General features: G+C 42.4%; 13 protein-coding genes across 35 annotated transcripts; 7 read left to right on the top strand and 6 right to left on the bottom strand.

Moving 5' to 3' along the window:
• The first annotated feature begins 6 nt into the window (after positions 1-6).
• On the top strand, positions 7-3366 carry LOC116381189 (uncharacterized). The gene is made up of 5 exons (XM_031843114.1): positions 7-2228; positions 2350-2545; positions 2644-2723; positions 2805-2890; positions 2995-3366. The coding sequence occupies exons 1-5, from the start codon at positions 237-239 to the stop codon at positions 3053-3055; spliced, it is 2415 nt and encodes an 804-aa protein (XP_031698974.1). The 5' UTR covers positions 7-236; the 3' UTR covers positions 3056-3366.
• Positions 3367-6597: 3231 nt separating this feature from the next.
• eif3c (eukaryotic translation initiation factor 3, subunit C) lies at positions 6598-15385 on the top strand. 3 transcript variants are annotated; one of them, XM_031843956.1, is made up of 23 exons: positions 6598-6736; positions 7672-7789; positions 7870-7935; positions 8016-8205; positions 8384-8509; positions 8778-8829; positions 9163-9287; positions 9378-9505; positions 9691-9853; positions 9992-10095; positions 10374-10515; positions 10670-10795; positions 10980-11073; positions 11193-11380; positions 11472-11696; positions 11781-11972; positions 12490-12661; positions 12755-12914; positions 13045-13110; positions 13343-13430; positions 13532-13697; positions 13919-13960; positions 14578-15385. In XM_031843956.1, the coding sequence occupies exons 2-23, from the start codon at positions 7692-7694 to the stop codon at positions 15018-15020; spliced, it is 3156 nt and encodes a 1051-aa protein (XP_031699816.1). In that variant the 5' UTR covers positions 6598-6736; positions 7672-7691; the 3' UTR covers positions 15021-15385. The 3 variants fall into 3 exon arrangements, with proteins under 3 accessions (XP_031699816.1, XP_031699817.1, XP_031699815.1); XM_031843957.1 differs by having other exon boundaries at positions 6598-6740; positions 9691-9847; XM_031843955.1 differs by having other exon boundaries at positions 6598-6740.
• prodh2 (proline dehydrogenase 2) lies at positions 15341-20481 on the bottom strand. Its single transcript, XM_031843959.1, has 11 exons — positions 20447-20481; positions 19842-20230; positions 18596-18786; positions 18202-18328; positions 17764-17835; positions 17557-17637; positions 17314-17457; positions 17042-17208; positions 16807-16917; positions 16570-16658; positions 15341-16436 (listed from the first exon to the last, which is right to left on the bottom strand). The coding sequence occupies exons 2-11, from the start codon at positions 20067-20069 to the stop codon at positions 16258-16260; spliced, it is 1389 nt and encodes a 462-aa protein (XP_031699819.1). The 5' UTR covers positions 20070-20230; positions 20447-20481; the 3' UTR covers positions 15341-16257.
• Positions 20482-22726: 2245 nt separating this feature from the next.
• Positions 22727-26195, bottom strand: tbx6 (T-box transcription factor 6). The gene is given in 9 exon segments (XM_031844117.1): positions 22727-22777; positions 22779-23931; positions 24032-24296; positions 24402-24460; positions 24557-24627; positions 24898-25041; positions 25149-25416; positions 25552-25765; positions 26126-26195. Coding segments are annotated over 9 exon segments (2295 nt in total).
• A 1696-nt stretch (positions 26196-27891) lies between these two features.
• Positions 27892-32501, bottom strand: nif3l1 (NIF3 NGG1 interacting factor 3-like 1 (S. cerevisiae)). 3 transcript variants are annotated; one of them, XM_031842488.1, is made up of 7 exons: positions 32448-32501; positions 31401-32014; positions 31074-31230; positions 30263-30386; positions 29848-29986; positions 29556-29639; positions 27892-29463 (listed from the first exon to the last, which is right to left on the bottom strand). In XM_031842488.1, exons 1-7 carry the CDS (start codon positions 32459-32461, stop codon positions 29279-29281), a joined length of 1317 nt encoding a protein of 438 aa, XP_031698348.1. In that variant the 5' UTR covers positions 32462-32501; the 3' UTR covers positions 27892-29278. The 3 variants fall into 3 exon arrangements, with proteins under 3 accessions (XP_031698348.1, XP_031698354.1, XP_031698360.1); XM_031842494.1 differs by having other exon boundaries at positions 32401-32473; XM_031842500.1 differs by lacking the exon at positions 32448-32501 and adding an exon at positions 32361-32430.
• Positions 32502-35532: 3031 nt separating this feature from the next.
• cabp5a (calcium binding protein 5a) lies at positions 35533-38132 on the bottom strand. The gene is made up of 7 exons (XM_031843938.1): positions 37961-38132; positions 37669-37718; positions 37345-37375; positions 37058-37201; positions 36584-36693; positions 36284-36431; positions 35533-36165 (listed from the first exon to the last, which is right to left on the bottom strand). Exons 1-7 carry the CDS (start codon positions 37998-38000, stop codon positions 36137-36139), a joined length of 552 nt encoding a protein of 183 aa, XP_031699798.1. The 5' UTR covers positions 38001-38132; the 3' UTR covers positions 35533-36136.
• Positions 38133-41146: 3014 nt separating this feature from the next.
• On the top strand, positions 41147-63320 carry taok2b (TAO kinase 2b). 4 transcript variants are annotated; one of them, XM_031843429.1, is made up of 20 exons: positions 41147-41708; positions 43679-43819; positions 44438-44509; positions 44614-44715; positions 45515-45560; positions 45698-45794; positions 46491-46604; positions 47135-47226; positions 47406-47499; positions 47819-47900; positions 48253-48420; positions 49473-49679; positions 50176-50399; positions 50539-50716; positions 50946-51074; positions 51224-51427; positions 52095-52334; positions 57386-57598; positions 59235-59417; positions 59804-63320. In XM_031843429.1, exons 2-20 carry the CDS (start codon positions 43688-43690, stop codon positions 60752-60754), a joined length of 3528 nt encoding a protein of 1175 aa, XP_031699289.1. In that variant the 5' UTR covers positions 41147-41708; positions 43679-43687; the 3' UTR covers positions 60755-63320. The 4 variants fall into 4 exon arrangements, with proteins under 4 accessions (XP_031699289.1, XP_031699288.1, XP_031699287.1 ...); XM_031843428.1 differs by having other exon boundaries at positions 50539-50731; XM_031843427.1 differs by lacking the exons at positions 57386-57598; positions 59235-59417; positions 59804-63320 and having other exon boundaries at positions 52095-56235.
• A 2136-nt stretch (positions 63321-65456) lies between these two features.
• On the top strand, positions 65457-71502 carry mazb (MYC-associated zinc finger protein b (purine-binding transcription factor)). Of its 4 annotated transcripts, none has more exons than XM_031844151.1 (7): positions 65457-66568; positions 66764-67016; positions 67701-68125; positions 68639-68886; positions 69191-69221; positions 69609-69780; positions 69978-71502. In XM_031844151.1, the coding sequence occupies exons 1-7, from the start codon at positions 66536-66538 to the stop codon at positions 70316-70318; spliced, it is 1503 nt and encodes a 500-aa protein (XP_031700011.1). In that variant the 5' UTR covers positions 65457-66535; the 3' UTR covers positions 70319-71502. The 4 variants fall into 4 exon arrangements, with proteins under 4 accessions (XP_031700011.1, XP_031700010.1, XP_031700013.1 ...); XM_031844150.1 differs by having other exon boundaries at positions 65460-66568; positions 69191-69254; XM_031844153.1 differs by having other exon boundaries at positions 65465-66568; positions 67701-67807; positions 69191-69254.
• Positions 71503-73905: 2403 nt separating this feature from the next.
• Positions 73906-80153, top strand: tlcd3bb (TLC domain containing 3Bb). The gene is made up of 7 exons (XM_031843433.1): positions 73906-74351; positions 75619-75821; positions 76068-76151; positions 76459-76684; positions 76797-76892; positions 77837-77946; positions 78100-80153. The coding sequence occupies exons 2-7, from the start codon at positions 75697-75699 to the stop codon at positions 78365-78367; spliced, it is 909 nt and encodes a 302-aa protein (XP_031699293.1). The 5' UTR covers positions 73906-74351; positions 75619-75696; the 3' UTR covers positions 78368-80153.
• A 542-nt stretch (positions 80154-80695) lies between these two features.
• Positions 80696-86230, bottom strand: pagr1 (PAXIP1 associated glutamate-rich protein 1). 6 transcript variants are annotated; one of them, XM_031843438.1, is made up of 5 exons: positions 85990-86230; positions 81962-82171; positions 81388-81709; positions 81210-81298; positions 80696-81075 (listed from the first exon to the last, which is right to left on the bottom strand). In XM_031843438.1, exons 2-5 carry the CDS (start codon positions 82128-82130, stop codon positions 80840-80842), a joined length of 816 nt encoding a protein of 271 aa, XP_031699298.1. In that variant the 5' UTR covers positions 82131-82171; positions 85990-86230; the 3' UTR covers positions 80696-80839. The 6 variants fall into 6 exon arrangements, with proteins under 6 accessions (XP_031699298.1, XP_031699297.1, XP_031699294.1 ...); XM_031843437.1 differs by lacking the exon at positions 85990-86230 and adding an exon at positions 82424-82801; XM_031843434.1 differs by lacking the exon at positions 85990-86230 and adding an exon at positions 82424-82801 and having other exon boundaries at positions 81962-82168.
• On the top strand, positions 81124-89297 carry kif22 (kinesin family member 22). 2 transcript variants are annotated; one of them, XM_031843431.1, is made up of 13 exons: positions 81124-82228; positions 83509-83703; positions 83788-83915; positions 84015-84166; positions 84259-84468; positions 85210-85606; positions 86002-86125; positions 86481-86601; positions 86829-86988; positions 87558-87661; positions 87909-88109; positions 88216-88275; positions 89087-89297. In XM_031843431.1, the coding sequence occupies exons 1-13, from the start codon at positions 82185-82187 to the stop codon at positions 89114-89116; spliced, it is 1926 nt and encodes a 641-aa protein (XP_031699291.1). In that variant the 5' UTR covers positions 81124-82184; the 3' UTR covers positions 89117-89297. The 2 variants fall into 2 exon arrangements, with proteins under 2 accessions (XP_031699291.1, XP_031699292.1); XM_031843432.1 differs by lacking the exon at positions 81124-82228 and adding an exon at positions 82908-83311 and having other exon boundaries at positions 89087-89122.
• A 158-nt stretch (positions 89298-89455) lies between these two features.
• Positions 89456-95489, top strand: LOC116381355 (trafficking regulator of GLUT4 1-like). Of its 2 annotated transcripts, none has more exons than XM_031843441.1 (5): positions 89456-89923; positions 91638-91933; positions 92117-92418; positions 92515-92644; positions 93586-95489. In XM_031843441.1, the coding sequence occupies exons 2-5, from the start codon at positions 91702-91704 to the stop codon at positions 93600-93602; spliced, it is 681 nt and encodes a 226-aa protein (XP_031699301.1). In that variant the 5' UTR covers positions 89456-89923; positions 91638-91701; the 3' UTR covers positions 93603-95489. The 2 variants fall into 2 exon arrangements, with proteins under 2 accessions (XP_031699301.1, XP_031699302.1); XM_031843442.1 differs by having other exon boundaries at positions 89469-89923; positions 92123-92418.
• A 5681-nt stretch (positions 95490-101170) lies between these two features.
• Positions 101171-120836, bottom strand: doc2a (double C2-like domains, alpha). Of its 6 annotated transcripts, XM_031843423.1 has the most exons (13): positions 120575-120655; positions 119947-120100; positions 116560-116688; positions 115677-116005; positions 114589-114668; positions 113595-113669; positions 113219-113328; positions 110442-110568; positions 109011-109070; positions 105890-106089; positions 103873-103954; positions 103511-103607; positions 101171-102561 (listed from the first exon to the last, which is right to left on the bottom strand). In XM_031843423.1, the coding sequence occupies exons 4-13, from the start codon at positions 115999-116001 to the stop codon at positions 102425-102427; spliced, it is 1293 nt and encodes a 430-aa protein (XP_031699283.1). In that variant the 5' UTR covers positions 116002-116005; positions 116560-116688; positions 119947-120100; positions 120575-120655; the 3' UTR covers positions 101171-102424. The 6 variants fall into 6 exon arrangements, with proteins under 6 accessions (XP_031699283.1, XP_031699280.1, XP_031699279.1 ...); XM_031843420.1 differs by lacking the exon at positions 119947-120100 and having other exon boundaries at positions 120575-120836; XM_031843419.1 differs by lacking the exon at positions 119947-120100 and having other exon boundaries at positions 116560-116684; positions 120575-120836.
• Positions 120837-134239: the final 13403 nt, after the last annotated feature.

The raw sequence follows: 134239 nt of genomic DNA, 5'->3' as shown, positions 1-134239 counted from the left end.
AGACAATAGATGAAGCGCCGGAGCAGGAGGACACCATCAAAACAGTTGCAGAAGAAAGTCAAGAAGAAGACATTTTAACTCAAAATGTTACATGCAGCGAAGAAGTCCTGCAGAATGCTAAAACAGAGCTGCGCACAGCTGAATTCCCAGATGCGATACAAGTGGATGTGGTTCAGGACGCTGATGTGCAAACCAAAACAAGAGAGGTAGTTGATGACGAGACAGAAATCCATAGCATGGTGATTAAGGAAACAACTGATGTGACAATGACACACATTTCAGTAGATGAGGGACTTTTTGAGAAAGATCAAGAAGAAGAGGAGAGGCTCTTCCGTGAAGTAGACAACGAAGAAAGTGTCATAGAAAAAGCAGGTACAATGACCTCAGTTGCGGTAAAAACTGAAGGCGAGACGCGACAGGAAATGAGTGCAGCGTTTAAAAATATTCACCTGGGGATATGTGAAGGCCGGCTTGTTGTCTCGCAGGAGCTAAACTTTCCAACTTATGAGGAAACACAAGAGGGAGTTCCTGAGTACAACAATGTGCCTGGGTCAGATGACAATACAACACAAAGGTTCCTGGAGGAAGGAGATTGCGAGAAAATCCAGGGCAGCCAATTACCAGAAGAGGTGGAGAGCAAAGAGCCGGAGAGACTTCAAAACAGTGGCTGTGGAACCGGTGCTGACTATTTACTGGTGACGGAGCATATGGAAGAGGAGCAAGAAAGCACACGAGATGTTAAGAACAGCTTTGATGCTGGATTGCCTCAAGAAACAGAGAAACTACTTGCCGAAGCAGTAACTCAAGAATCAGGACATTTATTTGAGGAAGAGGAAGGAGAACTACTGGCTGACTCAATGAAGACGGGCATCGAACAATTTGAGTCAGACGTTGGCTTTACAGAAGAGATCGATAAGGCGGCAAAAGAGCCGCAAGATGGGTCTGAAGAGATTTTGGTTGAATATGACATCAACGAAGGGTTATGTGATTCCAAAGTAGCTGATGCTGCTGGAGGTGGCAGTGAGACGACAGGAGCTTTAACAGCAGAGGAAACGTTCCTCAGGGCTGAAGGACAGAAGATGACAGAGACAAGCTTCCTTCAGGAATCCGTAGATGCCCTGAGCTCAGAGCAAAACAGTGACATGACTCCTAGTTTACTGGAAGACATAACTGAATCTGGATTCCTCAGACGGCACGATGAGACCGAGACTAAACTACTAGAAGATGTAGAAATGCCAGATGCAGGGATAGGTGTGGAAGAAACGGGTTGTGAAGTTGAGCAGTTTGCACCAGAAGGTGAAATGCAGAGCAAAAATGAGATGGAGATTTTACATCTGCAGGTAGTGGGACTGGCAGAATCTGGATTGTCTCCACCAGTTGGGTCACTGGAGACAAGAAATCAACAGTCAGCCGAAGCACTTGAGATGTTAACAGACTCTGAATCGGCTGATGAATCAAAGACAGTAGAGTCTGGATTTTTGGACCAGTCTCTCGGTGAATCGGGAGCTCATAACAGTGGAACTCAGCTACTGATATCAACTAGCAGCGGGTCATTTCAAGGCATATATGACACGTTGGCTATTGTGTCAGAATCAGCAGACATCTCTGAATTATCTACCCAACAACCTAACTCTGAATCTCAGGATATATTGATGGAGGAAGCAGCTGAGACCGAGCAATGGTATCTGAAAGAGAAGGAATCATTCGCTGAGTCAGGATTTCACCCTGATTCAGGAGTCCCGTCACCAGAGGCCAGACATCTGAATCAGGAATCAGATAAATCACCTGAAAAAACAGACGAAGAAGAGGTTGAATCAGCGGAGACTGAAACTGTATCAGAGAAAGAGATCGATGCTGAGGTATCCGACCGGAAAGACACTGAAGAAGCAGAAGCTAAGCCACCGACAGAAATGAGTTCTCTATTCGAGGTCGAGAAAACAAAAGCTGAAGATGAGCCTCTTGAGGTGACTGCGTCTGACTCTCCGGATGAAATCAAACACACAGAATCAGGACGATCTAGATCCGCCTCAGAGGCGTCGTCAGAGGATGAGATCGTGTTGACGGAATCTGGTTCACAAGGCGACACCTGCACTGAATCCAAGAGGAAGTTGCTCTCAGTGGACGAACCACAGCCCGGGTGGTCAGAAGATGTTGCTGAATCATTACTTGGGCTAAACAGGGCTGAAGTGGCAGGACAGCCAACCACAAAGTCTGAAGATCAGATGGCGGTATTGCTTCTAAAATAACATATTTAACCGTATAAAAACATCTTATTAAATCATGAATGAAACCAGGCAGTATTCATAACATATAAAGATGGTGGGAATTGAGTTGTGTTTGTAATTGCAGGTGGACAGCTCTGCGCTTGACTTCACTGCGCAAAGGTCGAGAATTTCTGTTAAAAACCCTCGTGTAAGGCCACCCAAAGATCCCCGCTCCCTTCTACATATGCCCTCATTGGATCCCACACCCTCTCCACATCTGTCTGCCAAAGTCCCCGCAGGTGTGCCTTTGGGAGGCTTGGGCTTTCGAGTAAAACTGCCAGGTAGGTCACTTTATGATGAATGGAAAGCCAGTACCTTGAGCTTTTTATATCCAATTATTTTTAATCTGTAAAGGATGTCACACTCTTTTTTGTTTTAGGGCTTGGCGCAGGATTTCCTGTTTTAAAAAAGACACAACGGGTGGCGAGAGATGAAAGTAGTCCAAACACCCTCTCACAGGTATTATTAATAATCTTCGAATATCACTTTTCTCTTATGTTGAGGGGTATATACATTATTAAAATGTAACAATATCAACAGGAGACAAAGCCAGAGGAGAGGAGTGACACTCACACCCAGGATGAGGCACAACACAAACCTAAATGGATGCCACCAAGACATCCAGGGTAAAAAAAACAGTCTATGAGTATTGACATCATAATATTCAACACAAAATGGGCATCTTGTGCTCAGACATTTTCTGATTCTTAGTTTTCTCCTGTGTCCCCAGATTTGGAAACCCACTTATGTCCGAGCTGAAAACCAAACTAAAGAAAACCGCAAAAGAGTGAGAAGACGAATTCTGATGCTTTGTATGAATTTAAATATATTATGCAAATTGATGATTTTTTGTGCATTTATGAAACTAAACACAGTGAAATGTCCATTAAGTCAATTATTTGCGCTATGTTTTGTAATAAAGTTTAACTGAAAAAATAAGTGGAATTTATTTATACACAGTGCATGAACATGTGCATGAAGTGGGGACTTTGCTGTGTTTTCAGCAGACATAAGTCTCAAATCTCTCTGAGGTGCAAAAGGACAAAATAAACTATTGAAGTCCACATTGATGCTGGTTGTGTTGTTGACTGAGTGCTGGTGGAAGACCTGAAACCACAGACGGTTTGAATGTGCTCAGAACCTCAAAATATTTCCATTTTGCAGCTCACAAAGCCTCCTGGACATGTTTCAAAACTATACTATTTATTATAAATTCATTTGGGAATTCACTACAATAATTATTATTTTTTTTTTTTTTAACCTTTCAGGGTAAATGAATAACATGAATGTATTTAATCTTAAAATGTAGTTTTATCCTGACAGTAGATGGCAGTACTGCTCCATCGTATGGACACCCCTCTCTCTCTTAACTTAAACTCACGAAGAAGAAGCCTTCAGCTGTGATTGGTTAGAATGATCCAATAAGTGTGAGGAAAGCTGGTGACGTTGTTTGAACCAAGAGCGGCGCAGAGGGACTTCATGAACTTTTCGATGTTGTTTTTGACACTTGGTTGTTTACTAGATAAATATTTCAGTCGACAGACTCGAATCGAAACATTTTTTTAAAGTCGTTTCACAAATATAAACCTCCACCAAGGAGTGCCTGTTGAGTTTGGTAGGTCAAAGTTGTTTCCGTTCTACCAACTGACGTTACCAAGCTAATGTTAGCTTAGCCTCGTTCCTGACTGTCTTATACGCCTCGAGCACAACCTCACTAACGTTACTGGGACCTCTCAAGATGAAACGTCAACGGTTTCTTCTACCTGCCATGTTGTGTGTGTTAGCAGCGCTGCCTGTGGTCCTTCTTAGTCGACTGACATTGCGACATTATTGACTATAGCATCGTAATATGTTTTCTGCCTCTCTAGACTGAAGGTAAATACATGTTCATCAACGTCAGTCACACAGTGTGCGTCGCCCTTCTAGTGACTTCACAAACAACATGCTCCAATGTTCAAGATTTAAAGAAATGTTGGTGCCTTTTAACAATCCCTCAGGTGACTTTTTCTGTATCAAATAGTTTACTCAATGACGTCGTATAGGTTGGCTTAGTTATGTAATGTTCTTACTTCCAAACTGAGGTTTTTTAGGTAAATTAAGTGTTGGTTAGGCTGCAACAGTTTGGCTATTAAGGCTATGTCATACCTGTAACGCTGTTACAGAGTATTAGTGTTAGTAATCCAAAAATGCCACCTTCTAGTCTTGGTGTTTTTTTAGTCTGGTCTCATAAATGTATCAAGATACCACTTTTTTATTTTTTTGTCCCACGTTTGACATGGTTAATGCAATTATCCATTTTTCTTTTTCTTCTTTTTCCAGAGCTGCTGACGTAAACAAGAATAATGCTGATTTTAATTTCATTGTATTACCTTTTTCTACTGTAAATGTGATGTATAATAAAGGACAACGCTGTAATGAAGATACTATGTGTGCATATTACTATAATCTGGCTCCAGCATCATCAAACACTGAACACCTCAACCTCACACATTTCAACTGTATTTACAACGACTACCCACTGACCAAATCCACGTTTACGCACACAGTCGAACCAGGCAGACGCCACAAAGTGTACCCTTGTATATAAATGAATAATCCTCAACTCGGTTTGGAGTCTCCCCGCTATCTAAAGACAACACAGCTAACTAGTGTCTATCTGGACAGTAAATTAAACTGGAAGAAGAACACTGATGCTGTTTTTAAAAAGGCTCAGTCAAGACTCTTCTTCTTGAGGAAGCTTAGATCATTTGACATCAGCAGGAAGCTTCTTCGTGTTTTCTATCAGGGGATCTTGGCTAGTGTTCTTTTTTATGCTGTGCTCTGCTGGGGGGGGGCGGAATCACTGGATGATAAAAACAGGATCAATAAGATGATCAAAAAGGCTGGCTCAGTGATTGGCCTTACCCCAGACTCACTAGAAATCACTGTTGAAAAGCGAACAAGGGCCAAGTTTAAAAGAATTGTCTTGTTTGAAGGCCATCCACTACACGGTGTCTTCAATGGACTCCGAAGCTCATTTAGTGAGAGACTCAGGATGCCTCAGTGTTCTACTGAACGACTAAGAAGGTATTTCGTTCCAACAGCAGTCCGATTTTTTTTAATGAGCACCTTTTAGAGGTTTTTGTCTTTCTGATGTCGATCATGTTTTATATGGCATTGTCTGGTGTTATTTATCTTTTGTAATGTGTTCCTGTCTGTTGTGGACTGTGTTGTGGACTGTGGACTGTGTCGTCTGTATGAGTTTTTGGGTGACAAATGAGTTTCCCCACTGGGAATTAATAAAGTTTTTCTAATCTAAGCGCATCCCTAGTCTTCGTGCAGCTACTTGTGGTGGGTCTTCATGCACTGAAGACCGCTGGTTTAGCAGAGCGACGAGCGAGCTAGCACTCTCCTGAAACCACAGACATGCTTCCAAGCGAGCTTCAACCACGCTCGCCACAGCACTACGCAAAATCAGCTCAACGAACCCAAAGGGGAACGTCGCTACAGTCTAAAAGGGAGAACTCCGCACCACTTTGATAGAATTACGCACAGAGCAATTTGCAAGCGTCATCTGGGCCTGCTGCAGCATAAACATAACTGACACACTTCACATAAGTATTTATTTATTTAGTTATAATAAATAATTTTAATTTACCATCATCCCTTGTGTCCTTTCCGTATTTGTCACAGCCTAGGAGCCAGGTTATGACACATTGGGGGCTCGTCCGTCTTTTTCCCGTTTGTGTTGTGACTTCTAGGTAGAATTTGGGAAGGTGTAGTTTTGGGCATTTGGTACATATACGTGCGGTTTTTAATTTGTTTGTTCGCAGCGTATGGGTCAACTAAACGGTAGAAACTGTCTGAAGATTGGTTTTCATCATAACCTACATTTGTGTGTTCAGATTGACATTTGGTGCGCGTAAAAGTTTGGAGCGCTTTCAGCGCGCTTCCTTTGTTTACTTGTGCCGCCGAGTATTGATTTAAGGGAAGGGACAACGGTTTTGGGATAGATCTACGTGGTCAGTTTCATGATTTTTGCATGGTATTTATTTTTGTAGTCTTTTCTTAGCTGGACATTGTGGAGAGAGGGGGTTCGCTACTAAAGCATTTCACACCTAAGGGCCCGCTTCCTACTCTCACATATGCATGTATCTGTGGTATTTTAAATAAATATTCTGGGAATTATCTGAAGAGTTCATTGTGCTTTGTAGTTTATTATTATCTTCTTTACAAATCTGGGCTCACATATTAGATGAATATTTTTACGTCTGGTGAATTTACCGGTTCGCCCGCTGGGTGGCAACATAACGTGGGCCTGTTGCTGTCGTAGATCTGCCGTAAACCGTCCCTCTGTATCCTACTTCCTTTCCTGAATCAAGTGCCCGGCAAGGCTCACGCACGCCTTTTATTTGTGACCACTTTACAGCAAAACTGGATTTTAAAACGATTCAAAGTAGACAGACACCCCGCAAGATAACTTTCACAAGGACGTAGGTGAGTTTGTCTCGATATTTAGATTTAATTACGGATGATTAATATGTGCTTTAGTTTATTTAGGTAACGTAACCGGCTACACATGCGAGGAGGCCCCTTCGCTCTCTCGGCTGGTGCTAGCGTTAGCTTATCAACAACCCCTGCGCCACGTTAGTGTTCACGTTGTAAATCTCGCAAATTAATATGTTGCGGTATTTGTTTTCGTTTTGTGGGGTTTGATCAAACGCACCGTGTAAAACTTGTAGCTGCAACTAAAGTTTGATGTTCACTTTAATTGGCTTATTGTGAGCCATCTGTCTACGCGAGTTAGCTTAGCGAAGGTTGTCGTTGCAGAGCACGTAACGTTACAGACCGTTGAGGTACAGACGTTGGTGGCTAACCGGCGTCTGCACGCAGCCACGTCGACTTTTGTCTGGAAAAATGCACAAACCGTTGAATTAACTTTAAAACAAATGTCATGTCAGCCCTAAAAGTCTTAAATGTGTGACCTGTTGTCCATTATTGAAGCTAACACTAGTTTCTTATTGGCTAGCTAGTTGTTGCGTAGTGACGGAGTAGAGTTAGCTAACGATGGCTAGCCAAACAACAGCTAGCTTGACGATACGACAGAATAATTTGTGGCCTGTTGTGTGTGTACAAACTGAAATGTAATAACTTGTTTTATTCTTCGTGTATTTTACCCAGCAGACGTTACTGTAATGTGAATTACTGGAAGTTCCTTTAAAAAATGAAAAAGGCACACGATTTTAATATTCCCTGAATGAACAAATCAAATTGACTACATTTTTTAGGAAATTTAGTTTTGATGCAGATCTGACAATAGGAAGCTAAGCAGTTATTCTGCAACACGTATCATGTAGCACATATTTTTAACAGATCAGGTGCAATAACTTTATTATCATTCCTCACAAATCTAATTGTGTCTTCACAGATTGACCGTTTCCTTCAGCAATGTCTCGTTTCTTCGCCACCGGGTCTGACAGTGAGTCAGAGGAGTCCTCATCTGCTGATGAGATCACCCCTAAAGCACCCGGAGGAAATTTCAAGCAGTCAGTACAACTTAATCCTATAATCAGGACTCAAGTTCTACTTTTTGTGGCGATCTCACCCTTGCATATTGTTTTCGCAGGTCGTTGCTGCTTAGTGATGATGAGGAGGACACCAAGAGAGTGGTGCGCAGCGCCAAAGACAAAAGGTTGGTGTGTTATCTTTTCAAGCAGCATATCTTAAAAACTGCACAGGTGCTCTTTATGTATTCATTCTTGTATTTCTTAGGTTCGAGGAGTTGACCAACCTCATCAAGACCATCCGAAATGCCATGAAGATTCGTGACATGTCCAAATGTCTGGAGGAGTTTGAGCAGTTATGTCGAGCGTTCCTCAAAAGCAAGACTATAGTGGACAAAGAGGGTGTCCCCCCTTTCTATATCCGTCTTCTAGCCGACTTGGAGGACTACCTGAACCAGGTCAGTAGCTCAAAGTTAAACCACAACTCACCAACGATGTAATTTTACAATGTTTTTTTTTGCTCTGCCTGCAGTAAACAAAGCCTGTTAACCTTGGTTAATGCAGTCTGACACAGTTAATATCCAAGTCCCCACTTTTCCAGTGGAGTAGAAATGATCAACATTATTTTCTTTCCAGCTTTGGGAGGACAAAGAGGGCAAGAAGAAGATGAACAAGAACAATGCAAAAGCCCTCAGTACCCTACGTCAGAAGATCCGCAAGTACAACAGAGAGTACGAAACAGAAATCGCTTCATACAAGGAGGTAAAGTAGGAAACTTTCTACAGAAAAATAGCTGTTTATGGGATGTTAACTACACGTCTAGACTGAAGTTAGAGCGGGGAGACTTTTTTAAGTATGTAACATGAATCTGTGTGTGATAAAGTAAAAGATTAGCGCTTGCCTATCATGCATTGTCGCCACATAGGTGCTGGCCGGTGGCCACCTTTCAGACTGTGGCTGTGCTGGGCAGCTTCCATGTGTGTAAAAGGTATAAGTAAAATCTCAATTGTCTTCTCTTTCTCTCTGTTAGGACCCACAGGAGTCTGCCGATGAAGAGGAGGAGAAGGAGGCAGGGGATTCTGGTAAGCTTGTTGTTTATGCAGGTGTTTATTTTTAAATCACAAGAAACTGTAAAATATATAAACAAGCCTTGTTCATCCTAACAGAGTAGATCGGGGAAATATGTTAGAAAAGTTTCATGACTTCCAAAAGTCACTGAGAGAGAGTCTTTAGATACCCGAAGAGAAAAACTTTGCTGCTTATCAGCCTTTTTTCATTTTGTGCTTAATGCTTTTGCAAGCATTACAAAAGTGTGCCTGTATCACAGGTGAGCATTTGAATGTTAAGACCTAATGATTATATTAAGTAAGTGCAAGCGTAATCTCTAAAATTCATCTTGGTCTTTGTTATTCAAGGCTCATCTTCTGATAGCGAGGGAGAGGGCGATGAAGATGGTGTGTCAGCCACGGCCTTCTTAAAGAAAAAGCCCGAGGTCATCCCAGAGGCCAGCAAGTTCCTTAAGTCTGCTAAAGGATCCGGGGTAAGAGGCCAGCAAACCATACGAGCAATGAGCAACCTGCTGCAAAATACCTGATTCTAATGTGCCGGGTTTTTTTCCCCCCCGTGACAGGATGAGTCTTCTTCCAGTGATGATGACGACGATGAAGACTGGGGCTCAGACACTGTAGACAGTGGCAGTGAGAGCTCGGATGACGGCGAGGGAAAGAATGCTTCCCTGGCTGTGGTCTTCCTCAAGAAGTGAGTCTTCCTCTCCACGTCGTCCTTTGTGGATGCTTTATAAATAACAATATTAATAACTGATAGATGAAAATTATGGTAACTTGCAGCCCTAGCAGTAAGTAAACCAAAGCAGGTCAAGCAGTTGCTATCCCTCTTACAGTATCATGTACGTATACTTACCACCACACTCTGTCTGTCCTCAGGACCCAGGATGGTGAGAAGTCCAGTGAGAAGAAGTCCGGTGGGAAGAAGAAGAAACCCAAGAAAAAAGAGCGACTCGAGGAGGATGCTGAGGAGGAGGAGGAGGCAGGAGAGGGGGTCGAGGGAGGCTGGGAGAAAGTGAAAGGGGGCGCTCCTATGGTAAAGGTGCACAATTGTTCAAAAGTTTTTATTCATTTACTGCTGATGGAACAATAGACTGTTCATATATCAAATATTATTTTGTCTCAGGGAATCAACAAATTGAGTCAATATTTATGTTGTGTGCTATCTTCAATCTGTCAGGAAAAGCCTAAGATGTTTGCCAAAGGCACAGAGATCAACGTACCGGTGGTGGTGAAGAAGCTGAATGAGATCCTGCAAGCAAGAGGCAAAAAGGGCACCGACAGGTAACGTAGCATCATTCACTAAAGCTCCACTTCAATAGAAAATATGACTTCACACATTGTTCATAATAATGATACTCTTGTTTTAGTTTTTTATACCCTTGTATATCTGTTATTTGTCCTTGCAAGTGTTATAAATCACAAGGAATGAAAAGACTTTGTTCACGTGACACTTCCAATATTATTAATCGGTGCAGAATCTATTAAAAGATGATGTCACTATTATACGGATTGCATTTCCTCTGATCTCTTACCCCACTCCCCTTTTCTCCCTCTAACAGGGCTGCACAGATTGAACTGCTCCACCTTCTGGCAAACATCGCTGCTGAGAATAACTTGGGCCAAGGCATCCTGGTCAAGATTAAGTTCAACATCATTGCCTCCCTGTATGACTACAACCCCAACTTGGCAGCCTTTATGAAGGTAGGAGACTTCTTTTTTTCTTTTTCTTTTTTTTTTTTCTTTATATGTTAAAATTTCTGTTAAATTCAGAGTTTCTACCGAGGAAAAGAAAACATTGAAATTCCTCCTAGTATTTGATTTGTAAATGAATCATTCTGACTCTGTTTGTCCTCAGCCTGATATGTGGAAGAAGTGCCTGGACTGTATAGATGAGCTGCTGGACATCCTGTTTGAACACACCAACATCTTCATCGGGGAGAACATTGCAGAGGACAGTGAGAATCTGATCATCTCAGACCAGGTATCCCGTTTTCAGTTTTTTCCCTTTCTGGTATATTTAGATGACACTTGTATGTATGAGCTACATATTATGGGGATTGTCTGCATTGTTTTAATTCATGGGGAGTTGTCATTTGTCTTAAACTTACATGGAAATGGTTAATCTTTTGCACAAACTAATATTTCTTGCTTTATTTGTTTGTCAGCCGTTTAGGGTGCGCGGGTGCATCTTAACGCTGGTAGAGAGGATGGATGAAGAGTTTACTAAGATCATGCAGAACACCGATCCCCATTCACAAGGTGAGCTATACCAGAAATAAGACACAAGTATTGTTTTTAATTGTGAGTACCGTCATTGTAGATGTTTCCAAACGGCTCTTTCAAGTAGCTCATCGCTCTCTTCTCCACTTCTGCTCCAGAGTACGTCGACAATCTGAAAGACGAGGGACACGTCTGTGGCATCATCGACCGGCTGCTCGACTACATGGAGACCAAGGGCAGCACAGAGGAGATCTGCCGCATCTACCTACGCAGAATCATGCACACCTACTACAAGTTTGACTATAAGGCTCACCGACGCAGCCTGGGCCTTCAGGGAGAGACCAAGGTAAGGAAAGCACTGGAGTGGCACACCGTCTCTCTGGTTGTGTTACTGAGGGTGTGATGTGCTGAAACTTGTCTCTCTGTCTGCTGTGAAGTCCGAGCAGGACCAGGAGGAGAGCGAGGGGGAGGACAGTGCCGTGATCATGGACCGCCTCTGCAAGTTCATCTACGCCAAGGATCGCACCGACCGTATCCGTACCTGCGCTATCCTCTGCCACATCTACCACCACGCTCTGCATTCTCGCTGGTACCAGGCTCGCGACCTGATGCTCATGAGCCATCTGCAGGACAACATCCAGCACGCTGACCCACCCGTACAGGTAGGCAGACGGTGTTCATTTAGAGTTCATAGATGTTCTCTTGTGTAGCGTTGCATCGAAGTACATATCTTCTCTCTCGTCTAGATCCTGTACAACAGAACCATGGTGCAACTTGGCATTTGCGCATTCAGGCAGGGCATGATTAAAGACGCCCACAACGCCCTGTTGGACATCCAGTCCTCTGGCCGAGCCAAGGAGCTCCTGGGTCAGGGCCTGCTCATGAGGAACATGCAGGAGAGGAACGCCGAGCAGGAGAAGATTGAAAAGAGAAGACAAGTAAGTCTTAAACGAGCAGAAAAGTTAAGCCCAACATCATCTGCTGGGTGAAATCTGGTTTTGCTGACTAAATGTGATACTGAAGTTTGATGAGACAGAAGACCTCTGAGAACCACTTTAGTATGACTCTTCGATCACAGGAGCCGTTTTGGGCAGAATCCCTGAATTTTAGCTCATTTCAAGCATGCAAACAAGTCACCTTTTGGTGATAATCGCCGTTTTGAATCCAAAAGAAGTTACCTACGTGCCGATCAGATGCGTTTTTGAAATTGTGAGGAGCAGAACGCTTCTTACCAAAAGCGTCTCTCTGCTCTGCTGAACGTGCGACTTCCATCCGGAAACAAATGCTGAGGTTAACACAACAAGCAGATTGGCGAGCTAGTCCGTCCCACGTCGTTGTATAATTTATGTTTAGGCGATATCGCCCAGGCTCAAGGGGTGGTACGGTCTGCCTGTGATTTGGTTTAGCACTTTGGTCCAAACTGAAGACATCATCATACCATTGCCTCCCTTACAGGTGCCATTCCACATGCACATCAACCTGGAGCTGCTGGAGTGTGTGTACCTGGTGTCGGCCATGCTGCTGGAAATCCCCTACATGGCCGCCCATGAGTTTGATGCCCGCCGCAGGATGATCAGCAAGCAGTTCCATCACCAGCTCAGGGTGGGAGAGAGACAGCCACTGCTGGGTACGCAACGTGTCCCCTAAATACTCGTTACACCACAATGTTTAACCCGTAGAGACACCAGAGAGGATAACTGTCGCTCTCTTTGTCCTCCAGGACCCCCAGAGAGCATGAGGGAGCATGTGGTGGCAGCCAGCAAGGCCATGAAGATGGGAGACTGGCGTACCTGCCACTCCTTCATCATCAATGAGAAGATGAACAGTAAAGTGTGGGACCTGTTTCCTGAGACGCAGCGAGTACGCGAGATGCTCGTCAGGTTAGCATACACCATTCTTTCCATAAGCTAATTTAAAGTTAAATGTTCATTATTCAATCTTATCCAGTTGCTGTTGTGACTTAAATTGAATTATCTCTTAATCATTTAAGGTTGTGTTTTCTGTTTGCAGGAAGATCCAAGAAGAGTCCCTGAGGACTTATCTGTTCACCTACAGCAGTGTATACGACTCCATCAGGTAAGCACGTGATGCCACTGCACTCACTACTAAAGTATTGGTTTGTGTGGACCAGTGTGCCTTCAGCTGAAGCCTCGGCTTGTATCCACTTGGAGCAGACATGTCTCTAATCAGCTGTTACACTGCCTACTAGTGTTGGTGCATAGTCACTAAAGATCAAGCAACGCTCAATTTGATCTCAGCATGAGAATTCGTTCTGTGGAAAGTGTTTCAATTGTTGTCTGTCCTCCAGCATGGGGACACTATCTGAAATGTTTGAGCTGGAGATACCCACCGTTCACAGCATCATTAGCAAGATGATCATCAACGAGGAGCTGATGGTAAGCCTCCGTTGCATCTTTACGTGCATAAACTTTGTGGGTTTTTTTTGTGCAATTGTTTTTTTTTTTGTCCTAAATATTTTCTGTCCTCTTGCCATCAGGCGTCGCTCGACCAGCCCACTCAGACCGTGGTGATGCACCGCACTGAGCCCACCTCCCTGCAGAACATGGCCCTGCAGCTGGCTGAGAAACTGGGCAGCTTGGTGGAGAACAATGAGCGCGTCTTTGACCTCAAGCAAGGCATCTATGGAGGATACTTCAACAGAGGTGAGTTTGGATAGCGCGCTTCACTGTATGAAAGAGATACCATGTACTGTTGTTTACTTCCACCCTGTTTGTCAATGAACAATAAGGAACATTAAAGGACATCTTGAATGCTATGAATGCTGTTCCTGGAACAGCTCTTACGCTCTCATCGCTCTTAACATTGTTTCTAACTGAGCACTTTTCAACCCCATAATAATAACTGGTTGTTCTTTGCATTACAGATCAGAAAGGTGGCTACCAACAGAACAAATCTTACAACAGAGGTATGTTAATCTGGGGGTTGTCAACCGTTTGTAACTTTATGCACACACACACATGTTGTGCCTTAATTACCAAAGTATATATTCTGCTTACTCATCACGATAATACACAATGTATTCAGTCATATTTCCTCACCAGTATTTTTTTAATTTCATCCTCTTATTTGGCACTCTGAGGCCCACTAGTGCTTGAGAATATCTGTTGCGTCACACTGAGGTTGTACTTTAGATGCAAAAGAATGTTCTGACCACATGATAACCTTCCTATGCCAACACGCCTTCATTCATTGGTGCGTTTAACGGTCACTTTCGTTATACAACTTGCAATACATTAAAATGTACGGTTACGGGTTGGGCTATGTCCGAACAGGAAAAGTTGATAGTTTTTTCTAACGGCTGCACTGGAAGGCGGAGCGAGTAGAGACAGTGGAGATGTAATGTTGTCGAAGCTATTTGACCGTCCAACAAGTAGTTCTGAAGAAGCCTTCTTGCAGCTATGGCTCATTTTAAATTTTAATATTTGGAAATGTGTGCAAACCATTAAAACAATGTAAGATTCATTAAATCCTGACATGTGGACACTTGTAGATACTTGTGTTTTCCTCTTTCCGTGTATACAGATCAGAGAGGTGGTTACCAGAATAAGGGAGGCTACAATCGAGGCGGCTACAGAAATCAAAACTATCAAGGCGGCCATCAAGACGGCCAGCGAGGCGGCTATCAAGACGGCCAGCGAGGTGGCTATCAAGACGGCCAGCGAGGCGGCTATCAAGGTGGCTATCAAGACGGCCAGCGAGGTGGCTATCAAGACGGCCAGCGAGGTGGCTATCAAGACGGCCAGCGAGGCGGCTATCAAGACGGCCAGCGAGGCGGCTATCAAGACGGCCAGCGAGGCGGCTATCGAGGCGGCCATCAAAACCATCAAGACGGCCATCAAGACGGCCATCGAGGCAGCTACCGAGGTGGCTACCGAGGCGGCCATCAAAACCACCATGGCGGCGGCTATCAAGGTGGCTATCAAAACCATCATGGCGGCTATCAAGGCCACCAAAGCAACTACTGAGCTTGAACCCTGTGGTTTTCAGTCTCTCCACCTGAACTAGTCTCCATTCCATAACAGTAACATCTATCTGGGTCTCTGTGCTCAACACTTGGCTGTGGGCTGTTCTCCTTCATTTGACTCAAAACCGCTTTCAGTTGATGCTGAAACAGCTGAAAGTTTTTGCAGTAAAAGCCCCTCCCACTGCAACTGCTTAGTGTGGTATTTCAGTACGGCCAACTTCTTTAGACAAGAGTTTTATGGTTATTATAGCGGATACAAAATTGTATAATAAAGGAGTTGCAGTGTGGCTGGCTTGTGGCTGTAAGTTCAGTGACGGATGTTTCAAGTATTGTTGACAAATCTAATAAACAATTACAACAATGAAACGACAGTTGTATTTATTTTAATATAAATTCAAAGCAGGAAAGAAAAAGATGACGTAAACCTCTTATCCCACACTAAACTCTACACTAGTTTGGTGTGAATGTGGCCTTAAGTCTGATTCTCTCAAATCTGCAGACACCCAGTCGGACACTTTAGGTTAAAATGCGTTTGGTGTAGGCCGTGTACTAAGACTTTATTATATTCAGGACCCAGAGTGCTTTGGATTTGTTCCTCTTGGTTTTTCCTTAGCTAGTAGAGTTTGTGATATTCCCTAAACCACCAAAAGGTTAAGGATGAGGTCAGTTAGACTCGGCCATAACCAGCAAACATCAGACTTTTCTATTCTCTTGCCTTCGTGTCAGTAACAGCCACGGCCAGAAGCTTTGTTTCTGAGTTGTATATACAGTACGTAGGTTTATGATTCATTCTCTTTAATGTTATAACTCAGAAATCTTCAAATTTGTAATTTTATTTTTGGACAGACATGGATGTAAACTGCAATAATTGTCTTGATTGCGAACCTTACGAGTGTGTCCGGTGGCTCAGCACCAATGCCTCTTCATTGACCCCCTTTACACTTGGCATTAATCTGAGTTTTGAGTGATGGGCTCAGGAGCTTTCTGCAGCAATCAGTACTATATTTGTTGCGTACAGGAACTCCTCTCATCGGCAATGTCGTGAGGCTGATGCAAAATGCAGTGCCGTTGGGTTCTGCTAAGCCCTTTCACACAGAACGATCAGATCTCAGTTAGATATCAATGTGGACACTGGAGCAATAATATCGGATGTAAATTCAATCAGGTTATCTAGATACAATCTGGACAAGACTCTTTTTAATTCAAGGCGTGAAGGGGTTTCCCACTGTGCAGGTGGCCTATTGGCTGCCTCCCCTTAGGCTCAGTCTTCTGTAGAGCTCTTGCCTCAGCAGGTCCCTCTCTTTGCGAATTCCCTGCAATACGGTGCGATTCTCCTGAGCCCGACGCACCAGGTAGGGGAGCGTGTCATCCACTGAGCCGTATGGCACGGACTTGTATACTGCATAACCCTCCTTTGCTGCAGGAAAGAGGAGAGTATTTTAGCATTTAATTCTTGCCCAGATTAGTTTACATGAAGAGAGGTTGGGTGGTCAGAGCCGCTGGCCTACAGCTGAAGGTTTGCAGGTTCAGTCCCAACTCTTACAGCTCACCCAGTGTGAGGGAGACGTGATCACACATGCCCAGCAGCTGGCCGAAACACATTGAGCCTCCATCATTGTCCATCCCCAACTCTTCCATTCTGAAGATGACACACACAATAGCTACATCATAACCTGCAGCAGAGTCGCACCATGAACCTTCTTTTGATGTGAAATCTGTGGAGTTCCCCTTTAAGAGAAGAGGGAAGCAGAGGAACTAATTCATGTTTTCATAGGACGTGGTCTAACCGTTTGGCGGCTCTTCTCACAGACTCCTCGTTGTGAGTGGCGACTATGATCCTGTATCGCTCAGGTTTCTGCGAAATGGCTTCCAGCATCACATCCAGTGAGCCATTGTAACTGCACAAACACAAGTAAATAGAGGAAACGTGTTGGGAGTCAAGTTCACTGTCGGAGATGATCATAGTAATTTCAAAAGAGTGCTCCAGAGATGAAGTATTTTTGACCACTTCCTCTTTTCCACCTGTCATTAGTGTCCTCCCAGCACTGGTGGACGGGGTCCAGACGACCCTCGTTCTCTGCCAGCTTCCTCTCTTTGTCCATGTAGGCTCCTCGTACCAGCTTGACCCCCAGACAGAAACCCTCATCGTTTGACAGCCGCAGAGCTTCTAATAGGAGAGACCTGGACTCCTGGAAGACATGGAGAGGGGACTAACTGATAATGTAAGAACATACTTAGTCTTATTACTGCGGTATTTAGTTCAACTTAAATACATTTGTAAAAAACATATTTGCCTTGAGGTAACACTGATATGTGTTCCAAATCCAGGCACTATCTTTGTTGAACTTCTTCATCATCGCAGTGGTGACAAGAGAGAGGGCGGGATTCATGTAGGTGTACTCTGCATCAACCAGGACTCTGACTTTGTTTACGCTTGCCTAAAAAAAAAGCACAACAGATCTCTAAAATAAAGTTCTTTAAAACAATGTCACTTTGATGCAGTTCTCCCATGTAGAATGCATTTCCTTCACATGTACCTCTGCTATTTTGTTGAGTCTCTGCAGGCCACAGAGGAAATGGGCAGCTTCGCTTTCAGTTAAACCAGGGAATTTGATTGGCTGAAAGAGGCAGTTTTAGACAAAGGTCAGAGGTCATTTAACATTTAATTTAACTGAATCACCCTCATCAACTCTGTAAATCTTCGTATATACTGTATAAACCTAGGCAAAAGGAAGATATCTGACCTCTCCATCCATCGCTCTGACAAGAAGATTCAGGTCATACGGTTGTTGGGTGATGAGGTTTGTGAGTTTCACCTTTACACAAGCAGTTCAGACTTGTCAGTGAGAAATATGACACCATGTCTACACACTACACCAAACATTCTAATGTGTGTTCTTATCTTTGTATTCTTTGTATCTGTGTATCCAGCTACTGTTTGACCTCAAACAGCTGGGAATATCCCAAGCGGTTGTCCTTGTGACCAAAATAGTCAGAAAATTCATTGGTGTACCAAAGAAAATCTAAATCAAAATGCCCCCCGCCCCCTATTGAAAGATTTTGCATTTGAAAATTGACATTTCTTGCGTAACATCTAATTTACAGTAAATATGATAGTAGCAGTTCAATGGAGAAGTAATTCCCTAACAACGATGTGAATGGTGAGGAAACCGTTGCCTTACACACAGCTCCGGGCTGAGCAGAGCTGTGATCTTCAGCTGCATCATCGGGTCTTTGCTCCAGGCATTGCTGTGTGATATCCGCACACATTCCAACATGGTCTCCATGTTGTCGTCATATCTCTTCTCGCTGGTGGTGACAAAAAGCAATGACTTTTTTAACACACAAGAGCATTTCACTTTTAAAACAGCAGTTTAAAGGAAATGTTGGTTTTACAGAGGAGCTGAGGTGCAACATGTCAAACAGAGAGACTTTATAAATCAGCACTGACTTTGCAATAATATCCTCTAATTGTCTTTGAGCAAAATCAGCTTCCAATTACAATGTGAAATGATGTTTAGTTGTTAGTCTATTTTGTCAAGCCTGAGCACACTGAGTTATTAACAGTTCGTCTACCCCGTGCTCTCTCCCAGATCCTCCTCGATTGGTACCGCCAGCATGGGCCTCAGTCCCAGCACGCTCATCTTCTCCATGGATTGAGAGATCTCACTCTCATTCTCACCGGCCACAAACTGGGCGTACACGGTGGGCCGCAGCAGCAAGGAGAACACCCTCCTCCCCAGGAGGGTGCGCCCCACTGACATCAGCTGTGAGAAGAGAAGAAGAGGAGAAAGTGATGGACAGGAGGACGGGGATTCATGGCGTGACACAGACTCAGTGGTGGAATGTGACGACAGTAAGTAGATAGACAATTGTAAAGTACTTGTAACTGACTTGAGTCTTTTTTATTTCTACTTCTCATTTAAGTCACTTTGAATGCAAAAGCTTCACAAATGTGAGGACTTACTGCTTTTCCCTTTAAATGTATCTTTTAATCATTTTTGTTTCGTTGCAGTTGGTTGGACAAAACATCAACTTTATCAAGGTGTCACTTTAGGATATGAGACCTTTTTCAGATTTTCAGAATTTAGAATATATCCAGAAATCTATGAATCAAAAAAGTAATCAGCAGATCAATCCATAATGAAAGTAGCTGCATTCCTTTACAACATAGTTAAAAAATGAGCTCCACCTCAACCAGCTGCAACATAAAAATCCTGCTTTTACATTAATCCACAAGTGATAATAATCTAATGATTTTCTGCTTTGAGTACTTTTACTTTACATACTTTCTACGTATGTTTTCCTGATTTTACTAACATGCTTTTACTTAAGTAACTTTTGCAGTGCAGAACTTTTACTTGTAGTGTTTCTACAGTGTGGTATTAGTACTTTTAAATAAGTGGGGAATCTGAATACTTTCTCCACCACTGCAGCTCTTTTGTTGTACATATTCAGAGTGTGTATTACATGCATTCAGAGTGTGCATTACACAACAGTACGACTGTAAAAACAAGGAATCATAACGAGACAACACAGTCGATGCCTTTACAACATTCCTGTTATAGAGAATATAGAGACGAAGATATATCTCTCTCCATTCCTCTTCAGCACAGTATGATGGCAGATCGTATAATAGTCACAAAATGCAATCTATTGGTTAGTGTAAAGAGACATAAATCACTAAACCAATAGATTGCATTTCGTGACTATTTCATGAACTGCTATGATGTGTTGGCCTCACCGACTCTTTTTATCCATTCACTCTTATTCATGTCACTTTCCTCCAAATAATAAAACAACTCACAAACTCAATTCTTACCTTCCCACAGTTGTTCACAAGCACCGGGAAGGAACAGAGGGTGAAGATGCCCAGAGCACGGAGCAGCTCACCCAACCTCTTCACCCTGAAGGCACCGGGCTCCTCAAAGGCCAGAGTCTCTGAGAGAAGCTCAGGCTGCTTGACCGCCGCTGTCCTGGACACCCTGGTACCCAGCAGCCTCAGCGACAACAGGTGAGGGAGTGAGGGACGCAAGCGAGCCATCATCATCCCAGGAAAGGTTTGTATGTGTGTTTGTTTGTCACTGACTCAACTTGCAGGTTGTGTCTCAAGGATTTGAAGTGAAGCATGAATCTCCTTTTGTTGTAGTTTTGAGGTGTGTATTGTACTGAGACTGTATCTGGAGTTTGTGTGTGTGGGTGTCGAATGATCTGTAGTGTCAAAGAGACATTATCACCATTACTGCATGGTTGACATTGAATGATATTTGGTGTTTGAAACAAAGCAAAAACAAAACGGCCTAAAAGAGACAGTACAATTTGAATTGCATGTCTGTTAAGCTACTCCAAAGCTACCAAACACGTTTTAAATTGACAATAAAATTTTAAAAAGTCTTGAAAATATGTCAGTATATCGCAACACCTTACCCTACTTCCCAGAAGTGACTCTCTGAAGACCTGAATGATGGAAAGCAGGTGCGATTTGAAGGTTTGCCTAACCAGTAAAATTCATCCTCTTTGGACCAACCCACTAGTTAATGGGTGACTAAATACAAACAGACATCAAGTTGACCCTGATCATGAATCCAAAAACCACGGTTGCTTCAAAATAGACTTGAAAAGCTCTCTTTGTAATGTTTAAAAAACATTTGTCAGAGAAGCTTTGGAATACATTCGGCTGTGAAAGCCAATGATGAGGCATTCAGATAGTAGTGCAATCATAGTGGGTCAAGTAGCAGAATTCAACTGGTTGCATTTATAGTTATAGCTACAATAATGTTGCCTTTTTAACAGTGAAACAGAGCTAAAGTTGTGATCCACTAGGGGTGTTGCAATAAGGATCTGTAAAAATACCTGACATTAAATTAAGGATTTTTTAACAGAACCAGGGAGAAAAGTAGATATATAACAAACGCTCTGGAGAGGTCAGATCTGGGGGGGATGTGGTGGTTAAACATGTTTTGCAAAAGAGTCTGGAGAGGAAATGATTAACTGCTGCACATGGCAGGCCGACCCACTGTTGAAGTCACTGTGGGTCAGACCTTGGTATCTTTTGACTAAAGATAACTGATGCGGCACAGATGTTGTACAACGCCAAGATTACCGATTTACTAATCTGATCACCTTAATTGCATGTGTGTGCGTGTGCGTGTGTGTGTGTGTGTGTGTGTGTGTGTGTGTGTGTGTGATGTGGGGAAGTGGATCTTCTCATTACTACAAAACCTTTACTCAGCACGTTTCCTCAGCTTGAGGAAACGGGACAGTGAGTTGAATCCATGCAATCATTGCAATCAGGTGATCCGGCCTGTCGTGAATCTAAGTTAAAGATTACTTTTATCTGAAGCAGTTTTGATAAAGAAACACACACTGTTTGTGCAGGTAAAAGAGATGAAGAGCTTTGAAATGAGTCAAAGTATTTCCTTTCATCAAACAGAAGAGAGCGAGAGGTCAGAGCGTGAGAAGAGTGATTTTGACAATTTGTCTAGATGTTACCCAACAGTTTCAAAGAAATGTTTGACATTTTGGGAAATACTGTGATTAACCTTCTTGCTAAGAAGATCAATACCACTTTCATGTATGTCCATTCTATTTAATCAAGGGCTAGCCGCAGTACCTTAGGTTAACAAAGACCAGAAACGGGGGCTAGCCTGGCTCCAGCATCTTTAAAACCCACGTAATAATGCGTCATGTCTGATTTGTTAATTCGGTGTGAAAACATCATGTTGTGGTTTGGCGGGAGTTGCCGCCGGTGTCTGTTTTTTGATTAATTCTGCAAACCAATTTCAGCTATAAGCCCCCTGCAATTACTATTATATATATTTTTAGTAGCTGCCTGTTACCAATATGTGACTCTCATGTGTCAAAAGTTTGCTAGCCGTGATCCAGTAGCAGAAACTTTTGTGTAAAGGTCCAACTGTAGAGCACTAACAACCTCATTTATCAATATCTGGTTGAACCTTTGGTCTTTTTCATCAAGTCAATCCTCCATAGAAGAAGCTGCATCACAGAATCTGACGCGTCATACATTTCACTACTCCCAAGTTAGCAAACTAATCGCTGGCAAAACTCTCGACCCTATCGCTTGTAGTATGGCATAGTAGGCTATAGTTTGCAGGTCCCAGAATTTTATGGATCCCATGAAACAACTTGTTGTTTTTGCAGACTTTTGCACAAAAAAAGCAAACAAGATATAATTTGCGACGGCCCGGCTGGCTAGTTTCCAGTCTTAATGCTAAGCTAAGCTAAGATAATCGTCTCCTGGAGCTAGCTTCATATATCACCTTCAAACATGAGAGTGGTATCAATCTTCTAAACTAACTCTTGACAAATAAACAAATTAGCATGTTTCCCAGAACAGATGCTGTGATTTGTTTGACGGCTAATCCAAAGATCTTGATGTTATTAAAAACAACAAACCTAACTGTGATACAGTCACTATTAGTTTAGTGTTTCAGTGAAAGATTTGCACAAAAAGCCTGGAGTATGGATTCTTTTATTATTTTTCACACTGGAATGGATACTTGAAAAGAAAATCTTCAACAGCTATTTACAAATTTGGATCAATCTCATTCATCTGTTTATGTGTTGAACCCTTGGGAAGACTCACTGACACACACCACAGTACATTGGGCCCCTAAAAGCGCTATCAAGCCAAAACATTTTTTACAACTTTACATTCTTGTATATTTTAAAACACAGCTCTTGAGCTCATATCCAGGTAGGACCCCTGGGGGTGAGCGTGCCCATGCTGGTGTTGTCTGTATAGATGCCTGAATGGGATGGAGAGGGATGAGTGAGGGTCCTGACAAAGCCGGAGAGGGTAGGATGGAAAGGCAGAGTAGAGGGATGAGGGAGGGGTGGAGGAGGGAAGACTGGAGGGAAGTGATGGATCCAGCTGAGGGAGAAGAGAAGGGTGGTGCAGTACCATCTCTGGGAGATAGGGGGCGGCAGGATTGAACTGTGGCATGGCACCCATCTCAACTGGAGGGTATGAGGAGGTGCAGGGATTGCGCAGGTTTTGAGGATGAGCTGTTGGGGGTATTGAGGTAGCTGAGGACATAGACTGCTGGAAGGAAGAGGAGACAGCCAAGCAAGAGGAGGGTTGGAAGGAAGGGTGAGGAAGGGAGGAGGATGGATGAGTGAAGGAGGAGGGCGGGAAGGAAGCAGCCTGGGCTTGGTGGCTCAGATTTGGGAGGTGAAGGGCATGGTGGGCAGAGCCGGGAGACACATTGGAAAAGGACAGATTCTGCATGTGTGGAGGGACAGAGGGGAAGGCAAAAGATGTGGGGGCACCATGAGTGGATAGAGAGCACGCCAGGCTGGGAGCCTGCGGGTGGATGTAGTTGAGGAGATGCTGAGCAGTAACTGGAGCAGGATCAGGATTTGCTGGAAGGGTATTTGGATAGATAAATGCTGCTGAGCTTTGATCAATGGATGAATTATTTCCGCTACTAATAGGTTCACCCTGCAGAGGATGACTCGGTTGAGAGAGCAGAGAATGAACTGATATTTGGTCCTGCAGTCCAGAATGACATGTGGAAGGTGGGGCAGGAAAAGAGGCGTCTGTAGATGTATGGGGGCTGATTGTCTCTGGGATGGTGTGATAGGTGTTGGCAGAGGGGGAGGAGGAGGAGGACAGGAGTGACTGTGGCGAGGAGGAGTTAGAGGGAGGTGGAGTTGGGAAGGTGAAGGAGGTCTGCTGCAGTGAGGGAGTAGAGGAGGAGGAGAGCGTGGGGGAAGAGGAGAGGATGGAGGGATAGTCGATAGGCTGATGATTGGATGTATCTGAAGAGTCAGGGACGGGGAGGGAGGGGAAGGAGGAGGATGACTGAGGGAGAGGAGCCAAGGGGAAAGAGGAGGTGTTGGTAGCGGAGAAGGTGGATGTATAAGCTGGTTCACCAATAGTGTCTGATCTGTGGTGGAGAAAAAGAAAAAACAGATATATATCTTAGTGTTGAAAAGATTTTTCACTTAATGCATTTAGAAACATGCACGCAAGAACCTTGCCTTTACCTTTCAATCATATGATTCGCCACCTCACTTCCCGGTGCGTCCTGCATCCCATTGGCCATGGAGATGCCGATATCAGATATCTGCGATGCCATGAATGCCTCGCCGAGATCTAGTGGATGCTCCGGGACCAGAGTATCTTGATAGGAGGCTCCATCTGGTCTGAACCCACAGGAGGGGTCAGGCAGTTGGGGCAGAGAGGCCAGAGCGAGGGCCTGCAGGTCTGTGCTGGTGGTGATGGGCTGCAGCTCAGTGGAGTCACAGTTCACTGAGAGAGAAAGACAGAAGCGGTGTTTTAGGACAAGGCAATTCAAGGCAAAGCAGGAAGTAAGAGTTATGTCAAATTAAGGGTTTAAAGTGGCATCCCACGTACCAATATCCAAGGTGTCTGTCAAGACAGAGATTTTGCGCTTCTGTCTTGCATCTCTTTGTCTGCAAAAAAAAAAAGATTCAGTTTAGATTCAGTTCCTCCACAATAAGTTTGCAACAGTGTAACGTGTTTCTACGTGGGCATATGTTGTGAATTACTTTTTGCTGTTCATGCCGTCATCTCGGAAGCCTTTAGCGAAGGGGTTGGAGTTGATCTTCAGCTCTGTGATCTAAAAGCAACAAAAAGAAACAATTTTGCAGTTGGTTTACTTTCCCTCTGCCTCTGTTCTTGGCTCTCAGTTGTTTTTTTATTTTGCATTGAATCTCTTACATACTATCTATGATTGCTCACAGAAAGATGTTCAGGGCACCGTGACTCTGCTACTCGTGATATTGGTACACAGAATTTCTTCTTAATCTTGAACTGCACTTTAATTGCAGGTCATTTAGTGCAGAATCTTTTGCCCCTTTATTCATACATAAACGTAGTATTATGGTACCTTGTTGTTCTGGTAGGCGGTGACTGTGAGAAACTGGGTCTCAGGGAAAACGAAGGAGTGTTGCCCTCCGCCCCATCTCAGCACGTCTCTGGCTTCAATTACATGAACTCTGGGCTGGTAGCGATGCAGAGAGTGCAGGATTATCTGGAATTAAAAGAAAAAATGAACTCAAAATGCACCATGAAGATCTAATCTACCAGTGGAGGTTTGGCCCTGTATTTGTGCCGGGTCAGCCAGTCTGCAGGACTTACATGTCCCTGAGAGTCCAGTGTGTTGTTGGTGAGCTTGGCATAGTGGAACGAGATGTTGCGGCTCTGCCAGTGAGCACCTGTGGCAGGCGAGTCTGGGTGGATGAAAACCCGGTCTGGTAGCTTCGCCTCTGCCCCGCCAACAGCCTGCCAGTCGCCACCTTGGAAGCGATAGCGGGAGTTGTCCAATGGGATGATGTCCAGGAGGAGGATGTAACGGAGAGATGGGTTCAGGCCCGAGAGCTTTAACCTCAGCCCAGGGAACATCCGTCTAAGAGTAGGAGCAGAAAGGATGTGAGAAACAGGCAGTTGTGAGTTACTGTAGGATTTGAGAAGTTGTGGACATGAACTGAATGGTTGTTACAGGAGGATTAAGTTAAGATAAAGAGACTGGAGGTTCTCTCACCTGCCCTTCTTAGTGATGATCATCTCTGTGCCCACAGAGCTGAACTGTTTCCATAAAGACGCATTCTCCAACTCCATCTTCACATCATTTTTTGGAATTTTGGTGGTCGGGTCGTTGGGGACGGGCGGGGGGGCCATCAGCCTTGGGGGCAGGGCTTTGGCCACCACGTCACAGGCGGGGGGGAACAACGGCATGTGGGCCGATGCCTGCCGGTCTATGGGAAGGATAAAAACCTTTACATGAATGGTTGAAATAAGGAGAGCACAGTGTAAATGATGGTTGTGTACCTGCATCTTAGTTGTGCAAAGAAAAGGACCAATCAGTGCTCAATCACTTGAAAAAACATATTTGGCTGCCAATAAACTAAATGAGCAAACATCTGAATCCAATTTCTCTCGTGAAGCAGTTGATGAAAAACAAATTGTATAGCCCCTCCAAGTATATCTAAAGTATTTCAGAAAAACATGCAAGACTTTTAAAGCAAACAGTTAAGAAGCATTAAATCACATTTCTTCATGAATGTATTTTGCATGCCTGTACACACACACACACACACACACACGCTCCCTCTCACCTCTGTAAAAGCAGTCTCCCATCCTTTGAGGTCCCAGAGTCAAACTGGGGTACATCTCCACACTCAGCATCTTCCTGGTCTGTGTTTGTTCTTATACTCGTCCTCTTCACCTGCTGCACAGTAACATTTCACACTTTAACTCTTGTTAGTTTCCTCATACAGATTTGTGATATCAATCCTCTGTTGTTTAGAAGACCTCTTCTTAAAATGTTCTGTTCTCTGTCACCTGTGTGTCCGTTCCTTTTTCTTCTGCTGTCCTTTGGTACTAATGCCCACAGCGGTGACTTGCTCTGTTAAATAGGTGTGTGGAGCTTCACACATGAGGCCAAATGGCCCACTTTTTTTTTTTTACACAGCTCTTTATTTGTCTCCACTTCTCTCCACACTACGCCCTCATCTTCCCTCCTGTCCCTGCTCGACAAACACAAACAACACCGGTCATATAGAGAGGTGATTTGCAACATTTAGGGTTTACTCTGGTGTCAGGTTGGAAAATGAGTGTGATTTGTGTTATTTCATGTCAGTAGAGGTATGTAGACGTCTACTCAAGTACGGTTTTCACTTATTTGTTGAGTATTCTTTTTCACTAGAGGCAAATATTGTGCTTTTTACTAGATACTTTACAGATAAGCATTTTAAATGCAACAACCATAAATTCAACTGAGAAGACATGATGTATTGCTAAATATTAAACTACCTAAACTATATAAAGTAGTTTAAATTTTCTCCACCTCGACCAGCAACAGCCAAATGTTGCTTGCACGTTAATGCATCAACTTGATGCATAACTTGATTATTGTGTGATGTAACTGACCACTGCATGTCAGGAAAAGCTGGCTCTAATAATTTAATTATACAAACTTATCTTCAATTGTTGTTATTTATAAAGCATTTAGTCACTACAGTATGTGTGTCAGATGTAAAACTGCAATTTGTTACCTGACACTCAAGATGTTCTGTAATAATTCTGGGTAATGCTACTACAAACTGAAAAGGCCTCTTACACATATACATCTTGTAGTTTACTGGCAGGACCCCCGTGGCTGTTTGATGACTTGACGACATGTTTCTTCCTCTCAGCAGGGAGGGACCTTGATCGAAGGTGGAAGAGGAAGACAGTTTGGCCGATGGCTGCAATTTGGCCACAAACTTGAGTGTCTAGAAGTTTCAATTCCAGTGTGAGCTGGGTATTAAAGTCAACTTTCAAAAAGCATTTTCTGGAATATTTAGCACTAGAACTGTTTAAAGAATCCATTCAAAGCAGATTCTGCCATCACTTGAGGGACGTTTGGTGAGCAGACAGGATTTCTAGTTAGAACACACAACGTGGACCACACAGACAAACCTGTGCTGGTAAGACCACACAGTCAATTAGTTAAGATGAGTTGAGGTGGATATTCACTTTAGTAAATGTAGTAATACCACAATGTGAGAATACTCTTTGCAAGTAGCAATCAAAATGCTATTTAAGGAGAAGTATAAACAAAATATACCTCAAGTGAAAGTACTCATTATGCAGCAGAGTCTCTCTTGTAGGTGTTATATTAATATTCATCATATCGGTGAATTATTATTACCGATGCATTAACATTTCAGCAGCGTTTTTGATGTTGTAGCCCGGTTGAGAGGCAGATTTTGGTTGCAAAATGTGAAGTGTCTTAAGAGAACACACTATTTCATGACTGAAAACCTGTTGCAGTAGAGTTCAAGATGTCTTCAGCTAAATAATGGTGGTGTAACAACATGTTGAAGTAACCAGGATCACAACAAGTCTTCATAAAAGACTTTAATATGCAAAAACGGTAAGCTGAGGCTTTTTGGAGGACAAGACAACGGATGATAGATGCTCTTAAGCGGAGGATTACCGTTACATCATAAGTAGAGCGTTTGCAACTAAAGTGGTCAAACAGAATAAACTGTTTGCCTGTGTGGGAGATTTCATGTGAGCAGGATCAATACTTCAGAAAAGGAAGAAGAGAACTCTTCTTCAAATGCTCTCAGATCAACCTGCTCAGAGACATTTCTGTCAAAGTGAAGAGTTGACAGCTGGAGTCACTTCACAGGAGTGAAGAATAAATGTTGTTCTAGTTGGTGTTGTCCTTCTCCATTTGTGTCTGCGTGTATGTATATGTGTGTTGGAGGAGATAAAAGCTAGTGAGGTCTGAGGGGAAGTGGAGGTGTGAATCACACCGAGAGAGAGAGAGCGGTCATTACCTTGATGGGGGCGGCGAGGTGTGTGCGATGACTCTTAATGTTTTTACGAACCGACAGGTGTGTCAGCCACCAGACTCGGTAACAGCCCATGATGGGGACTGTTACTTGTTTGTTTGCTCTTGTGGGGGCAGGTTTGAAGTGCATTAAGTATTACCATAGGCCTGCTCTCTGACATGTACATGCGAAGTTGTTTGATATGCACCTTTGTGTGCTCACTGAGGCCTAAAGGTCAGGTTACTGAAAGAAAAAGGAACATACCATAAGAGGCATTTGTATTTAAATTTCTGTTGTTGGCTCAGACGTTCCTGCTGTTTGAACACTTCCTGCATGACAGGGGGTGGTCGATGCACGATGCATGTTTACGATGGAACAACAAGCCTTTTTAATCGGATTGGGATTACTGTTTCTGTGAGCCAGATGCAAACACTCTTCCTTTTAGGGAAACATTTGTGGATGCTGAAATTCTCTTTCCACACCACCAAAGGGCACACTTGATGTCACAGATTACTAGGATTAAAAAAAAAAACACTGTGTGTCGTCCGTAAATAAATCCGCTGCATGCAGAAGACGCATGCATTCAGGTGACATGCTTTGTATTCAGCTCTCATTGTGCATTTGTGGGCTGATGTCTCACCCAACCTACAAACCGTTTTTGATCAACCAGAACCCATTTTTATTTATGATAACAAGAGTAACATGTAAAGGAAGCACTTTTCATAATTACATGAGGTACAGATATATTGAAATACTCTTTTTACGGCTGCTAGCTTTACATAAAGAGCCCGGTGCAATCATATCGTACACGTCCATTTCAGCTGCTCCATTAGAAAAAGTGTAAGGCGCTTTTGTATTTTGGATTTTATCCAATCAAAACAGTGAAGATGCATCCACCAGTTAGTAACTAACTAACTAACTGGTGCAGCTGTGGCTCCAGGGCGGTCAGACCACCTCCAGAGGGTCCCTGTCAGCCTTCGACACCGCCACCGTTACACTGTCCGGAAGACGCACAGCCAGCTTCTCCCTGAACACAGCCAGAAACCCACGCTCACTGTTGCTGTGCTCACTGAGGAGGACGTTGGTTCCCTTCGCCACGGCGTCCAGCACTTCATGGTGGGACATCTCGCCTGAACAATAGATATGAATACTACCATGTCAAGCTAATACATTGACAGTAAAACAAAATGTATCAATTGTTTTGAACACTTTAAATGTCTACCCGTGATGTAGAGGTCTGCCTTGACTCCGTCCAGTACAGAGGCTCCAGATCCAGCACATACAGCCACAGTACACACAGAGGACTCTGAAAAATATCAGAATAAAGACTTACTGACGCACACATTTAGATCTCTTGGTTGTTCCACAAGCTTCAACCTTTCATCCCTTAATCTAAAATTCCAGAGCATTCAGGACACCTGCTGCACCCAACGCTCGCCTCATGGGTAAGTGTTCATATCCTCGGCATTGTTTACATGTTTATGTAACCTCCAGTTTGTAGAAGAGTTGCTTACCGAGCGTCTGCCCAGATCCCAGAGCCAAACGGAGGTGACTCAAACCCAAGTGGGACTTCACTTTTTGGATGGCTGTTGCCAGCGTGACTGGCTGCTCCAAAACACTAAGCCGCCCTTGGCCATGGCCCGGGAGAGGGGGCTGCAGGGAGTGTAAGGTGGACAGTTAGTCAAAAAAAAGAAGTATCTACTATGCATAAAACAGGATGTCACTTTCCATGAACTGCTTTGTGAAATGTAAAGATTAGCTTTTTAAAAAGATGGAGCTCTGTTTCCATCTTAAAGAAATCAGTTTTTTCTTTGTGTTCCTGAAACAACACATTTGGTTTTCAGGAAACAAAAACTGTGTAAATATAATGTTAAAATGACTGAATCTCTTGATGTTCTTCAGTTCATCGTGTAAGCGTTTGTGCGGCACCTTTTCTAACTTGAGGATGCTGAGGGAGAGGCTGGGGGCATTGTGTCGTAACAGAGTCTGGACACTCGGTGTCAGCGCTGAGTCGCTGCAGGTTATGCTCACATGGACCTCATTGTTGTCTGGTCTGTTGAGAGGGGGACATTAACTATCATTAACTATGCAAAGGACATTAGTGGTGATCAATGGGTTTTAGCATGTTTAAACCTATCATCTGCTAGTTCTGTATACATTTTGTTACTGCTGACCATGTTTCAATTAACATAGATGATTAGTTTATGTTCTTTTCAGTATTTTTTAAAGTCCACACTTGCTTACAACAGGCAATCATTCAGAGAGGATTTTTAGCCTTTTATGAGGTGTCAACGTTATGGAACCAGCTTGTGGTCATGAAGCTGGGAACAGGGTCTGTGTGTCAGGCTTTTGCCAGAAGCTTTGATATCCGAGGTGTGAAAGTCAACTCCAGAATTGCATTCACAAGCTAATTAGCTTTAAAATCAGAACCAGAATAACAAACCAAGCCTGGATGTTGTGAATACTGTAGCAGTGGCTGTTGCTTAATTTAAACTCACACTCAAATATTACACAAACCTAGTTTTCACAACTTTGAAAAAAAAAAAAAAAAAGCAGATTTCAAGATAGCGGTGTTGTATTGTGAAAGTTTCAGTTGCTTTCGTGCTGCACTGAAATGAAGGAATTACAATAAAATGGTGCTTGAATGACAGAAAATCTAAGTAAAACCTATTCTATGTTTTGGAAATTGTCTGCAGTTCGGTAAAGTACAGAGAACTTGTAGTTAAAAGATGAACAGGACCTGCTGACTGAATGCTGTAGTGTTGATTCACTGTCACAAGCCTTCAGTTCCTCCAGAACACCGTTTAGTTCCTCTGTGCTTTTGACTGTGAACTCCAGTTTGTGACTTTGTGAGGCGCCACCGAGGGCCTGACTGAGCACAGACACCTGCCCACTACCTGAGAGTCAAAGATAGACACCAGAGATGGAAAAAAGACAAGATGGAGGACACTTGGTCAGAATAATGTGTAGTGCCATGTGTGTGTAGTGTGTTTAGCCTATACCTTAATTAAATATGCAAGTCCTGTAGGCGTGTGTGACACATGTTCCATTCAGAACGACATCTTACCGAGTCCCCCCACCAGCCAGTCGTTCACTCCCCCTTTAACACTATCCCACGAAGTGTGAGGGGAGAAGATCGCTATCCTGGCCTCCACAGCCCGGATGGCCAACTTCTGCTTCCAATCTTTCTGAACCAGACGCTTGATTGGCCGAAACAACGGAGGGTGATACGAGATAATGAGGTCGCAGCTCATGGCCTCTGCTTCGTCCATGACGGCATCCGTAAGGTCGTTGGTTAGCAGGATGGTTTTAACGGGCCGAGATTTGCTGGGCTCGACCAGAAGGCCGACATTATCCCACGACTCGGCCAGAGACAGAGGGGCGAGCTGCTCCAACACCTCCAGAACTTCTTTGAGCTCCATCGGGCCCGAACAGTGAGCAGAAAGAGAGAAGCGGCGGGTGGGAGAGAGCTGAAGAGAGGAGTGTTGGGGGACCGACGTTTGTTGGCTTGTAAAGAAGCCGTGACTGTGAGATGAGAGGAGAGATGGAGGGATGGATGGAACTGTTGAGGAGCAGAGAGCAGCCCGTGAGGTCAAGCTCCTCCTGGTACAATGTCTTCTGTAGGTGAGTGAAAACAATGTCCAAGAAAGGCTTCTACATCCGGTCAACATCAGTGGAGACCTGTGTGGACAGAAAGACAGACCACTGAGTCCTACTTTAATAACTAAGAGTTAGCTTACAACCTGAACTTTCTTTGTTAGCTTAGTATCTAGCTAATCTAACGATAGACAATTAATGTTTCTGGCCCTGAAGCCTAGTATTGTTGCTGTGCCGCTATTTAAGCCCTCAGTATGTAACATGATACACAACCATGAGTGGTGACTGTCACTAACTGCTGGGAAGCATGCAGCTAACAGCAGTGCTAGCTACTCAGCTAACATTAGCTGCTAATACAGACTAAATGAAACCGCTATATTTAAAAACACACCGCGCACTTATCAGTGTGTGCATCAGTGAACTTATTTACTTTCGCTTGCTTTTCACTATAAAGTATGAAGACTACTTGCGTTCTGTTGTCGTACACATTTCTCCAGAGCTATGAGAGTGTACTCACTGGAGAACTCGCATGTCCCTTTCCGGCTTCCGTTTCTTACATCTATTGTTTTGATTGGACAGTTGAAATGGCAGGGAGCATCGTGTGAGCTCTATGGTTAGAGCACTTTTTGCTCAAAAAGTGGCAAAGTATGTGATTTTATTGCATTGCCATCTACGGAAAAAATACTTCAATAGCTCTGTTCTAGTCAAATATCAGCAGAATTTCTATTCATGTTGGGTAAATTATGATAAACTAAAAATGAACGAAAACATGACAAAATAATCTGCATAGTCTGGCTGTAGTCTATGATCAAAATGTTGTCTATGATCAGAAGTACGAGTTTGTTTTGATGCATACGCATATGACTATTAACATATGTAATGTGGGACTGTGTAACTGTGTGGACGATAAAGAGATAGGTTACATTAACTACCACGATGCTTATCGATCATACCAATTTATTTTATTTTATTTTTCTCCATTTTCATATGAAAAATATACAGTGGGACTCCATCGAACTGCATTTAAGAAACACTGAACCTGAAATATTATCCTACACACTAGTGTGAGAAGAATAAGTACTGGCAGATCTTTAAATCGGATGGATGAATCACACCTTCTCAGTGATAGAGGACATTTATGTTTATCTGCAAATGGCATTCCAACTTGTTTTGATGTAGCTGAGAGCATAGCATATGTAATAGCATAGAGGAAGGCTATAAGCCTTTGACCCCTGACTCTGAAGGATCTTATTTTTGATCTGTTAAGACACTGAATTCAGATTCTAGTCAGTAGCCTCTAAATGCAGAAAGCTGCACTTTGATTATGTTTTGCATAAACACATTAACCTAGTTTAATTCTCTATACTTTAGTTCTCAGACTGGAAAAAGAATGAATTCCAAAATGATTGGAACATAACCTTTATTATATTTGAAAGCATGCATCACAGTGTATTACTACAACTTGCAGTAAACGTTGACATTTTGCAAAAAGAACCAGAGAGGCTGAATTTAATCAGATGGGGCTAAAGCAACAATCGAATTGAGTTATTAATACACAACACACGTGTCCGTCAAAGTCAGTTCTATCTTTGATGCTTCTGTTGTGGGTTTTTTCCGTTGTTGATGCTCAGCTTCTTTGACTTTATGACTTATGTTAAAACTCAACACTTAACGGCTGGCTCAGTAACTGTTATCTATCTGACTCGTGGTGAGACAGGATCTCACTATTAGGAACTCAGTAACGAACACCCCCAGAACACGAACAAGAAGAGAGATTGGTTTTCTTCAGTTCACGCTGATTTATTTGCGTCACAAAGTATACAAGTAAACCGAGCTGTCCGGAGTCAACTGACTTCACAATAGCATTGTCCATTACTTTATACCTCCATGCTACCCTAAGTCATTCTGTCATTCTGTGATCAATGTGAGCAGGAAAAGACCAGAGGACTTTGATAAACTGTATTAACTCTCACTGGGCAGGTGGTCACGCAGCAGATACCCTGCGTGTAACCCTAACCACTTCTCAGAAAGATTAAGTATTTTAGAATAAACAAATCTGCACACACAAACAAACAAAGACTGAGTGGAGGGTTATCAATGTTGGGAGATGATTGCAAATGGTTCAACCGTAGTAAGCTGCTGGGCAAAGTGGTTACCTCTGAACTGAGTCAGAGAGCAGCCGAGGGAGAGATTATTGTGGATTAATGCAAATAAAGGTCGGGCCCTGATCAGGGAAGGATCAGGGCAAAGGCCTGGCAGCGAGCATTACATCATCGGATTCTTCCTTTGACCGTATTAACCTCTCTTCACACTACACCGCTCAGTTTAAATGGGACTTCCCTTTCAAACACGTACATTAGATCATAAAGGATGAAAAAATATGAATCCTTCCTATATAATTCTTTTTTCACTTCCTGCTTTCACATAAGAGCATTTATGTTCAGCACTGACAATGTGTTACTTATAGATTAAGTATATTGCCACAGCTATGCCCCGTAGTATTCAATCTGTGGAGTGCCACTGACAGATGTGTGTTCAAGAACAGCTTCACTTTTGGTAATTGGTACTATAAGCCCTTGTGCCCCATCTGTTCGTCTATTTGAAGTCTGCCCCGTATGTCATGCAATAACATCTGTCTGGCTGATGTGTCCCCGACTGCAAGGGGGCACTGTGTCCCCGTCCACATCCCTAAATTCCCAGGTGTTTAGTCTGAGCTGTGCCGGCTTTGGGTCAGATTGACACAGTACTGGAGAATAACCACATATTCTGTTCACAGGTCTTTGTATCAGGAAGTGAAATCTGCAAAAAGTCTGGTGCAAATTTGAGACAACTTTGGTGTTTTTGTGAAATGTGCACTAGCTGCTATTCCAGATAAAATGCTAACTGTGTATCAGTGGAGAAAAAAATAAACAACTATGCCAACTAGCACTGATTTGCTGTGCTTCTGTCTGGTCACATATGTTTTCTCTTTTCCTTTAAACAAAATAAACAGCTAATACTCTGAAACGTTTCCTCACACTTTTCCTCAGTGTCTGAATTTCCCCAAATGTTAAAAACTTACTGGGCATTGCCAAATTGAAAAAAAAAAGACTCTTCATCAGGCTAAATTTAGGGACAAGTACATCTTTTTTTTGGTCTTTTTTATGGCACAAAATACAAATCTGTTATGCGTCATGATGTCAGAATTATGAGATCTCTTTATCCCGATGTCCTTCCAAAGCCAGTTCTGGGAAGTTGCTCAACCCTCAACTACCCGCCGACAGAACAGCAGCAGCAGCACTGATGTTTTTGGTTTCCAAATCCCTTCTTTGGTACATGAAATCCAAAGATAATTCTGCTGGTTTATTATACAAGCAGTGAGTTTTGTATTATTATGCAAGTAGATTTACTACTGATGTCATGCTGAATATGTGTTCCACATTTGAATAGAGAAAGACATTTGCTTTGCATGTCGGCACTGAAACCATAAACTGGACTGATAAAATAAAGATTCTTGCAGACTAATGGATGAATACACCGTGTCCTTGGCTTCCTTCAGGTGTCACAGGAAACATGTCGCATTCATTCAAACCAAAACTCTTGTGCAAAGTTTACATACTTTAAGGTTTTATTTAGATATCTGGAAAATACTTGTTACCAGGATTCAACTTGTTGGAATCAATCCATAGATTCATTATGTAGACCAACACATTGCAACTAGCCCAGGCCGAATACTGTACATGTACATTTGCTATACACTTAATAAATGCTTGATAACTTTAAATCTAATTTTTGCATGATAACATTGTTTCAGTAATAATAATACTGTTGGAATAATTCTATAAAGAATAAATATTTTCTATTACCAATACATACAGTACATTTCATAAATGCTATCCGATTCAACAAAACAATCCAAAATGACTTTCTGTATTTAAAAGAAATGCCATTAAACAAATCAATATAGTTTACACAGTCGTTTCAATGATCTTAAAAAATATCAATCAATCTTTGCATAGATGTAAAATACTCTCTGAAAACAACTTCACACTGCTTAGCTTTTCTTCGCAGCACTTTATTCAAATTTAAGAAATGATTACTTGTTTGTTCCTAACATATAGCCTACAAATTCATCTGTAATCCAGCTTCATAGAAAGACAGCATCAATATTAACGCATGTCCGTAGAGGTGCAATGGTATTTCCTTGATTGACAGCCTCCTCAACTGTCATTTGTTGGACATCATTCTGACGAACTCTGCAGCAGAGAGGAAGAGTGTGATTAGTTTAGTGAGAGATTCATTTATAAAACTGCTGTGGATGCATTTATTCTATTATTGATTTCCATGTCACTGCAGCTGACAGACGGGTCACACCTTCAAAGTCTACTGTGCCATCTCCGTTGTCGTCTGCTTCTTTTACTATGGCATCTATCTCCCTGCGGTTCATGTGCTCTCCCATCAGCTTGGTCATGGCAGACCGCAGCTCCTCTGTGGTGATCTCTCCGTCTCCGTCCGTGTCGAACTGACCAGAGAAACCGCACAGAAGCACAAGAGAGTGAGGTCAGTGGTTATCTTTATGGCATCACAGTGAGTGAGTTGGGCGCATATTTCGGTCAAATCTGGCTTTGAAGCTGCTGCATTTTGGAAAGTTTCAGGGAAATGTTTCACCCTCACCTCTTTAAAGGCGTCTTTGAGCTCCTTCACGCCAATCATCCCAGCCGTTTCTGCCAGAAGCTTTGGGGCCATCAGATCTACAAAGTCATCAAAGTCCACTTTGCCACCAACTGCAGGGGAAATCACAAGAAATGATTCAGGACATCCGTGGGCTCTTCCGTTTCTTCATTTCTGTGTTATTTTTGCATCAAATGAGCTTATAGCTGTACAATTTCTCATCAATTTCTGCTGTTGAAAAAGTAGGACTGTCCTCAAGAGTCACACAAAAGCACCACTTTAAATCTTGTGTTTACCAGAGATGTGCTTCTAAGTTTTGTACAAATATGTCATTGAAATAAATGACTACATAACAAGAACAAAAATCTTATAGACCAAGACCAAAAAGACTGATTAGTCATTTAATTGACTAAAGGTGTGCAGCCCTACACAGCTAATCTTTTTTTTTTTTGTATATTTAGCCCTGCAGGGACTCACGGTTCATGTTGATATTTTGGCTCAGCTCGATCAGCTCCATCTCCGTGGGCATGTAGCCCATTGTCCTCATCAGATTCCCCAGGTCCTTGCAGCTGATCAGCCCATCCTTGTCTTTATCAAACTCATTGAATGCATCACGTAGCTCTGCAGAGGCGTACAGAAAATAGTCAGTTAAGGTTATGTGGCAATTGACAAGTAAATGAATAGAATGTGCAAGAGTTTAATCTGCATTTACTGATGAAATCATTAGACTGAGCAGCAATGTAGATTATGAGAGTTTAATTTACCATCAATCTCTTCATCAGCCAGTCCTCTTGCCTGCTCAAAAAGAAAAACAATTGGTTAGGTGAACCAACACAAAATCAACAAAATGGATGTTTTATTTATTTTTATAGCTCAATATATTATTCCTACAGAATTAAACGTCACTGTAACAGACATTAAACTGTGGATTGAAGTGTAGATTATGCCCGTATTGGCAGGTGTATCATCAGTGGCATGCAATAATTTCATACCGTTTGGCATATATAAACCAATTGAACTTTCATCAAACATCAGCACAATCCCATCAAAATTAAAAATAGCAAAAAGGTTGTTATTGTTGTACTTACAATATTTTTCCCTCCTCGCAGGAAGATGCACGCTGCCCCCAAACTCATTTCTGCAAGAGGACAAAACAGAGTGATGTTTGCCAGAGCAGGAAAGTTAGGATTAAGACAGATTGAGTTGTCTTTGTTCCAGCAGAAGGGTTGAACACTATGTCCTATGTCTGAACTCTGTGTGTTTGTGTGTGTCTTCATTTTCTGACATTATGAAAATACTTCTCAAAAACAAGTCAATTTAGATAAAAGAACCATTTTGACAATAAGAATTAAGTGTCATCATGTGGGTATTTGTGCTCACCTTTTTCTGGTGATTTCTTTTCATCAGCCAAGTGCATCATACGCGACCTCTGAAGTCGAGACTTGGCAGCTGACCTTCAGTGCAAAGAGGCCTCTGTCTTCCTTGTGTTTCTTAATCTTCTTCTCAGTATCGGTCCAGTTCCTCCTCAGCCAGGACAGCCTGCTTCTCAGTGTGTCCGCCCGGTTTGCCAAGGCTGAAGGGATGCTGAGAGGTTGTATGAGGGAGGTGTGGCCGCATCCAGGGTTGTATGCCGGCGGGGAGGAGCCAGCGGTTTGACGGGGCCCACCGGGTTCATGTATGAGCTGAAGGGATGCAGCTCTGCTTCCAGCTGAGTGTTTACATGTAGATTATACTGCCAGCTGGGCCCACGGCTGACAGAAGAATTAGGATACTGTCAGTTCACAGGTTATTAGGGGTAACCAGTAATCATAACGTTAACTCTGTTTTACAGGCTTTTATTGGACTTGAACTGGATAAAAGTCAGTTTTGTGTTTTTCAGATGCATTTTGTCTCATTTACTATTTTGTGTTTGATTGTATTTGTTAAAGTGATTTTTCAGGATATTTATTTATTGCTGAAATTTCTTCGCCTCTCCTTGTCTTCTCTCATCTTCTGCATCATCTAATAACCATCCAACTTAGATCAAATGCTCCACAATCATCAAATAAAAAGTCCAAGTAAAAATGTTTTGCTTTTATTCCCCCTTCAGACATACAATGTCCTAATAACAATAATCATTTCCGGTGTTCATTTCCTCTGGATCAGGACACTCTTATCAATTCTTGTGAGGTTAACTGCATTACTCCTAATGGGAAAGCATTATTTTAAAAGAGTGAACTTATAATAATATGTATAGGCTACCTACATACTTATGTATTGTGATTATATGTTACATTTTGACTAATCGTAGGCTTTACTCCTTTGAGTTTGAACCCTCTAAATCATCGGCTTCATTGTTTCTGTTAAAAATAATTCGACAGTGACACTATAAAAGAAGAGAGGCTAATTCGGATCCTCCGTCTGTTGTTCAAGCCCACATTGTTTTCAAAAACATGACAGTCAAATTGATTTTGGATGTATGTAAGAGCCACAATCCAGTTACGGCTAATATCCGAGTGTGTGATAATCTGCATTAGTATTGGTTACATTTGCGAGGAGAAAAACAAAAAGATTATTTCTTCCATGAAATACTCTGATGACAATGTCAGGGATTAATGCCCCGAGGTCGGTCTTCACTTACACTGGCTGATTTGAAACACTTCTGCACATCTGACCTTAACTGCTTCTCTGTTATGTAAATTCATCCAAAATCTGTTTGCATAAGAAGCATAATCCTCAGCGGAAGCCAGAAACGATTTTGATATCTTTCCCCCCTCCCTCGTTGCAGTGGGCCAGCTGTGGTGTTATGCAAAGCCCCGGCTGTGAAAGGATGTCTGTGGAGTGGAGGGCAGGAGAGATATGGGTGAGGAAAGTATGAATGAAACTAAGGAGAGGAAAGGGGAGGCCTGAGTGGCAGAAGGTTACGTATGTATAGGTTTAATTTTAGTTTTAATACATTTTAAAGGATATCAGCAGCTGATTGCAAGGGAGAATGATCATATAGAAAGATACAGAGGGAAATGTTTGGTTTTAATGTGTGTCTGTGCGTGCGTGCGTGCGTGTGTGTGTGCGTGTGTGTGTGTGTGTGTGTGTGTGTGTGTGTGTGTGTGTGTGTGTGTGTGTGTGTGTGTGTGTGTGTGTGTGTGTGTGTGTGTGTGTGTGTGTGTGTGTGTGTGTGTGTGTGTGTGTGTGTGTGTGTGTGTCAGTCAGCTACAAGTGCACATCAGAGATTATACTGAGCGGATCATGAGAGGCTCAGCCAAACAAACCATATGTGTGATTGTGATGACGAGTGTCCGTGTGTGCGGAGATAATTAAGTTAACTGATGTCAAACTTCAAAATGTATTCACATTAAAAGGAATAATTGATGTGAGGGTCCCGGGACAGAGGAGGTCGCATGTGTACAGATTGTAAAGCGCTATACAAAATATATTGAATTAAATTGAAATTGAATAGAAGAAGGATTGCATAGATTGACTTTACAGCTAAACTCAAATGATACACTGTCATCTGACAAGTCATCGGTTAATAAACATAAGCCATCTGTCTGTTTGTGATGCAATATGCAATACTTAACAGAAAGCAAGGCTTGCACCCAAACATATATCACTGTTAAAGTAGATGGGTGCCGAAAAAGCTTGATACCAATTGGTATTTGTTGAACTTTCAACTCCGTTGTCAGTATGTGAATATATAAACTAAGTTGTATTGTGTTCAGTGGACAGTTGTAGAAATCACTTCCTATGATGACTTTTATTTTAAAGTGCTTACTTTCTTATTATTTGGGTCAAATATTATAATTTTTCTGAAATAGCTTTTGATTTGGGTCAGGATTAAAAAAGAAATTGTGAAGATGCATTTCCCCTTGTTTCATGATTTTTATAATGATGTATAAATTAGACTTTGCTTTACTTAACAATTACATTTTTAAGATAGTTTGTGTTTGTGCTCCACATTTCAGAGGGAGATATTGTACTTTTTACTTCACCACATTCCAGTAAGCCTAGTTGTTACTTTTCAAATGCAGGTTTTACATGTGACTATCATACCTGTATCATATTCATTGTGTAGGAAATAGGCTACAACTGCATTTCGTTGTGCATCCCTGTGTTGCATAATGGCGAGAAATGCTCGAAATCCTTGAAACGTGATGCTTAATTATAGATTAAACTACCCAACAAATGTAAATCATTTAAAATGACCTCTACCTTGCACAGCAACAACATTAAAATACTTATTACACATGAATGTGTCTGTAATAATAAAACAATATTATAATACTATAGCACTCACATGAGTCATTTTACTGTCTAATGAGAGTTTTTGATTACTTAAGTGCATTTTGTTGATAATACTTAGAGTGGTATTACTACTTTTACTCAAGTACATATTCAAAATATTTCCTCCACAACTGTTAAATGTTTTTACTTTGATTTCCCCACTGAACACATCCTAACTGAAGACTACTGACAGCTGTAATACAGATAACTGTTGATTTTAATCATGTTGATGTTTTGCTGGACCTGCTTTGGCCACACGTGGGCGTCGTTGATCACTTCGGAAGCGTCGAAGAAGAGCACTTCCGTTTTCCTTTCGGCTCCCACCCCGCTCCGCCATCATGAAGTCCTGAACAAAAACGGATGAGACTCGAGCAAAATGGGGATAACACGAACCGGGGACGAAATCCGCAGACCACACCAACGTAATGACAGCACGGAGCGGAGCACGTTGCGGACCCGTGGAGATTAATGAATCGGTGTCCCATTGAAAACGTTCCGGGCAGCTCCTGGCGTCACGTTATTTAGTTAGCGGCGCTGCTAACAGCAGCCACAGCTAGCCTCTGATTTTCTCTCTGAAGGCAGCTCTTGATACCTAGCCTGGCTAGTTTAGCTGGCAGGCGTCAGTCAGCTTAGCTGTCACTTTAATTGACTGGCACGCTACTCGTGTCAAGTCGCGCACACCTGCCAGCTGTCCAATAAACTGGGAGCAATCAGGATGGAGAGGACTTTGAGTAAAAGCACCGACGGGCACAATGTGGTTTGTTCGTGTTGAGTAGACGCCAGTGCCGAGGAAAAGGGAGGGAGACCATTATTTTTCCAGCCAGGCCGGACAGCTAGCTCTAGAGCTAGCTGGATCCCAGAAGCCACGGTAAGACATGTTATAAATCATTCAGCACTCACTGCTAAAGCAGCCGCATGGGCCTCTTCATCCCTCTTTGCAGGGGAACAATACCAAGCACAATTAACACCCTGATGTTCAGATCCTGGAGACGTTGACATTGACATGTAGGCTTGTTGTTGGCCTGCAGCCTGAACACCCCAGCCATCCTTGAGTTGTTGTTGTCTACAGTTGAATACATGTCATGCATTTATTCTTTGGAGAGCTAGAGCAAAGATAGCCTAATTGACCAGCCAAGTGCAAACGCCATCTCAGCTTTCCCAGCTGAGATGCACAATGTGCACTGATGGCAAAGCTCCCATGGAGACAATTACTCCAACCAATGATAATAAACATTTTGTTTTCCAGAATATGTGAGATAATCTTCACTAAAATCACACAATTCTAGCATGTGTTGCCTCTTCCTGTGTGTGTGTGTGTGTGTGAGTGAGAGATATGAGTATGGCATGGATGGTTCTTTAAAGACAGATTGCGAGCTTGCTTTTGGTTGCAAGATTGAAAGAACTTCTCATTTTCAAAGGGAACAATGTGCTTCCTCTTTGACAGCAGCAAAATGGCCCTGAAAGAGACATGTCATCTGGTGCTTGTTCGTTTTGTAGATACTGAAACAAAGGCCCAGTTGTTCAGTTACCGACCACTTAAAATATATGGAGCATGTGTTACATTTGAACTCTTTGGCAAGAACCTAATGTCCCATGATGTATCCTCTCTGCCAGGCTGCTAACTTGACAGACGGTGCATCACACATCTTGTGTCTGACCTGTAGCTACAGAAGCATACAGCAAGTCAGAGTTTAAGTTAATATTTAAAAAATATGTGGTTTCATGTAGACCTTCAGTAGTAGCTTACATCTAGTAATGTATGAATCATTTTGATCCTGTGGTTCATTATTATATCAACTGCAAAATAAATGAAAGATTTAGAAACAAAATACTGTATAAATAGAAATTGGGACGTATGTGTCGGCATATTTAAGCATATTTATTCCTCAGTGCCTTATCCCGTTATGAACCACTCGTTTAGCTACATTTCTATAGTCGGTCAGGAAACCTCTGATGACCGTTTCAGAGAGATATCAAACACTGTAGTGGCACTTAAACAAAAGTAGAACTTGATAGACAAATCATGGACCTGCTAAGCTGGTTGGCGGTTTGCTTTTATCTTGTGAAACTCGTCCTGCTGTCGTCTGCTGCTTCTCAGAGAGATGTCTCTTTGTACCAGAGCGACGCATCGACCAGGCTCATCCTGTAAGATGTTCTGCTCGCTATGTGTATCGATCACAGTCGAACATCAAGATCGTTGTTTATTGTTTTGAAGAACCGAAACTATTGGCAGAGAGAGGATTGTTTAGTTGAACCATGAACATGTGAATCATTTTGTGATGTTTGACTCTTATTTCATCAGGAAGATTGAATAATTATTTGAGAAAATAAACGCTGCAGAAGACATTTTGATTGCTAAAAAACATTTATATAGGACTTACAGAAGCTTAAAGCGGCATATACTGTATCTGGTGAAATTATGGTAATTAACTATTTATGAATGTTGCAATGTAAGTGTCAAAAAACCCGATACAGCAACGTTCAGTATTAGAGAGACAGATGGAGGATGATGATGATGGTGGGTGGGTGATCATTTGAAGCTGACGAACACTGATATTTTCCATCCATATGAGCCAACACAGATGTGCATTTGTGTGTACTTACACAGTTAAAGTGCTGATGTTGACACACATTTTACACGCAACAACAACCTGGATAAAAAAACGAATGCTTAAGCTACATCAAAACACACATGCACAGTACATGCATATCAACATAGGTGCAGTTTTAAAAAGTTCTAACGTGCTGAGAGAAGTCGGCGACCGTATTTCCCAGGCTGCCGGTGTTGGTAATCCTTCCAAAGACGCTCACCCGGTGTGTGTCTTCCTCGCTCACCAGGCGCTGGCCATGCCTGCGATTGTGCGGGCCGGGAGCCTGAAGGACCCGGAGGTGGCTGAGCTGTTCTTCAGGGAGGACCCTGAGAAGCTCTTCACGGACCTGAGGGAGATCGGCCATGGGAGCTTCGGAGCAGTCTACTTCGTAAGTAACTTTTTTTTTTTTTTTTTTTGCACCAATGGTGTCCTCTTTAGAGGTGTGAATTGTGTGTCTTTCATCTCTGGCAGCTGGCCTCATGATGTGGATACACTAAAACGTTTAAAAGTCGTGTGAAGAGTATGAATTTTACTTGAGTATTTATCAGGAAAGGAGATCTATTGACTGTAAAATGACTGTAAACAGGTCTTTTCAGTATAGTTAGAATCCACAACCCTTTGCTGAATATAAATTTGGGTGTCTCATTATTAAGCAACTGCTCTTGAATTGTAGGGTAAGGACAAAATGAGATATAGCCCTTTAGTCGTAGCAGCTTAAGCTATATCGCTGCTACACGTGATCGTACGACTCAATAACTTCAAAAAGCAGTTGTTTCCCTTCATTGAAGTGTGATCACTGTAATCTAACCTGGGTCAAAGTGGTTGATGGTGTGAAGAGGTAAGCACAACAAAGGAGAGTAACTGAAAGACAACGGTGGGAGTGGTGTCTGTTAGACAGGAGGGACGGTAGTGATGAAGGTGCTGCCATTAAAACACAAGGTGGACAAACTTATCAGCCGGAGATGAAGTCATTTATTGTCTGTCGTCCCTCACCTTTCCACATTAGGCCCATGACATCCGCACCAATGAGGTGGTGGCCATCAAGAAGATGTCCTATGGTGGCAAGCAGTCCAATGAGGTAAGACCCGGCAAACGCTCTCATCCGTCGTCTTATCGCCGATGTGAGATCAGTTTACAAGTCCGGTTCGCTCATCGACGTTTGTGGCTCTGTTGGTGTTCCAGAAATGGCAGGATATCATCAAGGAAGTGAAGTTCCTCCAGAAACTGCGCCACCCCAACACTGTTGAGTACCACGGCTGCTACCTGAGAGAGCACACAGCATGGGTGAGTGTGTTTCAAATACTAACCGTAAATTGATTGAACGGTGCTACTCCAAAGTTACGTTTTATTTCTCTCCTTTACTCACAGTATCTCATTCACTCCCTCTCTCCGTGAGGAAGTCAACAACAAAGCCTGACATTGTTTTTAACTAAAATAAACAACAACAAATGTCGACCCCTCGTCCTAATATCGATACTAGTAGCGCCTACTATCTATGAACTGGTACCCAAGTTGTAGTTGCTTCAGTCAGCTCTGCAAACTCCGTTTAGAACCCCGAACGATTGTTCAGGAAGCAAATCTAGAAAATGTAGTTTTAGAGTTCCTTAAAATGCACTCTATCCCGTGGGGAAGTTGCGGCGTTGCAAACGTCCTTGCTGCTGTAATGTCAGTGGTTTTGTAATGATGTGCACAGTACTGTACTCTTACTGTACATGATGACAGATAACAAATGTGGCACATTAAGCTTTTTTACATCCGATTTAGCCTCTAGAGCCTCTTTCCCACTGAAAACCCCTCCAACTAACTTCTTGCTTTTGTCTTTGATAGAGAAGTTTACAATCAGCATTCTTTTTTGTAGGAAAAGGGTGTAAGAGATGTTTCAATCTCCATTTTTAAGGTGGACTTGAGAGCACTTTTCTGGGCTTTACCTTAGCTTAACAACAGCTCTTACACTTAAATATCTGTAATGAACTGTCAGCTAAAAACTGCCTCCAGTCCAAAAAGCACTTTTCCATTGGAGTCGAGTGTGAAACGGTCCTTAACATGAAGTGTGCTCCTCCCTAAAACGCTCTGTCTCTCCTAGCTGGTGATGGAGTACTGCCTGGGCTCAGCTTCTGACCTCTTAGAAGGTAAGTAGGAAATAATAATGTGACAAATGAGTAATTAAGACATTAACACAAATTAATTAAGATTATCACTAATGAGTTAATTATATTTCTGTCGTTCACATGAACCATACCTGATATTAATGCCTCTCCTCTCCCAGTCCACAAGAAACCCCTCCAGGAAGTGGAAATAGCTGCCATAACCCATGGTGCATTGCAGGGATTGGTGTATCTTCACTCCCACAACATGATTCACAGGTAACCCCCCCGTTCCTTTTCTCACTTTCTGTGTCTATTCTGCTCTCCTCCCACACACTTCTTCTTACAGCTAATACAGGGGAGAAAAAGCACAAACTGTGCTGCCTGGCGCTTGGTCGTGCGGCTCAGAATTTTTGTAACATGGTGCGCACGTGACTGTCACAAATAGTTCACTTATAAAAACACTATTTACATGCCTTCATATCTTCATTTGAGTACATTTGTTGCAGCAAAATCAAATAGTTTACCAGATATTCAACCTTTGTTTCCTTATAATGCATTTAATACGTGACTTGTTTCTTTACAGGCCTCGTACAAAGGCAACGAAGTAGTCCATGAATATGAGATATGACTTTACAGATAATTACAATCCCTCCTCGACATCGTGGAGGTTGATTTGAGGCTTTATGCCAGTTACAGCTACAGTCTATGGGCATATCTCTGGGTTACACTCGTTGTCTTTTTGATTCTTCACAGTTCATTTTGTCTGTAACGCCCTCTGGCGTTTTGGAGAATAATGCGGCGCACAGAGTATCCGTACATACGAGTATGAACCGAGCTTCAGATGAGCTTATGCAGTGGTGTTTGTGCAGCAGCAATACATTGTCTCTCTCATGTGTCTCCATTTGTTTTGTCTTCCTCACGATTTTTTCCTAACCAGTCATTGTCTCTTATCTGATCATTTCTCTCTCTCAGGGACGTGAAGGCAGGAAACATCTTGCTAACCGAGCCGGGTCAGGTCAAACTGGGAGACTTTGGCTCCGCCTCCATCGTTGCCCCGGCTAACTCCTTCGTGGGAACACCTTACTGGTAAGATAACAGTTTCTCGTTCGTAAGAATTACACCGAATTATGATCCAGCAAAGCTTGCCCCATGCTCACGTCCATATTCATCAGGTTTACCACACAGACCAAAAAAAATAGTCCCCGCTTATAAAGACAATTGTCATCAACCCCCCCCCCGATGTTCTTGAGCTCCACTAAGCATGTCCATGTATCATAAAATACCTTAAAGACATTTTTTTTATTTTGTAATCCTTGAAGGTGCTAAATTTGATATTCAGAGTTAATTCGCAGCCTGAATGGAAACAGTGTTTACTGTCGGTCTCAACTAATCCTTTCAGCACTACCTGCATATCTCTCACAAGGACATCAGACTCCACTGTTCACGGGCTGCGGGTTACTGTTGTTGTTATACGTGAGGCAGCGTGATACTCGTGTCTGTTCATGGGGTGGAGACGTTGGGGCGGCTGTGAGCCCTGAGGTGGTGTGTTCTCCGTCGGTCCAGGATCAGAGAACAGAGGAAAATGACTAAATTGCTTTGTTGTATCCTCCATGCAGGATGGCCCCTGAGGTGATTCTGGCCATGGACGAGGGTCAGTACGATGGGAAGGTGGATGTGTGGTCACTTGGCATCACCTGCATAGAGCTGGGTAAGCGATGGCCCTTAAATAGTTCACCAGTGGTTGTTTTTCTGTGTGTGTGTGTCTGTGTTCACAAAGCTGAAAGCATCCAACCCTTTTCTTTGCTTATTCCTCTCTTCTTTTGTTTTTCTTCTTGCTCTTTATCTGCCACTCTCTGTCACGCGATGTCGTGCTTTGTCACTCTGTAGCGGAAAGGAAGCCTCCTCTGTTCAACATGAATGCCATGAGTGCCTTATACCACATCGCCCAGAATGAGAGCCCCGTGTTGCAGTCTAATCACTGGTGAGAGTTGGAGAAGCTTCCTAAATGTCCTCTAGCACTTCTGTTGTTGATGTTTATTATGTTGTTATAAATGTTTCTTTACAAAATAGCTTCTAATGTTTGATTTTCAAAGATTGAATTTTATGGTTTTGCACACACAGTCTACGGGGGTTAAAAACCATGGAATAAAAAAACAGACTAGAAATGAAATGAAATGACGACAGTGGGACCAGCTGAATTTATTGATCTGTGTTTTAGTGAGAACAACATTTACACGCTGCTTTCATTTACCATCACAACAGGAGCGGTGCTTTTATAATGACAATTATATCATTTTCAGGTCGGATTATTTCCGAAATTTTGTGGACTCCTGTTTGCAGAAGATCGCCCAGGACAGACCTACCTCTGATGTGCTGCTGAAGGTACAAAGAGATGTTTGATGTTGTACATGAAGGCAGGCGGAGGCGTGTGATCGTCTCTTTGTAAGAGATCGTCCTTATGATGAGCAAAAGGAAATCTGAATAAGAACAGCTTTTAGCCAGAGGACCAATTGTGTTAAATTGAATATAATTAGTATGCTCCAATAAAAGGTTGTGATGGACAAGAACAAAACAAAATCAACGTCGTGACTGTAATCTTGTCTCTCCAAAACTCCCCCAACTCTCATGTAGGTTAATCTGGACATACAGGGAACTTGATCTCAGACACTAATGATCCTGTGATTATTTAATTTTTTTATTCAAATCCACTCTCTTAACCCCTCTATCCGCCCAGCACCACTTCCTATGCAGAGAGCGTCCCGTGACAGCTGTGATGGACCTGATCGCCCGCACCAAGGACGCTGTCCGCGAGCTGGACAACCTTCAGTACCGGAAGATGAAGAAAATCCTCTTCCACGAGGCCCTCAACGGCCCCGCACCAGAAGGAGGCGAGGAGGAAGAGGTACGAATGGGACAGAGGAGGAAGAAGAGGCCAACACAGCTGTAGGGGGCAGATCAGGGAGGTCATAAGGTTACTGATGGATAAATACCAGCTAGTGCCTACTATTGGCTTTCAGCTCTTAATTTACTAACTACGGATGTCCTGATCAGGTTTTCCCCCGGGTCCCTGAACACTGGGAGTCTTATCCGATACTTGTATTTACCTAAATGTTGACTGAATGCGTATCTGACACTTTGAAACAGCAGCTGTTGACGAAGTGAAAGTCTCGCACTGTAGAACCCGGCTGTCAGCGCTGCAACACCAGCAGACGAGCTTTACAAAACAGGAAGCAGCGTGGTGAAAGGATCGCGTTTGTTCAGATTTATTTTAGCCGTTACCGATCCTTTAAAATATGCCCGGATCAGCACTGATATCCATCTAAACATGACAATGGATTGCTTTGAATGGCCTGATTTTTGTGAAAGGCAACAGTTTGCATTGCCTTAAAGCCCATGTGTCGCATTTCATGCTAACCGAAAGCATGACACAAGAACTGTGGAGAAACTCTTGAAAAGACTATTTTTCATTATCTAAGTTGGAAATGCCACTCCAAAAACGTACAGCTGCCTTGAAGATGACCCTTCAAACTCTTTTATTTTAGAAGAGGAAGAAGCTTGTATCAGGGTCTGTAAGGGCAAACAGCTGGTTCTAGCATCCATCCTGCCTTTGTATTGTACTTCTCAGTATATATTGTGAATGTAGCGCCCCTTCCTCTCCATACAAAGGCCTTTGTTTCCATCAACATTTTAATTCCAGTTGGTTGTTCCCCCGAAAAGGAAATGAAGGAATTCTGAGAATGTGGGGCTGCACTCTTCTAGAGGGCCTGTGTCTTACTGTTAGCTTGTTTCATATTTTACTGTTTGTCTGCTAAGAGAGGATTTCATAGAATAATTTAATACATGTATGTTCTAAACTGCTTCATACACAACTACCACCCTATGTAGTAAATCCTAAAAGTGTTGTCTTTCCCCTAAACCTCTTGACAAAACTTCCTCTTTCTTTTCCCCCCCCAGGATGTGGAGCAGTATATGCTGCGCACCGGCACGGTCAACAGCATGGAGAGCTCCCACTCTCTGCCGTCCATGTCAATCAGCGCCAGCTCCCAGAGCAGCTCGGTCAACAGCCTGGCAGACGGCTCTGACGACAGCGGGGAGATGGCCATGATGCAGGAGGGAGAGCACACTGTCACCTCCAACAGCTCCGTCCTGCACAAGCCGCTGGTCAGTCCAAATGTTTTACCGTCTGTGGGCGGGTATGTTGAGTCCTGCCCAAGCCCCTCTGTGACATCAGTCAGCACCATGTCCATCAGTTTTACACAGTCTCCTAAAATAGAGAACAAACACGGAATCTTTTCCAAAGAAAAAGATATTGGAAGCATTTTCTTTTATGTTTTTGTCCTGTGGTTCACTTTTACTTTGTGTCTTGATATCTTTCTTTTTACTTTGACTTCCTCAAATACTGGATTTGAACAAATGGTCTGACCAATTTCACACACGCACACTTGCACCACCTTCAGGAAATGGAAAGTAATAGCAGCACCAGTTTAGACAGTGTTGCCAAAGGTATGGTGAATCTTCACTGATTCAGAAGTTAATCTGTAATAAATGTTTCGTACTAGGATGAGAAAAGACTGATCCTCAAACCACCACGGACTTGTCTTTTATAAATCATTTCCCACTCATCTGATTTCTCCTTCGCTCGCTCTCCACTATGTAGAGCCATGACAACATCTACGATGATCCGTATCAGCCAGAGGTTGACCCACTACGAGAAGCTTCATCTGCTGGTGCTGGTGCTGGTGTTGGCGGCGGAGGAGGAGGAGGAGGGGGGAGGCGTCGTCGAGGCAGAGACCATTTTGCCACCATCAGGACAGCCTCGCTCGTCACCCGTCAGATCCAGGAACATGAGCAAGGCTCTGCCCTCAGAGAGCAGATGTCAGGGTAACGTGATGCATACATGCCATATATTCCTATAAAAATATATTTTCATGTTTCAAGTATATTTTTTTGTATAGCTCTTAATCATACAGTTTAAAAGGGCTTTACAGTCCTAACCTCAATGCCCCGTTTCTCCTCACAGGTACAAGCGAATGCGGCGGCAGCACCAGAAGCAGCTGATGGGCTTGGAGAACAAGCTGAAGGCAGAGATGGATGAGCACCAGCTGAGGCTGGACAAAGAGCTGGAGAATCAGAGGAACAGCTTCTCAATGGAGGGAGAAAAGCTCTCCAAGAAGCACCAGGTTATCCTTGAGAAGGAGGTGAGCTGGTGGAGGGTGAGTGAGTGATATTAAGATATCGGAGGCAGAGATGAATACGAGATGGGAAAAGCACACGGCTTGACATAACCAGAGAAACTAGAGGGGGGGAGATCTGTAATCTGTGACAAATACCCGTTTTACAGTGAATGTTCCAGTTTTTTGTTTAACCTTGTGCTTCTCCAAACCCTGACGTTAATGAGGTTATGTGTTGTTGTTGTGGTTGTTGTAGACAAAGGCAGTCCTCACTGAGGAGAAGAAGTTCCAGCAGCACATACTGGGCCAGCAGAAGAAGGAGTTGACGGGTCTGCTGGAGTCCCAGAAACGCCAGTATCGACAACGCAAAGAGCAGCTCAAAGAGGTGAATTTAGTTCAGAGTACCCACTAACCTGCAACTTAAAATGAACCCCGCATCGTACGAACAATATACAAACGGCACTGATCTTTCAGCCTACTCGGCTAATACTAGTCTTCTTTCTGGTCATTGACTTTAATTTGTTTCCACTCCAGGAACTGAATGAGAACCAGTCAACACCAAAGCGGGAGAAACAAGAGTGGTTGGTGCATCAGAAGGAGTGTCTGCAGCAGCTGCAGGCGGAGGAAGAGGCCGGTCTGCTGCGGCGGCAGAGGCAGTATTACGAGCTGCAATGTCGGCAGTACAAGAGGAAGATGCTGCTGGCACGCCACAACCTAGAGCAGGACCTGCTCCGAGAGGTACCGTTTTTAAATGATATTGCCCTGTCAACGTTGGATCAACAATTCAGTTCCCCTAAAACACATTTTAAACAGCCTGCCTGCCTTTTTTGCAGCGTACATTTACTGTCCCCTGGTTTAAGTCTTTGCTCTCTTTGAGGTGGACATATTCAGGCACAGTCTCAGAGAGAGACGGTTAATTACATTATCGGGTAGCACAATTATCCCCGGGTAGTAAATATACTCGTTTTGGGACTTTTACGACACAGTAAAGTCTGTATCAAGTTGAATAAAAGTTAAAAAGACAAGTCGGGCAGATCAAAAATACACTTCTTTAAGTTTGCTGGTGATTCTGTTAATGTCAGCATTCTTCGTGGGAAAGTGCAGGATCATGGGCCGGTGGTGGATGACTTGGTGTGATGAGTCTTTTCTTCATCTGAATTTGTCTGAACTAAAAGACATGATTTGGAGGACTAAAATATTCTACATCTCCTTCATCCCCAAGTGCTTGTGGACACATAAGCACTTTTAATACATAAAAAATGTATTTAAATTATCTTCAAAATGAGATGTATAAGAAATATACTTAAAATATTCTCCTGTCCATCAATCTGTGGAAAAACGTTCCCTCTCCTCACAGTATTCCAGTATCCTTCCTGCCACCTTACCGTCTCCTTATCTCCTCTAGGAGCTGAACAAGAAGCAGACTCTGAAGGACTTGGAGTGTGCGATGCTTCTTCGTCATCACGAGTCCACCCAGGAGCTGGAGTTCCGCCAGCTGGGTTTGGTGCAGCGCACGCGGGCCGACCTGATCCGCACGCAGCACCAGACGGAGCTCACCAACCAGATGGAGTACAACAAGAGGCGCGAGCAGGAGCTGCGTCAGAAACACGCCGTGGAGGTCCGCCAGCAGCCCAAGAGCCTCAAAGTGAGTGAGAGCACCCCGAGCCAGTGGTCCCCCGAGGAGGGAGAGGGACGGGCGACAGAGGGGCCGAGCGCCAGCTGGGACAGTGAGGCGGGGGTGGCAGGAGCAGAGGGGGAGGGGGAGAGGGACGGCAAGTTAGAACAGGGGAGGGAGGTCTATGATGCTGAGGATGAGCTCGATGGAGTAGTATTAGAAGACAAGGAAATTTATACAGGAGCGGAGGAGGAGGGCGTGAGGAAACATGAGCTAGATGAAGACAATGACGCAAGGGGAAATGATGAGGAGGGGGAGTGGGAAGTCAGTGAAGAGGGGACAGAGTTGAGGGAAGTAGAAGGAGTGCAGTGGGAGTACGAGGATGATCACAGTAGAACTGCACACGGAGACACTGAGGAGGAGGAGGAGGAGGAAGGCAGGGGCGTGGCTGATGGTTGTCCGTCAGAGTTCATCTCCTCCCTGTCCCCAGAAAAGAGACGAATCCGCGAGCGAGTAATTGATGAGCTGTCCGAGTTTTACTTCCCCAATGCTGCCGAGGAGCTGGAGCCCCTACCCACCTCCCCCCTATCTCCCCCCGCACAGACTTCCTTTCCTTCGCTCTTCTCTCACGCCATCTGCCTTCTCCTCTCCCTCTCCGCCGCTGCCCAGCCCTCCAACCTCACTTTTCTGCTACTCTCCATCTTCCTCCTCTCCCTCCGCCGCTCACCTCCTCTGCCCTCGGTGGCGTCGGTTCTTCTCTCCGCCGAGCTCGCCTTCTTGGCGCTCTTCTTCTCGTACCTCTTCCTCCGTTCATGCTGCTCCCTGTCTCTCTCCACCTACCTGTCGCTCAGCCTCTGGGCCAGCGGCCTCTTCAGTTTAGGACTCTCCCTCAGTTTGGGGATTTATTACATCCCCGTGATTTTGATTTCCGCCTCCTTCCTTAGCTCCCCCTCTCTTTTCCTCTCTCTGTACTTGGTGGTGGTGCTGATTGTCAGGCCGGCCCGCGGCTTCTTCCAGCACGCACCGCGCAAAGTCAACCGCCTCTGCATGAGAGTTCTTTTCCGGCTGCCTCGACCCCTGTTCGCCATGTGCCAGTCAGTCTTGGGTGGGATGGCTGAGCGTAGCCTCTATGAGATGTTTCCCAAAGCAGGGCGCAACTGGGGTGGGCGCCAGTCCAAAATCCCAGTACCTCTAAAGAGCTTACCTTTAGAGTATCAGGCTCGCTGCACTAACACCTCTCCCTTGTCCAACGGCCTTCTCTGGGTGAAGCGCTTCAGTAGACGCCCCCTCGGGGTCCTGGCAGACCTGGCTAACTCCATAGTGCTAAAACTTGCCGGACAGCTCCTCAAAAAGCTCCCGCTCAATGTCCGGATCAAGCTCCAAACTCTGGGCCTCTTGAAGAAGGAGATCCCGAGCAGGCTGCCTCAACTGCTTCCCAGGGAGGTGAGGGAGAGGAGACAGAGGGAGAGGGAGAGAGAGAGGGAGAGACAGAGGAGGGAAGAGAGGTTGTTCCGTGAGGAGGCGAGGTGGGAGTTTGGGTTGAGACGAACTTCCTCTGGAAGGTTTGTCAGGGGGAAGGCTCGACCATGGAGATAGCAACAGTGTGAGGCAAATTAAAGGAAAGGGTGGAAAAGTATGTGCGAGATCATGCTCTTTTTTTAATCTATTGTTCAACCATCCTTTGTGTGTCTCTTTGAGTTGGGCCCACATGTCTCTCTTGTTGCATAACATTTCTTAAAGGTGCGATATGTTTTAGCCTACACACATCCTGTACGCCCGTGTGCAGGATGGCTGAAAGAGGTTTTGGCTGATGCAGCTTATCCAAACATGCGTACATGTGTGCACACAAGCCGTACTGTTGGGCCCTGCAAACGTAAACACGCAGCTGAACCCACGGTTACTGTACCAAACCCAGTGAAGTTTTCATTAGTGCTTTTTGTAAAAGTTTTTTTTATTTTTTTTTATTTGATTTTATTATTTTGCTCTTAATTTGTAAGACAAATATTATTTTTTTTATGGTTATTTTTAAGACCAGTTTTGTGCAATCGTTTGTTTTTCTTTATAGTGGTCTTATTTTAAAGGTTGCACTGTTATATCAGTGCTTAGAACAAATATTAGTGTCACAGAGCTTCATGGCTGTAATTTCACTCCCCAAATACTGTGAAAAACAGTAAAAGCAGATGACGTCACTAACATCACCCTGAACACTAGCTCTCAGTCAGTATAAAAGTGCAATAATCGGCTGGACAGAAACATCCGAGACCGCTGTGGACATCTGGTATCATTTTGATGTGTAGTTCCAAGAAGTCCAAGTGGAAAGTCGTAAGCAGAAGGTCCGAAGTTATAGGACTTATAATAACAATAATAATAATAATAATAATAATAATAATAAAGCCTATATAAAAACAATGAGCCTGCACAGCTCATTGTTTCATGTTAACACATCATTATATACTTTATCTATCAAATTCTAGTTAGATATCCTGTTATTGTTGCGCTTTATGCAATAATCTTGTTATGATTTACCATGTAAACATTTAGATATTTTTCTCTTTAATAATCCTACAAGCAGTTAAGTTCCCAGTTACAACTGTTTGCACCAATTCCTCTTGTGATGCGACATATCCTAAATTTATAGTAAGAAAGCAGGATATGCTTTGGAGTAGTGAAAGTATAATATAATTTTTAAAAACTATTTAATATTTCAGTGTAGCTTAATTTATATGAAGCCATACAGACAATCTTTTGAGACACGCAATCATTTTACAAGTCCAAAGATAAATGCAACTACTGAATGTGAAAGTGAAGATGGTTGAGTGTCACATGAAAAGAAGAGATCCAGTCATAGACAGTTTCATTTTGCACTGCTCATAACACCATCAGAGAGATGTGATGTGAGAGAACAGATCATTTCAGTTGAGGGTGATTATTTTCATTAATGAAGAATCTGCCATCGTCTTTTCTATCGAACGTCGTTAAGCCAATGAAACGTCCCAAAACATGTTTAAAAAAATGCTCATCAGAGCTTCCCAAATATCTTTTATGTTTGACCGGAACCAAAGATATTCAGGTTACGTTGACATGTGACCGGGAGAATCAACAAATCCTCTGAATTGAGAAACTGAAACCAGAGAAAATGTTAGTAATAATATTAATCCGTCAATCGCTTAATGGCTTCAGCTCTACTGCAGTCCGACCAACTGGAAACTTGACTAATTGTGCCGTTTGGTTTTTTTTTTGGTTTCTTTTAATCTCAAACACCAAAAAGCTCTGATTTGTACGTTTAAGTCAAAATGAACCACGTTTAGGAGAAAATGTTCTATTGATACATGCAGATCTGAGAGCGTTAGAATCTATAAACGTTCATATTTGCAGAGGAAAGCTGGTTAATGGAAGTAAAATGCATTCGAGCCTATAAATGCTAAAACGATGCTTGAGAACGGTGCCCTGCACTGTATTTCACAGAAGGACGACATTTGAGCCATTTACATGGAGGAATATTGCTGAGTAGGAAAAGTCAATCTTAACTGTATTTGACCCGGGGGGGGGGGGGGGGGGAGTCTAAGCTTTCAGAAAGACATTTCACAACAGACGTTGTTTTATTTGAATGTAATTTATTTGCCATTGATTTACATTTGTGTTCGTTATTCCCTGTTTCTTTGTGTATGTTTACATGTTTGTATTCTGTTTTGTCGTGACACCATTTCCACAGAGTTATATCACCTTAAGTTTGTTTTAAATATATTTTATGTATGCAGTATCTATTAGACGAGTACTGCATCCTGTTTGGCAGCCATTTTGTTGTCCCTTTGCATGAGTGTTGGCGGACTGTAAGGCCGTGTGCTCGCACGCGTACTACTTTTTTTTGTCATACTTCCAGATTATTTTTTCTTTACACAAAAAATAAATTGTTTTGTGTGAAAATCATTGTCTTGTTTGTTTTTATGATTTTGTTTCCATTATTACCACGTTGTCTTCATTTGTTTTCCTTTTCCCTGAATTTATAAGTGATGAAAGATCCCTTTATCATTTAGTCCATCATCACTCCTTCTGCATCATCGCACGTTTTATCTCCTCGTAAAACCATAAAACGGCTTCTGTGACGGGACGGTTTTTAATCGAATATAAGGTTGAAATATTATTTATGTATGTTACATTATTATGTTAACTTGTGGGTATATAATCATTCAAAGGGCTCACAAGTAGGCTGTGTATTGGAAGCCATGACTCATGTGTCAAATCACAGCTTTAATATTTAAGAAAGAACAAATCAATTACTGTTTTTTTGTTTTAATTAAGCTTTCACATTCAAACCTGAGTCATCACGCGGAGGAGTCTGACTATGTTAAAATCATTTATAATCATTCATTTGGGATGATCATAACTTGCACAAAAAAAGTTATTTAAACTTTGTTTTAAGAAAAAGTAACTGGTGTTTTTTCTCATTTGATGTCGACACCGAATAATCACATTTCTGTTAAAGGAACAATTTGCAATCTAATGCACTTATGCAGGTCTGTTAATGCTTCAGTTCTAAAGTTATTGTTATTTTACATCTGAAATGTTTGGTTTAAACAGCAACTAACTCTCTAATTACTTACCTTTTTAAGAGTTGAACCAAATTCTCAACACTTGCATACATGCACATAATAATCAGGAATTGATTACTTAATACTGACAAGTGAGCAACAAATACACAAATAAGAATTTAATCACAGTATGAATAAAACTCTTATAAAGTGTACACGGCATACTCCACAACAGAAAAATACTTAAGTTCAATATAATAATTAAGCGGCAACATTTAAAAACAAAACGATAAGCATTACTTTTGTGATGCATTTAATTTGTCCGACTTTCATAAAACAATGATGACATCACTGAATGTCATTTTGGCCGTGATGAGGTATTAACTTGTGAATACTAATAGTTTCAGCATTTTGCTATCAAAATTCCAAGCAAGTCGTTTGTACAAAAAACATTCCCCTGATTTTCTTTTTGACGACCCTCTCCATGTTCATTTGTAAAACCACGGGAGCTCTTTAGCCCAGCTGCTTCCTTCTCTCCTCTCTCTCCTCCAGTCCAAAGAGCTGCAGATTAAGCGCCAGTTCCAGGACACCTGTAAGATCCAGACCCGGCAGTACAAGGCACTGCGCAACCACCTGCTGGAGAACACGCCCAAGTCGGACCACAAGGCCGTGCTGAAGCGTCTGAAGGACGAGCAGACTCGTAAGCTGGCCATCCTGGCCGAGCAGTATGACCACTCCATCAATGATATGCTGTCCACACAGGCTGTGAGTAAGGCAAGGAGACGTCATCCATTTCACACTCGCACCACACCGTCAATACTGTGCCTGGCCCATGGGGGGCGTCCTGTCCGTCCGCCTGCCTGCCTGCCTGCCATCCTGCCCGCCAACAAGCCACCTCAGTGTTAACCTCCACACAAACCCACTTTCCCCAGTTTTATACCAAATGATCTTGACCGTCCTGTTTCACACAGCTCTCTGTGGAGCCACAAAAGGCCTTATATAACTTTTATCCTGTATATTCCCCAGCACCTTTGAACAGACTTTCGTTTGTCATCGCCTTCAATATACGAGCGTCAACCTTAACACTGTTTTGACATGAAGATGGCAGCAACCTGAGATAAACCTCATTCTTTTCCTCTGAGGGACTGTATGGAAGTTCAGCCGTTGCCTTTACTTTATTCTGCATTATAACGGAACCAATGCACAGTTAAATGTGTCACATTGATTTTAACCTAATGTGCCATTTTGGCTCTGTAAAAAAGTTCGAGTCTTTTACATATTACGCTTGAAATCAGGTCTGAGCTGAGATCTTAGGGGACTTGTTGCTGAACCAAAGGAATGTAAGTCTCGTCTGGAAAATGGGCTTAAAGTATCAAGTTGGTATAAGTACTAGATGCAGAAAAATGCCCACTGTTACAGTAATAAATTAAGAATTGTTGAAATATCATTTGAAAAGCTGGAACCATGAAATGTTCTTGCATAAAAAACAACTAAAACAAGTATCGTTGAGAAAGCTCCAGAAATCCTGTACTTCAGTAAATGTACTTGGTTACATTCGACCGCTGCTCGGGAGGGTTCCGCTTCTTAAATAGTCAAATATAAGGCTCGACCCCACTCCACTAAACTCTTCACATGCTTCCCTCTAAGCCTTGGACTCATACACACACACACTGATCCCAGGCTTTTAAATGAACGAAACATAATAGAAAGAGGATGGAAACGTCACAAAATGTCTCGTTCCCTTCAATGACGTAACGGCTTGTGAGTCTTTAATTACCTCTCATGGCAGCGTGCCCTGTAAGCTCAGTAAGCCAAATCCCTGCTGCCCTTGTCTGTCCGCACATCTCCTCCTGCTGTGGTTTTAGTCTCACTGATTAAACTCTAACCTGAGCTCAGAAAAACGACACTGTTTTTTGAATGAAGAAAATCTTTCGAATCAAGATTTAATCTGTTTGCTGGAGCCGGGCAACACACGCACAGGTCAAAGTAGTTCAACTGTTTGTTTTTTTGTAATGTTATACTGATTCATTTGGATATCAAAATAGTCTATCTAAAGCTTCATATCCTGTTCACAAAGCCACCTGCAGTATTTCTGCCAGATACAGGTTAGATTGTCAGTAGAACATGCACTGAAGTGTATTAATATTACTTAATGACAATATACCATTTTAGTTTCACTTTCTCCCGTTGAACACATACAGGCCCAGACGGACCAAACTTGAGTTACCCCGACAAAACATTAACCAAACAACACATTGGATCCTCTCCTCTCTCTTTTCCTTACGTTCTTTAAACTCTCTCAACATTTCCTCAACACTGACGCACAATGTGTCGCCCATACAATCATGCCAAATCCATTTTTCATGGCGCTCCCTCATTTTGTTTTCCTTCTGTCTTTTAGCTGAGATTGGATGAGACCCAGGAAGCGGAGTACAAAGTGCTGCGGATGCAGCTGCAGCAGGAGCTGGAGCTGCTTAACGCCTACCAGAGCAAGATCAAGATCCACACCGACACGCAGCACGATAGAGAGGTCAAGGACCTGGAACAGAGGGTGTCCATCCGTCGTGCCCTGCTGGAGCAGAGGGTGAGAGTCTTTGGCAATCACTTCTATGAAAGCAAAGCTCCTTAAAATGTAGTAAACAGAGAAGCAGAGAAGATTGTAGAGTGAAGGGTAACTGCTGTTTTTAGCTATGACATTGTTAGCTTTTTAAAAATCCAGGTAGGACTTGTTGTCATATGTTGAAACTTCTACGATTAACTTGTTCTTCAACAAAAACAGCTTTAATGAACTTTCCATCTCTTAGTATGCCGTCATTTAAACGAGATCCGAAAGAGTTTCACGTTGGCAAACGCAAAATGTTGAATCTTTTGATTTGGAAAATATTTGAACACCTTTTATTAATGCTACAATTTAAAGAAAGAGGACATTGTGTTTTCACGTGTTTTCTCCTGTTTTTTTTCTCACCCCAGATCGAGGAAGAGATGCTGTCCCTGCAGAACGAGCGCTCAGAACGCATCCGCACCCTCCTGGAGCGGCAGGCCAGCGAGATCGAGTCCTTTGACTCGGAGAGCTTGCGTCTGGGCTTCAGCAACATGGCACTGACGGGCATCCCCAGTGAGGCCTACCCCATGCAGGGCTACTCAAACATCCCGCCCCCCAGCCGCTCTGCCGGCCACTGGAGCCACGGCATGTACCCGCAGAACATGCCGCCTCCGCCGCCACCGCCGCAGCACTCCCGCCGCAGCCACAACAGCAGCAGCAGCAGCGGCATCAGTAGCAGCAGCGGAGCAGGGGACCGCAGGAGCGAGTCCTCCTCCTCCTCCTCCCACCCACTGGGAATGGTCCTGGGGCTGGGGCGGGACGGGAGGGAGGCGCACCACTCGTCCCGCTCCTCCGCCTCCTCTTCCTCCTCCTCCTCCTCCTCTTCGTCCCACCACCAGCGCCACCACCTGCCCCAGCACTACCACCACCAGAGCACGCCGCAACTCTACCGCGAGCGGGAGCGGGATCGAGAGAGGGAGCGTGAGAAGGAGAGGGAGCGGGAGTGGGCTGGAGTGCGAGGCTCCGGCGGCGACCTGGCCCACCCGCACCCCCTGCCCTTCTCCCATCACCTGCCCTCACGCTCCTCCTCTCAGTCCCTGGCCATGCTACCTCCACCGCCGCCCGCCCCTCCCTCCATCTCTGGCCCGTCCTCCTCTTCCTCTTCCTCCTCCTCCTCGCAGGGGGGGATCTACTCCGGCAGCGGGCTGGGTGTGCGCGGTGCCCCCGGCTTGATGGCCCTGAGGAACAGCCCCCAGCCTCTGAGGAGGACGGCGTCCGGCGGAGGGCCCGGAGGAGCCGGGGGCAGCGACGGCGTCCTGAGCCGGAGCACCTCAGTCACTTCTCACATCTCTAATGGCTCCCACCTCTCCTACTCTTAGATGGCAGGGTGGTAGCATGAAGGGGTGGGGGGAGTGATTTAGGAAGGTAGCTATTCCAGGTTGCATCTCAATACTCTCAGCTTGCCACCTTGCCTCGTGTCCTTTCTTGGACTGATCTCTCCTCTCAGAATAGCTGAAAGGATATCGGCCTTTCCTCTTAACGCACAGAAAGAGATCAGTCATCATCAGAGGCGAAGAGAGGACAAACTGACATTGTTGAGCTGCAGCCTGCTCCTTTAGACTCGGGGTGGGTAGAGAGGCTTTCTCCCATTCTCACAGGTACAAAAGAGGGAGGGAGGAATGTAAACACCTGTAATACCACTGGATTAAGGTGACATTAGATTAACAGAAAAAAAAAAAAAAAGGTTTGTGTTTAATGTTTTTATCTTTGTTACTACCTGTATCAAAGTGAGACAGGACGTGTGAGAGGAGGGGTATTTTGCCCTTTTTTGTTTTTTCTCCCAGAGCTGCAGAGAGAGGGAACGGCAGCCATGTCTTCTTCTATGATGTTCTATGCTGGAATGGAGAAAGAGAGAGGACGGGGAGGAAAAAAAGGTGTTCTTTTGCATTGTGTATGTACTTGTACGTAGTCTGTAGTGTCCAGATAAATCTAGCGAGCACTCGTAACTGCAGCTCCAGAAAGGAAAAAGGGGGAGAATCACAAACGATGGGTGTCTTTAGTCTCCAGCCTGCTGGGGGATTTGAAAACAATTTTATTGATTTACAAATGTTGATGTTTTGTTGATTTTTTTGTATTAAGTGTATTTAAAAAAAACACAAAAACAGGTTTCTTGGAACGTCACCAATGCCTTTAAGGGGTTCTTAAAGGGATGCCGTGCCATCAAAATTTTTATTTGATGACTGCGAGATGATTTAAAAACAGAATGTTTGTAAAGGCAATAGACTCTGTTCTAAAGATGCAGTGGGGATGAGGAGAAACATTTGTGTGGACATGTAAAAATACAAAAAAAAAAAAGCTTTCTGGCATCCATGACATATTGAATATCTAAACAACATAGGTGTCGATGGGAGTCACCCCCATGCATGAGATAGATGTACAAAAAAACCCATTTGTAGACATGACCAAACGACATTTGAAACGTACCGTACCTGTCCAAGTTTCACTGGCATTGAAGATCACTTGTCCCACATTTTTGATCTTTGCTGTACATATTTATGGGAATAGTAAAAACAAAAAGGAGTCATTGGTTTTATAGAGTAACAAAGATAATGATAGTAATTTTGATATATTCAAATGAGTATTGAATTCAAGATTTAGAGCGACAACTCCAACTGCATTTTCTATAGGTGTCAATATTACCATAACTAATCCTGGTGTAATCGTTGTTGTGATCATGTTCACATTTTTCTCGCGAAGAAGAAAAGGGCCCACTTTTGACTGTATAAAAATAGATGATAAACTGTTGTCAGGTATGGTGTGTATTCAAGGTATTAATGATTATTAATGAGGGATTATTAATAATTGTTAATGATTCATGTGTGTGTGTCAAGCGGTAAACTCTAGTTATATTGGCACTTTTTTTTAGACGAAACAATTGCATTTTAAAAGACACTCCGACAGCAGCAACATCCGACTATTCACGTGAACTCTGACCTCCTCTGGACTCTCACAGGAAACAATAGAAGATTTTACAATTGGGCACTGGAATGTAAATGTGAATGCTGGTTTTCCTTTTATTTATTTATTTGTTTTTAGTGTGGGAATAAGTTTCCACACAGAAGCTCTCGAAGGAAGCATGGACAAAAAGAAACGGAAGAAACAGGTGCTCACTCCTAGTTGATAATCCTACTGCTGAAGGGTGCAGCATGCAACTGGTGTGTGAAGAAGAAGAAGAAGAAGAAGAAGAAGAGAGAGGACGGGCGTCGACTGAGCTGCTGTGAACATGCACCCTCTTGTGCCGGCACAGCTGCAGTGACCGCAGTAGCCCGTCCTCACAGATAAATACACCAGTCAGTGTTTTTTTTTGTTGCACGTGGTGCTTCTGTTGGTTCATTTACGTGAAGGAGATCAGAAACAACTGGAAATGTTTTGTTGGTGTTTTTTTTTTTATTATTATTTTGTTTTAATTGAAGAAAAAAAAAAAGTGAAAAAAGATAATCACCCTGCTGTTTGTACGACTCAGAAACACCAGCTCAAGACAATTCTCTGTATAACCTACTACTTTATGCTCGGTTGGAATCTCAGTGCATGCATAAACTCCTTATATAAACTAAGACTGGCGGGTTTCGGGACGGCCTTTGTGTTGGGGAAATCGGTGTGGTAGTGTTTTTAGTGTCGGAGGTCGTGGCGAGAGCAGGGAGTCTCAGTTCCTGCATCATGCCTGGATGAAAGATGAAGACAAAGAAGCAACACAGGCTCATCTGTGATTTGCAGAGTTTTCGGGGGGGCGGGGGGGTTTGAAATCCTTATTAAATATTCCAAATCAAGCCATTCCAAGGCTGAGGAGGAGAAGAAGGAAGGGTCTTAACACATGTATTGGAAAAGAAATAGGGTGCTTTAAAAAGTAATTTAAAAAAAACAAGATAATAAATTGATATTAACACATTACCTTGTCTTTATTTGATGTACTTTACGCACATGGCATTATTATGAGGATGTTTATTACAGTCATTTAATCTATAAGTTAATTGTCAGAAAATAATCAGCTAATTAGATAATTAATTAAATTACTTTTTAAAATAAAAATGCTATAAAATTTCTCCTCCACTTTCTCAAATGTGAATATTTGCTGGGATTGTTTTCGTCGTCTATTATATTACATTCTTATATCTTCTGGTTTCTGATGTTTGAATATGTCAACTTGGGCTTTGGGAAATTATGAGGCACACTGTTTTTTACTATTTTCTAAAATGTTATGGACCAAATAATTAATAGAGAAAATAATCTAAAGATTTATGGATAGCAAAAATAATCGCTTGTTTCATTGTCGTATAATTATCGATCGATCTTGGTCCATGAAATGTCAGAAATTTGTAAAAACAAAATCTCTGTTGCAAAGCCCATGTTGACATATTAAAATGTGTTATGTCGTCTGACTAGCAGTCAAAACCCTAAATATATTACATAATACAATAATATATATTTAAAGTCATTACAAAATAATTAATATTCACATTTAAGAAGCTGAAACCTGTAAATTTGGGTGATTTAAATGATCATTTTGTGTCTTTTGACAATGGATTAATCGAGTAATCGTTTAGTTTATTGTTATATTATTATTATAGAGTGTTACTACTTTGATATATATACAGCGGGTAAAATAAGTATTGAACACGTCACCATTTTTCTCAGTAAATATATTTCTAAAGGTGCTATTGACATGAACTTTTCACCAGATGTCGGTAACAACCCAAGTAATCTATACATACAAAGAAAAAAATTGAGTTTCCTTGGCTGTGTGTTTGGGATCAATGTCATGCTGGAATGTCCACCCTTGTTTCATCTCCATCATCCTGGTAGATGGGAGCAGATTTTTATCAAGAATCTCTCAGTACATTTTTCCATTCATCCTTCCTTCAATTATATGAAGTTTGCCAGTGCCGTATGCTGAGAAACAGCCCCACACCATGATGTTCCCACCTCCAAACTTCACTGTTGGTATGGTGTTTTTGGGGTGATGTGCAGTGCCATTTGACCTCCAAACATGCTGTGTATTATGGCATCCAAAGAGTTCAATTTTGGTCTCATCTGACCAGACTATATTCTCCCAGTATTTCACAGGCTTGTCTAAATGTGCAGCAAACTTTAAACGAGCATCAACATGCTTTTTCTTCAGCAATGGAGTCTTGCGTGCGGTGAGCGTGCATACAGGCCACGGCGGTTGAGTGCATTACTTATTGTTTTCTTTGAAACTATTGTACCTGCTAATTCCAGGTCTTTCTGAAGCTCTCCACAAGTGGTCCTTGGCTCTTGGACAACTCTTCTGATAATTCTTTTCACTCCTCTGTCAGAAATCTTGCGAGGAGAACCTGGTCGTGGCCGGTTTATGGTGAAATTGTGTTCTTTCCACTTCCGGATTATGGCCCCAACAGTGCTCAATTGGTTTCAGAGAAAGAAAATAAAGCTGCTAGAATGGCCCAGCCAATCACCTGACTTGAATCCAATAGATAATCTATGGAAAGAACTATAGATCAGAGTTCATAGAAGAGGCCCACGGAACCTTCAAGATTTGAAGACTGTTTGTGTGGAAGAATGGGTCAAAATCACACCTGAGCAATGCATGCGACTAGTTTCTCCATACAGGAGGCGTCTTGAAGCTGTCCTTACCAACAAAGGCTTTTGTACAAAGTAGTTAATCAATTTCAGTAAGCGTGTTCAATACTTTTTCCCTGTCATTCCATTTTATTACACATAACTTAATTTCTGAACTTATTTGTTTGGTTTTCTTTGTATGTATGGATTACTTGGGTTGTTACCGACATCTGGTGAAAATTTCATGTCAATAGCACCTTTAGAAATATATTTACTGAGCAAAATGGTGACGTGTTCAATACTTATTTTACCCGCTGTATATATATTAACAATACCATGTGTTACATTTGTATATGTGCATAAACAGGAAGTGTATCTGTACTTATGCACATCTATTCTCATCTATTGTGTGTACATCCGGAGCTGCTATTCGTCTGTGGTCTATATCTAACTCTGACATCATTATTATTGGCCGACTCGGAGGATCTGTGCACACTCCCCTTTAAGATGCGTCTGTCATCTCGCCGTTAATGGAAAGTCATTCTGGCTGCTTCCTGCGGTGCACGAGGAGATCAGTTCCTGCTGGCGCGAGGAAGGAGGGGGAAAAAAAAAGAAAAAAAACTACGGTGGTGCATTTTGTGTCGGCCGACAAACCTCCAGGAAGGAAGGGGAGGAGGACAGGCCCCGCCGAGGGAGACGGAAATGAGAGGGGGTGTCCAAAGAGGAAACCCTATCCCTTTAAGAGCAAGTGGGACATAGCGGTGCGAGAAAAGGAGAGGAGGGGGAGAAGAAAGAGGAATTAAAAAAGAAAAGGAAGAAAGAGACAGGGAGGGAGGAGGGAGAGCGGGCGATAAAAAAAGAAAGATGACATCCTCGCAGCTGAACGGCCGAGGTGGAGCGATAGGCTGCGGCCCGGCGAGAGCGCCGCTCGCCGGGGTCAGGGCTTGAATCCAACAACGAGGCTTCGACAAAACACCCGATTGGCCTATTGGGAGAAATCGGAAAAATAGATTCATAAATTAAAAACAAAGCATGAGCTGCTGTGCTGACAGATACGTGTGTTATAACCCATATTTGTTCTCTTGCGTAAAAATGCATTTTTTTTTCTCCACGTAGAATGGTTTATGTTTATTGCGAAAGTGTGAGACTGTAATATGCGATTTAAAAAATTTTTTTAATGGTTTTTGAAAGCAGTTGTGTTGTGTGGTATTGCGTTTGAGTAAGATTAGTGTTGAGTGAACTAAAGTTAGGAACCAAAGTGAAAAGAGAAACAGGCCATTGTTGGACCTGGCCTGCTCCGCTGCTGCCTGAGCCGCCGCAGCCTGCGTTAGTCAACAGCTGCGTGCATTTTAATCGACAGCATTAGGGCTACCTCAGTGACAAAAAACATATTTTTGCACACGACTTTATTCACGTTTTTCAAAAGCAAATCCAGAAGCCCGTCGTTTTCTGCTGCGGGACAGGCGCCTGTTTGCGCCTCAATCACCGGTGGGCCGATCCAAAACCATGCAAAGGCTGCCCTGCCCGATCTCAATCAGGAGCTGACTTTATAATCTCCATCGCGCAAAATGGATGCTTCTTGGAGCAATTTTCTCTTCCAGGTAGGCTTGTTGAGCAGGCATTACTGGCCTCTCTTTTTGTTTCTCTCCTGCTCTCATTCTAACTGCGCGCATTCTCTCACAATGTGTGTCCGGCGGTCCCGCGGCCCTCACGTCTCGTATTTCAACGTTAGCGCCTCAAGATAATGCTGTGACTTGTGTTTACATTTGGTGATGGCCTTCTACTTGCTTCTCCAGAATACTCCCACCCAAAACCAAGTGGACGGGAGCCTCCAATCAGAGCTCATGCCCGTGCATACGAGTTCTCCCCAAACCCCACCCACAGAGCACATAGCACAGCCTCCCTCCACTGTGGACACTGCTGCTCTCAGTGAGGAGCCCCTGCCTGGTGAGGGACACTGCACGGCATCCTACACCTGTGGAGCTGACGAGACTACATACATTACACTTAACTCTAAACTGCATAACTGCCAGTATTTGAGTCACTCAGGTGATTAAAAACCCGGTGACATTGATTTTTGGTCATTTGCAGGTGAAAAGACGTAATGTTTGTATTATTTCAGTCAAATTAATATTGCTTACATTCTATACGATCAAAGACATTAAAATTCATCACGTGATCATTCAGGATATGTGGACATTTTGCACAACAGTATCTCAATGTTTGTTAATATTTATTTCTTTGATACGTGTAGCATGATTACTGTTATTAAACCCTAATAAGATGTCATTACCACACATTTAGAGACGCATCTGGGCCTCGATGCTCAGTAGAGCTACAATTTATGATTAGAGCAGAAACAATTAGTCAACTGACTGGATATTAACCGGCAACTATTTTGATAATTAATCATTTCAGTAATTTTTCGAAGCAAAATTGCCAAAAGTTCACTATTTTCAGTGTCTCAAATGAGAATATTTGCTAGTCTTTGTTGACTTCTGTGATGGTAAACTGATTATTTTTGGGGGATTTGTGATTGTCGATTGGAGTAACATGGAGAAGAGAACATTGTAGTTAATTACCTCTTCAAATTGCTTGTTTGATGCTACTGTAACCTAACATGCCTGAAAGGTGAAAGGTTATTACACCTGTTTAAAAACAACCAAATCACCTTCTTTGACATTAACGTCTCTCTTTCTTTCTGTCTCCTCCCCCGGCCTTCCTGTGGTCCAGTGAAGCCAGTGTCTCGGCCGGCCCGCATGCCCCACATCTGTGCCATCTGCAACAAGCAGTTCAAGAACAACTACAACCTGCGGCGGCACCAGTCGGTCCACACTGGGGTACGCATGAAGGACAGGGCCAGAGAGCAGGCGCAGGGGGCAAAGGAGGGAGCAACCGGCCAGGTGGCGGTGGCGGCCCCGTCGGCGATGGCGGTGGGGGCTGGAGGGAGGGTGGAGAGGCCCACTGTTCCCCTCTCCCTGCTACACCTCTCCGCACCTCCCCCTCTCGCCCCTCCTGTCGTGCTGGCGGGGGCCCAGCAGCTTCCCCTGGGTAGTCAGGATGGTGAAGGGGTGGCCATGGCTAACGTAATGGCTAGTGTTAACCCCCATGCTCCGCCTCCTGCTGCTGTCGTCATGGCCACAGGGGCGACAGTACAGGTGGGTCAGGGCCTTGTGGAGATGGCTGTCATCAACCCCAAACCTTCAAGCATGTTGTTTCTTAAGCTGCCTGGGATGGTTAACCCACCCTTTGTTTATGTTTTGTAACTGTTTGGGACCTGTAAGCAGTTCCTGTGTGTCACTCCCGTGTGTTGAATTCTACAAAACGTCCATGTGCAGTAATCCGTTCAGGGACCAGTAAATCCCATCCCAGTGTTTGGCACTGGTCCCCAGTTTGAGAAAACAACGTGCTAGAAGCCCCCCCCCACGCTCCACTGCATGTTCTCTGTAACACAAAACAGCGTGAAAGCAGATAAAGACTCCATCCAGTGGGACGTAGTTAATCTAACATGTGAATCAACATTGGTACAAATTAGGCAAGAACATCTTTGTGCATTTGCATGGTTACAACAAAAGATATAACAATAGTTCGTGTGTTTGTGTTTATAACTGTACTTCTACTTTCCATCTAAACGCTGTTGTGTGTTCACCCGCTTGTCTGTTTTGCCTCAGCGGCCTGCGAATCCCAACCCGAACCCGGTGAGGAAGAACCACGCCTGCGAGACATGTGGGAAGGCCTTCCGCGACGTTTACCACCTCAACCGCCACCGCCTATCCCACTCGGACGAGAAGCCGTTCTCGTGTCCCATCTGCCAGCAGCGCTTCAAGAGGAAGGACCGCATGAGCCATCACGTGCGCTCCCACCAGGGAGGGGTGGAAAAGCCCTACGTCTGCCCCCACTGTGGCAAGGCTTTCTCCAGGTGACAAAGCATTCACTGTCAGGGTTGAGAAAGTTGTCTTTTTAGCTTAGCTTAGCGTAAAGACGAAACAGCTGGCTCTGGAGAACAAACTAATCTATCTAAACTATCTGCCGGCTGTAGCTTCCTACTTAGCGTACAGATGTGAGAGTGGTAACGATCTTCTCGGCTAACTCCTGACAAGAAAGCATGTTGAGCTAACTAGAGAAAGGGGTTCTCCCCGACATTACACACAAATGTTCTCACCTTTTCCTTGAGTGTGAAAGCGTGATCTGTCCTAACAAGTTCACTCTCTTTCTCTCCCAAGGCCTGACCATCTAAACAGTCACGTCAGACAGGTACACTCCTCGGAGCGACCCTTCAAATGCCCGGTGCGTCATGTTTACCCTGTGTGACAGCCGCACCTGCCAGTTGCACACAGCATTTTTTTTTTTTTTAGTTCTTTCATGTTTACAATGACCATGTTTACATGCACAGTGTGACTCGAGGTCGAGGTTTTGTACATTACCGCACTTAAATCTGTCTTCAGCGGCCTCATACTGATGTTATTTCATAACTTAAACGACTACAAGGTGACAATGTGTGAAACTTAACAATTATATATAAAAATAATTATTAGAATTTCTTTTTGTGCACACATTTTCAAACTACGTGCACAGTCTGGTGCGTAGGTTTTTGCTTTCTTCCCCGTAATCACTCATCGACTACGTCTTTTTTTTTTCCAGACCTGTGAGTCCAGCTTTGCCACGAAGGATCGTTTGCGTGCGCATATGATTCGCCACGAGGAGAAGGTCCCGTGCCACATCTGTGGCAAGCTCCTGTCTGCTGCTTACATCACAGATCACATGAGGGTGCACAACCAGTCACAGCACCACGCTTGCCATCTCTGTAACCGCAGTAAGTTCACATTAAAGGATCCGTCGTGAATACTTTGATATGTATTGGTGACAACAGAGTGGGCTTACAAAAGCGCCACGACAAGAGCATAATGATGAGATTCCATTTTCACCGCTGCCACATTTTTGAGAGTTCATCATTTTCCTTTCGAGGTCATTTTTAGTCACTTCTCTCTCGTCTCCGCTCTCCTCCGTCAGGCTTCACCACACTGACGTACCTTCGTGTCCACGCCCAGAAGCACCATGGGCAGGAGTGGAAGGACAGTCCGGGGGGCTTCGGCACAACCTCCGGTGGAATACTCGTGTGCCACCTGTGCGGCATCCACTGCAAGACTCCCACCCAGCTCCAGGGGCACATGGGCACCCACAGCAACATCCAGGGTGCCCCGAGCCCCATCACCTCTAACGTGGCTGCCAGCAGCTCTGTCTCCCTCAGCAACATGGTGACGGCGCCTACCGTGTACGTCACTGGCAACACGGTGGTGGACCTGCTTGTCACGGACTGCTCGAGCATTGCAGCTCCACAATCCCACAGTTAGCAGTAGAGAGCTCAGCAATAATAACCTCAGTCCCTTAACAGAGGGCAAGGTTAGAGACGGTTAAAGTCACGCGTAGATGCTGATCCGGTGTCAGTTTTGTAATGTCCCCACTTCTAGGTATGGTTAGGATTAAAAAAGTGGGGGAGATTAACTCCAGTCCAGGGCAGTATCTCCTCACAGCTGGAGCGTCAGTGAAAAGGAGGCTGTATTAATAGAGCAGTGAAGTCATGGAAAGACGGACCTTTGTGGCTGCAGCAGGTTCAATGACACCAACGACAAACATGGATGTGTTGTCCAAATATTCCTGAATGCTCTCGTGCATTTAAGACACCAGTGGAACTGTGGTATTGTGGGCATCTACTGTATTACTCTCCCCTCTCTCTCTCTCTCTCTCTCTCTCTCTCTGTCCCTCCCCTCGAACCCTGGCTGCTCTCTGCAAGTGCACCAAGTACTGTATATCTCACACCAGCTCTGATCTTACCTCCATTTTGCAGCTCACTTTCTAAGAATCCAAATGGCTTGCGTTAAGAAGTAGTAGAGAGAGAATAGCTCAGAAACCAGTAGAAAGGAGAGTTGTGTGTTTTGGTTGTGTGTGTGTGTGTGTGTGTGTGTGTGTGTGCGTGTGTGTGTGTGCGTGCGCAAGTCAGGGCTCCGCTAGCATGTTAGCTTGTTTGTTCACAAAACTAAAATCATATGACTTTTTTTTTTTTTTTGCAAAGCTGTAATGCCAGGTTAATAAGTCTCCAGAGGGCTGTTTATTGATCAGGATGGAAGGCCATACGTGTTGTGGCCAGTATGGAAATGTGGGATGTACTTGTTCATTTGTTTCCTAAAGGTACAGAGATACAAACAGAGTCGTGTTCAGGAATGTCAAGCACCTTAAGTCGTTATTCTTTGATTCAGCAAGGATCGAAATGGGCTTGAGATGTCTTGGATTTTCTTGCTCTGAGTCTTCCTCTCTTGGTCTGGCCATTTAAAGAAAAAAAAAAAGAAACATAACTGCTCATCAACACTCTAGCTTCTGACATGGCAATTCTTGCACTCGAAAACGTACCTTTTGCATGAATTTAAGCTCGGTCATGCTTATTGTTAGGGAGCTGTCATGACAAAAAGAAACCTTTCGCAGTTCCACCAAGTTAGTTGGCTGTAAACAATAATATTTATTAAAAAAAGTGTTGATTTTATTCAGAATATTTTAAACATTGTTGGCCATTCATTTGATTGTAACCGTCATTGCCATAGTCCCTTTTTGTTTTCTCTATGTACCAGTCCAATGAGTGAAACTTATGCATTAGATTTAGTCATTTAACTCTGTACAGCACATCACGCTCTGAACGCAAGTCATTATCGATCTACATTAATCATGAGGAGAATGGTCACCTGTCTGTTGGATATCTTTGGTTGCTTTAGGTTCTGTTGTGAGTGATGTGGTGTTGAGAGAGGGCTTATAAAGTCATAAGTACAATGAGAGTTTGACAACACTACTTGGTATGCTGTAAACAAATCCTGGTTTTGTACTGGAGTGCTTTTCCCGTTTTGTGTTAATGTTAGCTTGACATTTGTAGAGTTGTTTCTTTCTTCCTTCACTTCTTTTCTTTCTTTTTTTTCTCCTTTGGAAATGTGTTCTTCCTGTTGAGAAAATTAGTGATTTATTAAAACATTAATTTTTAGGTTTTTCTCCATCACACTAAGAAAAGAATATTACCTCTACTCTAGGATTCTGTACAGCTCTTGTGATACATCTTAATGCCTTATCGTACTCAACTGCATTTTAATTCTTTTATGATGAAATATTTCAAATCTTAGTCATGGATTCATTAAGAATATTAATGGGATGTATTTATATTTATATTTTTATATTTCTCAACAGTATGCATGTCTAAAAGGTTGTTAGAGCAAAAAAAAAAAAAATCGATGATGCTTAATACAGTCATAAATATGTTATTTTGTAGATGAAGTAGAGATCATGTTATTATTTTGTAATTTGGACAATTTAAAGTAAAAAGAGTAAATGGGCTTTGTTTCATCTGTTCATCTACTACACCGCCATTTGTGTCTGTCACTGGTAACACTTAATAATACGGGTACAAAGCAAATGCTTTCGTAATGCCTAATTAACACATGACTCATTATGATTTAATGTGTTTAATAACGCAGGATGTATCATTAATTGATGATGCACACCAGTAAGAAAGGATCAAGTCACTGTGAGCGTGTTTGACGCATCAATGGGAAGTCGACTCGGTTCATTTATGTGCCACCAAACTGGTATCCAGTTAACCAGAAAAGAGAATTTCAGACCCGAGCATTTGATCAGCATCTCTGAAAGCAGAACAGCGTTCCTCGTAGAAATAGGAAGATGTATTCAGACAAAGTTATCTTGCTATTCAGTAAATGTAATGTTGACAGAGTGCAGGATCTGATTTTTGTTACTTAGTCACATGTTACTTATTGCACCTGTCTAAACAACAGTGTGTAAAGATCACTTCTCCTGTTTCCTGAGTGATGTCTTTCGCTATTAATCACTTTAATCTAGCTTTGAAGAGGAACTCATTCTATTCATTGACAGAAGCCAACATACAGTGCAAAGGGAGGATCACTGTATAGTAAAGCTGAAGACAAGTTCGTAGATATTCTCCACAGACTGTTGAAAGTAGTTTAAATTAAGTGGGTACTCCAAAACAAGTTAATTCTAACACGCACACTAACATTATTACATTGCAATAAACAATCACGTCTCAAAGCTGTGATTTTTCTACATTTACTTTCCTTGTGTACTGAATTGATGATTTTTGCTTTTATATGTTTTTATTTATGCATTTGATTATATTTCTTTCACCTACCTGTGTGTTGCATATAGTATCTTTTGTTTCCACGTGTGTGTATTAAGGTCTTACTACTCCACAACTAATCATTTACAAGCTTTGAGTAAATTATTAGTTATGGACACGATACAGTAAGTGTTGTGAATTATACACAATTGATAGGACCATGAAGTACATAGCAGACCAAAAGGAGATATTCTACTCAACAAATGTGTAGCTTTTCTCCCTAATCTACTTCTTGTACTCTTTTACAGATGTTTCCAGTTGTAGGCTGTGCAAGCTGCTGTTACAGTTTAACTCTTAGAACAGGGCAGGGTTATCAATGCAAAGCCTGAACAGTGTTGCATTGATTAGCATGCAATCTGCCAGCCTACAAATACATCAAGGTTTGCAATGGTGCAACATGTCAGAAGAATGAGCATTCACACATACCAAGCATCTCTGATAATGTGCAGATAAGGACTGATCATTTATCAGTTTATTTGCAAATGCAGGTCCATTTAAAGGTCAAATAACCAACCGGTCCATGACAAACACGTAAATAAGTCTTTACAAACACAGCTGGCATTAATGGTAAGTGACTGCCTTTTATTATTTTTAATAGGGTTATGGTTATTTTAATTAAATACACACATACAGAGTCCTTTTGTTTGCATGTAAATTCCTTCCTTTTTTTGTAAGGGGTCAGATTGGATATTGCAAACTAAAGAAAAATGCAGTGCAGTGACTGGTGCACGTTTCTCGTCATGACATGAGCTGCTACCCCTGGACCTGTAGGAACTAGCTTGCGCAGCAGTCCACAGCGTTGAGTCAACGTTGCAATCTGCGAGGCTGAGACAGCGGCATCTCTGGTCTGATGAGATGACATAGCGACTAGACAGGCTACCGTTACATTGACACCTGGATCAGATTGTGACATTGGTTTTTTTTCCGTCACTTTTGACCGTTTTTCACTTGGCTATTTGCTTAAGCTTGCTTGAAGCAGGCCAGTCACCAATGCTCTCACTGAGCTACCCTCACATAGATGTCGATCTAACGTGCTGCAAGCTAGCGTTAGCTCGCTGCTGCTACCCTTCAGACATCGAAGTGGCCACATAAACATGCGGATCATCGAGGCGGAGACCCCTGGGACATCTCTAACGTTAAACACTTTCTGGAGGACACGAGCTTTCGACTAGCCGCTGACTGGACTCTGCAGAGTCTTTTGTGTAAATGTTGCTTTAAGATTCTTCATTTATTCTGAACATGTGTTGCTTAACTCCAATCTGTTAGCTTCCACGGTGTCGGTTAGCTTAGCTGCTACAAACAAATAACAAGCTAACTGAACAGTTTAACGTTACCACGAATACGTGACAAAACACGTACCGTGGTGCATTCAATTGTCAGTTATTGTTTATTGGGTGTCATCTTCTTGCTAACTATTTGGATTTGGACTAAACGGAATGGTTGCTAACTAAGCCAGCGGTGACTAACGGCTATAGCCACATTTCGGGAGATGCTAATGTTGGCTAACGGTCCTAGCGTCATTGTTAGCATTGGTCATGCTTACCTAAGGGAGGGACTGCATTTAATGTTAGCAATAGCGCCTCTGTTCACTAAATATAACGTCTCACACGTGCATGGTGGTTGACCCAGTTTTCCTCGCTTCAAACTGATAACAAAATAAATAAGCTCTGTAATTGGCGTTACTTGAGCTATCTGGTGTTAATTTTAGCTTGAATAGCCGGTGTGTTCAATGGAAAGCGTTCTGTATAACGTCAACGTTAGCATACATTTGGCGTGGGCTCTCGGACACAATTTAGACAAAGTTGCTTAAGCTTATGTTAACGTTTAACAATTGTCAGATCCGCGTCAATACCTGAGTAGTTTAGCTGTATGTCAACCTACAGTCGGTCTCAATTCCACTCTGTGGTTAGCTAACATTGCCTGTCAAGAGCTTGGCAAGTGATTCTCATTTCAGACAGGTAACATCACTGTAGCCCATACATCAGGATTTAAAAAAAACAAAAAAAACGCAATGCGTATTTTGCTAATGGACATCGACTTTTTATTGAGTCAGCTAGTCTAGTGTAATAATACTGCATGCATCTACCACATGGTTGCCCTAGGAATACATGGGGAAGTGAATAAGGCGCACAATGTCATCAGATGGATGGAGCAGCATGCTGCACAAAAGGGCCTTCTGTTATTCTGCCACTGCACTCACATTTGTATAGTCTCCCTGATTTGGATCCCAGGCACCTTCCCTTTTTACATCTTAAATAAGTTTTCCACATTGTGCCTGTCTGTTTACCCCACTTCATCTTTAAATGTACATCAAAGGCCTCAAATTAATATTGAACAATACATTGCCACACATGTTGGACTTTTATTATACGCTTTGTCTTAGTGCTGCTAATGTATAGACCTGGAAGTTGCCACTAGTGAGATCAATATGAATTGTTTATTCACCCTTTGATATTTTGTGTGTTTCAGAGAGGGGAAAGAACGACGGATCTCAAGGACCAGATTGCCCGCTGAACCTTTTGCCTCTCAGACAGATCGCCAGGGACCATGCTGACCATTCTAGCTGCTGGGTCTGTGTTCTTTCCAGGCCTCTTCCTGCTGTCCAAACAATGCCTGAAGTCAATCCCAGCTCTGAGGTGGAGCGAAGGAGATGCAGTCATTGTATCCGCCAGGTGAGACCTTCTTAAACTTGTTTTCGTCAAGACTCGTGCAGGTTTTTTGTGTAACTTAAATACAGCAGGTTGTTGCAGCTGCACTTGTGTCATTTACCAAGATCTTTCAGCTGCATATTGTTTGCTTACAAGCATATGGGCTCTACTTTCTTACCATGTGTTAACTAGACTAGTCTGAACTCTTTCACTGCATTGGCTAATGAGAAATGCATTGTTTGTAATCATCTTGCCATTTTCTGCTCCCAGGTTGGTTTCATCAATTCAGGCAGTCATGGCCTCTTCAGCTGGCTACATCATTGCTTCTTCCTGCGAGGACATCCTCGAGGACCAGTAAGTCAAGAAATGTTCTCCAGAATATATTCCACCCCATTCGACCAGTGTGTGTTCTGTCTTGTTAGTGCATGAAACAAATCAACTTTCGGGATTTGTAATTTCCAAGGCTTTAAGATGCGCCATTCAAAGGCACTCTCTGTCATGCATCAGCTACAAATGTTTACCATTTGACTTTATGTTGATCAAGGTATACACAGTTTTACATTTTTTTTTCTCATCAAAACGTCTCTTTCTGAGGGAATTCCTTGCTCATACTGTTAAATTGATATGCATTCTTAGCCGGCTTCTCCTCCTCTCTACGCAGGCATTGGCTGACAAGCAGTTACATCATGTTTGCTGTTCCCTACTTCGTGTACGACATCTACGCAATGTTCATGTGCTACTGGTACAAGCTTCGGGTCAAAGGGCACGAGGAGGCCTCGGCAGCGCCCCAGCACATGAGCACAGCGCTGACCAGCTACTTGCGTCGCGAGTTCCTCATGGTGCTGCACCACGTGGTCATGGTCACCGTGTGCTTCCCCGTCTCTGTGGTAACTGTCGCTATAAGTTGTATGAGATCATAATGCTTATAGAGACATTAGAAAGCCATCCACACTGTAATTGCATTCTAGAAAAATAATCAACCTCTTTTTCGCTCTCTAGTTTTGGCGACAAGGAAAAGGAGATTATTTCCAGGGTGTAATGTTCATGGCTGAGCTCAGCACTCCATCCGTCTGCTTAGGAAAAATACTCATCCAGGTAAGTGTGTTGGTTCAGCCTCAAAGACGAGTTGGGTGCGTTGTTGCATGTGCTTGTGTCTGTCACACTAAAGTTCCACTGCACTCTTTACTTATTTTTTCCCCCTCCCATTTTCATTCCATGGAGAATATATTTCCGGTCACTCCCAGCATGCACCTTGTTCATGTCCATCAGCTCCCGTTGACTGTCTTACATGAACAGCACTGTCGAGAACATCAGGCATTAATTGGTAACGCAGTGTGCTTGAATACACGTTGTAAGAGCTGCACCCCCCGTATTTGTTTTGTTTTGTGTGCGCGTGTGTGTGTGTGTGTGTGTGTGTGTGTGTGTGTGTGTGTGTGGGGGGGTGGGGGTGTGGGGGTGTGTGTGTGTGTAATGTTTCAGTGTCCAGATAAAGGTTTTTCCCTTCACTGCTTTCTGCTTGTCCCCCATCGGAGGCTCCCACAGCTGTTGGCCTCTGAATATAGCCCCGAGTATTTTGACCGGATATTCAGCAGATACAATATCAGCTTGTCCTTCTACCCTCTTATCACTCCACTCGACACCCTCCCCGTCACTAGCAACAGTGCATGTGGCCGTTTGATAAACAACTGGCTCAAAGCTGTGGCCTTGTAGAGCCGCCCTCTTGTACCTAAAGAATAAAAACAATAGGGTGCGAAAACCATTTTTAAAACCATGTGTGTCAGTTTGTCCTCAGTGTTATCTCACTGAAGCAGGTTGAACGATCAAGATAAAAGTTAAGTCATCAGCTGTAAACAAATGAGCACTGCTTCACTGACGCACGCTGCCTCCTGTAGAAACCAGCTGCACGGCATACGGTGCTCTCGCCACGTGTTCCGTCCGTGCAGATAGTATTCGCAAATATAACAGCTTTCATCAAACTACTGCTTGCTCTTCTTCCTCCCTCTCTTTCGACCTCTCCCTCTGCTTTTCTCTGCTTTCAGTACAAACAGCAACACACTCTCCTGCACAAAGTGAATGGGGCTCTTATGCTGATCACTTTTTTCATCTGTCGAGTCCTCCTCTTCCCTTACCTCTACTACGCCTATGGAAGGTATGTCTGTCTTTCCATCTCTTTTGTTTTTTCTCATGTTCTGCGGTCTCGCTCAGCTTGGGTCGGTAACTTGCACAGCCACGTGATCTCTATCTTATAGATACACGGCTCAGAAACGCGTGTTTAAAATCCTATTTATGTCTTTCGATCCAGGTACGCGTCCATTCCCTTCCACATGGTTCCCCTGTCGGTGCCCTGGCACTGTAACCTCGGTGCTGGTCTGCTCATGGCTCCCCAGCTCTATTGGTTTTCCCTAATTTGCAGGGGCGCCCTGCGACTATTCATGGGCTCCTCCCGCTCTCAGAGACCAGGTGCGACCACGGGCGCAGCCAAGGAGGGGCAGACGGACGGCAACGCACTGCCCCAGCCAGCCAACGGCTACAGCACGTGTGCCTCAGAGCCTGAGCTGGCCACTCACTGAGGAGAGTGGAGGGGAGGGGAGGGTGGGGGAGGGAAGAAAGGCGAATGTACCAATGAGTATGTAAAGGAAAGAAAGCTGTGAGGGAGAAGTGAGACAAGTAGCAATATGAAGAGAGCTACAGACAAAAGGCCTCAAATATTGCTGAAGTGTTTGCGGCCAGCAATCGAGCTCCTAACTGTGAAATGATTTGGTCGCTGGCCTTCAATCACTTCAGCATCTCAGTTTGTAGGAAACAAGTGGAGTGTTAATGCACTCAGTATTTAAAGATGTTATCTGGCACTCTGACCGGTAGGAACATGCACTGACCTGAGAGGAATTTGCCTGGATGTATAGCAAGCATAGGTGGCGATTTCCCTCATGTAGATCAAATTGAGTCCTCTCTGCCTCACGGTATAGGAAGAGTAGGAGAATAGGAATGTATTATATTGTATGTTAGTACATTTGCTGTAGATGGAAGGCCTAATTCAGTTTAGTAATGAAGAAGACCTTCAAAAAAGAAAAAAATCCCGACTAAGCAGTATTTTGACTTGTTAGTGTTTAATATCTGTATCCTCTATGTAGTCACTGTCACTCTTAACAAAATGTAACCAACCTGCAGGCTGACTCATCTTTAGAAGGGAGATAATCTCATAAGACTGTATTCTGCTGCCTTATCCCTTTCCCCCAATTCTTTGCCGTTTCTTTAGATTTTTATTTATTTTCATCCCCGGAGGAGAAGGAAGCGGCTTCCTCAGACAGAAAAATGTGACGGGTGTACATAGCCGATGTAAAATTGTCCTTATTTCCACCTCAGTATTAGGTCAATGTTGGGTTTTATTCTTTTTTTAGGTTTTGTCTCGCATCTGATGTTTCAACAGACGTTTTTTGAATAATGACATTTCGGCATTAACACAAAGCATTTCACTGTTTTGCCGCAAAGTGTACGCAGAGTTCCCCCAGACCGTAAAGCAGTGCTTCTTGTTTCATTGTAGATATGACTTCATTCCATTTACTGGTATCACAAAGTGTTTTTAGCATACAAGGAAGTGATGCACAGTAGCAGTCACTTTAAAACGAGTGTTTTTTTGTTTTGTTTTTTAGATTGGTGCTGATATGAATCTGAAACTATCCATTTGATTGGCTGGAATATTTCAGTAAGGGATCCATAAGAGTATTTAAAGCTTTGTCGGGGGACTTTGCAATTTTGCCGTTTGAAGGGAAACAAGATAATCTGGTAGGGAAGCATTCCCTTGTGATAGACATGCAGCACATTTGTCCATTTATTTTGATGTTCCTCATTTATATTTTAACCATCATCAAGTTTATGAATAGTTTGAAGCCTTCTAGATTTTATGAAACACTTTGATAATTTAGCCGTTTATTTGAGCCACTGGTTCTATGAACCGCCTATGAACAAACTGGCTAGTTTTATCATTTTACGTTTGTTTAAAGCCGCTTCACTGTCCTACAAATGGGTCAAAACAAAAACAAAAAGCTCAGAAACCATCAAGACAGGGCCGCGTGTGCCAAAACCATCTGGACAACTGTGGGCATGTTGAACACAGAACATCCATTCCCGTTCCATGAACTCATAAGGTACTGCTTCTTGACAATACTACAACATTTCAACTGATGTACTGTATATTCCACAAAATGCTCGTTATTTATTTGTAAGTATTTATTTATTTATTTGGTTTGTGGTTTTGAATGCATATTTATGCATACATATTCTACTATATGCTTCTGAGCCTTATGTGAAGGCTGTATTGTTACTCCAAGTTAGCTAAAATATACTTCTCTGTCCTGATCCTGCCTCGAGTCTTTTTTACACTTAAGTTTTGTTCATGTTGAAATTTACCAAAAGCCATTTGTTAGATCATAAACCTAGTTTGAACATTGCTGTCCATCAGAAGTGAAAAGTGAACCACTAGAGGGAGCCAGAATCCATGTATTGGTGTAATAATACTGCTTTACTAGCAGTTACTTTTTAAGCATTGGGAAGTCGACTATCTTTTCACAATGTAAACATCTTCATTTGGCTGTTTTATGAGAGGAAGTCACCACATTGTGAGTAATGATAGAAACCGAGGTCCCTTTAATATAGCTGTAGCAGGCCATTGTGGGAAATGTATGTAAATGAGCAGGGCTGCTTTATTGCAGTATTGTTTTTTATATATATGGTTTCTGCTTAAATATGATCATATACATTCATCTGCTAGGTCTTCACATTACATCCCTATCTTATTGTTTCCATAAAGATTCTTTAATATCCCACAATATATACCACTATCACTGTTGTTCTCATCACCCATCGTTACTGAACGCTGATTACAACAGTTAACATTCTCCTGGGTTCAAATGTTTATTGCCAACATACAAAACACACATAGAAAACATACAAAACTTGTTAGATAAAAAAATTCAAGTTTTGAGAAAAGCCTGGAAAGCACTTGGCCCTATTTGCCTGTGAGCAAGTCCTCGTCTCTTAATACTTCAGTATCTCCTCTGTCTCGGGGAGAAGATGGTGTTGGGGTTGCTGTCTCGTTCCCTCTCCTTCTCCCGCTCCTTCTGGCTGTTCGGAGACAGAGCCGCCTCCTGCTTCTTTTCGCTCTTGAAGAGATCTCGGCCCGTACGCATGATGTGCTCCTCCATTTTGCGGTGGCGTTTCATGTCAGACAGCACCTTGTCCAGCCGAGCTTCCCTTTTCACAGAGGAGCGGGCCGAAGATCCTGGAAGGAAAGGGTGGGTGGGGGGGGGGGAAACGTCAACCAGATTTCCCTAAACCACCAAACCGGAGAAGACTGAAAACTATTCATTGACTTTGCTTATAAGGTTTTAAAAATCAAATCTCAGTGGTTATTACCTGGTGTTCTGCGTCTGTTCACAAAGGCATTTTTCGGCGTGGCTTGTGTTTGCTCTTCATCAAAGTCAAACTCAGTTGGACTTAGAGGCCTGTAAAAAAAACAGTAATGATGTTTCACATTACCTGTACACAAACAAAAATCCTAACTGATGAAATGATGAGAAATAGTCGTACTAACCTGCGGTCTCTCTCCTCCCTCTGTCTTTCCTTTGCTGCCCCTTGCTCGTCCTCTCTTTCAGGTGAGGGGGTACGATCGGGAGTAGGGGGCCTCCTAGGAAGGGGCTCAAAGTTCAGTTCCAGCATCTCCCCTTTAGAGAGGAGCTCATACAGTCTTTTGATCTCGGCAGGAGGGGGCATCCAGTTTTTGGGGTCCTCCATTTCCTCGTCACTGTACGCAAGCTCCCATTCACCGTCCACTCCCGCAGCCTGCTTTCCCTCTCCACCTCCCACCCCCGTGTCTGCCTGAGGTTCATCCTTGTGTACTTCTCTTTCCACTGCAGCTGAGGAGGCAGCACAAATGTGCACAAAGTCAGTCTCACAAAAGTACGACACTTCAGTATTACATGATATGTAGATTACTTTTTTTATTATAGGTACTACAGTTAAAGTACACAATGACACTGAACATTCAACTCTTTACAGTATTAACCTTGGGCACTTTCCAGACTCTGAGTAGTGGACTTTCTCCTTAATGATGAGATGTCTTCCCTGCTACGTGTGCTTTCAATGTGTGTGTGATTTGTGTTTCTTACCCTTTTCATTCTTGGTGTTTGCATCCTCTTCCGTGGCAGCTGTCATGTCCGTGTCCTGTTCGTGTGTGTCGCCCTCTTCCTCTTTGCCTGCTGCAGGTTTCTCTGCGTCGTGCACCCCCAGAGCCTCAATGCCCTCTCTCAGTGAGGAGTCTGTGGCTTCAGCCTGCATCCTTCCTACTGCTGCTGGTGAACTTAGTAGTCACAGATCTGCTAAAACACAAGCATGAATAATGAAAAGCTACATGTTAGTACAAATCAAAGTAATAGGTAAGTGGGGGGGTTCTCTTAAGAGTGGTACCAGGCTCATAACGTTTAACTGGTAACGTTAGCTGTTAACTTTGATGAATGGAAAGCAGTGGACAAAGCAACACATTACACGTAATATTGTACTTCTTTGACTTAACTATGTAGCTAACCTCAGGCCTAACCGTCAGATATGTATAAATAAGTTAAGATACGTGCCTCAAATGGTCATTACCGAATGTCCGGGTTGTCGCAGGTGTTGCTTAAATCGTCAAATTATCTTTCCCAGAGAATGAAATCACCGAAGCTCTCCATGAGACTTTTTAGAGATAATACACGATTATACAGAGACGTAAACATAGCGCCATTTTGGGTTGTGTGACGATCCGCTTGGTTCGGTGAGACCGCGCATTCCCGTTGATTAAACACCAAACGGATAGTCCGTCGACGCCGCGAACAGCGCGCGGCAGTTAAGCTGTGTGTTGTAGCGATCTACTGTTGGGACTACTTCCTTCTTCTTCTCTAATTTGATTGGCGGATCGCAACCAACTTCAACAGGTGCATACCGCCACCTACTGTACCGGAGTGTGAAGTTTCAGAATAAAAGTTGAATCACTGTTCTAAAGGATAATAATAATAATAATAATAATAATACGAATAATTATAATAACAGTAGTAACAATAATAATTAAAAGAATAAAACATAAAAAATAAAAAGGGACTACTTCCTGCGCAGCACGCAATCGCATACAGGGCTGAGTTCATGTTGGCCGAATTTTGAATAAACATATTTTGCTTCACTATTCGCTATGCCTCAATTTAAAATGTGTTTATACGTGTCTATAAACCATATATTGGACTACAATAGTCGATGCGCGACTGCATCGTATAAATTACGTTAAATAGGCCCCACCGTGTGAGCGAGTTCTGATTGGTCCACGGTCGTTTCCGGTTGCAGTGCTCCTTTATTTGAAAAGTTTTCGGTTAACGTCATGGTGTTTTTGGAGCTCCATCGCCATTGTTAAAAGACGGCTTCTGCAATGTTGCCAAAAGTGAAACTTGGATAAAAACAAAAGCGTTTGAACAAGGAGTCCGTAAGTAATATTGGTAAGCACGAACGAAACACTGTCATTACACTCTGTGAAGCAGTAACGTTTACGTACCTCAGCTAGCTAGGTGAGTAACGTAAACGTGACCTAAAGCTAGCTTATTATTAGCCGATTTACAGAGGTAAACAGCGTAAGCTCTAAGTCTGCTCGCCTGGTTTGTGCTAATATCTAACCTTTGTCATTTTTGTTTATTAGTTCAAATATGGCTCAGCGTTTGGCGGTGTCCGATGGAGCACACAAGAAGACCGCCAGCGTTCGGGTAGCGGTTCGCCTGCGACCCTATATGGACACTCAAGATGAGAAGGACGAGGGCCCGTGTGTGAAAGGCCTGGACTCACAGAACCTGGAAATAATCAACTGGAGAAACGCTACAGAAACGGTCAAATACCAGTCAGTGTCCTCGGCATCTCTGCACCTTAACTGTTTCTCATGCCTCCCTTATCCTCGTTGATATCTGTCATTATTGTCCAACAGTTTTGACGTGTTTCATGGTGAGCAAACAACACAGCAAGAAGTGTTCCTGTCATCAGTGAAGCCCATTTTATCACACGTACTGAATGGACAGAACTCCAGTGTCTTTGCTTATGGACCAACAGGAGCTGGTATGTCGCTGCCACATATTAACTCTTTTTTTTGTATATGACTTATTCATTTCCAAATTGCACCTATTGCTCACTAACTCCCCGCGTTCCCATCATCAGGTAAGACCCACACCATGATGGGCAGTTCAGATCAGCCGGGTGTGATCCCCCGAGCCGTTCGAGAGGTCTTCAAGCTGGTCAAAGCTAAAGATGGCAATGAAGGATGGGACTACAGCATCAGCATGTCTTATTTGGAAATTTACAATGAAAAGGTATAAATGGTTGGCAGTATAGATTCATGCTTTCTGTCCAAGTGAAATAGTGTAATGTTGTAAAAGAGTGTATAATATATCTTGTCTCTCAGGTGCTGGATCTTCTATCGCCAAGCTCCCAGGATTTACCAATCCGAGAGAACAAGGACAAGAACATCCTGATCCCTGGTCTGACTCACACAACTATCTCCTGCTTCTCAGATTTTGACAAACAGTTTGTCCCTGCCAGCCTCAATCGTACTACAGCCTCTACCAAACTAAATCAGCGCTCCAGCCGCAGCCATGCTATCCTCCTCATCAAGGTTTGATATGTCATCTGATTAACTCAAAGCAAAGACTGTTTGTTCATTTACAATTATCTTTGAGAATCATTCATTGAACTAGTCTGTCCGTGGATGTCCAGTGGATTTTTAAATGGCATCTTAAACAGGTCATGGCCTCTGAGCAGTAGGTCAGGATTTGGTGGGGTGGCTGTTGCTGAAATCAGTTCTCTTGTAACGCTCCTGCTAGCAACATCTGGGCTTTCTGGGACTATTCTGGGAGAGAAACAAACTTGTGTCTGCTGTTCTTACCTTAACTTTGTCCTCTTTTTGTCGTTCTAACTTCCTGTGCTGTATTGCTGAATGTACAATGTGTCACATTTATCAAAAAAAGCCTATTTGGCTGCCTACCTTTTACCTAATTTAAAGGGACAGTTCACCTCACAATCAAAAATGCATTTTTGTTTTTTCCTCCTCACCTGTAGTGCTATTTATCAATCTAGATTGTTTTGGTGCGAGTTGCCTAGTTTTGGAGATATCGGCCAAAGAGATGTCTGAATCCTTTCCATTATAAAGGAACTAGATGGCACTCAAAGCGCCAAAAATACAAATATTTTCAGAAATCATGACACACGGTAACACAAGATAAGATTCCTTCTACCGAACTACACCTACCAACCATATCACTGAGCAGAAGGAAGCATGCATCTACTCATGGGCGAGCGGCTCAGGTTCCTGTTTGCGATAGCACAAGATGTAAACTTTAATCTTTCCATGGTCTAGGTTGTTCGGACTCAGCGTGCCCTGCCCCACAGACAGCAGACGGGGAAGCTGTACTTGATAGACCTGGCTGGGTCTGAGGACAACCGTCGCACCGGCAACCAAGGCATCCGGCTGAAGGAGAGCGGCGCCATCAACCTGTCTCTCTTCACCCTCAACAAGGTCGTGGACTCTCTTAACTCGGGCACCGCCGCCCGCGTGCCGTACAGAGACAGTAAACTGACGCGGCTGCTACAGGACTCTCTGGGTGGCTCGGCGCACTCTGTCATGATCACCAACATTGCACCTGAATACAAATTCTATTTTGATACGTTCGGTGCTCTCAACTTTGCCTCCAAATCCAAGCTCATTGTGAACAAGCCCTTCACCTGTGAAACTGTGGCAGTGCCTGTGCTGCCAAGTGAGTAAAACTGAGTGAGAAATGCACTCGCCGATGTTATTAATAAATGTATATAACAGGCTGAGAAGAGGAAGCTCTGACAGAACGAGTTCCAAGCCCAATAGGGGGCATCTGTGTCACATCCCAGAGGATGGTGACGAAGAGTAAACAATCAGCTATTTATGATGTATGTCATTTTAAAATGTTTTTTCCCAACACCTGAAGTTAGCTGATCTTAAATAGATTGTTGATGCTGTTCTCCCGTGTGCTTTAGTTCTGGCACTGCAATGCAGCCTTGACTGATGCCGTGCCGTCTTCATCTGTATTGCTTTACACTCTAGAGATCCCCACAAATAGTGTTGCCTGAGTGCACGGAATACTAAACTGTTAATTTTCCCTTCTACCTTCATCTCCAGTGAAGCGGGCCAGAGAAGACCACGAGGCAGGGGGGTCTGGCACCGAGCCACAGAAGAAGAAGAAGCAGAAAGACGAGAGGAAAAGTGAACAGGACGGCTCCTCGCCGTCTTCACATTTCCACAGGTTAAAGATCGCACACTAATCAGACTGACGTTTGACTGTGACAAAAACCACATTAAATTCAGTCCACAACAAGCCTAGTGGCCTTAATTCAGTGGCTCCCCTTTTTTAATGGCTTGTGCTGAAAGCAACTCTCTCTGCTGTGCTCCCATTGGCTACAGCTGCTGTGTCTGCTGGGATCTTTTTGGGACCGACACAAACGCGGCTTCCTTGCCATCTGTTATGTGTATGGATCTGTCTGTGCCTCGGATTTGTCAACCTTTTGACTTCTGAGTGCATTTCAAAGCCTCGGTCCGTACTGCCACCACTCGCTGTCGACCTACTTTTTCTCTCTCTTGATTTTGTTTGTCCGTTTCAGTTTGTCAGAACCGTCAGTGATGGACAGACTAATAGCTCTGGAGAAGCTGATGATGAACTGCCAGGACAAGGATGAGCGCAGCATGCTGAAAGATGTAGCCCAGTCTCGCAAGGAGATCCAGGTGAAAACACATTGCTACAGAACTTGAGTTTATCCACCTGGTTGTCATGTAACCCTGCATAATATAGGTTCTAGTCATTTAAATCTGCCCCTGGTCCAACCTCTGTCTCTACTGTCTGTAGGTGATTTACCAGATGCTGATGCTTGTCAGATCTTTATACTGATTGATCAACTCTTCCTCGTGGATATTTGATAGCCAACCTTGCCACTCTGATTTTCTTTTTACAGGAGATCAAAGAGAAGCAGAGGGAGTTTGAGAGCAAGGCCATGCTATTCAGTCGTTTGGATGGAGAAAAGTCCTTCAAGAACAGCACAGCTCCTCTGCAAAGAAAACCGTCAGCTGCCACCAAAGCCAATAAGCAGCAGGCGGTGGTCCAGCCCCTACAGGGTCAGTTAGAAATGTAACTCGCCTATGCACACTTAAATTCAAGTTGTATGATTTAGCTGACAGTCAAATAGAAGTTTAATTTCATCTAATGGGGAACGCATGCAGAGAATCACCATATTCAGACTATAAACCTATCGGATACTGCTGTCTTTAATTTGACCTACACTAAGGAAGGAAGGAAAGAAACTGACTTTGAAAATGCTTTTTTTCCTTTTGCGTACTCGTCTTCTGTTACGTTTCCCTAAAGAGTAGTCGCCCACTAATTCCATCATGTTGAATCACTGGACTTATTGATGAGCTGCAATGTGATACAAGAGCTCAGTCTACAATATAGAAGCCAGAAAATGGATCCAGTGACGACGACGACGAGGAATTATTTTTCAAACCCTCAGCATTTTATGAGTGAGAATCGTGCATTTGGCTTTGAAATCGTACCAGACTCTAAACAAAATATGACATTGTAACTGTTTCAACCCCTCCGTGCTAGTATTTTCATTGTAAACAGATTGGGTTCTAATGTGTCGCATTGTGTGAATACAACATTAATTTGTGTGTTTCCTCCCCATCAGTGACCCAGCTCCAGCTCCAGCCTCTTCAGCAGCTGGCCGTCGTCAAAAAACAGTCCGTCTGCGTCAAGAAGAAGAAAGAGAGGAAGATTTCAGACCAGGTTGAGGTCAGCATTCAGGCCTCGGCTGTGATGCACTTAGCTTGACACATCTGCAGCATTGCAAGCATCAGATACAAGCTGACGTGGTGCATTAGGCTCAATTTTGTTTTTTTTATCTCGACTGTTGCTGCAACATCTCACATTTATTATGTCAAAATGAACCTTCTCTCTCGGCCACAATATGTGTATACATTTTGACCGTGTACAGCTTCTATAGTCTAACTTTACACTGCGTGTGTCTCTTCTGTCGCAGCTTCCAGATGGTAAAGAGAATATTATGGAGACTGGTTGGGAATCCCAGCTTGACACGTCGGTGCTGGAGCACTCCAGACAGAAGATCCTGCAGGTTCTCAACACGGGCACCCTCAAAGAGCTGAAGGGTCTGCAGCAGATCGGAGATAAGAAGGCGAAGCTCATCCTGGGCTGGAGGGAGATCCAGGGTCACTTCATAAAGGTCAGCAGAGAAAATGTCCGGCGCAGATCTGGTTTCAATCACAGCGATGTGTTATCTTGTTTTTCTCACTTTGCATTTACTTTAATTATGCTTTGATAATCTGCAGTTGGAGGATGTGATGAAAGTTGAGGGTATGACGGCGAAGAGATTTTCCACCTTCATGAAGGTAAGCCAAGACTTCAGTGAAATATTTGGGGGTGGTCTGTTCTACCTATTGAAATAGAATATCTCTATCGTTCCACCTCATTGGTCTGTACTGAAATTTCTCATTAACTATTTGATGGATTCCCATGAAAATCTGTATGAATCCTACTCGTTTGTTTGTTTGTTTTTTTTTGCAATCCTGACGTTTTTTTGCTTGAGATTGACATTTGTGATTTTAAAGAACCAGTATTTCAGTGCATCTATTAACAGAAATAGAGTATAATATTCATGTGCGTATAATCACCAGAAACGATTAATCGTTGTGCTTTTTGACCCCTTCATAGCGAGAGCTTTTCACGTTTTTTGCTTAACCTCAAGGCCGCGGTTGTGGAACTGCAGTAATGTGAGCCGAATAGCGCAAAACCCCCGCGGTACCGCAGTCTGAAGTGTTGTTTTTGTTCTTGTTGTAAGAATGACCTCTGAGCGAGGCGAGCAGCGGTACCGCAGTTGTTGCTCTTGGCGGCTCACATTGCCGCAATCTTATAAAGGGAGGAGTAAGCAATTTTGGTTTGTGACCTAATAACTTCAAAATAATGGCGTTTCGTCAGTCTGGGCTTTACTTACTGTTTATGGTGAACATCGTAACTACTAAACACCAGCATGGTGTCACTGTGAGCACGTTAGCGTCAATCTCCACAGCCGCTAGCATGGCTGACGCACTAATGCATTCGAGGCCATGACCAGTATTTGCGCATTGTGCAGCTTTTAGTGATGATCTTGCTATTTCTCGGTACTAATATTCACTCTTTTTTTTTTTTTTTTTTTCCCTGCAGGCAAACATCCTGAGCACCATGGGGAAGTGATTTTATTTTTATGTTTTTAAGTCTTTTAATTTTTTTTAATATTGTACCGTTTTTGTTAAATGTATATCAATTCTATCGAAAGCTTTTGACGTGTATGCTTTGCTTCAAGATGTTTTTGTAGTTACTACTGTGCTCCAGCTGGTGGCGCACTGCTGCTTTTTAATAAATATCTCACGTGACATTGAATGTTTTGAGTGTTTATTTCATCACAATAAATAAATGTCATGGACTTTCACATTACCTAATGTACCCTTATTGCCTCTTAAATCAGTCGCCCTGTTTGGGGGAAGTTATCTCCTGTTTCTGGGTTTAAAAACTCCAATTGGGTTCATTTTTTAACTTTCGTCCTCTGCGAGGTGGAGACACGAGGACACGTTTTGTATCACAGGCTGATGTGACGCAGCATCAGTGGATGAATGTTAAACGTGAAAAGCAGTTTTCTTGGTTGAGGAGAGGAGGATGCCATAAACAGCCTCCTCGATTTCACGTTTCCTTTCTCTCACGCGCGCGCGCACACACACACACACACACACACCCCTCCTCTCTTACTCCAGCCTGCCGTCCAGGATACTCTCCATCCATCCCAGCACACTGCACCGGAACGAGGCGCCACACCCCCGCTTCGCCAGCTTTCACATCCAATAAAGGAAATTGTCGGATTTTTCCTCTCAAGAAGCGCACGTTCACACGTCTTCGTGTCTGATGTTTTATTTGTTTTGGGTTAGTGTTTTTTTTTTTTTGCACCTGAGAACGATGTCAAGACTAGGCACACTCCGGCTGCGTTGAGACAGGCGCTGGAATAAACAGGTCAGTTTGATTTATATTCATACAGCCACCGTGTGCGCGTGTCCCCCTGGGTGTTGGTCTGAAATGCTAAATTCCTATTCGGTCACAGTTTGGTATAAATGCAAGCATCTAATGCAGGCTGCATGTTTTCTTTCTGCTTATTGCAATTCAGCAGCTCACAACCACTGAATTTAAACGACGAGCAGCAAGCTCATTAATCCCCCCCCTCCCACAACACGCACACACGCACTCTTCTATCCGAGTATTTGTCCTTTGTCCTTATTTTATGCTCTCTTTTTTTTTTTTTACCTTTTGTACTGTGCCCAACAACCGGCCATCATGTATTGGCGCTTGTGTACACACGGGGAAATAATGGTATTTACACACCTGCACGGAGATGGCTGCTACTATCGTTTCAAAGGAACGTGCTCTCCATCTGCATGCCTTTGTGCTCCCCGTGCCATTGTGACCTGCTTTCATTGTAACCTGAGATTGCATGGTCTGCTGTTTTAAAGAGGCCTGACTTGTAGTGAGACTTGTGTTTTTATCGGTTTACCTGGAATCTATTTATTTACAATTCAACATGATATAAGGGGTGATCTTAAATAAGCATCAATGTGATGTGGATTAAGAGGCTTGTGGTGTTATTGAGCCTGGGCTGCGACTCTAAATCGGCTGAAGCAGAATGTATTTACTGTATATTAGAGTGAGAAGGATGTTCACTATTTCATAAAGCATAAGCCCAGCATTATTTTCTTTGGACCTCCCCTTGAATTGGAAAAGGAAATGCAACACATCTCTACATAACAAGACATTTGGTACAACTAATTTCGCCATCAATAACAAAGAATTTCCGATGTTGTAGGCCAATTTTAATTTAAATCTCAAAAGATCATTCTCTACTGATTTAGCATTGCACTGATCAAAACTGATGCAGAATAATCCGATATCATCTATTTTTGTATTTCACACATTCTTCTTCCTTGTCACAACCCGACGCCTACATTACCCACAATGCTATTAGATGACCTTAGCAGTTCTGTCGGAGACTCCTTTAGCCGCTCATGCAGATTTAGCGCAGCTCCCTCTGAATCCACAAAAAGCTTCAGCCAGATGTTTTGATACGATAGTATTCCCCAAGAGATGGAAACAGATTTCGACGAGTTTCCTTTTAATGGAATATTTCTCATGATTATCACATTAGCAATAGCCACAATTATGGAAAACACAACAAAATGATGTGCCCGGTTCACTGAATATTCAAACCATTGTTTAATCACGAACCAAGAGCTGTGATGGTCAGAACAATAACACGCTTTGTAGAAATATTAATTTAGATTAGTAATGACAAAGATTCAGTAGTTTGATTCTCTAAACATAATGATCTTATTAACTTCTAGTTGATTTTGATGAAGAAAATAAACCCTGACGCAGAGGCACGAGTGTTGCTAAACACACAGTAATATTCTGTGTTGCATACAATATTAATCATTTCAGTATTTCATCTTTTTATTTGTTTATAATGAAATAAAAACTTTGGGTTGAGAAAAAGTTAAACACTGCTATTCCCGAAAAGTTAGAGCCCTTTCTTCAGCATAAAGAAAAGATACATCTTTCCCTTCTCCTCTTCCAAACCCTCTTTCCCACCACAATTATTTTTGTACAGTCCCTAAACCGATGGGAGGAAGCGTCTCCTGTTCATAAATATGCTTAAAATCATTTTTCTGGCCCCCAGGTGAACTACAGGCAGCACTCACAGGACTGGACCACAAACAAAGGCTTCGTTTTTCGCTGTCAGCATGGCTGTGAACACGATGCCATCTCCCACCATTTGGTCAGGGGAGGAACAACCAACGCTGCTGGACCAGGAGGACTCTCTGTCGAGCCAAGTTGCCGTCACTATGCCATGCCCACCAGTCGGAGGTGAACCACTCATCCACAGCAGCAGCAGCAGCCCGGTCAGCACACGGCCTCCCCGCAGCAAATCCAAAGGCGAGCTAGTGATAGTCATCAACGAGAAGCTGAAGAACAGTAAGTTTGACCTCCTGTTAAAGCAGCGGGTGGGTGGAGGAGGGGAGGTCTCACACAGCTGCTGAGTCAGCTCACCCGGGGAAAGTCAAGTTCAAGTGCACGAAAGAGCTCCTGGTGGCGCACACACATATTCACCTCCTCCAATGTTTTAAACATGTGGCCCGTCCTTTTCGTCCCCTCCATGTGTAGGTAATGGGATCCACCCAGCGTCCGCCGACAGCACCTCTCCGGTCATCTGCTCTCCTCCCAGAAGACAGCACTCCATCTCTTACCCCCATCACAACAAGACCAGGAAGGGGAGCAGGGCGAGCTCCATCGGCTACACTGCCTTCTCGCCCAGGCCGTCGATCTCTCGCCACTCCAGCATCGCCACCAACCCGCCCTTGGACCGGACCAAAATCAAAGACTACCTCCTCCTATCTGTGCTGGCCTGCTTCTGCCCCGTCTGGCCCATCAACATTGTGGGATTTGTCTACTCCATCATGGTGAGAGAAGGATCTTTTGTTTTTGTTTTGTTTTTTACTCTTAATAGGCACCTGTATCAAACCACAGCTAACAGATGGTTCAACCTTCTCCTTCAGTCCAGGAATAGTCTCGAGCAGGGAAACCTGGACGGCGCCGTGCGTCTGGGACGCGTGGCCAAGATGCTCTCCATCGTGTCACTAGTAGGAGGGACGGTCATTATCGTCGCCTGCATTGTCAACCTGGCTAGTGAGTGTCCCAAATCTGACCTTTAAACCATAACCTCACCCTTTTACCCCCTGTGTGCAGTGATTCTTCCCCCTTGAATTCGTAGCAATAGCCCGGCTACCACTGATCCTCCTGACCTAATCACCTGCCCCTTTCCCCCTGTATCCATTCCCATTTAGCTCTTTTTGCACAATCTGACTGTAATCACTGACATTATCACGCACTATACAATATTTAGACACTGTGGCACTTTAGGAACTGTGTCTACTCAGAGATCAGAGATCGGAGCATTTTTGGTCAAATCTATATTTCCTGCCATGTTTTGTTTCTTTGCACGGGCGGCCTCCAGCTGTAATCAACTGCATGCCTCAGATTGCTTTGTGTTCATCCATAGAGTGACCTGTGTAGTTCGCTTTCTGTTCTATGCCTTGCCTTGTTTGCTTGTACAAAATGTTAAATCTTGCGGTCCCTGTACCATATGTATCCGTATATACAGTATAATGTCAGTGTGTGAGTTGTTGACATGCTCACAAGACAAATGTACATTTATTGTACCAAATAAAGGGATTCTGATAACAGATCAGTGATTATGACTTATTATAGATTTGTAAAGAAAGGACCTAGTATTTGTCTTTTGCAGTACTGTGTGTTTAAATATATATACATGAAGGGCCAGTCAGTTAAATGATTATTTGCCGTTTCACTTCAGTTCAAGCAGATACTTATCTGTACTCTTGCTTTTGAATGCAGCCTGTTGGGTCTCATTAAGCCAAGAGATGTCCTAATTAACTTAATGGCTGGAAGAGAAATTGTACACACAACTTTAAGGCTTCTGGGACTCAACAACTCATGTGTTTCTCATTACATAACTTGTCCTCTGTGGTCTGTGAAAGTTGATACATCTATATCAAGTTGCAGAATATTTAGCTCTTCAACTAATACGCTTCCTTTTCTTTTTTTAGTAAATGTGAAAACCTGAGTTTCATCCGAGGATGAAACTGGATTAGGCAACTGACCGTCTGGCCCGCATCTGCACCAACGTCTTTACCGCCTCGTCATTACCTGGATGTGTGACAAATATGCACCCGATATACAGTGCTTACTTGTATTTCTCTAATCTATATAAATCCCTTTTTGCTAATGGAAGAAAGTAAAATATGCAATTGCTGCCCTGAGTCAGGAGGGGGGAGGGGGTTGTCTGTTCGATGGAGATGAGAGTAGACAGTCTAATCAGCCCCTTTGTATTCTGGTCAACACATTCAGAACGATTCTCAAGAAACACTTCACTTCCCATCATCACCCGCAGAATGGACTCAGACGAGGTGGACTGGAGACTGGGGAGACCAGTGGAGGGGGGTCATAGAATGTGAAAGGGAAAGGATTGCCTCCCATCTACAGCGTCACATGAAACAAAATGTCTGCCCTCGTCCATCCTTTACTGCAGCCAACAACAGGACACATCAGAGCTTTAGCTTGCCGGTAAATCCCCTCGGATACATGGAGAAGGCTCTAGGATTTGTGGTTGCATTGGAATCACAGAGCAGAAACTCACTCAATTCCTTCGCAGAGAAGAAACACTTTGAATCGCAGTATGTCCTCTTGTTTCGGACTCTTCTCCGTGGTTCTCCTGCCCATACATCCTGTGTTTGAGAGTGAGTATGGGTGGCAAACGAGGATGAAAAAGAGGCTTATCAAGGACTAGCTACGGGTGCTAAACTGAAAGGGATTATGGAAAGTCTCCCACAGAAGGCACAGTCATCACTGCAAGGAAAATGTGTGCCAAAAAAAATGCAGAGGGAAAGTTCCTTGCTTTGTAAAGACTCAAATGATCACAGAAATGTGATCATTTGTGGAGAGGAAAGTGTTTTCTGCTCTGCTGCAACTTTACTGTATATCTGCTGACACCACTGACCACTGTGAGCCTGGGAGGGGTACATGTTCACACACACACACACACACACACACACACACTGTAGCAAGACATTAATTTTACAGTGAAACTAATTATGCTACATCTATAATCTTTTGATAATGTTTGTAAAAGATCGTTTTGAAACAGAGTATATGCACGTAGGAATCAATATTTGGTTAACAAATGAAATAGCTTGTGATTGCAGGCAAAGTTGGTGGCTGTGGCCTCAGTCTGCATCCACAGGTATAGCCTGTACTTATAAACCAGACATATTGTGGTTTTTTTGTCCCTTGAAAAATCCCTTAAACAGTAATGAACACCTTAATTATGTGCCCATTTTCTTTTCACACACAGTGGGATGCTGTTTTTTTTTGAATTTGTAACACACTGGTTCAAACACGGTTTTATAGGTGTAAGATATTAACAGCACTATGCTGAGAACTACTTTTAAAATGTAATTAATTATCATTGTTATTATTATGATTATATATTTCCTATGTATCCTTAACTAACCTCTAATCTTAATCTACCTGTGATTCTCACTGTGATCTGAAACAACTGGGTTTCATCTAGAATGGATGAAACTCTCCTTGTTTATTAGACCTTAGATTTTGAATCATGTACAGAAACAGAAATCGTGAGCTCACACCTGCAGTCTGTTATGATTAAATATGACAGCTTTCCCTCGGTTAGCACTTAATATGTAAATTGAATTGTAATCAACAGTTAGTGCAGGTATAAATCTCAATATTGTGAAGATTCTGTAGTTGATATGAGTTAGCTTTAAGTAGTTATGGTCTAACATGTTACCACCAGGCTTCTATAATCTTTGTGGTTATTGGCATGTTGTGGATTTTTATTCATGTTTGACAATAGAAGATGAAAATTACAAAGATTAACTGGCATTTGGAATATTATACTTCTGCAGCACATTCCTAATAAAGACAAAATGCATGCAATGTGTTTTCATTGTGTTTTGCAGAGATAAGGAGCGGCGGGGGAGATTAAAGAGATTTTGTTTTTGTGGGGGGGAAAATAAGTGTCAAAAGTGAGCAATATCCAGAGAGCTTAGCCACTGAGAAGAGATTGCAGTTCAGCAGATGAGCCGGTGAAGTATTAATGTAGTTGTCCGTACTGTTATAGTGTGTAAGCTGAAGGGATTGAAAGTGCATCCTGTTGTCAGACAGCAGGAAGAGCAAAAGGCTGAAGAGAGACGCTCTGAGCCGAGGAAATACACTGAGAGCTAAAGTCTCAGATGACTTCAACAAAAACAAAGCAAAAATAAAGACACACCTCATTATTTTCTTTAAGGTTTTTTAAACCCTTAAAGCTATTACTATTGGCTGCTTACACTGACTATTTAATTTATGAGCATTCATAACAAGAGCAGTGGATGGACAATATTTTTGGGATTATCATAAAGAACAAGCAGGCTTACTGTTTTTATCGTTAGTTATAGGTTTTGAGACCCAAACTAAAAGTGGTTAACATTTAACAGCGCTGCATGTTCTGCACCACAATGGCCAACTGATACATTAACAACGTCATACCTTTTATTTTAAACTCGCATTGCAAGAATTAGTCAAGACAGCATAAGCAACTGTTTTGATAATTGATTAATCGTTTCAAAAGTAATTTTTAAAGGAGCGAGATTACGAGTCTAGAGTCATGCCGGCCACTCAGTGACGATGGACTGAGACACAGCAGTGCTTTCATTTAAATGCTAACGTCGTTTTAGTCAAGAGTTTGCATGCTAACATGTGCTCATTAGCACTCAACAGAAAGTTCCTAGAGGGCGCTATTAAAAAAAGCTGTTACTGACACTTTCAGAGTTGGGGTCAGAGGTCACCTCCAGAGTAATTCCCATGTTCATTTCAGGAGGTGAGTGTTTTTAATGCCAAAATGTAAATATCCAGCTATTCTGTGTTCCTCCTCGAGGCTTTTACACAATGGGTTGATAATAAAACAATCAATATCATTAACAAGTATGAAGGGAGAGCTGTAGTTGGGTTGATTGTTTTCTTAGGTAGGCTACAACATGTGGTTGTTAGCTTAGTTGCTAACATGAAATCCCAGTTGGGGATGCTGTTGAGATTCTCTCCTACGTTGATTGCCACATGTGACTGATAGTGAGTGACTGACATGAGGATGAGTTTAGCATCATTGTTCTTTGATGCAAAATGCATTTATAGGAATGATTTGTTCTGTTTATGTTCTCTTGATGCAGGAGATGTGTTAGGTTGGTGCATTTAAGATTGCTTTTTTGTTTCCCCCCATTAAATCAAGTAGATGCCACTCACGTGAATTTAAGTGTTAAAAAAAAAGTGCTTCCTAACAAGTGGCTAAATGCATCATCACGCCGACTAGTCAGTCTTAACAGCCTCGTTGTGTATACTCTCGTTCATGTGACCGTGGTGTAGTTCCTTTAAAGCCTGAACATAACATACCATCAGCTTTTACTTCTGCCGGCTGCATTCACGCTTCAAACATCATAAAAGTGGTTTTCATTTATGAAGATCATCTTGCTGAACAAATCGTGTAAGTATCTTAAACTTTTGTGTGCCAAAGAGTTTTTCCTGGTCTTACAAGATGTTTGAAAGATATTGTGATGTTTTATAGACCACATGATTAATGCATAGCTCCCAGTGAAGTGAGTGCTCTGTTGTAATAACGAACATTAACAAAATACTGAACATGCAAAATATACATGACTCTATATTCAGTGTATAAATTAAATTGTGTCACATTTTTCGTAAAGCAACGTTTCCTTTGCTCACAGAGATAAAAATCAACTACATTTGCAGAAATATGACCGCACTCACAAAGTCTGACAACAGCACATTTCCCCACGCCAATGTTAACATTCTGACAACCAAAGATATTTTCCTTCGTACTCAGCTAATTTAACAGTAGGTATACAGTGCTGTGTGGCTCGGAAGAGGATCAGCATACTAGATGGAGTCACATCCAGATGCAGTAAGTGGGTCAGGGATTATCCAGCTGGGTCACATAAACACTGAGGCTGTGAGTCAGCTTGGCAGCGTTTGGATGCATCATGATCATCCTGTCAGTCAGATAATGAGATGCACTGACCTGTGGCCGTGCTGTTCTGTTAGTGCCTGCTTAGTTTGCGAACCGAACTGGGGCCGTTCTACAATCATTACGAGTGTGAATTATTGCTTCAAAAGGATTGTTGTGGATTTTCAATTTAGAGAGAGGAAAGTGAAAAAAGTCTGTTCAAAGGCTCCCTTTGAAAGGGATCCAGTGACGGCTGTCTGTTACTGTCAACACAGAGAATTATCAGCTCCAGTTTCTATTCATCTTTCAGTCAGTAGGACTTTTCTGTTTGTTGTGAAAAAACTGTCATAATTGTGTGGCGAATGATTAATGAGCTGGCAGGGCTCACTAATAATCCTGGAATGGATTGAAGCCGTAATCAATATCATTTGTGACATCTGTGCTTTTACTGCTAAGACAAGTGAAAATGTGCTGGAAAACAAAGTCAACTGTGGACTAAAAGGTCTTTTCCAGAGCAGCCATTTTGTTACAGTAGGAGAATCACAGGTGTCACTAACATTAACAAGGCTCTGTTTCATTCATAAAACACATTTTGAATGCCGTGTTTGAACGGCTGGTATGAATGCAGTGTTTGTCTCTTACATTACTTCAAGATGAAGGTATGTAGCTACAACAGAAATGCTGTTTTTGCAACTTCAAATTGAGGTAATTGGCCATTCTGCACGGATAATTGCAACAATTCCACATTAATAAGCATGTGAAGAAGGGGGAGGTGTCCTGATATCTAGGCAATTCATGGAAATCTAGGAACTGTGTTAGAAGTGAGTGTATCTACATGAAGCTGAATTGAAATGCGATGTGAGCTTCAGGCTCATATTTGGCCCATTTTTTTTTTTACTGTACATCTGCTAGCTTCAACCTTTCATCACATGCCTGGCTAGGTGGCAGTAATGTGCTCATTATCGGCTCTTTAGTGTAATGAAAACCACTTATCATCACAGAGTGGATTCAGAGCTCTGTGGTGAAATGTCAATAAGATTTATATCAAGGGTCTTAGTTTGTCTCCATTCTGTGGTGTCTTCATTCCACTTGTATCCTCAGCAGCAGCCTTTTAGTACACTGAATTGTTTTTTGTCAGTTTTATTGTTATGAAATGACCATGCAAAGATTCTTCAGCTGGAGCGAATTGCAGTTTTAATAGTTCCTCAATAACATTGGCTGAAACAACTCTAATACATCTTTTATTCTCACAAAACAAAGAATATTGTGAATGTTTATTCAAATCAAATCAAAGTTTGGAGCATCAGACAGACAGATGTTTGGTGTTGAAGTACACTATTGTGTGACATAATGTGCTGCTAGTAGCTCTCGTTGTTATCCATTATGTGTTTTCCCGTTCAGCAGTAATGCTGGCTGCTCGTGCCTGCAGAGAGGACACGGCTTAGTTTTAAATAAATGTTTGTGGCTTCACAGAAATCTGCTAAACCGCTGGATTTTAGATTAATCCTCCCTGATTGAAAAGAGCTGCTATTATTTAACAGTGCGTCTGTCTGCATCACTAAAAAGCGAGTTTTTCTGGATATTGCTTTGTACAGCGAAGTCTACTTTAAGATGTTACTGCAACTCCTGTTCATCTTTGAAATGGAATCAATCACCTTTATGACTCGGTGGCCATATCTCGTTATGTTTCAGATGCAATTCAAAAACATTGAAAATCGAATGTTTGCTTTTTAACAGTAATCTCCGTTTAGATCAAAATCTGCAGCCCAGTCCACCTCCCTGCAGCGTTCTAAAATATAAAAGATTAGACCTATTTTATCTGCAGAGACGCATTCTTGTTGTTATTACAAATGGAACTGGACTATTGCACTGTTCTGTATCTGTGTTTACTCAAACGCTTTCAAAATTGCTTCATAAAAACCAAAGACTTCAGCAAGAGAGTATGTGTGGAACTCCAGTTTTAGCATTTCTACATTTGTTACCTGAAGAGTTAAAGATTTAAATGATCACTTTTAAGCCTTGCATGCATGTTTAGCTTCTGAATATCTCCATAGGGGGGTTCTTAATAAATGATTCACAACCTCGACTCTGTAACAACCTGTCGGATCAGACAGCTCTTACGCTTTTTTTTATAAAAGGTTATATAAAAGGTTGTTATTAGTTATATTTACATGAGTACTGTCATTGACATTAAGACAGTGTGACAGGATCTGCAGAGGACAGACGTCTCTGGTGTTTGTCAGTCACGGCGAGGAACAAACCGTGACTGAGATGAACAGGAGTAGCCGTCTCTGATTTCCCTCTCAGGATACACAAGAAAATGCACAATAATCATAAACTGCACCGCTGTAAAGAGCTTTGTGGTTTTCCTTCTTCTATTTAAAGTCTAGACCGAGCCTCTTTCTCAATGTCCATAAGTCTGCTTCTGACTCAGACACTCGCAGCATCTTTCAACATGTTCTGGGCTTTGTGTTTATCACAATAATCCCAATGTCCTGACCTCAGACCTCCTGTCGAACGGAACAAGTAAAAGGTTCAATGAATGGTGCAAAGATCAACAGAATGTTACAGGATGGTGATAAAAAAGGAATAAACATTAGTAATCAATCATCTGTCATTAATTAGCCTCCAGAGCCATCACCGGGAAATAAGAAAACATTACACATGACAAACCCTGAGCTATCGATCAGCTGCTTAGGTAATGCATTCTTAAATGGTATTTGAATTAATTTTAGGATTGATGTATGTAAAGGGGGCAATTATTCCAATGATTGATGCCACGCTGACTGGCTTTTTGAAAGCATAATATTATGGATGAGGTAACATGATTTGGCCGCTGTTCAAGTGAAATGTGAAAGTTAAAACGATAGGAAATTTGACTGGTGGAATACATGAAGAGAGTGACATTGTTGAGACATGTTTTTCTTTACTGGTAATCATAAGATTTTACGATGCACGCTCTCTGTGTTTGTTCTTATGCAGTTTACTCAGTACCCTTTTTTGATGAAGACCATGCAGGTGAGTAAAAGCCCAGGAGGCTTACACTGAAAGATTTAACTACTCGCCCTAGAATGTGTGCTGGAGGACAAGGAAGACATTTTGTTGTCAAAATGCTCAACCCATGACGGTAAACTATTTGTAATTAATCCCAGTAATTTAACCTTGTTGTATAGGTTCACCCTTCAAGTAGACACGCAGTGTGGGCAGATGATCAGAATAAGGAATTTGGTTTTTGAGATGTTTAGGACGGATGTTTTAACCCATCAAAGAACAAGTTTAACTCTGAAGAAGCAACTTTGTCTAGTTGAAGCCTAAACTAAGTTAATTTTAATCTGACCCATCATAAACATAACGGAGTCATACGTTTGGTGTTTCTTTTCAAGTGTAAAGTTTTAAACCAACACTGGTGCTTTTGTTGGTTTTCTTTTTCCTCTGGTGTGTGTCTCTGCGTGTTAGTCAGAGAAGAAGCTGCGGCTGCAGATCTTAAAGGGTAGGTGGCAGTATTGGCTAGTATTATTAGAGCTATTGGATTGCCACTGAGCTGCACATAAAACATTAGAGATTCGAAGAGGCCACTTTGGAGCAAATACAATAGAAATTCAGGGATGCACACAATATATCAATATGAACGTTTTATGAAAAAAACCAAACAATCATGCACACTTTCAGTTCCAAAAGACAAACACCCAAAGCAAGTGAAACACAATACATATATTATTTACATATGAACACCACTGGTAATTTCAGCATGCCTCTTTAACCACATGAGACTGAGATAAAGCCTGCAGCTTAATCAATGCGATCCACAGTAAAGCAGCAGCAGACAACACTGTGCTCTATACGCCATTCATATTTGTAATTTAGATATCAAACAAAGGCTGATGATTTCACTCACAGTGTGTCAGAGTGGGACCATGCACAGCTCTCCATAAACCAGTCTGCTCTGCTCTGAAACTTTTCTGTTAATTACATCACTGTTCACCTCCTACATCCAAACGGGGATTTGCGAAGCAAAATTAGGTCAACATCAGCGTGTCACCAACAAGAAACTGACACTGTGATATTAGCGCTGACACAATAAACAACATAAAAACAAAAGCTGGTACCCTTGAATTGAATAAAACATCTTCTTCAGTTAATCAGAGCAGCACACCTCAGGAGAATTGGGAACAACACAATGATGAACGTCCTGCAGCAGAGCCTGGCACATATTTGCTCCATCAACACCAAACATGCAAATAACTGACACGAGCCATCAACATAGAAGAACCAATAGTCTCTCTCTTGTTTTCTGCAGGCAATCCCATGACAATCAGATCAATAGATACAAAATGTCCGACAGTATTAAGACCACTTGGAGGTCTCCGGAAGCATTAGGCAAAACATTATTGCGAGGGAGAGGTATGTGTGCTGTGAGATGGACGGTCATAAGGGATTGAGTTTTAATGTCAGCAGTTGACAACAATAAATTATCGGCCCGTAAAAACAGGAAGTACACCTGACATGAATTCAGATTTCTGCCTCATTAAATGTTCTTGCACAATTTCAGTTTTTCTTGTAGATTGAGACCAGTCTGGAGCAGCGCAGAGAGGCATTTAGATTGACATTGAATCCATGAAAGGGACATGGATCCCTATGAATATGATTATGCTTTACGGTGAGGACTGTTTCCGAGATTGGCATTAGGTCTTTTTAGATCCAAGATTATAGTATTGATCTCTGAGTGTGACCCCCCCCCCCTTTGGGTATGTTGTTATGAATAATGATCTCATTTATGACATTGTAGACATGCAGACAATCCTCAGAGCATGCGATGAAACGTCTCTCGCCAGGCAGTCTCTCCAGTATCCGTGCAGTGGAAGAGGATCAGTTCATTCCTGCAGCGTGGATCCAGGCAGCTCGTTGGTCAGCGTGTGCCAGCGCTCCACCTTCTGGCCCTTGTTCTTCAGACAGTCTATCCAGTGCTGCAGAGTTTCCCCTTGTGAGTGACACCCCAAGGACACACCGCCTTAACCAGGGCAGACAGAAAAGAAAGTCAATGTGATTCGAGAGGAAAGTGCATGTTTGATAAACAAACGGGGAGAATTTGACTCCAAGGGGTGGATTTATGTTGTAGTAACAGTTGTAGTGAGGAACTAAAAATGTGTCAAACAGCCCGCAAGTTTAAAAAACAAACAAATATAGAAATGTATTCACAATTGCATGTTATTATTTTTGATGTCAAATAGGTTGGAGTGGGCGTAATTAGCTGTAGCTTCAACACCTTTTTGGTCTATTGAAAATCTTTTACTTTGTGTTATTGTTTTGTTTTCTACTGTAGGCCTAATGTTTTATTAGCAGAAACAGTTTTTTGTCATTACTGACGGACAGAAATACATTTTAATTTAAAAATAAATCGAGGCCGATGATATGAGATATGAATAAATATGGTTTAAATATAAATCCATTTAAATAATGTAAGAAAAGCTGGCAGATTTCAAACTGGATTTGTTTAAGAGGAAAACAACATCTGAAACTGTTGAGAGACAGACATTGGTTTGTCTTTTGATAGTTTGTTAAAAAAACAAAAATGGAAAAAATACCAAACTTTGATTTATCTACTGTAAGAAACTAAAATCTAGACTTTAAAAGATCCCGGAAAAAAAATAGAGGTGGAAAAGTTATTATATGTTGTAAGTCAGATAGAGACACTGGTGTAAATGTAATCACTCACTCCAACTCGTATGGAGCAAGTATAGTATAAAGCTCATTTTCAGCCTAAATGTCACTGACACCCCTTTGGCAACTAAACCCTGCAAATTACACAGAGTGCTGCACTCGGCTGCAGAGAATAGAGAGCAGCTTAGAATATCTTTGGTAACATCTGCCATGGGTACATTATTGGACTGCTAATGGAGTAGCCAAACGGTAATCCAAATATACAACAGCAGGAAATGATTAGCTGCCTATCACGTCACCTATGAAGTCATTGGACTTTCCCAGGTCGTAGTCCCACACTGTGACCTCCAGCGTCTTGGTGGCTAACTCTGAGAATGTAATTTCATAGAAGAACTCCTGGGTGAGAACAGAGAGGGGAGGGGTGAGAGCAAAGGTCAGAAGATCACAGCTAACAACCATCTTTCTCTTCCTCTATAAACTCTAAAATACAAAATAATAAGGCAACAGCTAAGCATGTGCATGCAGCAATTGTCTGCTGTGGAGAATTTGCATGCGGTGTAGTGTCTCTGAGGACTGTAAAAATATAAATTAGCTCTTTACATTCAACCAAATGTGCTCTTCCCCCCCACAGTTATGCACATACACAAACATGGATGTCTACCTCATTAAACTCCGGGTTGAGAGTCTTTTTTATCACTGCTGTTTTGTGCTTGGATTTCTTCTGGACGTCTGGCTTGAGGTACCTGAGAGAGGGAGAGAGAGAGGAATGTCATACCATCATATACGAGTTTGGTCATTAACTTTCAGCACTCTTTTTCCTTTGACATGTATGATTGTAGCCGTGGTGGAGTTTATACAGTTTACATCTCTGTGTTGTCTGCTTGGTGATTGATTGGTGGATTCTGTCAGAGGTGTAGGGTTATTTTATTTGTGTCAGGATTAATGATGATTAATGATTCAATAGCCTGAAGGATTTTTATTATTTTGCACCAGCAGTGCTGTTATTTAATTGCATTGTCTGAGTGTTGTCCTTTTTTCTGGTTAATTCTACTAGGGTTACACTGAGGAAGGGGCGAAGCTAATTGATTATCTGTATAAACAGGCTGCAAAGTGCAAATTGCTGAGGGACATGTCTGCTTGGTAAATATGAAGCTACAGCCAGCTGTCTATTAGCTTAGCTTAGCACAAAGACTGGAAACCAGAGAAAACAACTAGCCTGGCTCTGTAGAAATAAATCGCAGCTTAATTAAATGCGAGATTTTCATTAGGGATATTTAGTGTTGGAAGGTGGATTTTGGTACCTTTGGACAGAGCCATGCTAGCCGTTACCCTCCGAATCCAGTCTTTGTGCTAAGCTAAGCTAACCAGCTGTAGCTTTGAACTTGCTGTATAGACATGATAGTGGTATTCATCATCTCATCTAACTCTCAGCTGGAAAGTGAATACCAGTGAGCATATTTCCCAAAATGTCGACCTCTTTAATATATTATTTGTGAAACTAACCATATGTGAGTGCGAGGACTTATCACCAACAAACACAGCACAGATTGAAAAAGCTCAGCATCCCTTCGCAAGGTGTCATTAAATTCTCAGGATATTTTTAAGCCAGCTGGAAGGAGCGTGGCCAAATCTCTATTCACATTTGCTTTCCACCCACCACCCACAGCTCGGAGAGCGTATGTTCCCACACGCTCTCAGACACAACAAAGCATCTGGGAGAAAAGCTCCCGCCAAAGGGCAAAGATGCGAGCACGCATCCAAAATGAAACAAGGTGCATGGTGTACAAATGTGGATGTGTGAGGGATGTATGCGTAGGTTTGGTGGATGTAAAGACATAGGGAGAGTTAAAGGCATGACGGGAAAGGAGAAGGTGATTGGTGTGTATACTAAAGTGAGGCAAGCGTGCCTAGCATATATATATGTGTGTGTGTGTGTGTGAGTGTGATGACAGGTTGTTTAGTGTTTTACTCATTCCAGACACAAGCTCAAAGCCAGAACCAACACTCAGGAGAACAACCAGTTAAACATAAGCTCATTTATCCAACTTACTATGTCAGGGTGCATCATTCAACCCGGACCTTCCTGCCCTCTACGCACGCACGCACACACACACACACACACACACACACACACACACACACACACACAAACGCAGTTTTGCCTTTCTTTCATGAATGAGTAATTAATCTCCAAATAGCCTCTATGACAACAGCAATAACACTCTCCTTCGTGATGCAGTACGCCCTTAACAGATCATGTCGCTGCCTTTCAATCCATTTTGAACGCTGTCAATACACACGCACTGTTACCATTATCTTGGTGAGTGATATATTTCACAATGGCTTCCACTAAGTGTGAAAGCTGCTGTCATTTGTCACCGTTACCTTGGGCAGGGTTAACTCAAGCCATTTATCACTCATGACTGGTGACAAAAGGTGATTCATGGGGTCAATATGAGTCAGCGGCCAGTTAAGACCAAACACCGGTAATACGGTAGAGAGGGAGATTGCCGCTGGATAGGTCATGTGAAAATTGTTCTGCAATGAGGATTGTGAAATGTCAATCCATCAGTCTAAGTTGTGTAATCATAATTTAATCACTCGGGTGGCAACATTACTCCATTTTATGTAATGGAATACACCATAGCATTCAGTTAGTGGTTTGATGTCATCCTTACGTTTTAACATAGGGGTCTGAGTAGCCGTTGACGTCCATGGCTGCCAGGTGGGCGCAGCGTTTGACACCCACGCACAGCCCGCCACGAGCCCTCTCCTTGGCCTCGCCCTTCACATCGCCATCACTGGCCGGGGGGAAGTACTGCAGGCAGAGCAGCAAACGGCCTCTCTCCTCGAGACTTCTCTGCTGCTCAGTCTCCCACTGTGAAGACAAAGAGGGGATACAAGAGAGAGGAATAGAAAAATATATATTAAAGCATTTGTAGCTGCTACATTAGTGACTTAAGCTTCAGAGATAAAAGGAGGACTCTTATTTAGAAAAATATGAGTTTTTTGCCATGAACTGCTGATCAAATTGCAACGTTATTCAAGTTATTTAAAGCTGCTGTGATCGATATTGTTACATCACCAGTGGATTACATGACTACGTGTAATGTAAAAGGGTCTCTTAGCATGATAGACGCTCAGTGAATTATCCCCTGGCCTGCGGTTCACCTCTGCTATACAGTGCCTTTAGTGATTTCCAGCTAATTGCTTTTGTTTTACAGCCCACAACTGTACAGTTTTAGTTCACTCTCATAGCTCTCATTAGTGTCCGTTTTGCTGAAGGCAGCTGTTTTCAGTGAAAAAAACTCAACCTGCTCAGCACCAAACAGCAGACAGACAAAATAGCAACTGGTGAACACAGTGGAGCGAACAGTTGGCGAGTCAGATATTTCCCTCAGGAGTTAGCTAAATATTGCTAAAAGGAGAGTGAATATTGGACTTGTTGACTCAAAAACGACAAAGATGTATGCTGGTGTTGCTCTGTGTCTGTTAGATGTGTAAATAAGCCACACAGCTGTTTGCAATCGTGCTTGAACTATCATCTCGATAAGGTGATAATGTCAGTTTTGTGTGGCCCAAAAAAAATAAATCAATTGATGCCTCTTTAAAGCTGCAGTGAAAATAAACCGTGGCAGTACAGTGCAGATCTTCTTGCATCAGCACAGCAGAAATCAAAGTCAGCTTATGTAACTTTTGTTGAGCAGCAGCTACAGGTGAGATAAATTGCTAAAACAGTCGTAGAGTTCAGTGCGGGTCTTAAACATGATTCCAGCCGACTCAACCAGACTCGATCTGTTCCTGCCAAATTTGAGACGCAAAACAAATCGATTTAAAGTCATCTTTTTGTCTTATTCCATCAGTTAAATACCAAGTAAGGCTGTAGCTGAAAACCCCTGAGTTCATTAAACTGAGCAATGTGAGTTATATTGTTTATGAATTCAACCTTTTCATTTGGGTGGAAGAAAAATGTGTAATTTTTTCTTTCAAAACTTAAACTCTTAAAATGTACTTTGTAGCCCTCGCTGTTATGTAGGTCATCGCTCTTCTTTCCCTGCAACCTTAAGAGCGCAGTGACTTTGATCTTAACATTTCAGTTCATCTCTCACAGCTCAGCGACAAACTCAACCATCAAGTAATAAACAGCAGTGCAAAGACCTGTCTCGGACAGACTGAAGCACCAGCCTTGGAGACATATCAATGCACTTTGTCGCTCCTGGCTCGAGTATTTTCCACGGACAACATCAAACGGTTAGCGAAGCATTTAACAACAAGCGGAACAACAGAGTAGATTCAAAGTGACGGATGAAAGAAAGCGAGGAAGCAGCAACAGAGGGTGAAGAAGGGAAGATGTTCTCACAAGGCTGTGACTCACACTCATGGCCAACAGCACCAACACATGTGTGTTATTTATAGGAAAGACATGCAGTTTTTATTTTATCACTGCAGGTGGAGCTTTTCTGTTTCACCACTGAAGATGCAAAAATGCTCTGTTACATTGCCTGTTAAGCGATTTTAATATAAAATGGGTTCCATCACTAAATATCTCTCCTCTCCTGTATCTCTTTCCATCTCTCATTTAGTCTTATCTCCAGGCGAGAGGTGGACACAGCCAGGTCGATCAATATGCCACACGCCTCACACTCCTCCATGCTCCTCCCTCCCTTTCTCTAATTGTCTCAACAGCTTGCCCCCTTCTTGTTTCCCCTACATCTCTCTTTCCTATGTTGTTTTCCCCCGTCTCCTTATCTGTGTTTTTCTTGGGGAATCATCCATCCTGCTAACAGCCAGTCTGCCATCTGCCGCGACTGAGAGACTCTAAAACTTGCAATTAGTGAGGATAATTTGTACCAGGTATCTGGTGAAAGAACAGCTCAGACCTTCACAGATCGATAGAGAGCAACTCATTAGGGAGGTGAAAATAAACAGGAGCCAGCCGCACACTGTGACAGACAGATGGGTAAGAGAACTGGAAAGACGATCGCATTTAACAACCTTGACTGTGGAGAGAAACACAGAAGCAGCAGTTTTACTCCAGTTATCTTCTTGTAGTTAAAGGACTACACCGGTCCTTTGGTTTGGTCCCTTCGTTAATTTACCCAATATGTGATGAGAGGCTCTAAAAAACGGAGAAAGTAAGAACTTATAACTGCTCTGTAATTAGGGTTAGGTAATTACCTCACAACACTATATTAATGCTGCCTTATTAGATTACATGATCATGTCTTAAGGCAGGACATCTCTATTCACAGCAGAACAATATATGACTGGTTTTAGAATGGTTAGCTGTGATCTCAAGTTGTGGTAAATGCTTTAACTTTAATGGCACTAATATAAACCCACAGTTATTGGTATAATTAAACTACATTACATTTTCTATTTAGTTTATAAAATGTCGGAAAATAGTGAAAAATGTCCACGGTGTCGTCAATAAAACAAAACACAGCAGCAAAACCTCAGGCTAGAATCGATTGACTTTGCTAATTAACTGATCAATTAATTATTAGTTTCAGCACTTTTTAAAAATATAAATAGCTAAACTTTTTGCTTTGATAATTCTTAAATGAAGACGGATATTTTGTTTCCAGGCGGATATCAAGGTAATAGAATAAAAACTGATCGCCACCTTGAAATATTACCTGGTTTATTCTCATACTTTTAGGATAATGCTTTTAGTCACACGAGTCATTTAGTCTCATATTGGTTTCGGTGTAGTCCTTTAAGAGAGGATGACAGATGGACTGTAAAGGACAGACAGACGGGTCACGTTGAGCAAAATAAGAGGAGTCATGTGGTCACCTCTCTCAGGTAGCAGGAGATTCCTCTCAATGCTGTGCTCATCGCAGTCGGTGAAGGCAGCTGGAGGCAAAAAGGCGAGAAAGAGATACATGATAAGGGGATATGACTGGCAGAAAAGCTGTACAAGCAGGCTAAAGGGGCATCGGATGAACAGAAAGGGATAGACGCATCAAGTTGAGGGTGATGCCACTTTGAAAATGACATGCGTGACACAGCACCTGGTTCGCAGGATGACAGAGGGGCTTTAACGTTTGATCACAGAGTGGCCACCGGCCTCAGAGGGACAATCTAATACCAGCAGCCCTTTCTAACTCATCGAGAACAAACAGCCAGCCTTTTCACACACACATGCCCCCCCGCTCTCCACTGCTTTTATTTTTTTTAATCCATTTGTTTCTCATCTCTCTCACTTGTGCTCTCTGTCCATTTACGCTCCCCCTCTCCCCCTCTCCCCCCTCTCCCTTTATTCTCCCAATCTCTACGTACCCTTTTCCCACGCATGACCCAGCTGACATTTAGCCTGCACAAAAAGCAGTTTGTGAGCTATAAGAATAGACATGATACTCTGTCCTGTGTTTACCTCATATTTGTTATTCTCAGTAGGCCAGCTGGTATTGGCTTAATGCAAAATATACTTTGGCCAAAAGAATATGGATACCGTACTTTGGGTAGTTTTAGACAGTTTTTCTTGCTTAAGGTCCTTTTAGTTCCAATGAAGAGAAATCTCTATGCTTCACATCATCCAATGATATTTTAGTCAAGCGTTTGTGCACAAAGCCAGGTAAATACTGGCCTGCACAGAGCCCTGACCTCAGCATCATCCAACACCTTTTGGATGATCTGAATGACCTTATGTAGTGGCTGAATGTGAACAAATCCCTCCATGTTATGGCAGCAGATTAATGCCCATGGTGCATTAATCTGCATCGGTATATTCCTTTCTTACAACACTAATAAACACACAAGCAATCTTTGCTTTAAATATTTAAGATTGTTTAGGTTTATGTAGCAGGAGAATTAGTCTATTTATTTGGTGTTTACTGTCAAATAACAGTACAGCATTTAGGAAGCGTTTGTTTGGCTCTTTTGCTAACGATGCTACAGAGATTGTACAGGCACGCTTGGTATTTTATTTATTATGAGACACAGGTGTGTGTGCGCCTCATCGGTCTACCAAATATCGACCTTTAAACGCCTCCCTGTTGGAAAAGAATTTCTTGCCTTCCGTCTTCACTATATTTCCATCCCCCTGTCTTTTTTCTCCTTTAAAATGTGAGGTTATGAGTCAGACAGGAAGCTTAATATATTGAATATTACAGTACCATCAAGTCATTTATCTCCCTCATACACTCTAATTTCCCTCGTTCCTTCCTTTAAGTATTTCTTTCCTATCATCCCATTTATTCTTTCAGCCCTCCCTCTTCTTCTCACAGGGGGTGGATGCTCCAGACAGATGTTGAAGTGTTTAGTCTGGTCAAGCTTCACACGACGCAGGGCCACCCGCGACTCCCCGATGAACTCGTTATGTGTCAGCTTGTCTTCGTCGCACACAGACACCCTGGGAGTGAGAGACAGAGGAAGGAGGGGGGGGTCAGGAAGAGAAATAGCGAGAGACAAAGATAGGGTGGTGGGGTATCATGAATACGATTTAGAGACGCTGATTATTGAGACAGAGATGTGCGGGTGTGAGAAAGAGTAGTGGAATTAGTTATTCCCAATGCTGTGGCAACATTATGAGCGAAGGTACTTGTTGACATAGCTCTGATCTACACATATAAATCCAGAATCAGTAAAAGCACATTGTACAATACAAGTAATTACCATTTTCCCTCACGTGTGAAATTGGATAGTGTAAAAGTGCATTAAGTCAATTCATATTCATCAGGCTGGCAAATATTTACACCTGCCATATTGTCACCTGAAATGCATAATTGGGTGAGAGCAGCAGAGAGAATGAAAGAGATGGAGGGAGGCTGTGTGCGTATGTGAAATAAAAAGCAGAGCCAGGGATGGAGCGATGTGGGTGAGAGAGGGAGAGAGATACAAATGGAAGGAATTTATTTAAATCTGTGTTTATGCCTGTGCATGTCTATACTGTAGGCAGAAGTGGAAAATCACTATGCTAGGCTAACTGACATTCATCCATTTTCTGTGCTTTATGTAAATGAATCAAAGACATGCAATGAGAGGAAGAAAACTAAGAATGCAATCTTGCAGAGAAGGGCTGATATGAACTTGTAACCTCTTTGCTCTCGGTTTTATTCAACTTCTAACTAAACATTGCAGTCACCTGCTGCCTTCAGGTTCCGGTAATAAAAAAACGGTAATGCATAAATCAAGAAGGTGCAAGAGGCCAGTTGCCTTGGGACACCAGATATTTTCTGACATCCACAGAGTCTAGTAGTTTCTGAGCCCTTAAGAATCAGATGGCAGCAAGAATAAGGACAAATGAAAATGGGGGGGAAAGAAAAAGAGAGAAACGTCTGGGGTTGGTGGCAAAAAATAATAAAGAGAGATGAAGACGGTCTTAGCTGAGAGGTGAAAGCTAGCAGCAGGTTACATACACATTTAGCTTTTACTATGACCGCTCACATTACTACAGCAAACATATATATAATGATGTTATGGGGCAGGGTGATGAATCTAATCAACACATTTACAACTTTAATGTCCATGACAGACATGTAACTTAAGTGTCATCATGAATAAATTATGACACTTTTAAAGTTGACTCTTAAAAGTTAGACATGATAAAAGTTGAAATACTCGCGATGAGTCAAACTGTAGTCTTACTAACTCTAAATAATTAGACAATAAATCAAAATTACTTTTTGATATTTTGGACTTATTGTTTTGAGTTAGTAAGAGAAAAAAATAACTTGCTATAATCATGAGTATGACTATTAGATCAGGGTATTGGTACTCTGATATAACCCAGTAACAATACTAGCAAAAAGTGTCTTCCTTCTCCCTACTCATTTTTATCACAGCTAACTTATTTGTTTCCTAGCAGAAAAGTATAACAAAACAACTAAACATGAGTATTTTTTTTATCACTCATTGCTTTTATTAATTTGTTGTTGACAGGAATAAACTTCCACAGACTCTTGTCCTTATTGTGCAACATCTTGTTGGCCCATAGCCTTCAGACAGTTGTGAATTATGTTAAAAGATATCAAAAGGATTGTAAATCATGACTTCATCTCATCATAAGGCAATATAATCCACAATTGCATCTATATGAAAATTGTACTTTCTGAAACTACTTCTGATCTGTCTGACGCTGCGGTTTGTTGTAGCTGCTGGTTCAAAGTTGGATGCAGAAACAACAATAGAGCTTTTTCTGGGATGGATTTCTTCCTGTATTAGAAGTGTTGAAATTCAGTAAGAAATTGCAAGTCTGCAGAAAATCCTCCTGTTTAACCTACTGGAAGAGGCGTAGCTTTTTGCTACTACTCTATGATAAGAAAGGAAACAAAAAAATGGAGGAAAAAAATGCAAAAATAGCTGCAGCCGCTGTTTATTAAACTTTTAGTGTGTCAACTGTTTTGACTGTCAGATATATGTGGATGTAAGAAAGTGATGAAACTGTTACTTTGTAGACGTTAACATGTTTCAATACGTTAAACTTCCTGTCTGCTGATCTTTGAAGGCCTCTGCTGAGTGTCGTAGGCCTGTTGTAGGGCCAGTTTCTCTAATTTCCCCCGAGAGATCAATCGTCGATCCTATTTAAATCTCACTCCCACATGCGCCATGACAAAGTTTTAGTCACAGACGGAGACAATTTGCAGCTTTCATCACCTCTGGCGGGGGTCAATGAAATTAAAACACCCCGTGGTGCTTAGTCTGACCTCAATCTGTCACTGCAACTTGGAAAGAGAGAAAAGCAGGGAGACGGACGGAAAGAGAGACAAAGAGAGAGGGATGGTTTGTAAGGAGTGAGGGGAGATCTTTTCTGATCTGAGTGGACAGGAGAGATGTGCAGATGGGGAGGAATGAAGAAGGTGAGGTGACAGAGGGGGATGAAAGGGATCAATGGAAATAGAAGGGGAGGTAGGATAAAGGCCTAAAAACCGAGAGTAAAAGACTGTGATTGAGATGGATGATAAGAAATCCTTTGTAAGCCAGAGTCAGTCCTCTGATGGGCAAGATGGGGCCGAGAGGCAGGACGTGAAGGAGACAGAAATAGACATTAAGCAAACATTTACCGGAGTGTTTTGCGGTACATGTCTTCCTCTGTGATTCCACAGTAGGTGAGCGTCTCGTTCCACACAGGGTTCAGCGTGTTGCGAACGGTCTTGGTTTTCAGTTTATTGGCCTGTGCATCACAGTAGAGAGGAGGGGGAAACAATCATCTCAGAACTGCAGATGGCAAACAACGGCAAACAACGTGCAACAGGAAGTTCTTACAGGATACGAGGTCATTTTGTTTTACAGCTGATTTACTGGTCTGCACTTGCACTTTTACAACACAGCTCAAAATGATAGTTAGACTAAGTGTGCACTCAGACAAGTTACTGAGAGTCTTTTTCAATTGTTGAAGAAATGCAGGGACAAAACCCAGTCCTGATAATAACAGCAGACCTTGCAGGCTCCCGGCAGCAGGTGCAGCTTGACATAAGGATCAGCCAAACCGTTGAAATCCATCGGTTTCAGACCCTAAAAAAGACAGAGAGAAGATATAAGGGAGGGGATATAAAATAATAGGTGGAGAACATTGTGCAAGCTGCCAACACCAGTAATACATTATGCAACAATTACCAGACTGAGAGGTGAGGAGTTCATTTGAAAACTGAATCCAAAGCACGGCGGTAGCGAGGAGGTCGGAGAGTTTTAATTTGACGAATAGTTTCAGTTGACCAGTGAGCCACACAGTGTAGAGGCTGTAGCCCACTGCCCATTTTGAAAACCATCTAAAAATTAAGGATGAAAACTGAAATCCTCTGCTACACACTAATTAGAAGAGAGGGCTGTCACGATAACAGATTTCAAATACAGGATTTTTGTGGTGAAAATAATTCAAAATAACGATTTTTATAGAACTTTTGAAAAAAGTAAAAATGTCAAATTCATCTTTAACATTGTTTATTGTGCGTTTTGGCAAATTAATTAAACTCAAAATACAAGTGTAGGGAGGTAGAGAGAGTCTGTAACAAGATATTATCATATGGGTATTATTAACATATCAATATTTCATTTTTTAAATATCACTGTATCGTCAATACCGGTATACACTCCTATAAGTAGATGTAATACAATGACCTGCAGTCTGTGTAACTTTAGACCTTTAATTTCTCAGTTGCATACTGTCAGCTTTGAGTTTGTTGTTATCATTTAAGTATAGTTAGGTTGAAATGAAGTTAATATAATCAATTGAACAATCTACTGGTTGAAGAATAGGTAGAGTTTCAGTCAACCAAGATGTTGTTTTGGTCTGAACAGCAAAGGACTGAACAGCTTTTTTGTGTCACCGATTGAACACACGAATGTGGCTGATACAAATGTAAATATTTCTTTCGCTATGAGACAAACTACCTGTGTTTGCTCTCATGGAATTTTCAGAGGACATGTTGTTTACCTTTGCTCTCAGGACTGTGCAGTGTAAGGAGCTGGTGGCTCTCTCATACAGTAGGTCAAACTCTAACGTCCCCAAGGCGGCTGGAAGACAGTTGATTGAAATAGTTCAGTTACTTTGGTAATTGCTTTTCAGCCCATGACTTTATTACCTTGTATAGAAAATGATGGCAGGAAGAAATGCAGACACTCAGAAAGACACTCATGAAATCACATTAAAACATTCTGCAAAAAGACTTTAGGTCCTGATAAGACAGAGAGCGTTTAAGCAGCCTGAGGCGGCCTTTTGTAATTGTTTTCAATGAGTGTTTTGCAAGCTGTTTTTACGTTGCTGAGCACCTTGCATCTTTCCGCTCAGTGCATTTTGGCGCCCTGAATGCCTGGAGTTGGAAAAAAAAGTCAGAATGGAAAACGATCTCCGTCATTTGCGTCTTTTCTCTTTGTGGTGACACAGCCTGGAGGTACATTTGTGCATTTTGGAAAGTTTTTTTCATCAATTTGTTGTTGCCTAACAACAATAATAAAAATGGCAAACTGCAAAAAAGGCTCAGTCTGATCTCCAACAAAATGGAAGTGTTTTCCACCTGCAAAGCGCACTCTGTCACTCTCTTGCTGAGAGTGAAAGGACAAGATCGACTAACTCTCGAAGAAAACTGAGTGTGATTCGCGAAATGTCGACCTATTCTTTAAAGACTACTTTTACATGGTTCTCCTTTTACAACAAATGGAATAGAATCAATTACAATCAGCTGGACACAGTGTGTTGAAACAACTCAATAAGTGAAGTCTGCTAGCTGCAGTTGATAAACTCTCAAAGTCTCTGCTTTAGTTGTCTCTTATAAAATCAAAGACGCATTGTTTCAAAAAACGAAGAATGTGGATGTAAATGTGTCATCACTGAAAACAGCATATGTTGCTGTGTGAGAATTGAAAGCTTGAAAGGCGTAGGAACTTTAGCGAAGGGTCAATTTAGATTTTTTTTAAAATTACTCTCGGCTTTTTGTCCCAAATCCACTTCTGTGTTGAGTTCATTTCTATTCTTGGGCTCAAGCAGCTTTAGTGAAACCACGGTGTGACTTTCAGGTCACTCACTGTTATCATCGCTGTCACAGCTGTCGATCTCAATGGAGGTGTCCATGCTGCTCATTGCTGACAGTGAGCCCCCTCCGCCCGCCGCCCCTGGTAACAGCGGTGACAATAGGTTGCTGCTCCCTCCTCCTCCGGCGGCGCCAGGGCTGAGGGCGGTGGGAGCTGCCACCTGATTGGGCGAAAGTGGATCGGAGAAGGAGGAAGTGGGCGACAGGCGAGGGAAGTAGGCAGAGATTTGGCGGATGGGGCGGATTGGGCCGGGGCATACGTCGATGGCCATGTGCTCCTGGATGGAGATGGCGAAACGTTTTCCTTTTCGCACAGTCATAGCGCTACAGGGGAAGAGACGGATAGATTCAGGAAGAGTTGAATCACACTTTTCAGCAATACAATAACTGGAATTTCCAAATGCGTCCGAAGCAAGCGCCAAGCCATCGATCTGCAAACATGAGCTGTTCTTAATTTCACTTCTGCTATTCGATGGTTGGTGATGAATAACATCCTGTGTCTGGCCATCACTGAGATGTAATCACATCTAATAGGAGTTTTTCATTTGCCAAGAAGAAGTTCTTCTGATAGGAAGCGTTTATCTCAAACTGCTCTTGCACTGAAACCTCTTCCAACATAATTAGATCTCTTAAAAAGAAAGACAATACTCATAAGATGACAAAATACGGCAGAGGATGTGTACACATTTGCATTTCAATTGAATACATCTGAATAATCTCAAGCCTATCAGTGGAGGATAATGAATAACGGACAATAAGGGTCTCCCCTGAATCCTAATCATCCTCAATGAAATGACCGTGCGAGTGTGTGCGTGAGCCGCTCCGACACACGTTTTCCTAAGTGCTTAACAATCTTCTACAGACAGGCAGGTAATTACAGGATGAAGTCTTTACAGGCTGGAGCACTCTTCAGTATACTCGGATGGAGGGAAGAGTCCTGGTGATTATATAAAGTTGTGGCAGCAGGGAGTGGAGTTGACCACAAGGCTGATGTGTCTGCTCTCTTCCTGAAATAAAAAGAGGGGGGTGGATTGCAAATATCTCACAGCTTTCGTTTTCTAAAGACAGCAGGCCCTGAGGGGGCGTTCTGTCCTCAATACTGAACAACCCCCCCTCCCCCTTCTGCTCTCTCTGCATTAATCGATTTAAACTGAGAAGTCAGTATTTGCACTCTATGTATTTGCACTTCCTCCGAGTTGTCTGTAACGGCACCTACACACTACATGACACTGCTGTACTGGTCTCATTGCACTACTGTCTGTCTTCTAACAGGGTCTCTTGATTTGTTGTGGTTTGCACATTACACGAGTGATCAATGACAGCTGGGGTCCCACATTACAGGACATTTCACTGACAGAAGTCTCTGTTCTCAAAACTATGTTTAGTCAGCAAAACAAGAGAAGTAAGAACATGTACGAGACAGACGTTTCTTCCTTCAAATATGGCAGTCATCATGAAGCTAGCGATCAAAGTTGTTTGTGCGCTGATCCAAGGAAGGAAAACCAAGGAAGGAAAATAATGAATTGTTTGTTCTGCAAAGAGAGTAATTCAAGTAGTCATTTTGCAATGAACGCAGGTAGCTGCCTGTTTGTGTTGTAGCTCGACAACGACATGTTTGTGCTTTGTTTTTCTTTCAAATAATTAAAAAGCTTGCTTGCAAATTTATTCTGATAGAAAGTATGTGCTCATAGCCATGCTTGCTGATGTTCTGTTGTAGGCATTATGACTACTCCCCATGATAATTCTTCGCCCTGTATGTTACGCTCTCGTTGACTTTAGGTCATTGCTTCTCTCATTGACCATAAAAAAACGATTTTCCCACTACACGATTTGGACTCTCAGATCGGTCCAGATATTTAATATCTCTCCAGCGTCTGCAACGCATCAGCGCATTGTCCAGATTGTGGCTTTGAAAATTCACACAAAGCTCATAGGAGCAGGCGCAGATTTGCCTCTGATCCGGGGTATTTGTTGCCGATCCCCAAAATCCCTTTGAGATTGGAAAATCAGGGTGAGAATCTGGTAGTGTAGCTCGCTATGAGTAGATTGTCTGTGAAGTTGAGAAACGAAACCTCAAAATGAGGAGAATCTCAGGACACAGAGAGGGACTAATAAAGAAATAATTTGGAAGTTAGTGGTCATGTTGACCTAATTCTGGTGACTGAAATGAATGCCACAAACAGAAGTAAGTAGAAAATAAGGAATAAGGAAAGAGCAGGAGATGTCTGTCAAACCTGCATCCATATCAATAGTTCAACATACACTTATTCGCTCTCTTGCAGAGAGTTAGATGAGAAGATTGATGATAAGCCTCATATCTGTACAGAGAGACAGCTAATTAACCCCCATTTGAATTAGTGCGATTGAGAAATGTTGGTTGGTGGATGTTATTCCCTTTGGACAGACCCAAGCTAGATGTTTCCTGTCTTCATGCTAAGCTAAGCTAACCAACTGCTGGCTGTAGCTTCATATTTATTATACAGACATGAGAGTGGTATTAAGCATCTCAATACGTCAAACTACTTTATTATTAACGCAGGTTTTACTTAATCTCCTCCTCATCTGCATAAGGGTTGTCAGAACTGTAAATATTCCTCATTATCCCGTTACTTCTGTTTGTGGGGTCAAAACCAGTAAACAGATTAATTCTAGACCCTTCAGTCGTGAAGATAAAGTCAATATGACCAATGGCGCCCTTGCAGTGAGAGGTTCTGATATTCTTGCCTCTGACTGTTGACCTTCAGCAGAATTACAGGCAGGGAGGGTCATTTGTCATGTTTGGTCCGGTGTCTCTGCTGTGAGCACAACAGTGGGTAATAAACACCACTGCTCATCCAGCTTTTTCTTGGCCGGGGATGAAACAAACTTCTGAAACACGCCGCAGTGTGCCAGCATGCAAACTTCCGACTTTGACAGACCACTGCCTCTGGAGTGCTGCATGATGGACATCTTTCCTTTTGAAAATCAACAGCAGCCATTTTGGTGCCACTAAGGACCACAATAGGAGAATTGATGACTTCTGAAGCGCCGAACAACCGGCCAGAGTTCATCCCTGCTGAATTAAGCGGCGCGGAGATAACGTCAGACTCCTGTACTTCAGGACAGAACGCTGCATTCTCGTTACAACCACAGTTTGTCAGATAAACCAGCAACAGTAAACCATTTCAGTCTGGAGCAACAACAAAACAACCAAATAATCTTAAAGTAAGCAGAAGATTACACAGCATTAAGAAGAGGGAGAAGGGAATGAAACTGCCTGTGTTGATAATGGTTATGTCCAGAATTGATTGAAAGATGAATTAATTTGGATCAGTAGATAATGATTGTTCTCATGAATAATATACTCTGTAATCCCACACACACATACACACACATACATTCACAAAGGCATGCCATTAAACATCCGTGGATACACTTCTGTCAGATCATTAAATCATCTCTCCATACACACACACACACACACACGCACTATCTTTCTCTATGCAGATGTTTTGTAGGCTTGTGAGCGAGTGTCTGTTGATATAATGTGCGCAGTCAGTCGTCTTCCAGTCCTGGCAGATGTGGCCATAAACTGTAGCTGCCCAAGCACCAGCACCACCACCAGCAGCACCCGCACAGCCGGGAGGCCTGGTGGTTTGCCGCTCGCGGGGAAGCAGGAGCTTACGGGGAGCTCATGATTGATCGCTCTCATGCTGCCAGCTGGAATTTCTCTCTCATCCTCTCCTTTCATCATCATCTTGTTGCTGAGAAACTCTCACACTCAAATATAAGGTACAGATTTCACCTCACACTTCGCAGGCTTGTATGTGCTAAAGCTCGTTTACATACACGACTCTTAGCCTCCGAGCACACACTGGTTTCCCTATTTTACATAATTCCTATAAGCTACAATAAAATAATGGCCCAACTTGTTAGCTACACACAGTAGCCCAGTGGCTGCTAGTTATGCAACCACATACAGTATAGTATCTCCCTCATGGCTCCCTTGCACACACATATATATATATATATATATATATATATATAGGGATGTTGTTTCCAGCTTCTAGAGAAGGAGGAATAAAGCTGGAAGCCGGCAGTCAGGAATATCTTTGTGCAACATGCGACCTCCCCCCCTCCTCTTTTAGCTCCTTCACTTTAAATTAGAGTCATGTCACAGGCATGGACGCTCTCTCCCTCAACCCCCATCCTCTACTGTCTCATCTCCACCTCCATAATCCACCTTTTCTCTTCTTCTCCCCTCTATATCTCTGTCATTATCTCACCGTCAGACTTTCTGAGACCACTTAGTCCACCTGTAGGTATGTGAGGCTCTTTCTCCCCCTCTCTCTTGGCTGGTTTTCTTCTTCTTCTCTTCTGTCCTACAGACAATGGCCCCCTGCAGCAGGCACCGTTCACCTTTAAATAACAAGCTGCTGGCTGAAAGGCAGATGGGATGGCACACTGTAGCTACTCATTAGAGCTCGACAGACAGCACATCAGTTATAGCTAACCACAGGGACAGTGAGCACTTGTCAATTAGAGCCAAGTTATTTTCAGGCCGTTAGGGATGAGTAAACTTCAACGCCTGTGGGTGACAGTGTGTGTTGGAAGGTGTGAAGGAGCAGGTAAAAACACAAAAACAGACTGCCACATGTTGCACCTGTCTGCTGTGAGAGAACGATAAATAAATGTGCCAATCTGATCTTTACAGCTTTAATTCTCTCATGCATAGTCAACAAGAAAATACATAAATAAACAAACAGACATGTAAAGCAAGGATATAATGATTGCGATAGTGTGTGAGGGAGAAGGAAAGAAAACATTATTTTTTTTAAGAAACATAAAGGTGGGAAACAAAACGGATTCAACCGGTCTGCATTTAGGAATAAAATAATCAAAACGTTGACTTACCTCACTGATGGCGCAAGTGTGAAACTCCTCATAAAAAAGAGGGGATTCCAGCGCGGAGAGGAGAGGGAGACTAACTAACAGGTGGTGAAGAGAGGAGCAGAAACTAGAGAGGGAAAGAGGAGGGGGGAGAGAAAGGGAGAGAGTGAGCTCTACGTGTATCATTAGAAATTAAATGCATGAATAGTTCAAGTTGATATAAAATGAGGCGCAGAGGGGGAGAGGACAGCGGCATGCTGCAGGAGGAAGAGGAGGAGGAGGAGGAGGAGGAGGAGGATGGAGGGAGTCAAGAGGAGAGAGAGAGAGACAGTGGGGAGCTATTACTTGACATTCTGTTGTGCATGTGACTGTTTCGTCTCACTCCCTCCTGCATCCCCACACAATCACCCTACACACATACACACACACACACACACACACACACACACACACACACACACACACACACACACACACACACACACACACACACTTGTTTTTGCCACTTAGGAGGCTGGCAGTAATAACCATCTTGGAATAATGCGTGAACACTCCCAAGTCAGGGAAGTTTTCCTGTTCTAACCATTTTACCAGGTTTGCATGAATGCAGGATTAAACCTATATATTGTCCTAAAAATATTTAGAAAACATAAATTTCCCGATATTTTAGGGCCAGTTGTGAGATAGATGTATTACTTGGTAAATAGCAACATGTTGTCACAACAAAGCTGCCAGTTTTGGTGCCATTGTGTATTGAGGCCTGAGCCTGCGCTTACCGGCTGGAGATGCTGAAAAAAGGCTGAGTGGATGATCAAGAAATAGGTCCATCCCACTTCAATTAAATATTCTTAGGAATTACGTCCATATTGGACCAACCTGCATGCGCCGCACATTTAAGTTAATGTTTACCTTTTTAAGTAACCGCAATCTTCCTCCACCCTTGAAAGTGATTTAGTTGTCCAACGTTAACCTTACGTAAACCATAGCATGTTTGCCTTGACAGGGATCTTTCCCTGACCTTATCCATACAGCAGTTGCCATGCGAACATTTTGTAGAAAGCAAGAATGTTAAAACATTGGCATTTAATAACATTCTCAACTATCCAATATTGACATCCTTGTCTAACAGTTGGGCAGTCAACAGCCGTTCAGGCATTTTACATTTGTCTTGTACAGATGTACGGATACAGAAAACAATTTTGGACAGAGCCAGACTAGCTGTCTCTCACAGCTTCCAGTCTTTAGCAAAGTTAATCACCTCCTGAGTACCCACATAATGTGAGTGATGGTGAAGTACACACACAGGCAGCATCTCTCATGCAGGCTTTGTATTATTTTTGCGGGTATAAAAGACATCTAATTACATTTCTCCATCTTTCTGTCCAGGTTAAATCCAAACTACACTGTGTCTAAATCTCTCTCTCTCTCTCGAACATACACAGACTCTTCAGTCTCAGTTCCTCCATATAATTAAGCTAATTGTTCTTGAGTCAGTGAAAGACAAGGGGAAACGTGCTATTTCACCCCTTGCGTCTATTGAAGGGATAAAATTGGTGTTCTCTCCATGTCTCTGTCTCTTTTTATCTGACTTCTGTCCTCTCTTTCAGTTTAGAGTCCACACTCTCTGAAACTCTCTCCGTCTCTCTCCGTCTATCAAAAGAGGAGCCAAGAAGCTGTCATGCAGCACAGGCTGTTGAATAGACTTACTGCTGCTTTTTTTGTGATATCTTCAAAAATTGCTTGATGTCTTTGTTCAGTGGTGTTCTTCCTGTCTCTCTCTTATCTCATGCCCCCTCTCCAGCTCCCTCCTCTCTCTCTTTTTCTGTCTCTTACACACACACACACACACACACACACACACACACACACACACACACACCCACACCCTCATGTATGTTCTAGTCCCATTAAATTGATGCCATGGCACATACATGCATGAGTGCATTAACATGGTAATATAATGCATGCGCCTCCAGAGAGGCATGATGACTACTCCTTCATGCAAACAACTAATGCCACACATGTTTTCACAATATCACACACACACACACACACACACACACACACACACACACACTGTAGAGCCACCCCTCTGCCAACTCTGTCACTCTGCAAATATATACATCATATAAAAAACCCTGATATCACCTTTTTGGGCTTTATTCCACTTCCTTCCCTCCTCGTCATATCTCTACTCTCCTGCCTCCTGTTTATGAGGACTGAACATCTCCTCACTACAAATGCATAGTCGTTACGTGCTCTCTCCACACCAATTATGTCGCTGACGGGTGTTAGTGCTTCAGTGAAGACAGCTGACCACAACAGAGTCCACAATGGCTCTGACAAGAACAAATGACATCAGTGAACCAGTCGGCCTTCGTTACACATAGATGACAAACACAGACTGAAATTGTTTCGCAAACCAATTTCAAAATGGGAGTCACAACTAGACAATTTACGCATGACATATAGTTAGTATATTTCATTTTAATTTTCTTTATTCATAAAGAAAACAGACATTAATCAATATTTCTTTTTGCCAGCGTTAATCACTAGGCACATTTTCAGTTGCATGCTTTTGGCCAAGTGGTCTTCTAACCAATGAACAGGTTCAGAAATACAAAGTAAGATGCTAAAGACAACAATAGAAACAAAAGCAAGCATGTTAAAAATAGCGCACTAATCACACAGAGAAAACATTGATGCAATAATACAATAATACTTTTTGGTGTAGCGATGCAAAGCTGTGTGAAACAGCAGAACACACATGAGCAATACTGTTTTTAACCTTGTTTTGTAGAGATCAGCTGTCACACAAACCCAAAACACAACTACATGTTTGCATTTTACCATACCATACAGATGATAAGACAATAAAATGTGTAATTTTGAGAGGAAAAACCGCATAAAAACTTAACAAGAACTATACAAGCTAGCTGATGAGATATTTAGCTGAAGCTAGTCACTTCACCCGTTTCCTGGGATTGAAAAATCAATTTTGGTGTGGCAACATTTTAGTAATCTCAATGGAGAGATTAGGGAGCATAAAGCTAACAAGCTTAGCATAGAAGAATAGCAGAAAGTGCCCGTATCTTAACCCTCAGACTCTCAAGGAAACCATGTGATAACAAGTGGTTCAGCTACATTTAAATCACACATTTAAGTGTACGTAGTTAAATATGAATTCAATAAACTAGCTCATCAGTTCAAATGGGAAAAAAAAAGCTGAAAAAGTATTGTTATGGTCGTAGATCGCTGCATTTTTCATGTTGAGTTCAAAAAACTGCACAGAATGTATAAGTTATTTTCAGGTTTTGTCACATTTATTAATAGCCAGCAAAAACGGCATACAATTAACACCAAAGCCTATCTGTCAGACAGTTTAGGGAACAGCTTTTTTTCCTCAACTTGACTATTTCTTCCAGAGCAGCATTAAGCAATAAGACATAGGCAAAGTAAAATGTCCAAGAGACACAATAATACACGCAATACCTGCAATAAATAAGGGACAGTTGGCAAAATAATTATTTTATATACTATTTTGTGTATTAAGAGTTTCAGTTGGCAGTATAAGTTTGTGTATGTATGCCACAAGCACATAATACAAATTTAATAAAGAATAAACTTACACAAAAGCTGTCATACTCATGTTAGACAAAATAGAAAAACATGTTCTAATACAGACCAACATATTGACCTTTAACAACATGCAGAATGTGTTTCCTATAGACTTTTATAGGGAGTAAACTGGCAGCTGCACCTCCTCTAACAATTATGTAATAGAAAACATTGGCGAGCAGAATAAAAAACAATCTGAGAACTCCAAGGTCCTCTTTTCTCTGACTCTCAGCCGAGTGACTGCAAGGTCATCGTTTACCGATCGGAACGAAAGACTCGAGCTTCTCACGACATTCAACACTGCTCCTTCAGGATTGTCACTCACTAAGATGAGCTACCCTTATGTATTGCATGAGTCACTGGCCAATAAACATGTGAAATGGAAATGCTAGCACCGCGCCTTTATATTAGAAATGAAAAGAGCCCGATGGCAACATTGTGTAAAGAAATACAGGAGCTGTTGTGATGCCTGGGTAGTGACAGATAGGAGACTAAACTGCAATAAAATTGAAGAAGAGTGTCTGAAAAAGGGAGGCAATTAGTATTTATTTTATTTCTTTGCAGAGCGCATAACTGCAGAAGTGATTAACAAGCCTAACAAAAGTGGATTGCTGACATTTTCCCCCAAAAGTAAAAAAAATAATGCAGGAGAATGTCAGCAGTATCCTGTCTTGATTCAGGTTGTTAATACCATTCTAGCAAGCACTCTACCCAATTTATATCACTTGAGACAATCAATATGTAAGAAGCTGAAGGATATACAGCAGAGGATTAACAATGAAGTCCTGGCCACCAAAGAAACTGACTGCAGGGTTTGTTCCTTTCATCTAATGGATAATCCATACAGATCCAGAGGATGCACATGCTTGAGGCAAAAAATATACACGCTTTTCTTATATTACTTCATAAGTCCCGTCAAGAGAGTGTGAAACAATAAATGGAAATAGCACAACATTTTAGCCTGAAGCGCGCGCTTCTTTGAACTAAGCAAGCTTTACCTTTACTCACTGCAAATGATGCTGGCTGCTGTCCCATTTACCCTTCTATTTTTCCAACCCATCCCCTATGGAGCTTTACGTCTGGAGATAAGAGCGTCTCTGACTACAGCAGATATTATTAGTCCACTCATGGGGGTGTAAATTAGTTAGATGGAAGGAAACATAAAATATATCTTTACGCCGTTTCATTTCAGCAGAGTTTTTTTTAATCGAGGAAAACATGAACAGACAGACACTGAAAAGATGTTTGACGGTGGACTCGTTCAGCGAGCGGCCTTGGCTGCTATATGGAGATGAGCCGCTGGAACAGTCATGAGGGGGCAGGGGACAGGTTTACATGGGTGCACGGCCGACTGTGACGCGTGAAGATGAGTGTGCAGCAGCTTATGAGCCCTGCAGCCCAATGTGCAGAGGCATGTTTGTTTGTCTGCGTACTTACATTTGCTCATGATAAAGTGATGTGAATGTACTTAGTGCGTGTGTGTGTGTGTGTGTGTGTGTGTGTGTGCGTGCAAGTTCAACAGCTTCATTTGCATGTTGATATAATCATGTACCTGAAACTGTATGGGGATAGAGCTGATTCATTCACGTACAGTAATATCTTATGTGCAAGAAAGTTACTTTCAATCAATATCATGGACATGCTGTGACACTTAACTTAGACTTTGGGGAAAAAGCAGGAATGAACATAACTTCACAGGTCGTTACAGCACTCTAATTTTCTTATTTGAATTAAAACAGAAAATGATTGAGGAGGGGCAGCTATTGAAGATTATTGCCTAGACTTCGTGCACAGTAATAGCTTTTTACCTTCCACAAAAGACTCCAAACATTTCTTAGTTGGCCTCTTAGAAAGAAATTGTCATCCATCACTGTAACTGTGGTGTAAACACAATACTTGGAAACCAGATTTTGGAAGTGTCCCCAGTGATTATTATTGATTTAGCTGCTCGTCATGTAAAATAGCAATTTCAATTCAATGGAGATTTCCATTGGTGCGCCTAATTACGCCAATTTATTAGTTTCTTCTTTTTTTTTGAGAGAGACACAGATGATGTTTTTTGTCTCTTTCAAGGGAGACACTGAGGAATTACAAGAGTTTCTCACCCTATTAAATAGTTTCAACAGCAATCAGAATTTACGGTGAGAAAAAGATTCACTTTCTAGACGTTAATAAATAGAAAGCAAGTGTGTTGTTCTATACTAGAATTGTCACGAGCAAAAGCGGATATGGGATCAGTTTCTTTCTACTGATATCAATGGTTCCCAATCAAAGGGGTCACAAGAGAAACCCGAGATGGTTGTTACACTGTCTGTGTCAGGAAATACAATCATTTGATTTTCCAGTTTTTATAAGAGATGAAAATATGTTAGTTAGCCTAGCTTGCTAACGGCAGCACTGACTCTGATGTTAATTTTGTGCAAAAATAAATTCTCTCAAACAATTCCTTTTCTTGTGAATTACTTGAAAAATACCAAATTAAAACAATGTGAGAAGGAAAGATCAATTTGCTTGAACTGCTCACAACTCACCGTGTTTGTATCAAACCTGTGAGAAGGGGTCACATGGAGAAGTAGTTTTGTTTTAAATGGACACCGGCCAGTGATTTATATCAAAGTTTATGCTTGCAAAAGTTGAATCCAGATAACCATTAACTATTGTTAAATTGTTTGTTGTGACTTTTCAACTTTACTGGAGCGATGGGCCGCAAAGCAGTTAATTAATAAAACCGTTCTCTGAACTTGTTTAATAAAATGTTCATAGTTGTCAAAAAACAAACATAATTGGGAAGAATATGATGCAACCATCTCTTCAATTGTTAATACACATTTTTTTTTAATATAGTTTTTATTTATGTTGAAAGCTGATCTCATTTTTTATTTATTTATTTTTAATCACAGATGGCCTCAAGCTGCAGTTGTGAAGGTGTCGGTAACGTGCTCTGTTTAAATCGAATTGAGTCCCGGCTGGTGGTCAAAAACACTAAAGAATTCATATTCACAGCCTTCTTATATATATATACTTGCAGATCGGTCATAATATTCACATACATCTTGAGTCCTGCATCATTTAAATCTCACACAGCTTTGCATACAGAGAGGACAAGCTGTTTTGTCAGCAATGTCTAAATCTAGGCTAACATGTAAAGTGACAAAATGTTCCCTTAAAATGGGGGCATGGCATTGACTTGCTTTCTTTTTTTTTCCACTCAAAAGTGCATACATACAGCCCCCGGTGATGTGCAGCCAGCCACATTCAAAACTGAATTCTATTAAAAGTACATTGATATGCAAAAAGGCTTGAAAAAGCATTTGAAAATGAAGATTTCTTTTAGTCTGATGTTGGTTTGTCTTCATAAAGTCTTTGCACAATACTAGTGCTTGGCTAGATTAGAAGAAATACTGTTTTATTGAATATTTTGTACAAAATGTGTCCTTCTGCCAGAAAGCCTGTCAAACTGAGGCAGACGGCACTTCAAGCTGCACCATTTCACAGGAAAGTGAAAATAAGTCACAGCTGACCACATGTATGCTAATGACAATGTTGCATCTTAAATAACTTTTACATAAGCAGGTTTCGAGGCTGTAGTTTGAACTTTATGCTATCTACCAATTATGGTGATTGTATATTATCATGGCCACTATCTGGAGATACATAAACTATGAATGCCTGATTTCATAAAGTGAAGTAACAAAGGACTCAGAGTATGTGAACAGATTTTAGTTTGAAGCGCTAATCAGAAGATGACGTCTCATGAGATGAATTTCATACGGAAATATCAGACTCATGGTAATTATAAATGGTGACGGACAGGCGGCAGAATGTCATGGATGAAACAAGGTCCTAATGGTGTAAACCCTAATTAATAAACATGAACTAATTGTTATTTTGACAGTGCTGTGTTTTCCTACTCGTTTGGCTGCTTTATTAACGTAATCCGCAGGGCTTGTAATCAACAAACCTGTTGAAGTGTTAGAAAGTGTTAATTAGTTGTGATTTTGAGCAGGAGACAGAAACAGAGACTAGAGGAAAAGGTTACAGAAAGAAAAGAAAACAGCTAAGAGTAAAGAGAAACTGAGAGGGAGGAGGGTCGAAGGGATAGGAGGAAGAGATGAGCTGTCGTCGTGATCATTTCAGAGAATTTATCACCTGAAATCTCTCAAAGACTGGATATATGAATAAGAGAGGCCTTCACCAGAAAACAGTCAACAAAATCAAATCATCGAGCAAATGCATCACAGATGAGAAGTTCTTCCGGTTCTTTTGAGATACTGATTTTACATATCAAGGACACCTCCTTCACTCTCATAACGCTTCAGAAATTCCTCCAGGATTCAAGATTTATTGGAAAAAAAAATATCAGAGCTGCCCCTTTGTTTAGCAGAGACACATCTTTAGTGTACTGTAAAGCATTTTCCTTCATGAAGACATTAACATGAATATCTTAAACAGCCATATCTTTGCGAACAACATCCAAAACCCTCGTTCTCCCATTACTTTACAAATTACAATCAGCATTCCTCTCCATTTACACCTCATCCTAACCTATAATTAGCCAAATGTTAAACAACAAGTTATGTGTACAAAAAATTGAGAAGAGAATAACATAAAGCAAAAGATTGTCGAGTCCAGCAGTTTCAGTCTGAGGAGTAACGTTTAAAAACAACAGAATTAGGTCTGTCAGGTGATTACACGGACAGAACATTAACTGCAAGAGTGACCTTTAATCATCCAGTAGTGCACCTATGCTTTCATAGCAAAGCTCACAGGACAAATGTCTGAGCCAGACCGACATAAAGAGCGTTCTAATAAAGATTTTTTTTGTCAGAATTAGAGAAAAGTTGAAGTTCTTTGGTGACAGATAGGGATTAGTTCAACATTTTGGGAAATACGCTTATTTGCTTCCTGCCAGAGGGTTAAAAAATAACATTGCAACACTGTTAAACATAAAGCTAGAGCAGTAGTCGCTTAGCTTAGCTTAAATACTGTAAACCGGGAAACAGCCAGCCTGACTCTCAGCCCGGCTCACTAATTAACATGTTATATCTTGTTTGTCTAATCCATACGCAGTGTAAAAACGACAAGGCTTTGTTTCACAAGAGGAGCCGATAACTTCTCTGAGTCAGGAAATAGCCCGGCACACAACACCACACAGAGGCCGGAGAAAACCAGAACTTGCACGGTTTTCTGTTTCAGAAGTTGTTCATTCAATATTTCTGTTTTTTAGCAGCATTTAACGAGCTGCATTTCCCATAAGCCCGAGACCATCATGACTGAAAACGTCACAGCTCGACAGAAGTCCATGGGCCATGGTGAGTTCAGACACGTTTGTGATATCAGAAAGAGCTAAAAAAAAAAAGCTCAAAAGTTTAAATTGGATTTTGTTAGCGTGGGCTAGATGCTCCCATTTGATTCCAGTCTTCATGCAAAGCTAAGCTAAAGCTAATCTCTTGGATGTAACTTCATGTTTAACAGACAGATATGAGAGCTCTATCATTCTTCTCCTCTAACTATTTTGGAAAGAAACCAAATGTGTATTTCCCAAAATGTTGACAGTCCGTGAAATCAATCTGCAACCCCAGCAGCAGTGAAATTGAGTATCTCACATAACACCGACGTCAGCCATTACAGATTCACGTTACGTCTGCACACACACACACGCACACACATTACTCACTCAAATTCCCTCTGCCTCCACACACACACGTATACACACGCTGACACCCCCATAAACAGTGTTAAATCTCCACCATGTACAGCCCCAATTGTAATCTACCAGCCAGTTGCTAGGCAACGCCGGAACTTGTAATAGCACTCGGGTATCATGGCAGGTGGGATGGGGTGGATGGGGATGGGGATGGGGGTGAAGAGGTTGCAAGTTTTTTAAAAACAATTTTTTTTCTAGAGGTAGCATGTGGGGGGAGAATGACGACAGTCGACCACCCAACAATCTATTTAACCATCATGGGACAGTCAACGCTAATGTCATTTCTGACAAGAGCAGTTCTACAAGAGGGGTTACGATGTTATATGAGGGGCAGAACAGCAGCGACTGATGACCAAATATCTCTTGCATTCAGTTTCCCAGTGTGTTCTGATAGAAGTAAGGGTGGGAGAAGAGATGGGTGTAAAGACTCAATATTTTAAAACCAAAACTACGGCTGCAACTATCAAGCAACATTTATTTATTTACCAGACAGCATCAATATCAATAGACCCCATAGCACTAACAACAAAATGCAATATAAAGTAATGGCAGCACAGTTCCTTATTAATTGTCCTAGTCATGCTTAAAAGCAAAAGGTTCTCTGGCTCTCTAGTTTTATATAGATTATTATATATTTCATTATCGATTCAGCTGCTTCTTATTTTCTTCTTTAATTAATTGTTCTTAATTTGTTCTGTTAAAACTAGAAAAATGAAACTAATGCCCAATATAGTTTCCCAGATTCCATGGCGATGTTTTAAAATGTCATGTTTTATTTAACATTCCAAAATATTCTTACTTTAGTTTAGCATCATATGTGACAAAAAAAACCCCATTGAATCCTTACATTGGAAGCTGGATCTTTTTGCGTTGAAAAGGCTTAAAAGATAAGTTGCAAAGTTAAAGAATCGATTTAATAAAATACTGAAACTACTCCTGAATCCTACATTGAGCATTCTGCTACATCTTTGGTCGAAAGGCTGGATGTTAATAAAAAGATGAAATATCACAATATTTTTTAATTGAACACCTCTACATTGATAAATGTATGTTTTAGACAATTGGTCAATGTGTAAGTAAACGGAGCGTCTTTTCCACTTGGAAGAAGGGCATCACGTCATCCAACACCCATGTGATACACTCCGTCCCTGAGAGGCAACCTGGAAGTGAAATTGTCAGGCAGGCTTACTGTACCTTCTGCCTGTCGCCAAGCAGAACTAAACTAACCCCCCCAGTGGAGGAGGAGCACTGCTCGCTAGAGCTCAACTGTGCCAAAGGGGGCAATTTAAAAAACATTATAATCACATGAGGAGAAATGTCTCTGGCTTAATAATTAGCAGTGGCGAGTGGGGACTATCTTTGATGCTGTTTGGTTTGGCTGCAGTGCAACAGCGTAATGGGCTTGTTCATTATCCTGTTTCCAGTTGTCTCTGAAGTACTTTCGGGAGGAACAGCATACATTCATAATTCATGCAGGTTTTAGGGTAACAGCCTTTATCGAAATTCAAGTGCTGCAAAAATGAATCCAATGCATTTTATAAATGACACAACAGTTGAAAGAATAGTTTTATATTTTGTGAAAATCCAGTCATTATGCTTAGCTAAGCTGAGAGAATGGTATCTTCTAATCTAACTCTAGGAAAAAAAGGAAAACAAGCTTATTTTCCTACAATGCTGAACGATGACTTTAAATCAGAGTGTCGTGAACAGAAACTCAATTAGGGTGTTTGGAAACTGGACAGATTTTCAGTCGACAGCCATTACTGATGCGGTCATATGTTTTCTCATCCTCTCTGGAGCACTCACACTCAAACACACATGCTCACAGCAGCAAGGTCCCTCAGCTACAACAACAGTGACAAAGTCTGAAACTGTAGGCAGGCATATCTGCACATGGACCATTTGTTCTTATTGCACCATGGTGCCTCTCTCCGGCTCTGCTCGCCATCAGCCTTTATGGCCCCTGACAACTCATGTGACAAATAGCCTCCAGGCCGCCTCTCTCCTGATACCTCAACTCCCCTCAACAAATGGCACTTCCTCTTTGATTATAATCGTCTGGTAGCGAAGACTGACCGTGTGCATCAGCCATGGGGGATCACTGTCTGGCGTGGGGATCCACCAGCTCCCAGCGTCAATTACCGAGTCTGTGTGTTGTAGTGAAACCATGCCACCCTGTGGAGGGAAGAGCTCCAGAGCCCGTTAGATTGATGAACGGATCACAAGTCTAGGATCCAAAGCTTGATTGCTTGATTTTTTTTTTTTTAATGTAATGCTTTATTTATCCCTTTATTGATCGGAGCTCTGGGCCAGATACAAAACAGCCGTGTCTCGCTCAAGGACATGTTAGCAAGACGGATGCTCGTTGACACCTCAGCTTGGAAGCTGCATCTTTCGACTCACATTGACACCTTGCTACGTGGACTGCATACAAAGTTTGAGTGTCTGTGTCTAACATGCAAAGATCACTGTCTGTCTTTCTGTGCGGTGGGTACAACCTGCACTGTGCTGAGGTGCTGATATCTAGTTTCTATTCCACTAAACTATTCCACACACATGAGGCACCTGAGTGGGTTTGACCCTCAACAACATCCATGTGTCAGGTCTTCTGTTTTTGCAACAGGCCAGATTCCTTCAGCACCCTACTTATATACTAGTGGTACTGAGCTAATCGGGTACAAGACCTATTGGACTTTAGCATCATTGGAAATCAATAACCTCGCTGACCTTTGTATAGGTGATGTTTGGACAATCCTTGTTTAATCCTTAAATCCTAAAAAGACTTGGATTAATGGAAGGTATATACAGAGTTATACTGGCTACAGTACCTGTATCTTTTAGAATTGTTTTTAAAGTTATTTACTTGTTTATAAAACTTTAAATGACCTTGTTCTTTCCTATATCAGAGATGCTTTTTTAATGTTCTTATGTGTTCCATAAAAGTACAGATGAGAGCTTCCTGTTTTTTTTGCCCCTAAACTGTGGAACACACTGCTTGTTGATATAAGAATGACAATGTCTCTCTGTATTTTTAAAAGAAGATTAAAGACTTCTTTCATTAACTTGGCTTTTAAATTGGTGTAATATTATAGCCTTTTAGTTATTGTTTTTTTATATATCTTTTTGACCCGTATTTATGTTATTTCTTAATTATCTTATTTCTTCAACATTTTAATGTTTTATTGTTGTAATTTTCAGTCTCGAAATATTGTCTCTTGTCTATTTTTGTTTAACGTTTTTGTCTGTGTTGTTTTAAGGTAAAGTCAGTTAATTTAAGGTTTAAAATTTCAGTTTTTCAGCAACAAGAATTTTGGTGGACTAAAGTTATTGTTTATCAGGGGAATCGTCTCATTTATGCACCAATATCACACAGATTAATCCAAATTGAGATCTGTGAGCTGCAGCTTTGTTAAAGGTGAGTGCCTATGAGTCAATGGCCCAATCCCAATCCCAATGCCCCCCTCCTAAACCCTCAAACCCTGAACCCTCACGGACTTCGCGGGAGCGCGCCTCAAAGTCCATGAGTCCGTAAGGGGGGACATTGGGATTGGGCCAATATGTCACAGAGAAGATTTGCCATTAGTTTAGTTGCGTCTCCATCTTGCCAACTGGAAAGCAGCCTTCGACGATTGCGTTGCAGCTGCGTCTTTTTTTAGCCTCCACGTTTCCAGGGAGTCTAACCGGCCGGCTCAGGTTTTGAAAGTTGCGTGCAATAACTTCAGTGAATGGAAGCTGGTGTTTGTTACGTGCCTTTCCGAGCTTCTCCTCTGAGCAGGGACTGACCTCATTCTTGCAACAAACAAGTAGAAAGTCAGCAGTGCGGGAGCGGCAGCCAGCGCTTCGCTTCAGTTTGTAGCCCCGGTGTTAAGTTCTGTGTGTGGCCGCCTGGTGACGCTTGATTTCGGGGAAAGACGCGCTGCAATGGACCGGTGAGACTTCCACTGACCACAGCATGGAGACTTCCTGCAGCAAGTGCAACATTTTACTGAAAGTATTCTCAAATCAAGCCAGAGAGTAACGTAATGTCTAAGATGACTCGTTGACATGTCCATGTTTGAATGTTACATATATGGTCAGAAAAGGATGTCTGTATGCATGTGTATGTGTGTTTATATATACTTTATTTGTAATATCATTATTTTGAAGTATTCACTTAGCACGGTGTTTTTTATTTGCATTATGATCAAGAGAAACAGATAACGCTGGTGATGTTACTGGTGTTTTTCTACAAATCAAAATCAAATATGAACATTTAAATGTGCAACACCGCTTCAGTTGAAATTACTCCGACAGAAGAAATGATCTTGATAAAAATTCATAAAACATCTTCTCCTCAGTACTGTTACAGTGAAAATTGGACTGTT

The sequence above is a fragment of the Anarrhichthys ocellatus genome, unplaced genomic scaffold, assembly GCF_004355925.1.
Source record: "Anarrhichthys ocellatus isolate YVR2014 unplaced genomic scaffold, GSC_Weel_1.0 scaffold4, whole genome shotgun sequence".
Lineage (NCBI taxonomy): Eukaryota > Metazoa > Chordata > Actinopteri > Perciformes > Anarhichadidae > Anarrhichthys > Anarrhichthys ocellatus.
Note: the sequence above shows the minus strand (reverse complement) of the source record. Positions and strands in the feature narration are given on the sequence as shown.

Bases quoted from the DNA above. Each gene is read 5' to 3' on its own strand.
- LOC116381189 (XM_031843114.1), top strand. From the start codon at position 237: ATGGTGATTAAGGAAACAACTGATGTGACAATGACACACATTTCAGTA. The intron at 2,724-2,804 runs GTATTATTAATA...CAATATCAACAG, and splicing joins GTCCAAACACCCTCTCACAG to GAGACAAAGCCAGAGGAGAG. The intron at 2,891-2,994 runs GTAAAAAAAACA...CTGTGTCCCCAG, and splicing joins ATGCCACCAAGACATCCAGG to ATTTGGAAACCCACTTATGT.
- eif3c (XM_031843956.1), top strand. From the start codon at position 7,692: ATGTCTCGTTTCTTCGCCACCGGGTCTGACAGTGAGTCAGAGGAGTCC. The intron at 11,697-11,780 runs GTAGGCAGACGG...TCTCTCGTCTAG, and splicing joins ACGCTGACCCACCCGTACAG to ATCCTGTACAACAGAACCAT. The intron at 13,961-14,577 runs GTATGTTAATCT...CCGTGTATACAG, and splicing joins GAACAAATCTTACAACAGAG to ATCAGAGAGGTGGTTACCAG.
- prodh2 (XM_031843959.1), bottom strand. From the start codon at position 20,069: ATGATGATGGCTCGCTTGCGTCCCTCACTCCCTCACCTGTTGTCGCTG. The intron at 17,458-17,556 runs GTACATGTGAAG...CTTTTTTTTTAG, and splicing joins GACTCAACAAAATAGCAGAG to GCAAGCGTAAACAAAGTCAG. The intron at 16,918-17,041 runs GTGGAAAAGAGG...GTGTTTGTGCAG, and splicing joins TGGGAGGACACTAATGACAG to TTACAATGGCTCACTGGATG.
- nif3l1 (XM_031842488.1), bottom strand. The intron at 29,987-30,262 runs GTGCCGCACAAA...CACTCCCTGCAG, and splicing joins GCATCCTCAAGTTAGAAAAG to CCCCCTCTCCCGGGCCATGG. The intron at 29,464-29,555 runs GTAGACATTTAA...TCTATTGTTCAG, and splicing joins GGCAGACCTCTACATCACGG to GCGAGATGTCCCACCATGAA.
- cabp5a (XM_031843938.1), bottom strand. From the start codon at position 38,000: ATGATGCACTTGGCTGATGAAAAGAAATCACCAGAAAAAG. The intron at 37,719-37,960 runs GTGAGCACAAAT...GTCCTCTTGCAG, and splicing joins AAAGAAATCACCAGAAAAAG to AAATGAGTTTGGGGGCAGCG. The intron at 36,694-37,057 runs GTGAGTCCCTGC...TTTCCCCTGCAG, and splicing joins CCAAAATATCAACATGAACC to TTGGTGGCAAAGTGGACTTT.
- taok2b (XM_031843425.1), top strand. From the start codon at position 43,688: ATGCCTGCGATTGTGCGGGCCGGGAGCCTGAAGGACCCGGAGGTGGCT. The intron at 43,820-44,437 runs GTAAGTAACTTT...TTTCCACATTAG, and splicing joins GCTTCGGAGCAGTCTACTTC to GCCCATGACATCCGCACCAA. The intron at 44,716-45,514 runs GTGAGTGTGTTT...TGTCTCTCCTAG, and splicing joins TGAGAGAGCACACAGCATGG to CTGGTGATGGAGTACTGCCT.
- mazb (XM_031844150.1), top strand. From the start codon at position 66,536: ATGGATGCTTCTTGGAGCAATTTTCTCTTCCAG. The intron at 66,569-66,763 runs GTAGGCTTGTTG...TTGCTTCTCCAG, and splicing joins GGAGCAATTTTCTCTTCCAG to AATACTCCCACCCAAAACCA. The intron at 67,017-67,700 runs GTGATTAAAAAC...CCTGTGGTCCAG, and splicing joins CCAGTATTTGAGTCACTCAG to TGAAGCCAGTGTCTCGGCCG.
- tlcd3bb (XM_031843433.1), top strand. From the start codon at position 75,697: ATGCTGACCATTCTAGCTGCTGGGTCTGTGTTCTTTCCAGGCCTCTTC. The intron at 76,893-77,836 runs GTAAGTGTGTTG...CTCTGCTTTCAG, and splicing joins TAGGAAAAATACTCATCCAG to TACAAACAGCAACACACTCT. The intron at 77,947-78,099 runs GTATGTCTGTCT...CTTTCGATCCAG, and splicing joins CTCTACTACGCCTATGGAAG to GTACGCGTCCATTCCCTTCC.
- pagr1 (XM_031843438.1), bottom strand. From the start codon at position 82,130: ATGCAGGCTGAAGCCACAGACTCCTCACTGAGAGAGGGCATTGAGGCT. The intron at 81,299-81,387 runs GTTAGTACGACT...TTTTTTTTACAG, and splicing joins AGGGAGGAGAGAGACCGCAG to GCCTCTAAGTCCAACTGAGT. The intron at 81,076-81,209 runs GTAATAACCACT...CTTTCCTTCCAG, and splicing joins GAACAGACGCAGAACACCAG to GATCTTCGGCCCGCTCCTCT.
- kif22 (XM_031843431.1), top strand. From the start codon at position 82,185: ATGAATAATGAAAAGCTACATGTTAGTACAAATCAAAGTAATAG. The intron at 82,229-83,508 runs GTAAGTGGGGGG...TTTGTTTATTAG, and splicing joins AGTACAAATCAAAGTAATAG to TTCAAATATGGCTCAGCGTT. The intron at 84,469-85,209 runs GTTTGATATGTC...TCCATGGTCTAG, and splicing joins ATGCTATCCTCCTCATCAAG to GTTGTTCGGACTCAGCGTGC.
- LOC116381355 (XM_031843441.1), top strand. From the start codon at position 91,702: ATGGCTGTGAACACGATGCCATCTCCCACCATTTGGTCAGGGGAGGAA. The intron at 91,934-92,116 runs GTAAGTTTGACC...CGTCCCCTCCAT, and splicing joins CAACGAGAAGCTGAAGAACA to GTGTAGGTAATGGGATCCAC. The intron at 92,419-92,514 runs GTGAGAGAAGGA...CTTCTCCTTCAG, and splicing joins GATTTGTCTACTCCATCATG to TCCAGGAATAGTCTCGAGCA.
- doc2a (XM_031843419.1), bottom strand. From the start codon at position 120,736: ATGATACACGTAGAGCTCACTCTCTCCCTTTCTCTCCCCCCTCCTCTT. The intron at 113,329-113,594 runs GTCTGCTGTTAT...TGTGATGCACAG, and splicing joins TGCTGCCGGGAGCCTGCAAG to GCCAATAAACTGAAAACCAA. The intron at 103,608-103,872 runs GTAGACATCCAT...GTTCTCACCCAG, and splicing joins TCAACCCGGAGTTTAATGAG to GAGTTCTTCTATGAAATTAC.